This window comes from Dipteris shenzhenensis, chromosome 28, assembly GCF_047967505.1.
Source record: "Dipteris shenzhenensis isolate YYH24624 ecotype China chromosome 28, Dip_SZ_1.0, whole genome shotgun sequence".
NCBI classification, from domain to species: Eukaryota; Viridiplantae; Streptophyta; class Polypodiopsida; order Gleicheniales; family Dipteridaceae; genus Dipteris; species Dipteris shenzhenensis.
Window position 1 is genome coordinate 17,455,569 of NC_141623.1, and position 144,179 is coordinate 17,599,747.

At 45.4% G+C, this 144,179-nt stretch overlaps 1 protein-coding gene across 3 annotated transcripts; it reads left to right on the top strand.

Moving 5' to 3' along the window:
• The first annotated feature begins 19,640 nt into the window (after positions 1-19,640).
• LOC147883261 (uncharacterized) lies at positions 19,641-118,051 on the top strand. 3 transcript variants are annotated; one of them, XM_087400023.1, is made up of 20 exons: positions 19,641-20,109; positions 20,523-20,705; positions 21,110-21,307; positions 33,801-33,915; positions 52,659-52,768; positions 52,878-53,096; positions 53,327-53,465; positions 72,518-72,621; positions 72,776-73,102; positions 76,257-76,451; positions 76,528-77,111; positions 77,226-77,499; positions 77,704-77,781; positions 77,998-78,201; positions 78,392-78,602; positions 85,286-85,542; positions 85,803-85,985; positions 113,944-114,158; positions 114,288-114,505; positions 117,574-118,051. In XM_087400023.1, exons 1-20 carry the CDS (start codon positions 19,942-19,944, stop codon positions 117,675-117,677), a joined length of 4,086 nt encoding a protein of 1,361 aa, XP_087256149.1. In that variant the 5' UTR covers positions 19,641-19,941; the 3' UTR covers positions 117,678-118,051. The 3 variants fall into 3 exon arrangements, with proteins under 3 accessions (XP_087256149.1, XP_087256150.1, XP_087256152.1); XM_087400024.1 differs by lacking the exon at positions 85,803-85,985; XM_087400026.1 differs by lacking the exons at positions 19,641-20,109; positions 20,523-20,705; positions 21,110-21,307 and adding an exon at positions 27,840-27,913.
• Positions 118,052-144,179: the final 26,128 nt, after the last annotated feature.

Below are 144,179 nucleotides of genomic sequence, written 5' to 3' on the forward strand. Positions count from 1 at the left end.
ATTTAACTTGAGGCATTGTTAATGCCTTGTAGGATGCCAACACCTGATTCGACATTTGGTCCATCACATTTTCTTATCAATTTATTTTCATTGTCAATCAGATGTTTTCTTATCCTCATGGCCGATCCTGTAAAGACTTGGTTGCAAAAGTTACACTTCCACTTTTGCCACCTAGCATTGTAACAAAATCTTGCGGGTTTGAAACACTTTGGCCTTCTCCTTGAGATTGATTTGGTGGTTGGCATTGGCCTACCCTAACTTCTCTATCCGCCATCGTTGCTATACATGTAAAAGAGAAAAAAATCTCAATTATTAATATGTTTTTTGCAACTCAAGACAATGTCACTAACATGTCATCGATAACAAATGTAAGTTGGCTGACGATTGCCCACTCCCAACATAAATGGATGGTTATAGACATGGTAATCTACCTGTAGAAATAGGCATAAGATGGCAAGTTGCCTTTTCCCATGCCCCACTCTTTCTCAAGTAAGCATCTATCTACACTATGATCATTTGCATCATCATGCTTTGTATGCAAATGTCAGTATTTCACACATGCTAGTGCAGTAGCTAGCAATATCTACATTTGCACTTAACAAAATTTTTTGTTTGAAACTACAAAGTCAAGGATACTACTTAGGTTGGAAAATATCTAACGTAAGTCTAGACATCCATTTCATACCTATATAATATCAACTACTTGTTCTGAGATAATGTAGGAATTTTCTCTCAGTCCTCTTACAAGAAATTTTTTGAGATAATGTAGGAGTTTTCTCTCAGTCCTCTTACAAGAAAACTTAGTTTGCACAATGATCTCTAACGTATAATGTGCAAATTGATACAAGCTGGCAATTGCGAGCTACACAACTAGCTAGACTTTCATCAAGCTATTATCAACAGGCAAATGCAAGCCACAACCGGCGAAAGCCAAGTATTTTCTTATAACTAATAAGGAGATATAAACTATAATGTAACATTTTCCATGTGCGAGTGGTTACCAATGGGCATATGCGGATCACCCACTGGCACATGGTTCAAAGGTATTTTATACCCATATGCGAGTGGTTACAAGTCAGCATAAGCGGACTCCCCACTGGCACATAGATATTTCCAATTATTGTCATATATTTTTTACTAGTTTTTTGATATCTATACATAGACAATATGGCTAGTCAACTATTAAAAATGTGTTATTGCACTACATTTTAAAAGCTAATGTCTACGAAAAAAAACTTTTCTCCTTTTCTTTTTGTGAAAAAAACTTTAAATATATTTACATGAAAACATTCTTGGAAAAAATTAACAACCAATAACCTATCAAATTTAAGCTACACATTTATCCATTTTGCATCCAAGTGTGGGTGGATATCAACTGGCCTAAGCGAGCCCACCACTGACACTAGACACTTTTTAAAAGGATATAAAAACTCACAAAGTATTTTAGAAGCTTTCTTTATCCTTTCTTCCTTGTCTGATACATAATGGGTTCTAAAGAAGTTTAGGGTGTTGTATACTCAATTTATTGATGTAGTGTGAGATTGTCCATACATGCATACTTGCATGTATTTATGGCAATTTAGTCGAATGATATTGCCTTTGTTACAAGCAATGAGACCATGATGTCCAGATTGCATGAAGATCCATCCTATTGCACTTGGGAAAAACCAAACAAGGCTATCTCATTTATGAATCCATGACTATGTTAGTCTCATCAATGGGTTTCTTTTACTCTCCAAGGGATGGATGCGTGTTTTTAAACAGTCGGCCAACTATGGGAAAATACATGTATTGCTACTATTAAAACTAAGTTGAATTTATTATTCAATATAATTGTTCTATTCAATTCTATTTAGAGTAATCCACAACTTATAAATGCTTTGAATGATGCAGACAAGAAGACAAGGGGGTGAGAGGACACTTGCCTCTATATCTATACCCTTAATAGCATCTCACACCCCCATCTTCTTATCTACTTCATTCAAAGCAATTATAAGCTGTGGATTACTGTAAATAAAATCAAACATCACAATTGTATTAATAATAAACTCAACTAAGTTTTAATAATTGAAATACATGTATTTTTCCATAGTTGGTGGTCTTCTGTTGTTAAAATCCCAAATCCATCCCTTAGAGAGTAAAAAAACTCACCCATGATGACCAACATAATCATGAAATCGTACATGAGATAGCCTTGTCTGGTTATCCCTACAATTAGAAAGCAACACAGAATGAGATTAACAAAAAGACATACAAACTCAAGTCTTTTAAAACAAATCTTACCGCTTGAGTGCAATAGCTTGACAGACCACCCACTTGTATTGCACCATGGTAAAATGTCTTGGCAATGGCATATCTTGTCTCGAAAGAGCTCTTCATGCAATATGATCATCATAGTATAATTACTTGTAACAAAGGCAATATCATCCGAATCAATCGCCATACATGCATGCAAGTATGCATGTATGAAGAATCTCACCTCTACATCAAAATTTTAGGATAGAGCTCCCTAAACTTCTCCTTAATTGCTTGTATATCATGTGACTCATCTTCTATAGACACACAACCATGTGTTAACCTCTACTTAATGGTTTGGCTAACGTAAATAGTAGAGGACTCAGCTTGGTAAGCTCGTGTGGAACCCAACATGGAAGCGTGGCATATTTGAATAGTATTGATAAACAAAACGGCAAATCTCCAGAGATTTAGGGGAACCTCAGGGAGCCAGTGCTAGTAACCAATGATGAGAAGCAGTTTACCAACCTAGATACAAGTAGATTTAGAGGGCGATGAGCTCTCTTGTGTTAGAGTTGGTGAAGCTCCCACTTAGTGGTTGAAAATAGAGGTTAGAAGTAGACTACTACTACCAAGTGACTCTCGAGAGACTGCTTCTATGTAGACTGCAAGGTAGCATTAAGCTAGGAAGTCTAGAATATTGTGTTGGCTCATAGAGCTTCTAGTCTAGTCGAGGCAAGGGAAGGTGATTCGAAGTCATAGTCTGAGGTTTTTTCCACCATGAGTTGTTGTAATGAACATATTGCTTCCATAATACAATTGGAATCTGTTTCTTAAATTCTATTTCTTCCACACAATTGGAATCTGTTTCTTAAATTGTATTTCTTCCACAATACAATTGGAATCTGTTTCCTAAATTGTCTCTTTCTCTTCCGCTTAAGTACTTTGTACTTGTCTGATATAGTTTGCCTGCATAACGTGTCACCATGTGTTAGTTACACCAACGTCTAATTCTAATTGTTTTTGTGTTAACTCAAAAACCTTGCACATCTACCCATAGATCGCAAGAGAGAGCATATTTATTCATGAGTTCACATGCATCGAGCTTGGCCACAGGTAGTAGTCAATCAGCTCAACAACAGGGAAGAAGATATTTGGCAATCCTGGTTGGGGGAGTGACACATTGAAAGTGTTAAGTGTCAACATTTGGCGATCCTAGTTGGGATTGACATGCTAAATAGATTGAGGGTAGAAGTCCATAGAAATGAGTGCACAATTTCCACCAATAATAGTCTATGCTGCCTTGGGTTGAGATGCAACAACTACTTGGTCTAGCGAACTACTATAAAAAGTTTCTCTTAGGATAGCCAGAGGCCTTCAACGTCTTGCAAGCTTGACAATTGGTGTCTCGCGACTAAGGAGTGCTCACAAGAAGGACTTCATATCATTTGATCATCACAAAAGGTCACTGAGGAGAGAAAGGTACATGATAAGATGAGAGGAATACCTTTAAAGAGTCCATAGAGGTTGCCAGAATATGAAAGATTAGGAAGCTACCATGAATTTGGAGTCAATACATGATAAAGAATGGAATTGGGAAGAGGTCTAGGAAACCACCTACAATAACAATAGGACTCGGGTGCACATAGAGAGGATTTTTCTATGATACCATATGAAAACTAAAGTGAGCCAATTCCAAATGTACATCCATGAAGACCTAAACCTCTTGATAGGAAGGGACATTCAACCTCTAGCAAGATTCTAAGCATTCATCCATAGAGAGTCTCTACTCTGAGGAGTCCAACAAGTCACGATGCAGATCGAGCTTTGAGCACGTGATACTATAAATCTAGTTTTGATGTTGGACATAATTCCAATTGGGAATGACAACAGAGATCTACACATATGTCAAAGGCAGAAGGGTGGGAGACTAAACATAGTCATAGCCATGCTTCTAACCAAGGCTCAATGTAGAGCCATGGAAGAAGGACGTCACAATGTAAGTTGTTGTTAGCATCAGGAATAGCTAGTCCTTCCCCACCATTGAGAACTCACACATTGAGTCATGTACCTATATAGGGGTGAAACCATATGCATCATCAAAGACCAAGGTCAGCAATCCCAAAGGCTCCAGTGGCTAGATGGGTACTAGCATCTTCACCTACCAAGGTACATTGCCATGAGCACATCCACACAAGGTAATGTCACCATGAAGATGATGAAAAGGTTGAGGAATCACTAGAGAAACCTAGGTTTCCTACTCTTAAGGTCAAACTAGCTACTCCAATCAAAGTCAAATTCCAATATTTTAAGGGGACTAAAGGTTGATATCCTTACAGTCACTTGCAGAGTTTCCTACAAATTTGTTATATTAATGGCACTATAATAAAGGAGGACTATATGACCTATTTTTCATGTACACTTACACTAGTTCAACCAATTTTCTAGTGTTTATTTTAAGGATTGGCAAGAAAATGTCCAATGATTTTAAGGATTTGCTTAAGAGTTTCTGACATTGTCAAGAGATCAACAAAGAGGTACATACAAAACTCAATGAATTGAAGCAGAAGGAGCATGAGTCTATTCAAGATTTTGTGCTCAAACAACAAGCTCTACTCAATCAACTTAGCACAACTCCAAATGAAGTCATTATAAGCTTGGTTGATTATAGTATGTAATCAAATTGACCTTCAATTTCTAGTTATTGTCAATCCAACAAGAATTTTTGACCTATTCCACTAGAGAAAAATGCACCCTCCAGAAAGAATCCCAAAATGAAAATTGAAGCCAATGATGATGAAGATGCCTCACCCAAGACTAATAAGATAAAGTCAACTATAAAGAAGGCATTTAAGGAAATGGGTTTCTAAGAAAAGCCCAATTAGGAAAATAAATGGTTTAATAAGTGCTCCAAAAAGGGACATACAGAAGGTGACTTCAAGATAAAATACCATGGGATTTGTTCTAAATTTGGGCATGATGAGTCTACTAGCTAGTATGATAAAAAAGAAGACACTAGAAGTGAATCAGGCCAAACCCGAGTCCAAACGTAAGGAATCACTACCATCAAAGGTCAAGCAGAGTAAAGGTAAAGGAAAGACAAGAATCACAAGTCCCTTCATAGATTCGTTGTTACTTTTTTAATGGTAACCATACCAAAGTTGAGTGCCCATTGTCGCAAGAGCATCTAAAGGTGCTACCAAATAACAGGGAAAGGCAAGAGGTTAACCCAGGATGCCAGGGAAAATAATATGGCCAAAATTCTAAGTTCAGTTGATGCCCATGCAACAGTAACATATTCACAAAAGAAAGCTCGCATAGTGTACCAAGAGGAATGTATCAACGAACTAAAGGGAGTAGAGGACTAGTTACCATAAAGCTAAGTAGAGAACAAGGTACTTAGGCAACAAGTGGCAAAGCTTAAGCAAATCCATGCTCTCCTACAAGATGTGGACCGATGGGCAAAACACCCAAGGGTACTCCCAAGCAAACAAGATCTAGATGACAAAGGGGATGATACTGGTTTAGGTGGACAAGCTTGGACCTCCAACATTGGTACCACAATTCGAGCCAAAAAGGTGAGTGATAGTGTAGCGCTACAACTATGGTTCCTATCATAGTTACAATTTTTTCAATAAAGAGAACTCCACATTCAAGTGAGGCGGACTTGGCATTTGAGGACTAGTCCATGGTGCAAACCCTCCTCTTATTGGATCCTAAGTCCCAAGTGGGTGGAGCTGATGTGAACACTCAAATATCCCCCATTCAACTCGTGGAGAAAGAGACAAATCCTACTTGCAATTTCTCTCATAGGAACAAGTCACATTTTGACATGGGAGTTAATCCATATGATGAATATACTCCAAGTGACTCTAGAGAGACTGCTTGTGCGTAGACTGTAAGGTAGCATTAAGCTACAAAGTTTAGAATAGTCCGTGCACTCATAGAGTTTCTAGTCCATAGTCCAAGCAAGGGAAGTTGAGTCCCAACTAGAGTCTAAGTGGAGCTATCAAGGAATTGTGCAGCCACTACGAGTTGTTGTAATGAACAAATTGCTTCTATATTATAATCCTCATTGGACTCTTATATTGTCTCTTTCTCTTTTGCTTAATTACTTTGTACTTGTCTTCATACAATTCGCTTGCACAGTGTCACCCTATGTTAGTTACACCGACATCTACTTCCAATTGTTTTCATGTTAACTTGAAAATCCTACACATCAACCCATGGATCGCAAGGAAGAGCATATTTGTTTGGTAGGTCATGTGTACTAAGCTTGGCCATGGTAGAGTTAGTCAATCAACACAAAAATAGAGAAAAAGGTAATCAACACCATGCCCAACAATAAAACATGACAAATCATGATGATTGAACTGCAATGATAGTAAGCTCAGTCTTAAATGAAGCTGAGTGCTAAAAGCTACAAAAGATAATAAGAGGATCCCACCTCAAAGCACTACTTATTGAATCTAGTTCTTAGTCAAGAGATTGGATTTAACCTTTCAAATCTTTTTGGATGTCGACTATCTTCTACATTCATGATGTTGCTCAAACTCCCAATTTCAAACAAACCTAGGGATCTGTATTAAGTAAGCCCATCTATGAGAATAAACAAACAAAAGGTATGAAAAGTTCCTCCACTCAAGAAATATTTATTTAGAGCATGCCTTTGTGTAGACAAGTTGCTTTTGTGTGCATACACATACCTTTATATTTACACTCATTGACCTTGTCACTCTTCACAGCCTCCATTATTTAGTGGATTGTGATGTTGATGGACCACAAGATGATGTGTATGGATGGTAGGATAAGTCATCAATGTCAATCTAGAGGCAAGGGGGGATGATGCCACTACTGATAGAAGCTAAAAATCAGATACCATATGATCAAACAAAGCAAAGTTGAAATCATGAATTAAAAAATAGATACCTCGAATTGAAGTTTTTGGCTCATCAAAAACTGGTACTTGTCCCTGCATTAAAATAACTTTAGTAACTATTGAAATAAACCAAAGTAGTCAACCAAAGATTTTCATCTTGCATCATTTAATACATTCTTTACATGCTGATCAATTGCAACCAAAGGAAGATAGAAAGGTCCATTGTTTTCCAAAAAGGTGACATTATCTGCGAAGCTAAGGTCCATATGTTTTTCACTTCAAATCACTAGTGATTGATCGACACCTTCTTAACAAGTGGTTGGTTTGCTAGGATAGCACTCTCACAATATATCAATACATCCTCTAGATTAGTAAATGCATTCCATAAATAGTGTCGAGCATAGACCCAATAGTTCATTTTTCAATTGCTTACTATTGTCTGCCTCGTGCTAAGTTAGTGACTTGACAGGGAAAAGGAGCCCTTGACATTTAACATCTTTGAATATATAGTTCAAATAAAGAAACTCTCTTGAGACTTGATTTGTTATATATGTGCAACCTTGTGCATTCTAGCAACCAATCTAGCTGACAAAATTGAGGGACAAAGAAGAAGTTTAAATAGACATACAACAACACAATTGTCTAAGATAAAACACGTATCCTTGCCCTATGCAAGGGGTAGGTTCAGAGTTTGATCCCCCTGCATCAGATACTCAAAAAGAAAAGTAAAATCCAAATACTTTCAATATCTAAAATTGGCACGCATCTATATATATACCTATGTAAGTCTACAATCATACATATTTAGAATTTTGTTCTTCTAAAGTCCAAATTCCTACATTGAAAATAAAAGAGATCTGCATTTTGACCAATACTTGCTATGAGGATCTCTACAGACCTACTATTGTCAACCCTACAAACACTGCCTCAAGATTACTTTAGGCTCACAAACATTGTCCAACAGCCTTGTATAAACAAAAAGCCCCTGATCAGTCATGGAAAATAGGCATTTAATGCCTATAACCAACCTTGTTAGAGTGCTAGTAGAACTAGAAAAGTGTGAACGGTATGAACTCTGATTGGAGAGATGACAAAGGCAATGAATAACCAACAAAATGAAGAAGGATGATATAATGCAACCCTTGCATGTGACAGTGTGTCTCTGCAGTAGTGAGGGTGTTGGGGATTGAAGAGGATTGGAAGGATGGTGTGACATCACTTGTAATATGGAGCTCAAGCCCGACTGCGTGAAAAATAAAAGGGGCCATGTTATCCCACGGTGACACTCATGCATGCGAATTGGTGTTTGGGGGAGCCATACAATGTCATAAGGAATATGAGCCCACCCGCACTTTCCAAGGACCCATGACCCATGCACATGCTTATGGCATGTGATTGTGAGGGTGACACATGGCCACCCTCTAGAACAGGGTTCACTTTGGGAAGTGTTGTGAGATGGGACTAGGCAGCTATGGCAAGGTTGGAGAATAGAAACAGAGCTAACCCCTTTGACTATTTTTATGTTGCATAATTGGTATCAAAGTAGGTGCCGATCCTTGTGCCAACCAACCCATGAGGTATATGCGACAATGTGGAACTGTACCTTTTCCCATCCCATGGGTAGGCTGCATTTGCTACCACCTACCTATTGGAAAGGTTACGTCCCCATCTGTAATCCCCCAAATGATCAGGGCATGGGGGAGGGAGACCTAAGGCAAGGTATGCCCAGAGAGAGGGCAACAGATGGTACAAACAGGCCTTGCACATGGCAACACATGGCGGATGACTTCAGCAAGGGTACAGCCACTGTACAAATCAGTACGGGTTGCTGCGAGGTAGTGTACAAAAGGTGTGCAGGGTGTGCTAGGGTCCAGAAAAGGGCTGAGCAGAGGTGAATCAGTAGCAGCATGGAGTCGCACTGTTGCAGCAGGTATTGGGCAGGTCTATGGCCTACAAATAGGGTTGGTAGGTGGCGAGGTAAGTAGTCCAAAGGAGCTGGGCCCTGCATGGAAAAAAGGGCTAGCAAAGGGCCCTAAATAGGGCTGGATAGGCAGCCAACCAGCCAACCATCTGGTTGGCTAGTTAGGGCTGCTATAGACCAGCCAGTCGGCCCAATTAAGGCTGGCTGGTTAGTTGGTTCTGGAGGGCCTTGTGCCCTATATAAGGAGGGCCTTTGTGCCCTCATATCTCATCTTCTGGAGCAACAGATTTTCAGCAGATAGGGCTTCCTTGGGCCTTTTTCGAGGAGGTGAAGGAGACCTAAAGAGGGCTACAGACTGAGCTAGTAAGTGATACCTACTTAGGCTGATCTACAAGCAGTAAGGTAGAGAGAACCATTTTGGACAGAAAGTCTGCAAACACTCGAGGTGGAGCATGCGGGCTCGAGTCTAGAGATAGCCAATAGATAGGAGAAGTACCTTGTGGTAAGATCAAAGGACCACACCATTGGTGGGACTCTAGATCTATCTCTTTTGTATTGTGTCCATAGCTTTGGACGAAAATATATTATTTTGGTGGTTTCTCTATTTGGCTGGTTCATTGTCTATTGATGAGTTTGCACATCTATTTTATGCACATAAGTTAAGAAGTTTGTGATTCCACACCCTACACCACACTGTGTGAGCTTCTGGGCATTACTGTCAGTCTTCTTCTATGTGTACCCTCTATTGGGTCATTTCTAACATGGTGTCAGAGCCCAAGTAGTAGGCTCATAGGTGTGGGAGCTTGAAGGTAGGGACCTTGCTGAAGGACGACCCTGATTCAGAAGCTCTTGGGAATCGATTTCCATGACTGGAGGATTGTGCCCTTGCGAGAAGGAGGGTGACTCGGGTTCAGTTAGGTGCGTTAAGAGTTCTGGTCTATTGAAAATTTAGTTTGGTTGACTTTGTTGTGTGGTATAAACAGCAAAAATGTCAACCTCTATAGCCTCTTCACCCCCTGCTCTCCCTGAAGTCCTCCTCCTCCAGTTTTCTCTTATTCACTATCCCTAACTTCAGAGAGTCCAGGAAACTAGACGGGACCAACTACCCAATTTGGAAGGTGAAGATCTGGAGTCATTTAGTGGCTCAGAAGCACTCGAGGTGGGAACCACAAGCTCGATCTAGAGATAGCCAGCAAATAGGAGAAGTACCATGTGGTAAGATCAGAGGACCACACCATTGGTGGGACTCTAGATCTATCTCTTTTGTATTGTGTCCATAGCTTTGAACAAAAATATATTATTTTGGTGGTTTCTCTATCTAGCTGGTTCATTTTCTATTGATGAGTCTGCACATCTATTTTATGCACATAAGTTAAGAAGTTTGTGATTCCACACCCCACACCACACTATGTGAGCTCCTAGGCATTACTATTAGTCTTCCGCTGTGTGTACCCTCGATTGAGTCATTTATAACACTACCCTCTTGTGCCTCCATATAGCTTGAGAAGGGGCTCACTCACCACCTACCCTCTTGTGCCTGCATGTAGCTCAAGAAGGGGCCGCATTTGCTACCCACCTACCCTCTTGTGCCTGCATGTAGCTTGAGAAGGGGGCTCGCTCACCATTAGAGCTAGTCATATCAGTATTGGGCATGTGCCACCCACAAGTGCCAGCTAGTCAAGCCACTGGTGTTGAAGACTTGCCAATGTTGTTGTTCACCCACAAGGGCTCATCAATTAAGCCACTGTTGTTGCATGAATGTTGAAGGCCTATCAATAGGCCTACTACAAGCACCCCCACTAAGGAGGCAACCAACATATTCTAGCTCAGAACAGGCAGTGCCAAGGAAGACCAACCTATTGCATGTAAGTAGATAGAGCTGGTGCAAATAGCTTGTACCCCAAAGCACATACAACGCGCTCAATGATGGCAACATAGAGAGGTGCCATGCCACGAGTGGGAGAGAGCCATCTTAAGTTGCCAAAGAGGATGGCCAAAGTCACCCATCTCTAAAGCTACCAAGGTCCCAAGTTCTTGTTCTTGGGAAATATGCCAAACAAGCATAGCTTTTATTCCAAAATGCACAAGGAATTCAATTTTATTATGGGATTTCTACCTTGTTTTGTGCAAAGAGGAGCCTTCAATGCTCTTTGCAGCCCTTTTGCAATGCTATAACTTTTCCATCAGAGCTTTAATAATCGAAGTGAAGGTATAGCCACGGAGCATATTGTTTCTACTTTGGCATAACTAAGAAGCCCCAAATTTGGAACATCACAAGAGGTTCAATCTATTGCGCTAGATCGGCTTTGACAAAGGTTTTTGTCAAAAATGATCGAAAGGGGCATCTTTGCCATTCAATAATATGATCGTCAAACCACCAATCGATGAATTGTTTACATAGGCTTCTAGCCTATACCCCAAAGTTGCATTGTAGTGAAAGGCTCCAAGTCTTATGGTTAGTAAGCCCTTTGCAAATCAAGCAAAAAATGGCTTCCGAGGTTGAATTCTCAAGAAATTTGTATAATTAGGCAATTTTTGCTTCAATTCTGAACCATATAAATCAATTTAAGATCCATCTGTGCAGCCCTATAGAGCTGTATCTATAGCACTGCAAATGGAGAAGTCTAACATATCACTTTGGTACTTTGGGGATGTACTAAAATTTGGCTACAAAATAGCCCCTGCAAAGGACAAAATAGTGTGATTTAGTGCACGCAATAAAGTCAGAGACTATTGCCATTGCATCTATGACTCAACCAATTTCCTTAGCACCAAAATTCATTTTTGGAATTCATTTTTTAAGAAGGGAATTTGTACCTTAGCACCAAAATTCCTTGCTAGAATACATTTTTATAAGTGCATTAAATATTTTATACCTTAGAAATAGCCAGCTTGATCATTGCCAAATAGTCGAACAAGGAGCCACAAGGAACCAGAGTTTAATGAAGAGAGTGACCACTGCAAAGGAGATCTTGCAACAATCAAAAGCTGCAAGTTGATGTTCACATGTACATAGAGTCCATGTCACATAAGAGCACATGAAAGACTTGCAATTAGCTATGGTAAGCAAAGCATTGGTTGAAAGACACATATGTGGAAAATTGCTTCCTAGTATATGCATGAAATTCAATCCTATACATCAATAGGTAGAATATACACATTAAAATGTAAAAGAACTCATTGCATCCTATATAATCTCATTTTAACTCTATCAACTCTATCATATGCAAGTCATCCATTGATGAAGACTGATATCATAGTACTATTGTGAGATAACAATTAGATACTTGCACATAGTGATCTTTACAATGTACATACATTCACTACAAAGGAGAAAATAAACATGCTTTTTGATATAAATTACCTTAATTTCTTGGAAAGGGATCTTTCGTACTTGGAAATCACTCAAAGAGGCACATTCATAGTGCATTATTCAACGGGCATAGTATCCATTTCTTAAAGAATTGGTAGTGCTAGGCTGCTCACACTAGTCCACAAAATTATGGTCATAAAATCCCTTTCATAAGGAACATCTTGTAATCGCTAACCTGATATATTAAATAGGCACACATAATGGCCTCACTCATCCATTACTTTATTCATCTATCGTGCCCATTGACCCAAGGAGAAATGTAAGTGAAAAGGAGAAATTCATTAAATATTTCTTATGTGAAAAGGTAGTGATATCCCAATTAAGCTAAAATCAAATAGATTGCTTCAGCATTTCATGCAAAGAGAAGACATCCTTTATCCACTCATAAGCTCTTTCCACTGGGCTAGATGAAGATATCATGAAAGAAGCATTATAAAAGGGTTAATTATTACCCTCATAAATAAGATAGGAGTCATAAATAGGCATATTTCATCACTCTCCTCTTTTAACCCCCTACCTTTCCCACCCCTCCCCTCCTCCCTTTTCCATGAATTGGTACACTTTTTTATTCTTTTCAATTGGATCGACCTATTGTCAAATGTGATATTAAATAGCGATACATAAAGGCCGTGATCTTTATTCCCCTCATTTGTTTTTGCCCACAATGATGAATTCACACTTTCAAAGCATAGGTGACGTACTTGTGGGTAATAATTTTTTTTTAAATTAATACACAATTTATCCACTTCAATATGATATTTGTTCTATATAATGTAGTACTAGAATATATCAACCTTAAACTTAAAATGCAATACGTACAAAAAGTTAATCTACTAGAATAAATGCATAAATTAACTAAATAACGAACCATATTTGAGTGCAATTGGTGTTTGATAAATACACATAGATTTAAGGTTAATAAACAAGCTATGTTCTAGATAGGGACAAGTATGTATTGGGTTGGCAAAGTCTATCTTGTTGTACAAATTTAATAAAAGCTATAGTAAGTCTATAGTTTTGGTAATTACCAATGACAAGATAGGTTTACTCTTTAACATTTATCTTGATGCTTTAAGATCATTGGTCCAACAAAGATATCGTGCAAAAATTTTGGACCAAATATGTAATCCTTATTACAAGAGGTTAATGGAATTTCGCACAAACCTTAAGTACATTTAAAACGTAATGGCATATGATGTTTTTCTCACATTCATTTACCAACATCGGGACACGACATAGTCTTTTTTGACAAAAAATGTAATCCTTATTATGCAAGAGGTTAATCAATGGCATTTTACACTAGCCTTAATTGCATTTAAAACTCATGACTCTTTTTTCACATTGATTTATTAACCTTGGGACATGATACAAAAACCATTGGCCATGGTCCATGATGTAAGTCACATTTAAAGGACTACAATTTTGTTTACTTGAGAGACAACTAAAGAAGAGGCTTAGATATATCAATGTATTTGATTTAAATTGTCCCAATACTCTTAAAGCATAGTTAACTTTTGGTTCAAAACAATACACGCTCCTTAAAAGCATGCTCTGCTTAAGTGTTTTCTCTTTTGATACGAGTTAAAAATAACATTTGATACTTTTATTTCAAACACCATTCAAAATAATGTCCATAATAAATTTGTACTTTAATAGTTCATGCAACAAAAATTAGGCCCTCAAAAGAGGACACTTTGAAACAAGGAGTTGGGCTCCATTAAGTTCTACTTGCTAGGCCATAGCATGAGAAGATTTGGGTCAAAAGTTAAGCCAGTGTCCCTTGTTTTCTAGGTCAAAAGTTAAGCTAGTGTCCCTTGTTTTCTAGGTCAAGTAGGCATTTTGTGAGAAAATGGAAGCTGTAACATTTAGAAGATAAAATATGAGAAAGGTGGGATTGGTCATGCCTTGATGGAAAGCATATAGAGAGGATAGAAATGTATTCTATCTTGAAGTATTTGGATGGCTATCACAACCAAATGCAAGGAGGTCCTTGCACTTTTGGGTTGGTGAGAAAATGTGCATAATATCATGGATAATAAATGCACAACAAAAGAGGGTGACTTGAAAAGGAGTGAAACGTTATCCTATGTGTGTTTCCCTCATGCATCATATAAAGCTAGGAAAGGCAATAAAATTAGTCATACATCGTTGAATACAAAAGGCACCCATGAATTTAAGTGGGACACTCTAAATATGAAGGCATGCTGAAAAGTTTCAAGGTTTGAATTACCATAATCTGAATGAAAACCAACCCGTAAAATAATAAGGAAATTCTTTTTTTTTTAAATTATATACTAACTAATCAGAAAATGCATTTGCTTTTAAAAAAATCCGATCTAAGATTGTAAAACATATTTAAATTTAGCCTAAGCGCTAGTGCATTGGCTTGCTTGGGTACCCGCTACTATATAGATGCCAAATGGATGATGAAGCACTTAAAGAGCATGAAAATATGTGTAATCAAACTCCTCCTAGAAGGTACATTTTCCCAAAGGTGTTTCTAATGAGCGTATTTTTGTGGGGTGCTACAAATACAACTGTATAATGGAGATCTCGCAAGGACAAGCAAATGCAAACAATGAAATTGTTGATCTAATGGTAGACATCCATTTTTGTCAAATGCATCCTACATAATTAGTTTTTTATCTTTGTCGGAAAAAAACCCTCTTATTGCGAGAATCCCTTGGAATTTTTTTACATGCACTCCCCATCCCCTTATCCTTACCCACATTGCTTAACCAATGCAAGCAACGAAGAATGTCAAAGAATAAGCCAAACAATTAACAAAAGGCTATACAAAAAGAGACTTTTGATTCCCCTTAAATTATCTTTCTTTTTGGGGACCAACACCCTATCACTAGGTAATGCAAGGGGTTTGGGTTGTTAGGTGGAGAGATAGTGGACTCTTTTGTGAGGGGCTTCAAAAGCGTCTATGTTTAAGACCTTTCCCCCCTTTAAAGGAAGGACAACCCCCTACAATTTTTAATTGGAGTCTTGCTTTTTAAAATTTTTAAGATTGTGTTCTTTCCTCCTTCTTTCTCCTGTCGAGTTTTCGTCATGGTCACCTTGCACATTTGTCATGTCATTTTAAAAATAGCCCAATCTAATTTCTAACTTTAAATGATGATCTTCTTCCTCCTTTTGCTCCTCCTCCTACTTTGAATGTTATTTAAGCTTTCAACCAAAGCTCAATCTAGTGTTTGAGAGAACGCTAGCAAATTTTGTTAAATGGCGATTCCTTTTGCTCTTTAATTGACTAGGCCCTAGACTGCCTTTGCAATCTCATCCCTCTACAAGGACACTCGTATTTACCCTGAAGTGTTAGAGGGAAATTTCTTTTCTTAGAGCCAAGTCAAATTTACTTGGTGGGTAGACAATGGTGCCTTGAGCAAGGGCCAAAACATGCCAGCAGTTATGCTGTGAGGGTGCATGAGCAATTGTGTGCACTTTATTGTGAGAAGATCGCCAACGTGCCACATCTTGTATTTAGGCTATGCCATGCTCAACTTATGTTGAGACTATGCCATGCCTAAAATTATGAAGCTTGACTTCTTTGCACATAGGTATTGTGACTTGACAATTGTCTACCCTAGAGTTGCATATTACTAGCGCATGTGGCTTGCCTTGTAAGCATGCAAAACAATAGTTGAAACTTGAAGAAGATGCAAAAGATTGTGTGGAGCTTTGAAAAATGGAGTTCTAGATTCCAAGTTTCATAAATAGAATGCATGGAACTTGAGCTTTTAAGAAAGGAGGTTCCAACTTCCAAGATCCATTTTGTTACATTTTGTTGGGTTTCATAAATAGAATGCATGGAATTCAAGCAAGGAGCTTCCAAATTAATTTTGTTGAATTAGAACATGCATCTAATCCCTCCTCCTTCCCCAGTCCTCCTTGTTTTTTTGGACATACAATATATTAATTTGAATGTGCACCAAGAGGGGACCAAGAGTTGTGGATTGTTGGCCACATGTGGCTCACTTTGCAAGCATAGAAAAGAAGGATTGAAACGTGAACCTATTGCTCAAAATAGATAGCATTAAAATAAAAAAAGGGAGGTTTGAACTTCCAAGTTTCAAGAATAGAACATGGACCTTTAGCCTCCACTTCCAAGTTCGATTTCCAGCTTTTAAGGGCTCCAAGTTCGATTTTCGGCTTTAAAAATAGAATGCATGGAACTTGAGCTTAAAAGAAAGGAGGTTCCAACTTTAGACTTTATTTTGGTGAGTTATAATATATGTCTTTTAATCCCTCCTCCTCCTCCTCTTTAGAAATATTGGTATGTTGGGTTTAATGGAACACCCTCTCCCTCCCATTCTTCCCATTTCAATTGCCAATATACTCATTTCGTATCTTACATAATGGTTCACACTCAGTGGAGGGACAATTTCCACTAGCTCATTTCCAAAAATTATGAGGCAGCATGAAAATTAGTTGCATCACGACTTGACTGATTCCATATGTGCATCAAACATATCACGATTAGCGCCTCTTCTCAACTTGGGGATGCGATTTTATGACCTTTGAATTTCTTCAAGAATTATCGGCCTTGGTCTTTGAACTCTAAGGGCCTACATTGCCCTATCTTCTCCATCTCCCCCAAATCTCCACGTAAGGGAATGAACCTTGGTCAACTACCGTTGCATTCATCGTGAAAGTCGTTGCGTTGTAGACTTTCAGCCCATTTTGACTTGGAAACCTGGAAAATTCCAAGGACACTACCATAGGGTACATAGATTCCATATAACTCTCCAGTTTTGCTTGGGTAGCTTGCTTTGTGAGCTTTGGACCATGTGAGGGAAAGGATGTAGGTCCTTAAGTCCCCCTCAAATGCTGCAAGTCACAATTTGAGGGTGACCTTGTCTATCTCTTCTCACTCCAAGTAGCCATTTGAGGGTGAGCTAGTCCCCAAGTCCCTTTCCAACTCTTCTCACTTTGAAAGAGCTCCCATTCAAAGCACACAATATTTTGAACCCTCATGTCCTCTTCTTATCATCAAGGTCTACGGTCGACCAACATTTAATGTTGATTGTCAGATTTTTGCATCTCCATACCATCCGAAGCACTGCACGTCACTGCGAGCAAAACACAAGCCTACAGGTTACTGTTGATGCCAATAAATATCTCCAAGGTTGTTTTTGAGAGAGGAAAGTTGATGTGCCATAATGTAACAAGGCAAAATCAACCCTTCTGACACCTCCCATGGGACCTGGAGGCTCATAAAAGGCCCATGATTGAAATTGAGAAGGGGGGGGGGGGGCGGAGGACTCGCGGTTGTCTGTGTGCTCCTTGTTTTTTCGTTTTTTTTGGCATTGAGATCTTTTTACAATTGGAGTTACAAAGTGATGTCACCACTCTCATCATCTTGTTGCAATTCCACTCCACTTGCAGTTACAACTTTTTCTCTCTCACCCTCACACGAGACCTTTTTCAAGGCCTTGAGGCAGCTTCCAGTTGGGGTGGTAGACGGAAGGCCAAACCTTGCTTGACCCTTGCAATCGGACTGCACAGGGAGGGAAGGGGGGGGGGGGGGGGGTGAGCAAGGATGCGACAACCAACCAATGAGATGCTACCCTCAACCGAGTCACAGAACACTAGCTGAGCATGTGCCGGTAAATGCGGCAAGGACGAGGATACAAACTACCCAAGCGATGTGACTTTGTGGAGCACTATGTGGTGACTCAAAAGCACAAGCATAAGCTCTTGTGTGAGTTCTCATCTTCTTCAAAGAGGTGCTTTTAAAAAGCTTCACTTTCGTAAAGAACACCATAATCATCATCATCATCATCATCATCATCATCATCATCATCATCTTCTTCTTCTTCTTCTTCTCACTCTCATTTTACAAGAACACCATCTTCATCTTCTTCGCTAATTTCTTACACCACCTTCATCTTCTTCCTCAGTCTCAATATCTTCCCTCCCTTCCAGCACCTTCTCCATCAACAATTTCATCTTTCCAATCCTTTCCGCACCTGCTCCATCAACAATTTCAACTTTCCAATCCTTGCATTCCTTTCTTCCTGCAGTAACATTCCTCCATTCACCCTCTTCCGCCTCTGCGTCGTCTCAGATTGCTCATCTAGCAGCTCCTCCCAGGCCAGTTTCGCTTCTTAACACATCGTTTGTGCTCATGGTGGCCGCAGCAGCTTCTCTGCCCGACCCGGACGCTACTTTCACAGTTGATCGTCGAAGAAAACAATCAGCTGAGACACCGGACGCTTTCACAGTCGATGATCAACGAAAACATTCAGCCTGTTGACATGCACGGAGAATTGTAAGCACAAGAACTATGTCATGAACTGTTTTGAAGGTTCAGCTTGTTGTCATTGCTTTCAACAGTCCACGATCAACCGAAATTTACCAGCTGAGATTCAACCTCGTCTTGCTTGGAATGCACAAAGCTAGCACAGCAGCCACAAGACGAGAGATCAGAAGCTGCCATGGGAATTTGTTGGAGTTTTCTGTTGGCCGGTGCTTCAATCTCCTGTACCGATTATGTAGTCTCCTGTACCGATAATTAAGTTGGTTTCATTCATCCTCTTGAACTGCCTTAAGCAGCTGGCCAGGAAATTAAGTTGGTTTCATTCATCCTCTTCAACTGCCTTCAGCAGCTCCCTGGCCAGTTTCACTGTTAATTAAGCTCACAGCAGCTTCTCTGCCTTTCACAGTCGATGAGCAAAGAAAATACCAGCTGAGATTCAACCTCGTCTTGAAATGGAAGCAGAGTTGTGAGCACAAGAACTATGGACATGAAATTGTTTGGAAGTTTTTTATTGTTATCGCTTTCAGAGCCGACCGATTAAATCACCAGCTGAGATCCAGCAGGCGTCGCCTCGTGTTGCTCGGAATTGCCGACGTTCTACAAAGCTAGCACAGCAGCCACAAGACGGGAGATCAGAAGATTGGAATTTGTTGGAGCTGTCTGTCGGCCGGCGCTTCAGTTTCCTATACCGATTATGTTGGTTTCTCAGTCTCCTGTACCGATTACGTTGGTCTCTCAGCGTATTTTGTTGGTTTGCCCGGGTCGTTTGCATCGAAGATCGATGCATCCGTCCTGATGCTTCTTGTCATCGCCTCAAGCTGTCGCTCCATAATCATCCGCAGTGTCTATTCCGCCACCAAGGAAATTCATCCTTGTGAAGAAAATCCTCATCTCTTCCTTTATCACGATCCGTCGCACTAGTACACTGCACGGCCATGGAGCTGGTGAGTCTTCCTGATTGCGGTGATCAGTCTTCCCGCAATCAGGAAAAATCATTGCTTTCTGCTCAGCGTCTGCTTGACTAATGAATCCGCCACCTTGAATTTCAACATTGTGAATTTAATATCAGAATCAGCGAAGCCGCCTCAGTCTCGTCATCGAGGGAAATTTTGTCCGGAAGTTCACTTGGAATCAGCTTCTCGCTTTGCCGCCTCATCCTAGCTACCTCTCCGGTCCACTGCATGACTTTTTCTTTGTAGTTCCGGAAGTCGTCGCTCGACTTACTTAACCTTCAGCGGACTATACAGCTCGTTCTAGCATTGCGCTGCATGCAGATGTTGCAAATGGAAGAGATGGAAGCGCGAGTGGAAGAGGAGGAGAGGCTCCTGCCCAAAATAGGCGGTCCTAGCCCAGAGCTGGGTGCTTCCATTCCAAGCTTGCTAACATGGCACTGGATGAATCCTTTAATGTCTCTCGGGAATCGCAAAGCTCTACAGGTCTTTCTCTCTTTCTCTGTGCGCGGCGCGCGCTCACACTGTCACTCACTCGAGCGCGCACACAATCACTCACACGAGAGAGAGAGAGAGAGACAGAGAGAGAGAGAGATCACAAGCTCGCCAGCATTCTTTCCATCAGAGAAAACCGAACCGAAGAGATCGCTTACTCCCGCAGGTTTTGTCAATGCTCATCAATAAAATGAAGATTTGGGAAAACAAGTCATTGTGACATACGTCAAAAATCACATTGTTACGTTGTGCCATCCCGAGCAATCGTAAAATTCTTTTGGAGCGGCAAACAGCCTTTCGAGTTAAAATCACCTTCTCAAATGCAATTCGTCTTTTCCACGTGCGACAGTGCGCATTGTTGCCGCCTTCGTCGAAGTTGCTAATCTGGCGTCTATTCAATGCAGGCAGAAGATCTGTACGAACTAAATCCGTACGACGGGACTCTTCATTGCGAGCATCTATGGAAGAAAGCTATGTCAGGCGACAAGAAGGTTTCCGTCTGGGCACTGCTTTTCCGAAGCTTGGGGAAGGTTTATTTTATGGCGGCTCTTTGGAAGCCGCTTTGGCTAGCTGCAGTCCTCTTGCAGGTACTTACTAAAGCTGCCAAATTTCGGCCCATCGCCTCGCCCTGAGACCGCAAAACTAAAACATTTCTCAAATTTGACGCGGTAAACACGGTCTAAGTAACAATGTGCTGGCCAACTGTCAGACCGCTTATAAATTTTGGACTGCATGCCAAGATGCACTTGTGTGATGCCCAAAACGTGATGTAACAGTGTCTAAATTAAAAATGACCTTTTCATGTACAAGACATGTTGCTTTAATGCTGGAGTTTTGGTTCGACATTTCAAATGTGTTTATAATTCAAAGCTCCTATTCTGATCTAACATTTCAGATGTGTATATAATTCAAAGCTCCTATTCTGATCTAACCTTTGGTTCCTCTGGGAGTACATTTTTTAATGAAGTTCAACGTGCCTTTGTTCTGGCAGGTTTATGTTTTGAAGGCACTTGTCAGGGTTGGAGAAAATCGGGAAGAGCACTTCCACTGGTGGTGGGGTATGTTGTTGGTGCTAGCCATGTCCTTTGCATCAACAATCCAGAGTCTTTCACAAAACAATCTTTTCAAGTCTTCTCAGAGGATAAGCATGAGAGTGCGCTCAATGGTCAGCATGGCTATTTTTGACAAGGTAATGCCGATGCATCAGCATGCTCCATATTTACAGCCAGTTGCTGCTAGCCATCTTCTTTGCGTCAACATTCTGCGTATTTCATAACACAAATTTTCAATTTGTGAGAACACTCTGATGATGCTGTCTTCTGTGTATCTTTCAACTTCAACTGAGGCTTTAGAAAATACAACCGTCTTCCTTAAATAAAAAGTATAGGATAAGGTGCGGTATGATTCAAAAATAAAAGTATAGGAATGTTCAATCTGTACAAAAATGAATTGTAACCTGCATTCAGGGTGATCCTGGCAAATATGAAAAGTCTAACCCACATGGAGATTGGCACCAGTGCCATTCTCCATACAAAAGCCAGACTCACATGGAGATTGGCACCTAAATATGCTTTGCTGCCCTAGAAAATAGAAATACGGTATGAAGTATGGTTGCTGCCCTTTCAGTCTGCTTACAGCTTTTCTGGATTCCATGCACTCAAATCTGATAAATGGTGTATACACCAGACAACCTGCATGCCGATGGTCTGGACAAGGCGTCTGCTGCTATATTTTCCTTTGTTTTATATTCAATGTCAATGGTCCTAACGACAACCATCTCTTGGCTTATGTGAAATTACCTCAGTAGTTTGTGATACCATTTTTTGAAGTCCATGAGTGTCCCCTACTCATAGTCATGGTATGTGGCCTCTTTATCAGGCTCTTTATCAGTGGTTTGTGATACCATTTTTTGAAGTCCATGAGTGTCCCCTACTCATAGTCATGGTATGTGGCCTCTTCCATCTAAAGAGGGAAAAGGTGCTGATAAAATTTTCTTGCTATCAAAGGCCACCACTCTACGTTCCTGTCTCAGGACAGCTCTCAAAACTGTGAACTAACACTGGGGCATTCTTTAGTCTCTCAAAGGTAGCCCGTGCCTCTTTTGTGCACATAAGGTATTTTTCTTCAAGAGATCAGTTGGGATTGCCGCCCTCTTGGCCAAATGTCTGATGAACTCTTGTAGAAGGAATCATACTCTCAGCTGGGGCTGTTTCATGGTTGTAGAAGGAAGCATACTCTCAATTGGGGCTGTTTCATGGTTGTGGCCATTTCCCAACACATTTGACTTCTAAAGGGTCGAATTTGTTGCCATCACTGCCCACAAATGTGCCCCAGATTCTTGACATGTTCTGCCATACAAGTTCATTTGCTGGTTGTTAGCATAATGCTGAAGCAATGTCAAAAAGTTGCAACATTGCCTGATGTGAGGCACTCCTGCCTGCTCTAGCTCTAAACCAGAAAGTTGCAACATTGCCTGACGTGAGGCACTCATGTCTGCTCTAACTCACATTTTACTTCTTAAGGGTTGACTTCGCTGCCATCACTGCCCACAATGTGCCCCAGATTCTTGACATGTTCTGCCATACAAGCTCATTTGCTGGCCCTTAGCATAATGCTGAAGCAACCTAAAAAGTTGCGACATTGCCTGACGTGAGGCTCTGCTGTCTGCTGTAGCTTTAAACCAGAATGTTACAAAAAATAACCATCACAAACTGAGATAGTAAGGTGCAATATCATCAATCATCAATGTCACAAAAAATAACCATCACAAACTGAGATAGTAAGGGCATCGCATTGATTTCATACAAGCTCCTTTTGGGGGAAAGGCTGCCTAATGCTCATCGCCCTCTTTGACTCTGACCTGGTGATGATATTAAACGTTTAGTCTATCTTGGTTGGCCTCTCTTAGGCTCATCAACCAAGTCATGAACCTTGGGGATTGGAAACTTGTGTTGTAGACAGTAATCTAAGCACATATGATAGTAGCAATCCGTCCTTATAACTAATAGTCACTAGAGAAGCAAAGAGTGAAGTCCACGAAATTATTAAAGCAATTCTTTCAATGGCGTTTCCATTGTTTCTCTTAAAAAGACAGTATGGGGGCCTTGTTGATTGACTTATTTCTCAGCTCCAAGACAGTGGCATGGTCCATGTCTTTCTTAGGGGAGCATTTGATGAAGCACATCAAAAGAAGTTCAGCATACTCTGCAGGATATGCTGCATATCAACATCCTCAACTAGAGGGGTGCTCCCATTTGTGGTCCTATCAACTTGAATGCAAAAGGACTAGACGTGAGTCAGCTACTTTGCTAGCATATCAATAAGAGGGTCTTTCATGCCTTGCAATGCTCTGTGACTCACCTAACATTCTATCTCACCTTTGTGTGAAATTGTGAGTCACAACCTTCAAGTCCATAGATACCAAGGCAAATAGATCCCTTGCAAATAAATAATAATTTTGTGCTGCCATTAGCAATCTCAACTCTCAGCCCATGGTCTCTGTGGGTGCAAGCCTCTCTGTAAGGTCTTCACATTGATAAATGGGTGCTCCCACTGTATATCAAAATGAAAATAGCTTTAGTATTTACTTGTCCTTTCAGCCTGAGTCCCTACTCATTTTCACACCCATCATACTATCTTGGGATATGGAACCGTTCTAGCATGTGCACCCAAAGCAATTGCTGACCTTCACATGGAGGTTTACATTCAACATTGTCCGGTGGGCAGAATGGTACATCCTCACAGTGCTCCACAAGCTTGGCCCACTCGGTTCAATTGTACGATTATAGTAGGCTGAAAGGTAAGTATTGTCATCCCTAGGATTTCATATGCATAAAGAGGTGCCACTAAGATTGAATAGTTGTTTAAATTTCAGGGCTTGCCGGATAGCCTCTTGTATCCTCTTTCTCATCATCATCTGATAGCTCTACTGTCATGCTGGGATTAACTATGCTAGTCTTTCTTATTTTGAAAACATTTCTATGCCCATCAGACCATTCCTCTCGCATCAAAACCACAAATAGAAAAATTTCCTGCTTTCCATGATGGCTTGAAAATATCTTTTGATTCTGATTTTTCGGTGTTACTTTTGGAGCCAAATTTGGCATCTTCGCCTTGGTAGGGCATAGGTCAGTCTGGACTTTGTATTTGGCATTGGGTCTGATGAAGCTGATCTCCAAGTCAGTATAAGCATCCTGGTGGAGGGAAGGTGGTACACAAGAGCCCTGTGGGAAGTCTCTCCTGGGGGAAGCCTCTCACACAAATGCACTCACCTTAGCTGGGATACAGCAAATGGCTAGCATTAAGGTTGTCCTTTGTCCCAATGTGGGTGTCATGGAATGAATAAAGGCCGTGGCCCACCAGAGTGGAAGGTGCTGTCGAGAAAGTTTGGGAAGTATTGACCCTCCTGGTGTTGCCCATGAAAGTTCCATGAATTAGGGTACGTTGGTGCCCTCCTAACAAAACCCCAAATGATCAGAGCAAAGGGACTTGGAACCTGGATAGGATTGGGGGGCAAGAGAGCACACCATGTGGGAATGAGGTATGCATGACACATGGGAAGATTTGGATGGATCTGGCCCAGCTCAAGGGCTGTCACGTGGACAGAATTGTGACCGACACATGGACAGCAAACAGCGCAAGAATAGCTGCCACGTGGGCTGCATCTAGGCTGCCATGTAGGAGAAAAAGGCTGCAGCAAATGGAGATTGGAAAGGCTGGAAGGCCTGCTGCAGAGGTGGGCAGCATGAAGGCCATGCGGGCAGAGGAAGAAGGCCAACACACGTGGCGGCATATGGGCCAAGCTTGGCAGGAAGGGCCCTGCAGAAAGGGCTCAAAAGGAGTATGAATGGGTCCGGACAGAGTTGGACAGTCTGCAGACTGGTCAGCCAGTTGTGGGGCCATTTAGGGGCCCTGACCAGGTCAACCTGCCACGTGCCAGGTCAGCCTACTGACAGGCCAGTAGGGCCAAGTCGGTCATATTTGAGGGGGCGGGCAGACCAGACCCTTCCCTTTGAGGCTGGGTGTCCTCCAACTATGTATGCCTGGCTAGTTCTATAGGTCGGTGCCGAGCCTTTCCGTTAACTATATCTATTTCCAAGGATGTGGATCCTAAGGGCAACCGGACTTCATTAGTTGACCAATCTTGAATGGCCTTTGCTGACCGCAACCATGGCCTGCCAAGAAGTAAAGGATATGTTTCTTCATGGCTGGTCATATCCAGGACAACAAAGTTGGACAGGAATGTCACACCGCCAATCTTCATTTAACACCCTTGACTGCTCCCATCGGGCGGCTTCACACTGTGTTGATCAGCAATGCGAACTTGGAAATAGTAGCCACTTGTCAAATTCAAACCGAGTTGTTGTAGCTTACTTTTCGGCATGACATATGTTCACGGCTACACCACCATCCAAGAAGACGTCCTTCAGCTCCACCCCATTAATATCCGTAGTGAGCCTAGGACTTTGTTCACACGTGAGGGCAGCGTACGCTGAGCAGTGGTCTGGTATCAGTCCGTTGTGAACCGGTCCTGTCTTTGGTGTGGGCCCGCCCTAGACAGGTCCCTTTTGTCGACCCCTTGGCATGTGGTTCAGGAATGCAATGGACTGGTCGTTGACCTGTGGAGACAACAAACAAAGTTGATGCAGGGTATGAATTCCATCAGATCGTCAATCAAGGAGCAGGGATGGGCAGTAGCCTTTTGTGACCTCACGCTCCGAGTTTCTGTCCTAGGGTCAAAGCTCACTCAAGGTTCAAGGTGTAAATGTGAATGTCCAACCACTGACTCGTGTAATGGTTCCTCCATCATCCACTTCCCTTTGTCTTGTGCCGTACCATGTCCCAATGGCCTTTCCTTATGTTTGTGAAGTGTGCTTCCTAGGGAGAGAGTGGAAGGTCCAGCTTGCAACTCCTTGTCCCCGATCTGTCCTAGGGTTGTTACCTCCATTGCAAACCTCACCGCTTGGACAGTTGCTAGAAGGAAACTGAGGTGTGAAGATCTTTGGTGACACTCTTAACCACTACCTGATACCTTGAAGGCATAGATTGGTCGCATGAAGGTGAGCCACTTTTAGAGCTAGTGATAGGCCTTGATGGTTGCCTTTGGGGTTCTTTCTGATCCACGAACAGAAGAGGACAAGGGTGATGTAGTACGTTTCAGAAATGCTCTCCCTTAGCTTCATAGTGTCTGTGGACAACTGTTGAACAACCATGTGCTCGAAATTTTCGAACTTGACGGTCCGTAGAAATTCCTACCTCTCTCTGACCTGTCCAAGTCTGCTAGAAGTGATCAGGAGGAACTGACTATACCACACCTCCGTTGTATCCTTCAAAGAGGAAGGAAAGATTTGAAGAAAAGCATGCTTGTTCTTTACCTCTCTGGCCTTACATGCTGTGAGAGATTTTCGGACATGAGCTTCATCATCTTCATGGAGATGGCCCTTGAACTTGTGGATTTTCACGTGGACTTTGTTCAGTAGTTCAAGAAGTCTCCCTTTCTCCGTGGAACTCAGAACTGCCATGGCTGAGGCAACACCTTTACCCAAACTGGGACCTGAAGTAGTTACAGCCCATCAAAGGTCCTTCCCATTGAGCAGTTTTAAAGCTCAACGCCACAAGGCCATATGGTTGCGAGAGCATGGGTGAGACAAGGAGCCCTGATGAAGACCACCGTGGCGACATGGATGGTGCTAGTGCTAGAGGTACTACTACTACTGCCAAAGTAGAGGGTGAGAGTGCTGAAGGCATTACTGATGCCAATGTAGAAAGGTGCGAGTGCTGAAGCCATTATTGATGCCAATGTAGACTAGGAGAGCATAGGGGATGAAAAGGAGTGTGGTCCACCAGATGCTAAAGGCACCATGGACACAAATATAGGGGGTGAGAACATAGAAGGTGGGAGAGTTAATGATAATGGGAGAGAAGTTGAGAGAGGGTGAGAGAGAAAGCCATGAATGATGGGTGAGCAGGGAAGGACAGGGATAGTGGAAAGGATAATGCAACGGAAGGAGGAGATGAAGCACTCATAGAAGGTTGGGGCATAACCGGAGCAAAAAGAGATTCAAGAGGTGCCGTGTATGTAGAGGCTAGACTTGGCAGGAAACCGGGGTTGTGCATAAGGGACAGCATAGTACCTCGACTGGTTTGCTGTGTCGAGTCGGATGCTAACGCAGTGGCCAACCCCATAGATGATGCTCTTTAGGAAGACATAATTGCAGGATGGAAGAAGGTGTTGTTAAGCGCCTTGTTCCTTCAATTTGTTTGCCGCTTTGCACTTCTTCTTCCCCTTTAGAGTCCCGATTTGACCACCAGGGATCTTGCCGATGTGTGAAGATTTTTGGAAACCCAAAACTCATCTTGTACATGTGTACATGTGTGATGTTCAACTTGTGTGTGTGCTTGCTGGCGTTCAATCAGATCTTGTGTAAGGAGCTTTCGAGTACATCATGGTATCCAGAGTGGCGGTGTTGATCGTGGATGACATATGTCCGTCATAGTAGCCCTTTACCAAGTGTTCATAGTGTCATAGTTCCGTATTGTGGTGAAGTCATGGGAGCACTCATGTACTCCTTGTGGGCATCATGGATGTGTGGTTATATGTGGTAATCCAGCTTTAAAGGCTTTGATGGAAGTGTATGTGCAGGTGAGCCTAAGGTTGGAATATGTGCTTTAAGTGCCTTGGTGTAAGTATTGTGGGAAACTTGGGAGTGGTAAAAAGGCAAGAAAAGCATGCATGCAACTGTGGCTACGTGAGGATGGAGAGGAGCTTCTGGCTGCGAGCTAGAGCTACGTGAAGGTGACGGCTGGAAGCGGGTGTGGGGGGCTTGCTAAAAGGATCGACGGAGAGGGAGACGGAGGACCACAGATGATAGGAGCTCCGTGAGCAGGAGAGGGGAGGATGCTGAGTATCATCACGGGAAGGAGAGATGAGCGAGAGAGATCTTGCTTGAGGGACGGGCTGTGCTCTGGTCGGGAGCTTTAGGACGGAGCTGTGTGCTTTGTGAGCAAGAGAGTAGCTGCAACAGTGATATTCGCATGAAGGTTTTGGGTGACGAGTTTCTGGAGGCGACGCTACCACGCAAGAGAACCTTGGCAACGAGTGTGTGTGCGCCAAGATTTATGGAAGAGGAGCTGCGTAACGGCAGCTATCTTTGCATATAGTAGAAGGTGATGGGTACAGCTGTAGGGATCTCGATAGTTGAAGAGCTCCAATTATGGCGAGCTGTGTTTCGGTTGGAAGGACGTCCATTGCATGGCTGGGAGGTTTTTGGATTGAAGGAGCTTGATGACTATGCAGGTCTAGAGGTTCATGGGAGGATAGCGGAGGTCATGTATGAGCAGGAGGACTTTGTGAGCAAGAGGACGACCGTGGAGTGAGGGGATTTGGGACGGGGGCGGTGTCTCTACTAGGAGGTTGGAGGATCATGGGCAATGCGGGTGCTTTGTGAGAAGAAAAGAAACCGTGTGAGCTGGGTATTATCATGTGACGGAATAATGGCAACTCAGGGATCTTGCTGGAGAGGTTGACGGTAGCTTTGGAGGGAGCTTCTTGATTTGGGTGGCTGTCTACTGCATAAAGGGAGATCCTTGGATGATGGCTGTAGCAAGCCATAGTGTTTGGCTAGCTCTTGGCAACAAAGCATGATCGTTGTAGCTGCTTTTGAAGGAACAAGAATCGAGTTGTTGTATTGTCTCGCTGTGGGTTGTGGATTGGAAGCGTGAAGCTGAATGCTTTCTGAGTTTTGCCTTGAGCTGTATAGTCTTTGGTTCTTTCTGAGGTTGTGTAGTCCACTATTAGTCAGTTTTTTGGTGGGGGTTGTCTTGGTTCCCAGTTCAAGGATCCATGCTCTTGTTGATGGAATATAGCTCCACCCATAAGCTACCCATGCTTTTCTAATCCCATTGGGTCCAGGCCATAAATGCTATCTACTGTTGTAGTAAAAGTAGGAAATGATCATATCACTGGAGTTTAGGCTAGGGATCTGTGGTCTGTCATTTTAAGGGTTCAATGTGGAAATTTTATTGTCAATGGTCCATAGTGAATACTGGACTGTAGTAATATATGTGAGTGATGAGGAATGGGAAGAGGTTGTTTGGCTTCTGGAGGAAATGTGGCCAGAGTATGAGTTGTATCCGAGGTGTGTAGAGACAAGGAGTTTCAATATGCCAAGAATGCAGTCATATTATTCTTTCCAGGCCGGATGCCACCAGCAGCCGAGATAGGCAACTGGCTGACACGCACATTGGCTGGCTCTTTTGTTCGTAAAGTACACTATGCAGCCAGGGGCTTTTTTGAGGTGATCATGGTGGATGAGATCCACAGACAAATGCTTTTGGAACATTCACCTCTCTTTTTTGGGCAGCAAATGGTGCATGTCTTGCCATGGTCTCCCACAAGGGACTTTCAGGCCTTAATCCGACACAGATGCCCAGTTTGAAGTTGTTGATTTCCCCCAATGTATGGCCTCACTTTTGCCTAAAATTGCAGCATCTTTAGGTAAAGTGGTCTGCCCACCACGACCCAATGGCAACTCAAACAGATTTTGTATTCTATGGGATACTGATAATCCCACACCGGACTCTTATTCAGTCACGGTGAATAATGTAAACATGGGAAGTGCTTTCTATAAACTCAAATGGGGTTTATTTGCAGGGGCCTGTTTTGAATGCAAAAAGTTTGGACACATGGCTTCACAGTGTCCAATGAATCAACATAAAATGCCTCATGCCACCCTGCCAGTTCACATGTCAACTAAAGATGCTCCTACTCCAGTTACCAACAAAAATAAAGGCGGTAGACAGCCTTCAGGGAGTCAGGATAAAGGCAAAGCTCCAGTGGCCCCCAATGGGAATCTCACCTCACATTCACCTCCTGCTACTCAATCCTCGATCAAAGGAAAGCAATCTTCAACTGATGGCTGGCAAAGCCCAAGAAAAGTCATTTCTGCTCGAAGAATTCCACCCCCCCGCACTTGGAATGGTGCATCTTCTAGCGGAAATACCCCAGAGATAAATTCAGGAATTGGGATTACATGGGCTGCAGTAACAGCCAGCAGAACACTCTTCCCTGAAGAAGAGGTTGCTGCTTTGCTGTCTACTTATCAGGCAGCTACTTCTTCTCAGGGGCGAGGCCTCGACCCTGAGATAGAAATGCAAGGCTGAACGCATAAATTTTGCTGCTGTACATAGTTGTTACACTACTATAAATACCTGTATATATGACTGCTCACATCAAATGTTTTACACTTAATGTTCAGGGCATGTGTGACAGTAGGAAATGGAAAGCTGTGTGGCTGTACATTAACAGATTTCAGCCTGACATAGTGGCATTACAAGAGCACAATCAACATATTTATGCAGGCAAGACAGGACACTATTGTGGATATGATATTTTCTATGCTGGGGAGCACTCTTTCTCAGGGGTTGTTCTTCTGATCAAACATGAGTTCCAACCAATCATTGCATTAAATGACAACAAAGGCAGATGGCTTGTTCTCCAATGCATTATTAGAGGAGAGGTGTTTGAATTTGCTTCAGTTTATGCACCTCAGTCTTCTAGAGAAAGAATTGCAATTTGGGATGCCATGCAACAATATCCGTGGAGATCTCATGCCTACATATGTGGGGATTTCAATAATGCTCCACAACAGGGAGACAACACCTCCAGACATGACCATATGCTATCTCCTGAAAGGCATGCATGGTCTCAACTACTTTTGCATTTGGATCTGGTTGACCTTTGGAAGGAATTGCAGCCTTTGTCACCGGGCTACACTTTTTAACATAATGCTCTTTCAGCTTATCAGGCACGTCTGGATCGATGGTATAGTATCGCTCCCCAACAAAATGGGGATTTCACATGCAAAATGTGGATTGACTATGCCTTTGTGCATTCAGACCATGCACCGCTATGGCTGCGGTTATCTTTTTATCATATGCCAGATGATAGATTGCCACAAAGGAGACATCTCATCATAAACAATAGTTATTTGCAACATGCTGATTTCAAGGCAATGGTTACTGAAGCAGCTCATTGTCTTTCATCTAGCAGCCATCTTCATGTTGATGGTGCCTGGGATTCTTTTATTTCTAAAATGCAAGTGGTGATTAGAGCTTATGGCAAGTCTTACATGAAGACTCTGAGGGAAACCATTGCTCAAGCCAAATGGTACAAATACGGGGGACAACATTGCAAATGATGTGCAAGTGCTAAACCAAGAAGTGCAAGAATCCTTGGTAGGGTGGTCAATCAAGAAGGAGAAGACAAAAGCGGAGCACGGTCACAAGATCCAACCTTCAATGTGAATGAGACGGAACTTGAGCCACATGACACATGGTTTGTTATACCAAGTGAAGGGAGATGGAGGGGAACACAGCAGGAATAAGTGTTAGAGTAGCGAGCACAGATGAAGAAGCATAGTTCATTAAGAGGAATGAATCACACATCAATCATAGTTTACATCAGATGGTAGATACACCAAAGAGGAGATACACTAGGTGACCTCTTGACTCTAGCCTCTCTCTCCATTCACACTCTACGCTCGAATCCGATGCGCCTATGCTGGGATGCCCCAATATCTCTCCTCTGCTCCTCTTCGCCTTCCCCCTCATGGCTGGAAATCTCCTTTCTTGCTTCCTATTGGTTGTCTTCCTATCTCCTTAGCTGTTCCACCGCTTCGTCCCTTGATGGCTTTTGCCACTCCCCAACCTCCTCCAAGTTTGTGAGTTAAGTACTCCATGTGCACTCCTATCTACTCCATGTGCACCTGACACTAGTTGGTGGCGAGCTGGACTGGTGACACAATTTCCCATGTGCACCACCTGTGCTCCCTTGACTACTGCAGTCAAGTGCGCCAGTACTTTACTCTAACCAAGGTCCGCTCAGCCTTGACCAAGTCATGTACTGCTGATGTATCCCTCCAGTCCCGTACTGCTCATGTACCGCTCCAGTCATGTCAGTCATGTGACCGAAGTGTGACCAAGGTGTGACCAGGTGTGATTGAGGTCTAACCATGGTGTGACCAACGTTTGTCCATCCTTGACATGTCGCTCCACTGACCAAGATGTGAACAAAGTGTGACCTAACTATGACCGAGGTCTAACTTAGGTGTTATAACCAACGTGTAACCAACATTTGTTGATCCTTGACATGTTTCTCTAGTGACTAAGATGTGCACAAAGTGTGATCAAGGTGTGGGACCAAAGTGTGACCAAGGTTTGACCAAAATGCAACCAAGGTTTGTCTATCCTTGACATGTTGCTCTAGTGACCAAGATGTGCACAAAGTGTGGCCAAGGTCTGACCAAGTTGTGATCAAATTCTGACCAAAGTGTAACCAAGGTATGACGAAGGTATGATGTGACCAAGGTGTGTCTAGTGTGGGTACAACACTTGGTTCTTTTTCTAAGGGTGGACTTCGGTACTGGGGCCCTTGCTCATGAGCTGAAAGTCCCTTAGCAAACTTGTAGGCAATGTGTACGCTTTCAGAGAAGCTTCACGTTTCTATCTCGTTCCTCCTCTTATAATTGCATATCAACTGATTGGCATGATGAGTGACCATCTCATTGAGTCCCTAGGACAACTGGAAGAACAATGTCTCGAAACGGTCCAAATGCTATGGTGGCTGAAGAATGGCCTTGATGGACACTGCCTAGTCCTATTTTGGCTACTTGTTGCTACCAAACGATGGATTCTTGTGAAAGATACATGGTTATAACAATACACTTTCATTGTCCTCTATGAGGATTATAGAGAACTAGTTTTCAAATTGAGCCATGCAATAAGAACTAAGAGGTCAATTTTCCCATCATATCTCTAAAACTTGAACTTCCGGAGAAATGAGGATTTGGCTGGCTATCAAACTGCTTCCATGAGTCCGCTGTCCCTGATGCTTTGGCCTTCACCAGAGATAGGACTAATGTCTGATCCCACTCTTTCTTTGCTTCTCGAGCTGCAGATCCCATTGCCCATTGCCTGCTCGGTAAATGAGGTGGAGTAGCAAGCATGATCTGGAAAGGATCAGCAAGCGAGAGGCTGCAAGAGTCAAGGAAAAGCTACTAAAGGGAGAGGGGAGGCTGGTGGCAGAGGAGGCAGCAAGCTGCAAAGCAAAGCAGCCAAGGGAAGGGAGAGGAGTGGGGAGCACGGACCAAGCAAGGGAAAGGGGTAAAGGTCAAGTAGTCATAAAGGCTCCTCCAATATTTTACCATCTTGCATCAAATAATTTTCAGAATGCATCACATTGTGCCCTTCATTTCCAGTTGTCTGTGGGTCTTGGGTTGTGTTTTAAACAATATTTTCACTTTTATGCTGAGCTCCGAAAATTAAGGATCATTATTTGTGATATCAATCCGTCTTTAAGATCAGTATTGTGTGGAAAAATTGTATGGATCTTGCAAACAAATGAAATGTAAAAGTACAATCTTTTATTTGTATAAACGATGAGCTTTTTTCTCTTTTTTGCATCCTAGACTGAGGATGGTTGATTGGATCCCAGCTTTTGTTTAAAGAAAACCAATTTGTACGGATATTTTTTTAAAGTTGACCAGCAACCATGACTTCTATAAAAAATTGTTTATCTGTTGCTGTTACTTAGAAAAGACAAAAGGTATAAGGAGAAGGGAGATGTGCCAGAATATGAAACTGGACGAATTCTGATGTTAAATTTTTATTGTTACTTTTCATAGCTATTATCATTAAAGCTAGCAGCTTCCAGTACAGCTGTCAATGGAGGGATGGTGCTGAACTTACTCACTAATGATACACAAAAGCTGGTTGATGCATGTGCCAATTTTCATTTTGGTTAGTATTCATGGTGCATCTTATTCCATCTACTCCTAGTCAGACTTCCATTGTTGTGTCAAAAGGATTGTTATTAAGCAATTGTCATTCAGTTCCAGCTCTTTGCATATTTGCATGGTGGTTTCAAGTGAAATTTTGGTGGTTATAACATTTGTTGGGAAATAAGATGGACTTTGCATAACATAATCAAATTACAAGATAGAAAAGACGAGTTAACCTAAATATTCCAGAATTTATGATCTCTCAACAAAGAAGCTGAAATAAATCTAAAAGGTTCAGATTAGGGGTCAAGAGATAAAAAGGCTTTTAAAGACTCCCTGGTCTAAGTGTTTTGTTGATTGTGTGTTTACAAGAAGCTGACATTATGAAATTACCTCTATTTATAATAGTCATGCCTTGATGAAATTGTAAGAGCGCATGCGATTATATGGGCTCTCTATTGCAAGCCTTGTCATGAATGAATATAACCGTCACGTCCATATAAATTATCCTCAGCATCATGAGTTGTATAGAGATGTATCAATATTCAAGTAGGTGCATGAAGCTACACCTATTTCTGGGCATTCATGACAAAAGTAGGGATCCAGGGCATTTATGGTGAAATCTATGTTTCAAGAGTTGCAAGTGGGTAAACTCTATAGGTGTTTTGTTGTTTCTACTGAGGCATGAGCAGCTCTGAAAGGATTGAAGGGAACATTTTGGAGGGAACAAGACTCCATTGAGTGTCGCTGTACAATGAGAGCTGGATCTGGATCATGTCCCTCAAAAAACACCTAAGGGCAGTAAGAGATAACCAAGGTCATATAGAAAGGTGCTGTATGAAAGATACTGAAAATCCTAGCCACACCTTTCCAGATCGTCCTCGCCTGTCTGCACTCCCAAAGGCAATGCTATACTGACTCAACTGTAATGTGGCAACGAGGACAAGTAGGGTCAGCCCCGAACCTGGATCTCCACAGGCTTACTACAATCCCTCCATGAATAGAAAGCCAAAATAAAAGAGTGATCTTTCTATTCCTGAGGGATTTCTAGAGCCTACGCCAAAAGTTTTTCCGCATAACTGCGGAAATCTGAAAACTATCCCAATGAGGGGCTCTGGAGGGCCTCCAACCTCTACTGCTGAGCTGAAATCTCTGAGCATTTCTGATTGTATAATGAAAGAAGGGGAAGCTCTTCTCTCGGTGCCCCTCATCAATCCATTCCCACTCCCCTAGGTCCCACTGCAAGAACCTAAGAGGGGAAGCAGAGTCTCCAAGACCCCAGCTCAAGGAGAAGAGGATCGGGGTCAAGATACCACTGTGAGTCCTTGTCCCACTCCATGAAACCTGCAATCCTGACAGGCTGAAAGGCAACCTCTAAAAGAATATCATCAGTGTTAAAAATCAAGAGGGAATGAATCACTCAAACCTCCACCCAAGATCTCTCCAACTCTTACACACACTCAACTCAGATAGATGGTCACAGATGCAAGAAACCCTCACTCAGAAATAAATATGGACGGAGAGAGAAAGAGAGTATATTCATCCACCAGATGGTGGGCAGAAAAATAGCTCCAAGGGAGCAGTACAAAACACAGTAGACTGCTGGAGAAAACTAATGGACTCTCTCTCACAACCTGCTCCAGATCTGAGTGCTGAACACAGCCTTGGAGACGGGCTTTCAGTCTTGCACTGGATACTGGAATGAATGGAGGAGTAGGCCTTTTATAGGCACTGCCCAGGCCCCTTGAGTTGACCGACCAGCAGGGTCGGTACCCTGTCTGGTGGCCGACCACATGGGCCCTAGAAAACCGACCAGGGTTGGCCCTGGTCGGTGGCCCTGATTGGGCCGACTTGGCCTACCACAGGCCCCTATATAAGGGTGCCCTGTGCAGCCAGTCTGTGCTGCTGCAAGAGCCTCCATGTGAGGCCTAAAGCCCTGTTTTACCTGCTGTTGCAGGCTGCAACCAGCCCGTGTGCTGGTTGCCTATGATGCCGACCTGAGTCTCTCTCTCTCAGCCCTCCTACCTCTCACTGCCCCTTGTCCCCTCAAATCGGGGGCTCACAGGTGGGCACAGTGAGTTTCTAACACCCCCCCTCAATGTCACAACTGTGGGCCAATCCCCATTCGTATGAGGAGGTGCTCCATCTGTTCTCGAGGAAGTGCCTTCGTGAAGAGATCGGACAAGTTGTCGGTGGTCGGGCAGTACATAAGCTCGATCACGTCGTCGATGATGAGCTCTCGAACAAAGTGGTAATGAACTTCGATGTGCTTGGTCCGCGCATGGTATACTGGATTCTTGGCAATGGCTATGCAACTCTGATTGTTGCACATCAGCACTGTTGCGTCCTCCTGACATACGTCCATGTCCTCCAGAATCCACCTCAACCACATTGTTTCACGAGCTGCTGTACACGCGGCTCTGTACTCTGCCTCTGTAGATGAAAGGGCCACTGTGGGTTGCTTCTTACTCAGCCAAGAGATGGCACCAGATGCAAGTAAGAAACAATACCCTGTGGTTGATCTCCTGGTGTCAGCATCACCCGCCCAATCACTGTCACAGAACCCACCTAGTTCGATGCCTTTGGTATAGGTGATCTGTAAGAATTCCTGGATTTACTATATTTAGAAATGTGCTAAGGAACAGAAAGGAGATTGAAATAGCAGAGCACAAGGAATAATTGTATTACTTGAGTGTCTGTAGTGTAGCTGTAGTGTCATCCATACAATTGGGCCTCTCTTATATAGAGAGTGAAGAGTCACACATGAAAAGGTGTGTACTCCAAAGTGTATGTGCATGAAGAGGTGTGTACCCCTTGTGAAGGGTGTGACCCTTGATGAGAGGGTACATTACAATAGGAGTGTCTCTTCCATAGAATGTCTCTTGTGAAGGGTTGTGCCTCATAGGAAGTGTCCCGTCGAAAGGGCATACCCTTCCACAAGTGTCCATTCATCAAACCATCCATAAGTCTAAGATATAGAGAAAGGAATACGTCACAGATCGTGACATCCCCTCCCACTCAAAATAAGACCCTGGTGGAGATAATGAACTGATGTAGAAAATATCACGGTAAATTCTGAAAATACTGCTGTAAAATGTCAGGGTACTACTGTAAGTCTTCATCAGATTACCAAGTAGCGTCGGAGTCGTTTAGATCTCGCCAAAGAACAAGGAATTCTGTGATAAGTCGATGTCGAGTCTCTCGCTGTCGATGGTCCAGAATACGCTCAGGAATAAGGAGAACATAATCGTCTTCGATTTCTGGAACATAATCACCTGTAGGAGGAATTGCTTCATCGCGTGGAATATACGTCTTTAGCCAAGAAATATGAAATGTCAGATGGATTTTACCCAATGATGGTGGTAATTCCAATTCGTAACTTAAAGGTGAATTTTTCTTGACGATCCGGAAAGGTCCATAGTATCTTGGTCGCAACTTAGGAAACACAGACTTAACCGTCTTATAGCGATGTAGGGCTACAAATAATAGCACCATGTCACCAGTGTCAAATTCCAAGTGACGTCTATGTTTGTTGGCAGACCATTGATACCGCTCTTGCGCTTTTCGCATATGATCCCTGACTTGGAGTAGAATGTCTTGCATTTCTTCCAGAACTTGGTTGACTCTTTCAGTTTGGCCATGTGATTCTGGGTGGTAGGCTGAACTGAACAGTAGAGTTGTACCCAAAGATTCGAACAGTGAAATCCAAAAGTGATTGGTAAACTTAGGATTTCTGTCGGATATAATATTCTTGGGCAATCCATGGTGTCAGAAGATGTGTTGTATGAAGAGTTTGGCGATGTCCGGAGCCTGTGCACTGCCTTTGCAAGCAACAAAGTGTGCTATTTTGGAGAGTCAATCAACAATTACCATAATCTGAGTGTTACCTCTGGAGGATCATGGTAGTGTTGTAATGAAATCCATGGAAATACTTTCCCATCTTTCAGTTGGAACTGGAAGAGACTGAAGAAGTCCTGCTGGAAGTCGTCAGCTTGCTTTCATTTGTTGACAAGATAGGCAAGATGTAACCATTTTGATGACGTCGCTTTTCATCTGAGCCCAGTAGTATGTTGCACTGAGTAACCTATAAGTCTTGTTGATGCCTGGATGGGCAGCATAAGGAACTACATGATGCTCTTTTAATAAAAGACGTCGAACATCCTTGTCATGTGGTACACAGATGCGATCTTGATAATACAGAAGGTTGTCCGTATAAGAATAGGATGAGAAAATCTTCTGTTCGGAAGTCGAAGGTTGATCTTTTGAAAGAACTTGTACTGCTATGCCGAAATCTTTATCATTGAAATACTTCCCTTTGAATGAATTCGGAACATCCACAGATAATGTAGAGATTACCATAGCTGATGCTAGAGTTAACCTGTTGAGAGCATCTGCAACTACATTGCGTAGTCCTGGAATGTACTCAATGGTCATATGAAAGTTGGCCAGAAACTCAACCCAGCGTGCTTGTCGAGCGTTCATGACTGGCTGAGTAAAGATATACTTTAGAGAGTGATGGTCTGTCTTGACCACCGAGTCGGCTCCCATGAGATAATGTTTCCAAGAGCGATAAGCATGTACAATGGCAAGAAACTCCTTATCATAAACCGGGTATCGGGTTTGGATATCAGAATGTTTATGGCTGTCAAAAGCAATAACTCTGCCTTCTTGCATCAAGACTGCTCCTGTAGCGATGTTGGAAGCGTCGGTCATGACCTCAAATGGAAGGTTTGGGTCAGCAATAGTCATAACTGGTGTGGTAGTGAGTGCTTGCTTGAGTTGTTGGAAACTATACTCTGTTTCGGGAAGCCACTGAAAAACTGTTGTGCTTTTCAATAATTCGGACATAGGAGCTGCGATTTCGGAAAACTGATAGACCTTTGTATGGTAGAAGTTTGCCAATCCGAGAAAAGAGCGGATATCATGAACATTCTTAGGAGTAGGCCAGTTTCGGATTACCTCGACCTTCTTGGGATCCACAGAGATGCCTTGAGCTGAAATAACATGTCCCAAATATTTGAGTTGGGTCTTGAAGAACTCACTCTTCTCAATGTTGATGTAGAGAGAATTTGCGCGGAGAACTTCAAAAACTTGGTGAAGATGTTGTTTGTGCTCATGTAGGGATCTACTGAAAACGAGGATGTCATCAAGGTAAACGATCACGAACTTATCGAGGAAAGGCTTGAAGATGTCGTTCATTAGTGTCATGAATGTGGCCGGGGCATTGTTTAACCCAAAAGGCATGACCAAACATTCATAGTGTCCATACTTTGTTCGAAAAGCTGTCTTGTACTCATCGCCTTCTCGTATGCGAATTTGATGATAACCTGAACGAAGATCAATCTTTGAGAATTGTGTTGCATGTAGAAGTTGATCGAAGAGGTCATCGATGCAAGGCAATGGATACTTGTTTTTGATAGTGAGCTTGTTAAGGGCTCGGTAGTCAATGCAGAGGCGCATTGACTTATTCTTTTTTTCCACAAGTAGTACATGAGATCCAAAAGGGCTGCGACTGGGCCGAATGTGACCTTTGTTGAGTTGTTCGGTCACCTGTCTTTGGATTTCTTCATTTTGAGTGTAAGAAACCTGATAAGGAGGTTTCGACGGTGGATTACTGCTGGGAATAAGTTCGATTGGGTGATCCACTGGTCGTCGAGGTGGTAACTGCTTTGGCAATTCCTGTGGAAAAATATCCAGGTAGGGCTGGAAAAAAGGTTGGTTGAGGTATTCAGGAGGATCCTTTGTTGGTGTCTCCTCTACTGCCGTAACCAACAGAAGTGAAGTCTTTACTTGACGTTTACGAACCCACTTCTTTACTTGTAGGGCAGAGGCAACTTGGGTCGAAGGAGAGTCCCTAGAACCAGTTAGCTCAATAAGTTCTCCCTGGTGGACAAACTGGATAGTATGGCTGCGAAAACTGATTGATGGATCATAGTCGTAGAGCCGCTGTTGTCCAAGTATGACATCGTACCGAGAAAGAGGCATGATGTCGAAGTTCAACTTGTCCATATAATGTTGGATGCGAAAAGACAAGTTTTTGATCCTGGTGTTGCACAAGAAGGTAGTTCCATTTGCGAGTTCAATCTGATAGTCCATGGGACTAGGATTGGTGGTCAACCGAAGTTTGTCGACCATAGAACTAGCTAGGAAGTTATGAGAGCAGCCACTGTCGATGAGGATAGTGACCGTTGTTCCACGAATCGATCCTTGAAGACAAAGTACTTGAGTGGCCAGGGAAGGTTCCGGGTTGCTGGCAAGGCTCATCTGGATGGTATTTGCCATTCGAACAGCTTTGCCTTTCTTGTCTTGTGCTGGGGTAGCATCTTCTGTTGCTTTGGTTGCTTGGGACAATCGAACCATCTATGGTCACCTGTACAGATGGTACAAAGTCCTTTTGTGCTGGAGTTGTTCTTCTTGTCAGTGGCCGCACCTTTATGTTGGGGATGATGGTGATGACTTTGTGAAGAAGAAGAGGCGCGATCCTTGGAGGAGTGCTTCTGTTGGAATCCAGCATACGATTTCTGAGACTTCTGGGGATCTTGAGACTGTCGCTGACCTTGATTACCCGAGTTTTTTCTAAACTTGGGATTATCTTGAGGGCGAGTACCTTTGGCCATAGTAGAGTTCTGTGTTCTATTAGCACTCTGCTTCCCTGTGTTTTGGAAATCAGTAATGCGCTCTGCGTAAGCAATAGCGCCAGCTGTGGTGGTGATGTTTGCTTTCAGGACATCAATGCGTAACGAGGGATTTAGGCCTGAGATGAAAGCATGAAGGCGATCATCCTCAGTTAAACCATCAATCTCCAGCACCAATGTGGTGAATTGAGAGATGTAGGAAGACAGGGAGCCTGTTTGCTCCAACTGTCAGAGTTTCGAACGTGCTTGGAAGTCTGCATTGGCAGGTATGAACTACTTACGGAGCACGTGTTCAAAACGTTTCCAGGTTAACACACTTTTGTTGTCCTTTAAGCGTCTTTGCCACCATAGGAAAGCTGTATCCTTGAGGAGGGAGGCTACCAAGGCAATCTTTTTGCCTTCAGTGAGGTCAACAGTATCAAAGTACATGCACAATTTTGCGAGCCATTGGTCAATTGTTCGGCGATTTCGTTGACCAGTGTAGGTTTCCAGAAGTTTAATGTCAAGTCTTTTAGTTTTGGAAGCTTGGAGTAAACGGTAGAGGGCACGGAGTTCAGTGTTTTCTACCTTTGGTGGGAATGAGTCCACATAGTCGTCTGGTTGCGTCACGTCATCCTCTGTATGTGTGGTACTGCGAGAATCTTGGAGTTGTTAGACTTTCTGGACCAAGTCGGAGATGTTGTTCTGAAGCTGGGAAATTTGAAGTTAAAGTAGTACTTCGCCTTGTAAGTTGACTTCAGGGGTCTTTTTTGGACTTGAGTCGCTTATCTCCGGAGAGGCTACACATGAGCGTTGCGACATATCTGAGGTCCCTGTGAGAAAAGCACGAACCTGCGCTCTAGTTTGTACCATTCCTGGAAGAAGATTCGGGCTGCTCCCTGAGGTTGCTCATGTTGGAGGGGGCAGGAGAAGCATGATGGAACCAGCCGTGGAAATTTGGTAAAGGAGGTCCTGTCTGAGGTAACACTGGTGATGGCGAAATGGGTGTTACTGCTCGTGAGAGTACAGGGGTAGGTTGCAGAGTCCACGGATTTGAGAAGGGATAAGGAGCTGCTGTCAGAAGTGAAGGATATCCAGGAGGAGTGCCTTTAGAGCGTAAATACTGTCTTGGGGAAGGTACAACCTGTATAGGAGGATATCTGGGAGATGAAGGAGGTGGAGAGTACCCTGGAGATGCTGAAGCTGAGGGGTAAAAATCTCTCCAAAGATGGACAGCAAACTCGTGAGGAATATCTGGTTCTGGGTATCTATGTGTCTCATGGAACACAACCTGGGCTGTGCTGAGGAAGTAATGTAACTGAGGTGCCTCATGCAGAAGGTATAAGATGTGGTCCAAATCACGGCACGTGAAATAGAAGACCCACGATGCAAAAGCTCCGAAATGGGCTGGTTGTGCAATCTGAACACAATATATTGTGGTAGATGATGCTTGAGGTGTCCTTGAAGGGACGGGTGAATTACCAGGGGTTTCCATGCTTTAAGGAAGCGGCTTTCATTTGTTGTAATTTGATAATAAGCGTCAAATGACAATATGAAAGAGAATCCTTAGAAATAGAATGGAAAGAATCCACCTGGCATAGATTTAATCTGCCAATTAGTTGCGTAGAAAAGGCCTGCAAATCACTGTCCGGAGGTCCATGTTGCTGTCCTTGCAAATCCACGTGGATGTGTGAACAAGTAATAGGTGCCTGGTAGACTTTCGAGGCAGATAGGGGCGTTGGCAGAGGCTGGGTGCAGAAAAGGCAGATTTCGTGGACCCAATCACGCTTTTCCTGCATTGAATTCAGAGACAAGTACCGGTGGGGTGCGAGGAGCAGATCTGGGCCTGGCTGGTCAGGATTGGAAGGCAGCAAAAGGGCGCTTTTCATAGGCTAAGGTGGCGAGATAAGCCAGCAGGATTCAGGCTGGTCTGAATCGCGATAGAGGGCAGAACAGCTGCTGGGCAAAGGCAGGTATGGTGGTGAAAAAGGGGCAGCCTGCTTGCTTGTGGCAAAATTGGCTGCGTGCTTCCAAGGCTGAATCGCGGCAGCAAGGGCAGTGATCTGCCGCTGAAAGACTGGCAGGAACCCAGGGCAGCAAACCGGCTGAGGGGGGGGGGGGCTGCGTATGGCGTGGAAGGGAGGCGAATCCTGCGTGACGAAAATCCGTACGGGCGTCAATCTTGGATCGTCATTTTTGTGTGTGGCTGCCTAGGTTGGGTGGTTGCCAAAAATTAAAGTGTGGATTTAATTAACCCTTGGGTAGTCTAGGGTAAGGCCTAAGGTATGGGGCTGGGTTTTCCTTTTTAGCCCCTCTAGGTACCCTTTTATAAGGTGCTTGGTGCCAAAAAGGTGTGCCTATTCTAAGGGGTGTGACCCTTGGAATAGGTGTACCTTTTCATGAAGGGGTGTGACCCTGTTTTCAAAAGGGGTGTCCCCACACGAAGAGGTGTGTCCTTTTTTCCACGATGGGGTGTGTCCCTTGGGTGAGGAGTCAAAACTCTTCATCAAAAGGTGTGTCCGATGGTGGAAAAGGTGCGTCCCTTGGTTTTGGGACAGCCCAAGCACATGAAAAGACATGATTTTTGTCATGTCCATTCACATCAACTCGTGATGTGTGGGAGATGGAGAGGCCATTGATGACTTTAGGCAAGGTTGGCGCTAAAAATTTTTACGCTCATTCTCTCCATCTCTTCCATGCACAATGTGCACGGATATCCTTCTAGCAGAAAAAGATGTATCAGATAGGCGCTAGAAGGTGGGGGGCATTTCCTACAGGCAGGAGCGAAATTTGCTCTGATACCACTGTAAGAAATTCTAGATTTACTATATCTAGAAATGTGCTAAGGAACAGAAAGGAGACTGAAATAGCAGAGAGAACAAGGAATAATTGTATTGCTTGAGTGTCTGTAGTGTAGCTGTAGTGTCATCCATACAATTAGGCCTCTCTTATATAGAGAGTGAAGAGTCACACATGAAAAGGTGTGTACTCCAAAGTGTATGTGCATGAAGAGGTGTGTACCCCTTGTGAAGGGTGTGACTCTTGATGAGAGGGTACATTACAATAGGAGTGTCTCTTCCATAGAATGTCTCTTGTGAAGGGTTGTGCCTCATAGGAAGTGTCCCGTCGAAAGGGCATACCCTTCCACAAGTGTCCATTCATCAAACCATCCATAAGTCTAAGATATAGAGAAAGGAATACGTCACAGATCGTGACATGATCCCGTAGGTGCAAGTACCCTTTAGATACCTCAGCACCCGTAGACCTGCATCCCAATGACTCTTCCTTGGAGAAGCAGAGAACTGGCATAATAGCCCAACTGCATAACAAATATCAGGTCGAGTATTGGTAAGGTAAAGCAAACTTCCTACCAATCGTCGGTACAAAGGAGTATCGACCGGCTGAGATGTGTCGTGAACACTTAGCTTGAGCCCGACCTCCATGGGAGTTACTGCTGTCCTGCAATCCTCCATCTGAAATCTCTTCAGAATTTCTCTGCAATATTTCTCCTGTGAAATGAAGATCCTGTCTTTGGCCTGCTTTACTTCTATCCCAAGGAAGTAGTGTAATAACCCAAGGTCAGTCATCTCAAACTCAGACATGAGTAGCTCCTTGACCTGAGAAATCTTCTTGACCTATCAAGATAAGATCATCAACATAGAGGATGAGTACCAATCGCAACCCCTTCTCAATGAAGAAGTAGAGGTTTGCCTCAGAAGGGCTCCGACTTAGTCCTATCTTCTGAAAGAATACATCAATCCTTTGGTACCAAGCACTGGGGGCCTGTTTCAGCCCGTATAGCGCCTTCATCAACCTGCAGACCTTTAATGGGGACCCTGGATCTTGAAAGCCCGGTGGCTGCTCTACGTATACCTCCTCCTCCAGGGTTCCATTAAGGAATGCGGACTTCACGTCCATTTGAAAAATAGGCCACTGGAATTGGGTAGCAAGGGCAATCACTTTCTGGATAGTAACCATGCGAGCTCTGGAAGCAAAAGTTTCATCAAAATCCATGCCTTCAGTTTGAGCAAAACCTTTGACCACTAACCTTGCTTTATACTTATCCAAGCTGGCGTTTGATTTGTATTTAAGTTTGTATACCCACTTAGTGCCGATGACTTTCCGTTGCAGGGGCCTGGCCACTAAGTCCCAAGTATTGTTCTTCAGGATAGCATCCATCTCTGCCTGCATGGCAGCCTACCATTCTGGATGGTCCTTCGCCTCCTCGAAGGTCCTTGGCTCTTCAAGCTGAGCCACCAATGCAAAATTCACGGATGGAGTCTTCTGAAAACGTTGGGACCGTCGTAATCCGGCACTGCTACTCTGAGGTATTTCGGTGACCCGAGAGTCTTCCAATGTCCGTAAGTACCATTGGGGCAACCTCTTCTGCTTTCAGTGGGAGGAGGAACTAGAATTGCTTCTAGAACATCCTGCTCTTCCTCAGTACCTTGTGGTACATCAGCTTCCGATTTTGCCACCTCTTGGATGGTCAACCTGGGGCGGGGTGGGTTCGGGGGTTGAACAATCTTCTCCTCCTCAATCTGAGGCTCCTCCTGGGGTTCAGGTTCCTTTTCCTCGAAGACAACATCTCGACTGATAAGGATTTGCTTCTTTACTGGGTCGAAGAGTCGATAGGCCTTGGATTCTTCGCTATACCCAACAAAGATACATTTTCTGCTCCGGGAATTAAGCTTGATCCTGTCTTCCTTGTGCACATGCACCCATGCATTAGAACCAAAAATGCAAAGATGAGTGATAGAGGGCTTCTTACCATAAAATGCCTCATATGGAGTAGTGTCCTTGACGGCCTTCGTCTTGGTCTTGTTGAGAATGTGTACGGCTGTATTGATAGCTTCACTCCAATAGGCTTTAGAAAGGTTCCTACCTTGGAGCATAGCAAGCCCTGTCTCAGTGGTGGTTCTATGCTTCCTCTCCGCTACCCCGTTTTGCTGAGAAGTATGTGCTGTGGTGAGTTGTCGCTTGATCCCATGCTTGCGACAAAATGTGTTGAACTCATTTGAGGTGAATTCTCCCCCCCTGTCTGTACGGAACGTCTTGACATCCTCGCCTATCTCCTTTTCAACTCTGACCTTCCAGTCCTTGAACTTCTCGAAAGCCTGTGACTTTTTGGCCAAGCAATACACCCAGGTCATTCTACTGAAATCATCCACAAAGAGAAGTGAGTACCTGGATCCTGCCCACGATGCTGTAGACATTGGGCCACAAATGTCGGCATGAACCAACTCAAGAGGTTTGCTGGCCCGAAACGAGGCCTCTTGTGGGAACTTGTCCCTATGCTGCTTGCCTTCTAGACAAGCCCTACAGACACCATCCTTGCCTGTAATTGGTGGAAGTCCATCCACCATCTTCGACTTTGACATTTCAGCCAAGATTCCATAGCTGACATGACCGAAGCACTCATGCCAAAGTTTGGACTTTCCATTGTCTTCATGAACCAACATTGCATTGAGGCGGTACAGTCCGTTCTCTTCAACTCCTTGAGCCACCATCTGTCCATTTGCTTTGGATGTCACGGTGACCTTGCCACCTTGAAAGAGAACTGCCATGTTGTTTTTGTCCATCTGACTTACAGACAGTAAGTTCTTGCAAAGGTTGGGTACATAAAGTACTCCAGAGATATCCTTCTCCTCACCCGCAGTTGTAATGAAAGGAATGCTACCGATGCCCTTCACAAGACACATCTGGCTATCCCCGACAGAAACTTTGGAATCCGGGTGTGTACTTTCCATGGTTTTGAACCAAGTCTTTCTGTTAGACATGTGCTTTGAAGCACCGCTGTCAACATACCAACCCTCTTTTCCTTCAGTATGGCCCACGCCTCTGAAGACGTCTCTGCCAATTGGATATGAGGAATCACAGCATTTGCTATCGTGCCAATTAGCATTGCTAAGGCTTGAGCATCCCTCTCCTCCCATGCACTGAGTTCATCCGCATCTGCTTCAACTAAAACTTCACTTCTTTTGTCCACAATGTCCTCCGGCTTCTCCTCAATCCCACTCACTATCTTCCACAGCTTCCGTGCCAACAGATGGCTTCGGATCTTGACTTTCTAGATTGGATAGTTCGTCCCATCGAGCTTTCCAGCTTCACCAAAATTGGGAATAAATGAAGAAGGAAGATGACTGGAGAAGGAGGAAGGACGAGCAGTGGGTGTAGAGGCTTCTGAACGCTGATCCATCTCGGTGAATAGCAAACTGAAAAACTGAAGCAAAAAAAGATGTACTGACCTCCCGTGCTAGCCTGAGCTGAAAAGAGAATCGCCTTTCTACCAAGGGACTCCTTCCTTCAGAGAGTGCTTTGATGAAGAAGAGTTGAGAGCCTATGGCTTTGATACCATGTTAAAAATCAAGAGGGAATGAATCACTCAAACCTCCACCCAAGATCTCTTCAACTCTTACACACACTCAACTCAGATAGATGATCATAGATGCAACAAACCCTCACTCAGAAATAAATATGGACGGAGAGAGAAAGAGAGTATATTCATCCACCAGATGGTGGGCAGAAAAATATCTCCAAGGGTACAAAACACAGCAAACTGCTGGAGAAAACTGATGGACTCTCTCTCACAACCTGCTCCAGATCTGAGTGCTGAACACAGCCTTGGAGAGGGGCTTTCAGTCTTGCACTGGATAGTGGAATGAATGGAGGAGTAGGCCTTTTATAGGCACTGCCCAGGCCCCTTGAGTTGACCGACCAGCAGGGTCGGTACCCTGTCTAGTGGCCGACCACATGGGCCCTAGAAAACCGACCAGGGTTAGCCCTGGTCGGTGGCCCTGGTTGGGCCGACTTGGCCTGCCACAGGCCCCTATATAAGGGTGCCCTGTGCAGCCAGTCTGCGCTGCTGCAGGAGCCTCCATGTGAGGCCTAAAGCCCTGTTTTACCTGCTGTTGCAGGCTGCAACCAGCCCGTGTGCTGGTTGCCTATGATGCCGACCTGAGTCTCTCTCTCTCCAGCCCTCCTACCTCTCACTGCCCCTTGTCCCCTCAAATCGGGGGCTCACAGGTGGGCACAGTGAGTTTCTAACAATCAGCAGATCTGGTAAGTCTGCCTCCCGCTGAACATCAAAGACTAGGGTATCCTCATGTGCATCCTGCAGGGCAATAATCTGTAACGGAATGCCCGTCCCTGAGAATGCTCCCCACCAAGTGGACTCTGTGATAAGCATGTCATCTGTGTCAATCCACTTTGGCGGAATGGTTGCCTCTATCTACTGTATCCTGACTGCACTCCCTTTGAGGTGGCCAACTGCTAAAAGTCTCTGATCCTCTAGAAGTCTCCTCAAGTCTTGCCAGGTGCCTACTGCAGAAGCAGGTTCCCTCTCTCATCTAGACCACTGCATATAGTGTGACACTCCAAGTGGCCTGCCATGGTCATCCAAAATCGAGTCATTCCACATGACTAGCTGCCTGTGAATTTCTTCACAAGAGGTAGGTGGAACTCTGCGAAGAGTGTTTCTGAAGCTGCCCCAAGCTTTCAGAATAGCAGCCATGAGAGGGGAAGGGGAAGATTTGAGATGGGCTGAAGTAAAGATCCATCTGATGCTGTCCATCCAATCTCCCCCATGAGATGGAGTACAAGAATGAATGCTGCATGAGAAAAAATATTTCCAGGGCTCCTGTCCAGGCATCAATCCACGTACTACGAACTTGCAGAGCAAGGCCATACACTGCAAGTTCGGGTCAATAATATTGAGACCTCCTTCTCCTGAGGGGAGAATGAGGGTCTCCCAAGCCACCTTGGCTACAACATTTGAGGTGCCATCTAAACCGCTCCAAAAAGTTCTTGATAGGTCTCATGAGCTGAGCGATACAACCTCTAGACCTGCACCAACAAGAGCAAACGAACCAGGTTGTGGCCAATAATACCTGGTTCACAACCACAACTCTGGATGCAAGGTCAACAGACCTTGCATTGGGGGCAGTATCAGTTTGATTATTGTTCTAGTACCTTTTGTTGGAGTGATGTACCAATACTAGCAGTGGGATTGTTGTACCAAATGACTTAGTGTACTAGTATCGGATCAGTGGAGTGTATCTAGCACCTGTGGCTTGGAAGTAATAGTATCAGGGTTCCAGTGATCGTGTTGAGGTGGTTCAAGAGGTGCTTCTTCGACAGTACCTGTGGCAGTTCAGCAAACGATGGATTCCTCCAGTTGTTCCAATGTTCCACCTATGAGCTGAGAGGGATGTTGGGGGTCAACATGTCACCATAGAGAGAGAGGACCAGTGCTTGTGGGTCTGCCCGCCCCCGTGAGATTAGGATAGGGTACAGAGAGAGGGCCTTGTTGTGGGTGTGTCCGCCCCATGTAGTGTAGGATAGGCCAATGTGGCAGATCCCAGCTGATCCGTTGCCCTGGGAGCAGGTATACCCAGGCAAATCTGAGGCGGGTATGTCTTGCCATGTATGGGGCCTTATCTATATCCTGCGTGGCAGTTCCTCTTGAGGTGCCTTGGTTAGGCCTATGTGGGGGGCTTGTATGGCCACCCTTTGGGGATGCAGTCCCACCCCTGGTAGGCTACTTATGGGCAGAGGTGGGCTGACGTGTTGGTCGGCCACCTAGGCTGCCTGGTCGACTTGCTTGGGTAGGAGGTGGGCCCTCATAGGGCTGTGTGTCCAGTCCATCATAGGGCAGATCAGGGCAGGGCGGCCCATAAAGGGCAGGGGGTCGGTCCCACCAGTGGTTGCTAGTTGGCCCTATAGGCAGGTGGGTGTTAGCTCATTGTGAGGCTATGAGCAGCCCTTATAGAAAGCAGAGGGGAGTCGGGTCCCCTAGTAGTTGAGTCGGCCCTGGAGGGAAGTGACTCGACCATCATAGGGCAGCCGACTGGAGGAGGGTGAGGGGCTATATATAGGCCCCCCCTCTCCCCGTGTAGAGTGGCTTCAGGTTCTCATGCTATCACGGATGATCTGGGATAAGCCATCCGTCCCTCACCAGATCATTCAGGTTGAGTTCGGGTCATCGCCATTACAACTAGATGCTACATTTCAAGTGATCACGTATCTGTACCGAGTCAGGGAGTATGGGGATTACACTTCTGGGCGTAGCAGGCTACCATGGTTAGCACTGTCCTTCTCTATGGCTCTCTCAGCAAGAGGAGACCAGAGATGTTGGTTTGCACGCACAAAGAGATGGTTTGAGCGACTAGGGCTCCACATGGATAGACTCCCTCCCTTCAAGTACAGTATGGACGTTTCATTCTCTCCCCTCCTATCACATGAGGTCAACTAGGTCATCCATGAGGATCTCTTACAACTACACACATTTTGGACCTGTTTGGGACTGAGTGAGCTTCCAGTGAAGTGAAGCTTTTACAGGGATCACTGCTTGCATATCATAGAGGAGGTGTTCATTGACCCTTCAGGATACATGCAGATCCACTTACCCCACTCACTGAGGATCTTTATTGGGCAGTTGCGGGTCTCTTCACATAGACTTCGTATCGAGAGCGGTAGAGTAGAGGGCCTACCCAAGGAGAGGCGCATATGCACATTGTGTGATATATAGGAGGTTGAGACGGAGGAGCATTTCATCTTTAGGTGTCTTGTTTACTATGAAATCCGAGGGCATTTCTACTGCCTCTTCAGAGATAGCTCTGGGGTTTTGTCCCGGTTCCTCTCCTATCCAGACCAGAGATGCTTGGCGGCTTTCAGTCATAAGGCAGTCAGGCACCGTGAGAGGCTACTTCAATCATAGATACGAGAGCAGTCTTCCTTGGCAGATACCTCTCAGAGCTCCATCACAAAGTTTATCTGCTAGATTACATGGATCACATGGACCCCCATGGGCCGAGACCTTGACATGATCGTGATCCAGAGCTGGCGACTCGACAGCTCAGACAGAGGGTTGACGCACAGATTACACTTGGGTATATCCCCTCCTTGTTCAGAGTCGGAGCCCGGTCGACATGGGTTACTGTAGCCCTTGTTAGGCGCATAGTTATGACCAGGAGACGTCACAAGGCCACACCCGTGAGCAACCGACAGCACTCTATTGCCGCGTTCATGCCTCCATTGACTCATCCATCCTGATGCCCTGATGATGTTGACGATGTTGGTGATGATGATGATGATGAGATTGATATGTAGTCGACTAGGGCGCGCGATGGGGTCATGACATACAGGGACATAACTTAAGAGTAAATGTGTGTACAATGCATCTTAGTGTAGAGCTGCTTGTGGCAGAGCAACTTGGAAGTCACCTCAGCCACTCTAAAGATCTCAGGGTGGGTAGACAATTGGCCACTCAAAGTCGCACCTACTCAGGCAATAGATATCATCTTGGGGACACGATGGTGGTACCAATTTGAAGTTCGAACTGATTATCAGAATCAGGGCTTGTATATCAAAATCCCAGCCTATGGGTCAAAGTTCATCTCTTGGCTCAGGTATATTCACATTGACTTTTGATCTCAATAGTTTAGAGGGCTCGAGCCAGGATCCCTCAGTAGAACGTAGTACTATAGCAAGATGAGGATGTTTCCCTCACGGCAAGTCTCCTTCTGTCCCTATCAATAATACGACTGGAGAAGAATCACGTTGAGCATCTTCCTGGATTATTAGCCCGCAGCAAGTATCCTTACTAGAAGACAGCGGAAGACCTTGGGATTCAATTCTGTCAAATAAGGATTTATGAACCAGGTATTCAGTTTCACCAGATTAGGATGCACAAGCCAGGTATACCACAGTCAAAGACCTCCTTTCAACATATTGAAAGGCCTTTTTTATACCCTAGTTCTAATTTTAGCAGAATGGGATATCGCGGGCATCCAACAACCTGTGGCAGGCTGTCTGCAGGCTGCAATGCCATCAAATATGGCCAAGCAGCCTCGAAACAACACATGCCAAAAATTGCAAAGTTGACTTTTGAAATAAGTCAATGTGTTGACTTTTGACCGACCTAGTCAACGGTTGGTGTTCACCAGGCCCAATGATTGACAGGTCATCAATCTACCCTAAAAGCTTATATAAGGCAGCCCCGTTGGCCTCATTCTTCATCCTATCTTCAGAGCAGTTTGGGGCTAAATTAACCAGCAATCCAGACCTAGAATAGTCAGCAACAGATCTGCCCCATTCTTGGCACATACAGGTTCCTCTTTAGTCCCGGCTCAGTCCAGACAGCAGCAGTTAGGGTTCTACATCAGAGCAGTCCCCTCCTTCCATCATCACTCAGTTCAGCAGGGAGGGTTCAGTCCATCTACACAGTATTTTCATTCCTCTTTTGTAGTGAGGGCTCATCCCCTCCATCCCTTTGGGCAAGACATTATTTTAGTCTTTTCTTCATCAGAGGCCCATTACATCTCCCTCGGACTCTCACACTTACTCCATAGTTCCACGTTTTCTTTGAGTGCATTATTTTATCAGTTCAGGTTGTAGTGAGCAGGAAAGAGAGTTAGGCAATCTCCCTGTTACAAAGGTAGCGTGGTTGATAGCGGGGCATCATGCCTACTCGATCGGGATGGTCTCACCAGTCTACAAGATTGTGGGACAGAGGATCTTCTGGAAGGAGGTGCATGACTCGATCCCTTCATCCCGTCAGTTGCATGTACCCTCACTCGAGGATAGTATTTACGAGATAGTGTCCAGCATTACTGCTTGGAACCTCCCGTTTTTAAGTTTGGTGATGGGGGGCCAGTAGGTAACTCTAGCAACCACCCTCGTTGCCATTTGGCAGAACACTATCTATATATTGTGTGCCACATGGAGTGAGCAATAGGTTCTCAGATCATCGCCGCCAAAATGCATGCATGTTTCTACAAGGCTTGGCCTGCAGGTGTATTCTACACATTCATGGATCAAGGCATTCGTTGGTTGTATAGTCCACCACTCTGGTTGTTGGCCCTTGCTTTTGAGATACCCTAGGTAGTGAGCTGGGTTCTCTAGAAGCAGGCTGGACAACAGCCAACGCTTCTTTTTTACTTTCTTCCACATTCAGTGATTGATAGCTGATTCGTATTGTTGGTTTTCCCTGAAGCATTAATAGAAGGTTCTTTTGTTTAAAGAAAATAAGTAAAAATGGAAATAAAAAATGCGAGCATGCTTCATGTCTTCAGGTCTGTTTGCTTACAAAGTTTGTAAACATGACATTCTGCGCATAGTTTTTTGAGGTTTATTATCTGCTATGCAGTGTGGTTTGCCCTTGTTGAGATCATTGCCATTGGTAGTCTTACAATTGCAGAGGCAGGCATCCCAGCTGTGCCAGGTGTCATCTTGGTTGTTCTATTGCAGCCATTGCCGGTAAGTTAGTTCAGCCTGATCAGCAATGGAATTTAGAAAAGAGTATGGCCCACCCTTCAGCTCTTGCTCAGAGTTTTTGGGAATGGTAATGCAAAGTCTGTTTTTTCAGGTGTGGATGGGGTGGGCTGTAGGAAGTTTTCGAAGAAGGGCTATTCAGTACACAGATTCACGTATAAGATTGTTAGGAGAGATTTTGGCTGGGATAAAAACAGTGAAATACAATGGTTGGACTGCTCCATTTCTTAAATACATTGAAGAAATCCGGAAAAATGAGCTCAACTGGATCAGAAGAGCTGCATTCCTCAAGTTCTCAACATCCACTTTCAAGGTTCTGAAATATTCAAAATGTAGCCATGAACGCTACACTGATGTTTGGTCTATTCTAGTCTACTTTTGTTCTGTTTCAATATTTGATGTTTAGATGCCATGGCCTAATTTAGCTAGGCAAAAACAAGCTGATATCCATGAAAACTGTATCTTTCTGTGATGTTTTCGCTTTTAATACATTTTTATGTGCAAAAACTATAGTAGTCAATATGCAATGGAATCTAAATGCAGGACGGAGTTATTCCTTTGGCCACGATGATTATTTATGGGACGTATGCTGTGATACATGGAAAATTGTCAGCAAGCATGGCATTCACTGTCTTGGCACTGCTTAGTGTTCTTTTACGGGTATTCAACTTTGCTCCTACAGGTAGCACTAGTTGGTATTTTTATCATTTCCTTCTAGCCAATTCAAACTTGACAGAAAAAGCCTTTGTGAGTAGTATTACAAAAAAGAATTCATAGTCATTGTCAAGTGAAGAAACTGTGATAATAGAGTGTGAAAGTGAATGTGTAAATTTGTAGGAATGAATAGGATCATATAAAATCCACTTTAAACCCTGAAAAAGACTAATTATCCTAGTGCCCTTAAGAAGATAATTTTCTTAAAGTGTTTACAAAAAAAAGTTGCCCCTGGCATACACAAAATGGGTAGTGATGTGATGTTGAAACAAAGCTGTTAACACCCAACTAAATGACATGATTTGTCTTTCTATATTGTGGCATCTGCTATTGGTGGTAGAAACCAAAAGCTCTTTAAACAAGCTCAAAGGCATGTAGTGTTCTGCCCTATGTGGTACACATCTCTTGGGACTTACCCTCTTTCTTAGTGATGGCTTGGATGTGTTGGCTAAATTTCCCAGAGGGTCCTCCATGTGCTGGAGTAAAGGCTTGAAAATCGGTCAAGAGGTCAGCAATCCCTAGGTAGGATTGGGGTTTGCATCTACTAGAACCTCTCAAGGAAGAACCTTAACAACATTTGCATAGCAATGTGAGATGATGGTATGTGCTCAATTCAATTTCAGTGGAGGATTCCCTTTGTTCCTATATTGTTGAAAGGCTTCTTGATATGTTACTGAGTCAGCTCTAGATTCTGCATGGAAGGGATTGGTTGTGGAGGATTCCCTTTGTTCCTATATTGTTGAAAGGCTTCTTGATATGTTACTGAGTCAGCTCTAGATTCTGCATGGAAGGGATTGGTTGGTGGAGCCTGAGCAAGGAGGGGCAAAGAAAGAGGACATTTATGGACAACCACCCCTGAGGGGTGATTGGCATAGTGTGCGAAAAGGTGGTCACTAAAAGGAAGACTCTAGTAACAACAACAAGCCTTTAAGGAGACAGCAATGGTTATAACTAATCAAATAAACCATGAGCAGAGTAGCTAGTAGTGGTTGGTGAGACTTGGCGATGTGGTGGTAATTGATGATATGTTGTTACTTGGAAGCTAGGAAATATTGCAATGTATGGCTGCATCCTTTTATCATTACGAGGTGTGAAATCCTCTCTGATGACATTTGAAGAGTTACATTATTCAACTGCTATTCATGGGTCGTTTTTGATGTTTATGATTTTGGGTTTTCCATCCTAGGGAAGGCATGGCCCTTGTGGTTGCCACATGTGATGCTCTTTGCAACTTTCCTTGTCTTGTCCTGAGTTAAAATCCCAAGGCTTCTTGAAGTTCCAAGGATATACAAGCTGTGCAATGGGGCTGCTCCATCTTGTGCCGTGAATTCTCCCTCTGATCCTTTTTTTGGTCAAAATTGGTCCAAGCTGCATGGTAGGGAGACCTAGTCTCAAGCGTGAGCTTCCTTTTAAAAGACACAATTAGCATGGATGTTTAAATACAACTTGAATTTAAATGGCATGCCATATGTTTCTTTATGAGTAATTATGCATTCATTAAGAAAGGACTGATTTACAAAGAATCACATACGTACACGTACCAGCCTAACTCACCTTTTTCCACAAAGCTTGAGAAGTGGAAAGTTTAGGAAGCAGTTGATTTATTGCAAGACATGCAAGAAATGCTGGGGTATGCTTAGGAAAACATTAAGACAGCTTAGGATAGAGAACATTTTTATGCAAAATCACCGAGAGTTTTTGAGAAAGGCATGTGGGTGCATCTAAAGGTGCCAAATATTTCTAAGAATATTGCAACATTGTGGATGTCATAGGGTCACAAAGAAGATAACTAATGTTGCGTATGATTTGGAACTTCCAACGAGAGTGAAGGCCCATCCTATGTTCCATGTGGGCCGTCTAAAAGAAAGTCTTGGTGAGCACGATGTTCTTCTTCCAAACGAGGCACTAATATTAGGCAATAATTCAGCTTGAGGCTTACCCAATTATGTTTTGCTTGAATGCTGTCATTTTAGATCAAAGAACCAAGTATTCTAAGAGGAATACTTTCCACAAATGGTTCGCTCAAGTGGGATTGAACATAAGAGAATGATGCCACATGGGAGATTGCTTGTCATCTAAAGAAAATATTCTTTTTGAGGACAAATATTCTATGAGGGGGCTGTATCTTGCATTCCAAACAACTAAAGCTATTTTGTGCCTAACTAGGCCTACATGAAAGCTTAAGGATTAGTTTGAGTGTCGGTTCGGGTTAATAGACTCAAGGGACAGATGTCAAGTGGGAAATTAGTTAGGTTTGCTTTGAAGTTTTGCTAAATATAGCCAAGGGCAAAGGTTATGTAAACAAGGAGTAGGTCTAATTAGTAGGGGAGATAGTGCGTGCACTTGGATGTGAATCTATGAACCCTCAAGGATTGCTTCATGCCAGGGCATCCTTGGGTGTGCCTTAATGGTATGGAAGACTTACTGTATGGTAGCTCTACTTTCAATGAGGTCTAGACTTGCCTGGCTTGGGGGTGACGTTTGTTGCCACATTTTCCCTGGTATGAGCCGGTAGGGTAGATTTCGTCCTTTTAGGATTGCTATACTATTAGTCCTATCTAGGGTAGATTTAGACCTTTTAGGATTGCTAATAATGTTAGTCCTATCTAGGGTTAGGACACTTAGTCCTAAGAGACCACATAGCATATGGCTATACTTTGTACTTTCACTCATCATTGTTTTTTGCTGAGCTGTTTCGTCCTCCTTGCTCTCCAATTAACAATGGTATCAGAGCTTACTTCCCTGCTGCCCCCACGCACTCAGCCTCTGCTCTCAGCCTTGAGCTCACCTCAGTTGTTGCATTGAAGACCGTTCAATGCTTAGCTGCGTAGGAATACATAGATTGTCACCTGCGTGTTGGAGGAGATCTATAGCAATAGCCACCACTACCTTTGCCTCTCCTATCTATAGCTCGCTTGCCATTGGTTCTCCTACGCCAATCTCCTTTGTGCATCACTATTTTGCTACTGGAGATATTTTCCACTAGGGTCGCCGCCAGTTAGCGAGCTCAGATAGAAAGAAAGAAAGAAAGAAAGAAAGAAAGAAAGAAAGATCTACTAACGTCCGTGGGAGACCTCATGGGTCTATGGGACAAGGTAAACACCAAAAAAGTTGCAAATACATCTGGATATCCAGAGAGTTGAGGGAGTGCTCGAGGCAACTCAGCCCCAATTATTTAGATTCATAACTAACTTCTAATTCTATCTTAGAAAAACGGCTTGAATAACATCAGTTTAAGATTGAGAGTCTTTGGGTTTAGATTTGAAATCACGAATCAAGGCTTGTCCATCACGATAGACTGCCCATTTTCCAGCTTTGCATGCATCCTTCATTTTAGCAAGTTCAACATTCCTTTGTTTAAGCTGAGTCGGAGTGAGCTCCTTAGATATCCATACCCGTGTACCTTTCAGCTTGTTTGTTTGTCGGAGAATCTTGGTTCTTCCTGCCCTCTCTGTGAAATAAACTTGTACTTGTGTTCCCTTTTGAGAGATACAACTGATGTCAGTTTCATCCCATTCTATTTGTGGTATCTCCTTCTTGAGACACATGAGCTTTTCTTCTTCTATGTATCCCTCAGTAAAATTGCCAGTAGGACAGCCAAGGCAATCCTCTAGCAGCCTCCAATACGCAATATTTCTTATTTTTTGCTATGTTTCCTTGCTCTTTTACCTCTGTATAAAGATCTGCTTTGTTGATTTTGTTGTTGGCTATAATGGCCATCTCTTTCTTTGCTGAGTTGACCTGAGTGGTGATCGTCTCTTCGACCGTGGAGACAAGTGTTGGTGCTGGTGGAGATGAGCTGCATTTTTATAGAACTTCAGCAATGATCTCTTGCTTACCATTATTTTCCATCTCCTTCACTTTCTTCCCAAGAGCTGCTACCATAAGCCTGAGCTCTCTTACTTCGTGCTGTTGATGAAAGAAAAGTGGTAGGGAACCTAGTGAAGAGCCTATGCAACTGAAGACAGGACGGGTGTGAAGCAACTCTTTTTCATTCCATGGAAATGTTCAGCATGCATGGTCATGCCTCAGACAGCCAGGGGTAACGTTTATGAAAGCAAAAGGAGAAAAAAACAACCACCAGCAATCACCATAATTCAATTAGTTTTGTAGATAAGGTCGGGACTGCCTATGGGATCAGACTAGCAATATGGGCTCCAATAGAAATAGAGCAAATGCACAACGCCAGAGCATGTACCTGGACCACTATGACTTGAGATGATACCGTCAACAGGCCACAAACAAGCACAAAGACACCAGGAAGACTCTCAACTGAGATGGCACAAGTGACACGATGAACAAGACACAATCAGACGGGACAATGCACATCTGTGGTACCACAAGCGATAGGAATGAGCCACAACTCCTGCAGATCATCCAAGATCCTCCAGACTTCAGTCGAACAGGTCTTCACCCTTCCTTGTCCACACACATGGGCAGCTTCCCTATCAGCGTTGTCTTCACGTATGTAGCAACCTCTCCTCAATGTATGAGCAGTCTCCTGCGCAATCCTTTGGCATCTGCTCCTCAAATTCTCATTCACCTCAAGAACAAGCGATTAGCAGCTCTTCAAATTCCAACGACAGAATTCCAGCGAAGGGGGGGGCAAGATTTGTACGAGCGCCTCAAACAAGCAAAGCTCTCTCTCACAATTAGCGCAGAAGGCAGCGTAGACCACCAACGACGTGCAATCAGCGCACACCTCCTTCTCTTCTCAAAAACCCAGAGTCGTCACCTTCTCTCCTGTTTTCTGGAAAGCCGCTCTCCCCTTCTCTACAATCTGTGCTCCCCCTTTATAACACAGCATCAACTCCTTTTGGAAAATCCTTCATGCCACCCACGTAATGAGCCAAGTCCCCACGTATTGCAACATTGGCTCCACGTAAAATCATAGCTTCCTCATGCAAGCCACCTCTCTATGTAAATTTTCCACATCATTGCCTCCTTTTACCACTCTTCTACCTTGCCTCAAAAGACATTGCACCAAGACCATTGCTGACACAATTGGGGTCACATTTCACTAGCACACAACCATCCTTCAAAACGAGGTATTTTGATGCATGCCCACACATTTACCACATTGGATGTAACGCAGATATTGACATGACAACATTCCATGCACAGAAGACCATTTACCACACGTGGAAAAAGCACAAAAGACTTTTACATTTGACATTCAACCACCGATCCCGTCACACATGGGTACATTACTCTGGAGTGCATTCATATTGCATTTTCATCACTTCCCATAGGAAGTTCCTGCAAAGATTTTATTTCATAGTCAAATATTTACATCATATCATCTTTTTTGGGAAAAGATGTCTTTGGAGCCATAAAAAAACCAATCACTAGCTAACTATGTGCACCTATGTGTCTCCCTACATTATTCATAGTGCTAGTATTTTATTACTTTTTTTGTCTTATCATCGTAGATAATAGATTTTCTCCTGCGGGTTTGATCCAATCCTTCGCTTAAAGTATAGTGCATATGTGTTGGGTGTTGTTGATGAGGCTGGAATGCCAGAGTACGAGGGCTTGATTGGTGTGGTGGCGAACTGCTTCATCTTAGGGAAAGAGGGGAAGTCCATAATAGTAGCCTGTACAAATCTATGGATCCCTTAGCTAAAGCTAACCCATCAAACTGGGCCAGGAGATCAGCCCAGTTTGAGGTGTATTAGGTCTCCCCCCCTCTGCTCTGCTGATATGTGACGACTTGGACGAAAGGCTGCTCTGCTGTTGTATGGGATGTGCGACGAAGGAAGACTGAGGCGTAGCGGTGGTGGGAGGCTGAAGCAGGTGACTGTACGGCCTGTACTGTACGAGAGAGAGAGAGAGAGAAAGAAAGAAAGAAAGAAATTTTATTAAAGGTCCACAGAAGGCCATACATGGCCTATGGGACACAAAATCATCCGAAAGGAAAATACATCATCAACGATGCGCCAACTAGGTGGCCTCATCGTAATACCGCTAAGATGCCAAAAATGGCTACAAAAATCCTAGATACAAAATGAAATGAAATAGAGTACCAAAAATGCCTAGATACAAAATGTAAAATATGAAATATGAGGAACATCGTCTTCCCTAAGGGGTCTGTGATCCAAAGAAATGATGGAAGTCATGGCCATCGACCATGCCTCCTGCCATGAGTGTGAAGATCTGGGCAAGTGTCAAATGGGCTGCTGGCGGTGCCAAGTCTCCATGGAGCAATCTCCTCTGAAAATCTGCCATCATCCTCCGTCGTCTAGAAATAAAGCGACGGGTACGGCCTCTGTGTAAGATCATCCTGTGGTGCTGCCGGATCATGTCATATGTACATCCTCGGGGTGGAACCATCGGTGCTCTCTGGCAAGATGGGCTATCTCTGTGCTCATGGTCCTGCGCCTCGTCCTGCTCCTCATGAATAACCAGGTCTCTGGCAGGGATGCGACGGTGCTCTTTGAGGAATCTCTCTCTGTATCTGGTGATCTCCCTGATGAACAATGCTAAGCAATACTGATCCTCATACTCCATAATCCGAGAGAGAGGTCCAAATCCGTGCCCAAATAAACAGTGAAATCTGCCACGGATCTCATAATATAAAGGGCATCTGCAAACAAAGTGCTCCTCAGTCTCCACCTCCCCCATAGTGCAACAAGGGCATATCCTAGTCTCTCGCCTGGGTCTATGTCCGGTAGCTGTACGACGCATCCTGCCGGCCTCAACGTCTAATCTGTGGGAAGATACCCTGAGCTGGCCCAAGGCAATCCTGAGTGAGTGCGACATATGAACGCCGATATATCCTGGGGATATGATGAAGCCATCCTCTGAAATCCTGAGAAAATGGTCACGATATGTGGCCATCTTCGTAGGAAGCTCCGTGGGATGAACCCAAGTGCGAAACATGTGTAGCTGCAACAAATCTGCCCTGATAACCTGGTTGAGCTCATGTTGAGTGAGAGGGAGGCGAGGGGCATCTATGCTATATCAAAATGGTGGCAGCCTATCCATATCCAAGCCCAGCGAGGTGAGCCATGTGGAGAGTGTGTGGTACCAACAAAAAGTATGACCTCTCTCCGCTAACATCTGCGAGGATGTCAGTGCTAGCCACGGTAATCGTGCTCTGCCTGCTGCTGAGTCTCCGAGCGCCCTGATCCTATGCAAGTATGTAACTGACTGAAATGCTGCATCTAGCGCTAGGGGTGTAGCTCCGAACTCTGCGAACGTAATCTGATGCGGTACCGTGGGCTTCGCTCTGATCAATCTAGAGAACATGATGATCTGTAACCTCTCTACTCGTCTCCAATCTGCAACACTGAGATCTCCCGCCCAAAAGGGGCTAGCATACATGACTGCAGGTCTCACCAGCGTATCGAAAAGTAAGGACTTCGTGTCGGGATGCTGAAAATGTGACTGTGCACACTGCCTCTCGAGAAGAGCCAAGGCGGCATACCCTCTACTGATCCTATCTCGTGCTGCATGCGTCATGGTGAAGACTGGACCTCTAAATGTGGCACCCAAATATGTATACTCCCTGACTAGCTCCACCTCCTGCCCATCAAATGTGAAAGAGAACTCGCCTCTCCTATAAACCTGGTATGACGTGTTGAAGACCATGACTTTGGTCTTCCCAAGGTTTACAAACAACCCTCTGTCCTGACCAAAGCTGTGGAGTGCATGGAGATGTGCCTGTAAACCCTGCTGGGAGGAAGAAATAAGAACCACGTCATCTGCATAGAGGAGAATCGGTATCGTGGATCCTGCCAGTAAAGAACCTGTACCACCCATCGTCTGTATGTACATCTCTAACTCATCGATATAGAGACCAAAGAGTGTCGGAGACAAAGGACACCCCTGCTTCACCCCTATCGTACTGCGTACTTCCCCCGACAGCCCCGCCCGTGTCCTGACTCTACCTGTGACTCTCTCATACAAGGCCATGATCGCCCATTGAATCTCCCCATTGAATCCCAAGTCACGAAGTCGCTGGAAGAGTCTGAAACGCGGCACAGAGTCAAATGCCTTTCTGAAGTCCACGAAGCAACAATAGAGCCGTTGCTTACGTGACTTCGCCTCCTCAATCAAAGCCCTGAGTGTGAAGATATGATCTAGAGTCGAGTGCTCTGCACGAAATCCTGCCTGCCCTCTAGCTCTCGTGTCTGTCGCCTCGGCATGGTCATTTATATGTCCTTCTAGAATGGTCGCATAAATCTTGGCCATGACATGGCCAATCATAATGGTCCTGTAGTTCGACGCCTCCAAAGAATCCCCCGACTTGTGTATGGGTACTATAGTATTTTCTAGCCAACTAGGTGGAAGACCTGTACAAATGGACTCGTTAAAAAGACGGGAGAGGACTGTAGCTAAGGCATCAATCCCATGGATTACATACTCCGCTTGCAATCCATCATGGTCCTTAGCTCTCCCAGTCTTCAAACGATGAGCTGTTGCTCGGACACTATTGGATGAGAATAAGGCAGAGGAGGTGGGTCTAGGCACATGGGATAAGTCGATCTGTGGCTGGTCTGGAATATCATATAAAGTGGAAGTATAGGCAAGCCAAACCTGCGGGTCTGTAAGAGGAGTTTGAGATTTCAAGCGAAGGAATTTCTTCCAGAATTCCTTGGAATCACAGCTGAAAAGTAAACTTCTCAGCTCCTCCTCATTCCGGGCTAGAAATTGGCACTTTTCGCGTCGCACCAGACGCTTGTAACTCTTCTTGGTCTCAATGAGGAGGGGAGACTTCTCCTGTGTCTCAAGGCGAAGCTTCCTGCGGAGTTCTTTACACTCCTCATCATACCATCCATTACAAGGCACAAGACCGACTGGTGGAGGACTGGATGTGTGGCAAGTGATGGGGAAGGACTTGTGGGCTGCCGAGATGATGGAGGTATGTACAAGGTCCCACCGATCCTGTGTGGAGGGTAGGGCATCGAGAAGGTGCGGACGGAGAAGACCACTCAGGTGCTGGCTATAAATATCATCAAACTGGTGGTAAAAATGAACCTCATAGTATGGCTGACGCTCATGATGTCTAGAAGGGGGGGCATGAGGAATCTGGGTAAGAATAAAGTGCAGACGTGCATGATCGACTGAAGGCATAAAAGGGTCGACTGTGAGGTTATGTACAAAAGGGATTAAAGTCGAGGGACCCAAGACGTAATCAATGACGCTCGTACCACCACCCGCGAAGGGAAAACATGTGGCTGTGGATGAATGCGGCCACTGTCGAAGTCCATTATAAATGACCATGCCGTGCGATGAGAGAAGCTCCAATAGGCGATGTCCCTGATCTGTCACCTCTACCCCTCTATCTGAAGATAAGCGTGGAAAACTCTCATCTGGGGCAGCTGGAACTAAGACTGGATCCTCAGCAAAGTCCAAAATCTCTGCCTGTCTGTCTGATGTCCTCGCGTTGAAGTCTCCTAAAAGGATGACCTCTCCGCGGCGTGAGTACTCCAATACATCGGCTGACAAATCCTCAAAAGGTGACTGTCCTGGTCCATCTGAGGCATAACGAGACTGTCTCGGGGGAAAGTAGCATACTGCAATAAACAAGTCTCTCAAGGGGGGTCTCCTGATCTGTACCCAAAGATATCTGGCCCGATGGTCTCTCCTCATGACTGTGAGTATCGATCTGAGATGCTCTCTATAAAGAACTGCCACACCGCCAGATCCTCTGACTTCTCCTGATCGTCTAGTGCGAAAGACAGACTCCCAAGCATACCCTGTCACCTATGGCAAGCCTCTCTCTGGGCTCTCATGGGTCTCTGTAAAGGAGACGATGTCCTGATCAAAAAAGGCCTCTCGTAAGCTGCCAGGCTGAGCTGTGAGGGAACCATTACAGTTCCAAACTGCGAAACTCAAGCTATCTGGCAGACTACGTGTCCCATAGGCCTCGTGTCGTCAACTGTGGGCTCCAGCCGGTCTAGATCGCATAGCTCCTATCAAAAGTCTGCCCTCTCTGATCACGGCCCACTTGCCCTCACGACGGGCAACATCCCTCTGTGCAATGAGACGTCTATGCTCCTCCCACTGAAGAGCTGTAAGGTCCTCATCCATGTGAATCTGTGGATGGTCCCTCAATCTGGATCTCCTTCGTAATACTGCGAGACGGGCCTCAGCATCTCTGAATCTGATGATAAGTGGCTGGTGCCGTGCTGGATCCCGGCCCACTCGATATGCAGCTACTATGCCATGATCCTGAACTCCGAGTGTCCCAGATATGAAATCTGTCGCCTGATCCATGACTGATCTCGTATCTGATCGCTCAACTCCGCGGATGCGGATGTTGAGGGCCTTCTGAGCTCGCCGCTGACTCTCGGCAATAGTCTCAGAGACTGTGGTCTACTGGGCCTGTGGGGCTCTACGCACAACGTCCACCCACTCTGAGGTCTTCTGTACCTCTGTCTGCAGTGTGGCCAACCTCTCCTCAACTGCTGCACTAGCTGGAGGAGCTACATGCAGCTGCTGGAGGCAATCATCGCATGCCACAACATGCTCCTGAATGCGTGCCTCCAGCTGCACTATGCGCTCAGCATGTGTCCGTAACTGGATGTCCCGATCAATATCTCTGGTATGAAGTTGGCGAATATGGGAGTCCTGATCAGATCTATGACTCTCAACTGTCGATAGCTGATCAGTCAGTGTGTGTATTTGTGCTATGAGAGACTGAATCGCAGTGCCCTGAAGTCTGCAAGTCTCCATGCACTGCATAACTAAATCTCTCAAGCACAGATTATCTGCCAGGACTGCTTCCGCTGTGGAGGGTGAAGGGGAGAGGGGGGTACAAGGATGAGGGGGTAAGAGGGTAAGAAGGTGAGTAAAGGAGGGGTGCAGAAAATGGAGGTCCTGAAGAGAGAGATCCGGTAGAAGGAAGTAGGGAGTCAGGGACCGAAGAAGAGCCTACACTAGGGGAGGAAGGGGCTGAAAGGGAGGGTCGGTGGGGAGAGGTGGGAAGAAGCTGGGTAGGGACTAGGGGAGGGGAAGAAGAGGAGGGAAGAGGCTGGGTAGGGAATAGGGAAGGGGAGGAAGAGGAAGGAAGAGGATGGGTAGGGACTAGGGGAGGGGAGGAAGAGGGAGGAAGAGGATGGGTAGGGACTAGGGGAGGGGAGGAAGAGGAAGGAAGAGGATGGGTAGGGACTAGGAGAGGGGAGGAATAAGCAAGGGAAAGGGCTAGGGAGGAATGAACGGGAGCAAGAGGAGGAGGTGAAACTGAAGGAGGGGGAGGAGGAGGATTGAGTAGAGGAGGTGGGTAGGAAAGGGTTGGGATTGAGGCAAGGGAGGTAACCGGAAGTGATGGGGGAGATGGAAGTAAAGGAGATGGGGTCGGAGCCACAGGAGGATTGAGTAAAGTAGGTGGGTAGGAAAGGGTTGGGGTGGAGGCAAGGGAGGTCGTTGGAGGTGGTGGGGAAGGAGATGTTAAGGGTAAAGAAAAACTTGCCTCTTCGGCTCTTGTACTGCTGCCTATGCTTTTATCTTTCTCTACTTTTGCTCCTGCCATGGTGGAGCTCCTTGTTTGTGGCATCTCCTTACTCCTGGAAGTGCTGAATTCTCTGCTCAAAACTACCTCTGAGGGCCATGGTGGAGCTGCTGAATTCTCTGCTCTCAAAACTGCCTCTTTTTGCCCTCAAAACTGCCTCTTTTTTGCCCCTTTTCTGTTTCCTGCACTTTAAGGACACTTGCTGTAGGTCTATTCACACCGGGGGGGGGGGGGGGTTAAGGCTTTCCTTAAACCCCCCTTCCCTTCCAACAGAGGCTTGCGCAGGGAGGGAGTGGGCTTGCGGGGCTGAGGCTTGCGCAGGGAGGGAGTGGGCTTGCGGGGCTAAGAGCGACTGTGCGGGCGGGCTGGGGGGACAAGGCTGAGACAGAGGGGCGGAGAGAGAGAGAGAGGCTGAGGCGGAGGGGGAGGGGCTGAGCGACTGTGCGGGCGGGCTGGGGGGACAAGGCTGAGACAGAGGGGCGGAGAGAGAGAGAGGCTGAGGCGGAGGGGGAGGGGCTGAGCGGGTGAGGGGCGGGCTGAGGCTGAGGCGGAGGGGGAGGGGCTGAGCGACTGTGCGGGCGGGCTGGGGGGACAAGGCTGAGACAGAGGGGCGGAGAGAGAGAGAGGCTGAGGCGGAGGGGGAGGGGCTGAGCGGGTGAGGGGCGGGCTGAGGCGGAGAGGCTGAGCGGGTGAGGGAGGGGAGGCTGAGCGGGTGAGGGAGGGAGGGGAGGCTGAGCGGGTGAGGGAGAGGGGGACTGAGCGGGTGAGGGAGGGGGGACCATTGTTAGCTCTTCCTCATCTACCACTGTTGCCACATGCTTCCTACTCAAGATTAGATCAGATGGGATGGTAGAGATGCAGAGGAACATGCTTTGATTGCCTTGTCAGTGATGAGATTATTGCCTCTCATTTCTGGTCTTGTAGGACTATAAAGGCTGTACGGACCCATTTGGATTCTCTATATATCACACAAGGAATGAGGCAAGAGTCGCCTTTTTGCGTAAGCGGTTGCACGGTGTGAAGATGGATGCCTATATGATCAAGGTCAAGGACTACAGAGAGTAGTTAATTAATATCGATGACATTGTGCCAGACCCCTCAGGTTGCTACTAAACTAGGTGGCCTTTATGATCTTATCAAGGCTTTGCTACTACATTGAGGTTGGTGGCCATGGGTAATCTCACTATACCTTTGATCAGCTTGTCACATTGCTATTGCAGAATGAGCAGAGCTGTGCAAATTGGAATGCCTCCGTGAATGCAAATCAAGCATTTGCCACTGACCATAAAAGTAAAGGCAAGGGCAATCAGCTTTGCCTTCGCTGGACTGTCCAAAACAGCCTTATGTTAATGCCTCAGATGTCTTTGACACATTGCTGCCCCTTTTCAGGTCTGGTATGAATTGAGATCAGCAATCAGAGAGTTATGCTTTCTATTCAGGACAATGTCACTGAGCAAACAGTTACCGAGGAAAGGGCTGTTATTAGACAGCACAAAACAGTCCCGGGATGGTTGTTGGATACACCTAAGGACAGCAAGCAGGCTGAACCTTTGGCTGCCTGTACTATAGGTGCACAATGTCAGATGCATGGCCATTTTTAAGATGTTGCATTGATTGCCACAGCCTGTAATGAAGAGCCTTTATGCCAGAAGGATGCTTTTGACAGCAAGGACTGGTGGATGCGATGAACTCAGCGTTAGCCTCCATTCACCAAAATGGCACATGAGAGCTGTGTGTGTCTTGCCTCTTGGCAAGCGTGCCATCAGTACAACGTGGGTCTACAAATTGAAGCGGAAAGATGATGGCAGCATTGATTGCCACAAAGCTTGTCTTGTTGCCAAGGGCTATGCTTAATAGTTAGGCATTGACTTTGAAGAAACTTTTACCCCACTTCACACATCAATGGCAGTGATCAATTTGATGCCACTCTATATCAGCAGGCTATTGGTGATCTGATTTATTTGTGTCACACTCAGCCCGATCTCTAGTATGCCATTTCCTAGTTGAGCAGGTTTATGCACAAACTTTGATCACTAATCATGCATGCCTTCACAGACAATGATTGGGCCGGTTTCTTATGACACTAGGGTGTAGCACAGTGGCAGCTGTTTAATGATTGAAAGTTCATGCATTTCTTGGTTCAGCAAGAAGTAGCCTGTAGTTGCTAGTTCTAGCTGTGCGACTGAGTACAAGGTAGCCCTTACAGCTACTGTGGACTGTGTCTGGTTTCAAACACTGTCTGCAGATCTTGATGTTGGTCAGACATCTTCTACTACCATCTACACTTAGAGCCAGAGTGCCTGGCTATTGTGCACAATCCTGTGTTTCATGTGCAGGCTGAAAATATGTGCTTTTGTATCATCAAGTTATTCTGTGTCTCCCTCCTAGGACCCTCTATAGCTCCTTCCAAAGGATCAAATGTTGGAGCTGCTACCTTGCATGGTCGTGGAACTGCTAGTTTCAGCTCACCATGGTCCAACTCATGGTGAGACTAGGAGAGTAGTGAACAAGTTTCTCTTGAGATGGAGACAAGACTCCAATCTACTTGATTTTGTTGAGATGGAGAAAAGACGCCAATCTACTTGATTTGGTTGGGGTTTTGTAAGGTAAGTAGTCCCAATCTGCATCCAAGGTTGCCATTGGTTATGTCCCAACCCATTAAGCTGCTGTCATCATGAGTGACGGCCAAAGCCTCAAGGTTACCTAATGGAAAGGCCAAAAAGTGGTTCTTGTTTGTGGATGGTTGGAACCACCTACAAGGTGATCAAAAGTTGCCCAATCCCTAGCAAATCTTGTGAGATTAGAAGTTCATCCGTAGAATCCTCATAAATTATGCAAAACACACGATTAACAAGGCCCATCTAGTGCCCCATTATCTATTACATTTGTTCTTCAGCATAAAATCAAGTAGCTTTGGCGATCCACTACGTCTCGAAGACTGCAAACATGAATCGCTCAGGCTCCCAAAGTTCCACCTTTCCTTGGTTGGAGGTAAATTATTTTACCTTAACAAGATAGGAATAATCTTGTGAAACTTATGTGAGATTCCACAAGCATAGTGGCAAAACTTAGCTGAAAGCTCTCTCCATAGTCAAAGAGGGGGCATTTTACGTGAAGATTGTGATGAGGGTGTTGAAACTAGATCACCAATCTTCCTTACGGATGCCTAAAGGGGAAGATGAAGATTAGGAGAAGACTAAGCCTAGGGAGTAGATGAGGGGTGGGCTGATTAGGGGATCGTCTCCATTGCAGATGTCTGAAGGGGAAGAGGAGGATTGGGAGATTGAGTGTGGGGAGTAGAGGAGGGAAAAGAGGGAAAGGGGGGGGGGGGTCTGTGGATTGAAAAACGAAATTGGCGTGTACTGAATCGTTGAAGGTTTCAATTGTTTGTAGTAGATGGAGCAGCCTAGAATAGTCGTGAATCTGTTCTAGGGCTGTGCAAGGAAGAAACAGGGAGAGATTTGAGGTTCTTGGCTGCCTGGTGGCTTCAGGGCTCTGAGTTAGGTCTTCAAGGGCTAGGTGTGGCCTGTTAGAAGATGAAACAAAAGAAATTGCTAACTTTTGGGTAGTCCTACTTTTTAGGGTAAACGAAGGTTGCATGTGTGACATGCATTTTGAGGCTCCATGTCTTAAAAAGTTACTTTAGCAATTGGAACTGCTGAAAGCCTCTACTTTACACCTTGGATTTTTGTGTCACGTAGGCTTCATGCAAGTGCATGCATGTTTACTCGCCATGCAAACTATTCTGGGACTGCCACATGAATTCTAAAATTGACAAGTCGCTACATGAATGCATGCTTGTAGGAGTTACTTTAGCTTGCAAATGCTATGCAGTGTATGCATGCTAAAAGTATTCCCACTAGAACTAAAGCTCTTCATTCACTTTTAGCAAAGCCAACCTAAAAGTACCTTCTAAGAGTACTTTTTGTGGAGGCCAACTCTTTTGGAAAGTACTAAAAGGAAAGTATGTTTAGTTATTGAAAGATGCAGCCTTTGACATGACCGAGGACAAGACACTTGGGGAGGATGGGCTTCCATGGGAGTTTTACAAATGTTTTTGGGATATAGTCAGTCCTTGTCTCCTCAAAGTTGGGAATGAGAGTCTTGCCCGTGGCTCCCTCCCGGCCTAGTTGAATGGAGGAATCATTAAACTTATCCCAAGGAAGGTGATAAATCTCAAATGAGAAACTGGAGACCCCTCACAAATGCTTAATTGCAGCTACAAGATTTTAGCAAAGGTTCTAGCTCTTAGAATCCAAGGCGAAATGGACAACTGGATCCGACCTAAACAGGAAGGCTTCATTAAAGGGAGGCACTTGCTAGAAGCCATCATAAACCTATGGGAAGGATGTGAAATTGCTAGTGAAATGAATCAGAACATTTGCTTTCTTAAAATAGACTTTGACAAGGCATATGACAAACTAAATTGGGATTTTCTTATTCTATCTCTTGAAAGCATGGGCCTTGGAGAATGCTTTATTTCACACATCAGGCTACTCCTATCCAATGCCTAAGCCAAAGTGTGTATCAATGGTGAGACTCTCATTATCGTCCTTTGTGGTGACAAATTACTTCTATGCTTTCACCTTTTGTTCCGATTCCTCCTTTGGAACTCCAGGACCGGTTGGAAGATTAGACTTTGACTTCTCCAAGGTCCTCTTCTCGTCCTTTGAGGCTATCTCAGATTACTGTACCTGCATTGTATAAAATCCTTTTGCCTCAACCTTGGGTTTCAGAGAGAGGTGATTCTGTTTGGCGAATGCATCGCGTGGTGGAGAAAAAGATTATAGCAACTTTGGGCCTATAAAGTACCGCTTCAGCAATAGGTTTTCTTTTGGCGAGTCCTTTTGGGAGTGTTTCCATCTGGGCAGCTATTAGCTCATCGACACATTGCTTCTGCACTTTGCCACAGATGTTCTGCTTCTTCGGAGACTGTGCCTCACTTGTTTTGGCATTGTCCGTGCTCTCGTGAGTTTTTTATCTGCTTTGACAGCGCCTTCGAGCGAGATTCCCATGTGTTCCGTTTGCGAAGTTCTTCTGGCTATTTGGGTTTCATCCATCCAGACCGGAGTTTCATCTTTTCTTCGTTTGGGTTCGCTACTGGGCACTATGGACTTTATGGACATATAGGAATTGTAAAGTCTTTGGTGATCATACTTTCTCTCTATTTGGCTTTTTTAGGCATTCTCTGTAGCAATCTTTCTTTGATTGCTTGCAGACCCGCTGCATAGATCATGAGGTCTTTTTGGCATGTACTGAAATTTTCAGTTGATGTAATTGTAGCACCTTGTTTTGAGGTTGCTACTCATATAATATAATCAATCAAAGATTTCACAAAAAAAAAAGTGTGTCAATGGTGAGATGACCCTACCTTTTCTTGTAAGAAGATCCATTAGACAGGGATGCCCTATAGCCCCTCTCCTCTATGCTATTGCAGCTGATGCTTTAGGATGGCTCTTTCAAGAACAAATAGAGGAAGGAAATCTCAGAGGGATTGAGCTCCCAGGGGGTATGGAGCTTGTAACCCAACAGTTTGCAGATGATACAAACCTCACACCGAGAAATACACCTGAAGATGTCTCAACAACGCTCAAATGCCTTGATATTTTTTGCACAGGATCGGGCTCCAAAATAAATTACTCCAAAACAGGTTATGCAGTTCTAAAGGATAAAGATCAACCAATCTTGGTACAGCTAGGATGCAAAAAAATCCCAAGGGCACTGTTTTCACACTTCTGGGCATTCCAATGGGATTTGAAGTCTCCATGAAAGATAGGTGGGAGTCATTTCTAAACAGGTTCAGGTCCAAACAAGTGGAGAGGTTTTCAAGCTAACTTGGTAGGTAGAAAGGCTGTCCTTGACCATTGTCTCTGCCATATGTCTATCTTCTACCTTTCCTGCTGGTGCCCCTCCAAGACCCGGCGTTGAAAATTTCATCAGTCTCTGCAAAACTTCCTGTGGGGTGGGACTGACGATACATCTAGCCTTTCATTGTCAGTAGGCTGAAAGAAGCATTGGGTGTTGGAGATAACTTGGTCTTTGAGGATGAACTCATAAGACTAGAAGATCTCTCCGCTTATTTATCCATGAACAAGAATGCATTGTGCATTATAGTGACCGGTAGGAACAGGATCTAGAGATGAAGGTTCAATGGAAAGATCGCTTGGATGAGGGTAGCACTTGGGAAAGTTTTGATTCTCTTCGTTGCCACTTCCCAGAATTTATGTCACTCCTTTTTTCATTAAGGGGGGAGAATGTTATGTCCTTGTATGGACATAACATGGCTAGTGTTACGTATGTCAAGTTAACCTATAGTCTTGTGTAAGTGAGAGTCATTGCTAGGGCATTCTTGGGAGTTGGCCTTCCAAGAATACCCAGAGAGGTTGAGAGCCCGTCCAGGCCTACGTCTCCCTATAGACATCTATGCATAGATGGGGCTGCATGGTATGGGACACGTCTTACTTGGGAGGGACTGTGGTTGGAGATTGCCTGACCTTTAGCTCGAGGCTGATCTTGAGAGATCTACGGTTGGGTGGTGATGCACTAGCCGACACCACATGTGTCTCTGTGTTTGTATACTGACCTGATTGTGCTTGCAGGTTAGCGCAGAGATAGAGGAGGTCCTAGGGCCCCAAGTTAATGATGTTGACTACCCTGTAGGGGTTGTTTCAGTGGTCGTCCACCACAGTGTGACCACCCCCATGAGGGCAGCATGTATATCTCTCCGATCTTGGCCAATGGGTACGCCATCTTTGTACCCATTGTAAATGAGGAAATCATTAGTGGTGCATATGTCTAGTAGCTATCTTGTATACTGTGTGATGGTGGCCCCAGTATGTACAAACTCTGATCAACTAAATCTGAGCTCTCCCAGTGTAGAGAATCTAAAACTAACATTGACATAAACATGGACATTGACATGCACATATAAATTTACATCTACATGTGGGTTCCTATGTGCTTGTGTGATTGTGCACGCGTGTGTGTTGGACATCATACATGTCAAACCTTACAGATGCACATACACATGCATGTACACTAAAATACAACACATCCATATACCCATGCACATGGACATATACATACGCATATGCATACACACTTAAAAAAAAAAAAGATGAACTTATACGCATACACACATATACACACACATATGCATAATGCATGCATGTGCGTGTGCATGCACGTGTACACACACATGCATGTATGAAAACTCTCAGCATGCGCACACAAAAAATGCAATGTGTTTGCAAGGTTGGTTGAGGGTGGGCCTCTTATTTTTTGTGGCATTCCAATGCTCAGAATCTTGTAAGACCATCTAGGTGTATCAAACAGTATCCCATAGCCCATTCTAGGCCTCCACATCTTTCAGTTATAGTTTTGTTATCTTTCACATTTCTAGTTCTAGTTTCTATCTGTGCTTCCTTTAGATATTCTATAAAATTTGTGCTAAAGGAAGACCTATGGACATGCTGATGTCTTCAAAGTTATGAGACATTCGATGAGACTCTAATTACCTCAATTGGAACACCTTTACAAGCTTGTGTGATTGTCATTTACAGGGGTTCAATATGCAGGGGAGGCATTTGTAGCAGTCCAGAGACTTCAAAGGCTATTGAACACTCCGAATGTGAGCATGTCTTCCAGAACAGAGAATGCAGATGAGGCATGGATCTCTCTCTGTCAGTGCCTAGTGATGTCTTTGCAAGCACTTCTGATGATTGTTACAGGCCCACATAGTGCTGTTTTACTTGCGTGAGTTTTCTACATGACAGTGGATGTTCGTTTTGAAATCTTATGATGAATCACCTTGTTTTCAGATCTGCTCTGCACAGTCTGAGATATCGATTTTTGTCATGGATGGATGGTTCTCATGGGTAATGCTAGAAGAAGAGAATAATGACTGCTCAAACTGTTTGAAGGGAGATGTACCCTCGACCTATGTCAGAAAAACTCTAAGAGATAAACCAAGTATCCTGTCTCAGATACCGTTGGATCAAGAAAAAATATCCAGGAAAATTGACGGCATTAAACCAGTTTTAAAGGGCATAAACTTAACCGTACGGAGAGGGCAGTTGATAGGCATTATGGGAGCAGTTGGCAGTGGTAAAAGTTCTCTTCTGCTGTCACTTCTCGGAGAGACAGAGGTAATGGCCAATGCCAACAATTTTTGCCTAATTTTAATTTTAGAATATGATTCTATCGATAATATCACAGTCCAAACACCTATGTATCTCCCCACATAAATGTTTATAAAGTTTAAATATTGAAGCTAATTCATATTTCATTCAGTAATAGTCAATGTGTTTTGCAATGGTTGCTCCAGTATGAATGCAATCCCAGCTGGAAATGTACTTGTAAAATCAAGCTACATTTCAAATGAGTGTACGAGTTTCTAATCTGTAGTATTGTCCGGTATGATTTGAGAATATCCACGAAAATGGAGAATAACTCTGGCATTTGCTTTGGATACGAGTGGCTACCCATAGCTGATGGTTTAGAATTCCATAACTTTGGACAAGAATGTCCCCTGATTTGTCGGAAGGTGCTCTGAGTCACAAGTATTGTAAACGTGTATGATTAGAATAAAAGAGGTGCAGGGTACCTAAGGTGGGTGTTAAAGAAATTTATTGGTTATTTTCAAAGAAGTCTGTTTATGATAGATTCTTGAACATTGTTTGCTTCGAACCTCTTTGAGCCTATCTCCATTATCAGTATCAGAAAGAAACACAATTCTTATCATTGTGAACACGTTTCCTGGGTTCTCTTGAAAACAAGAGGTAGACGTGACTATGTGTACCATGCAGCAGATGCTCTAACTGTCGGATGGTACATGAGCAAAAGATCCCGGTGCAATGGTTGACTCGGTTTTGTAGACAGCAGGCATTGGGATTCAGACCACTCCCTTCCAGCAGTATGTATGTATCTTTGCAGCTTGAAGAAACCATGCTTTAAGTACACAAGAAGACAGTAGACATGCAGACATGCAGACCCGTATGCAGTAAATCTCAAATTAATGATCCGTTATCTTCGCATTCTTCAATTTCTTTTGTTAACGATAATGTCTGGTGGCTTTGTCTTCACCCCGTGCTTTAAATCTTCTTGCAATGATGTGACTTTGAACCTTCATCTTCCGAGTGGAGAGCAGTGCACTTATCCAAAATAGCAGTATTCTTCCGTCAAGTTCTCTGTCATTCAGAAGTTAATGGAAGTTACAAGAGCTGAACGTCATTGCTCCTATACTACGTCAAACAATGGACAGCAACATAATGCCAGTTCTGCAGCAGAATCTTGAGAGTAGCAGAACAAAAGAAACCTGTATAGGCTCCACCAATTGTGGGCTGAAGGTACAAGTATTTCTAATCAATTACAGCCAAGGGGCTGCAAAAAAAGGTGGTGGATGCCTGGAATTGAAGCTATTGTTTCCTTTTCCTTCATGCCTTGAAGAAGCTTGGGTGCGATGATGATAGAAAGAAAGAAAGAAAGTCTATTAATGTCCACTGGAGACCAAAAGCTCTATGGTACATCTGCTTTAGGGAGGGCACATGGCAGCTCCCAAGGAGTGCAAAAAGACACCCCCATTATTTAGAATACCTACATGATAGTGTGGAAGAGTAAATAGCCATACATCAGTTTAAGACTCATAGTCTTTTGGTTTTGATTTGAACTCTCTGATTAGTGCTTTGCCTTCATGGTAAACTGCCCATTTTCCATCCTTTCTGGCAGCCTTGACTTTAGCTAATTCAGTTGAACTAATCTTAAGTTGAGCTTGTGTAAGCTCCTCTGCTATCCATACTTTGGTGCCCTTCAACTTGTAAGATTGTCGAAGAAGCTTAATCTGCATATCTTTTGACTTCAGTGTAAGGATAGCATGACCTTTATAGTGCAAGATAGAAGCTGGCCTGAAGTCGCCACCATCCTGCTCATCATCATCCCATTCAATGTTGGGCAAGCTTGCTTTGATCTTTGTCAATATTTCACTATATGTGTCCTCCTCTTTGTACCAATCTTCTGGGAGTCCTCCTATTCTAATCTTCAGAGCATTATCACATCTAGCTTCGTGTTCTTTAATCTCTCCTTGAATATCTGACTTACATGCTTTGGTGTCCACTTCCACAATCACTTCCTTCTTAGCAGTTTGTACTTTAGTGTGAACAAGACCTTTGACTGTAGAGACTAATTGCGGGGTAGGGGGGGAATCCTTACAAGATTTTACAGCCTCATCAATTACTGCCTGCTTACCAGGCCCTTCCAGAATGTGAAGTCGAGCCTTTACTTCACTGCCTGCTACAGATAAAAGATCTGATCCTGTTGCCCAAGGATGGGTCGTTTTGAGCCTTCTTGTTGGTAATTCTGTGCATATGGAGAGGGTGTCATGGCTGCAACTGTAGAGTACCGAGTCTTGATGGATGTTGAAGGAGGTGAGGGAGTTGAGGGGCACTTGGAGGAGAGGGTAGGCCAGTAGTCCATAGTTGGCTGTCTGTTTGAACCCCCTAGCTTAACCTAACCCTCGGGTTAGGTTGGGGGTTTAGCCCAACTTGAGGTTAGGGTTAGTTAGTTGCTTCTAATGGGTACGGAGGGAGAGGTACGAATGGAGATGTATGGCTTCTACCGACGGGCGGTACGGTACTGGTTGCCTGTTGACGGGCTGTACGGACGGGGGGAGAGGTACGGATGACGGGACTGTACGGTACTGGCTGCCTGTTGACAGGGCTGTACAGATGACGGAGGTACGGACGAGGTACGTACGGGGAGAGAGAGAGAGAGAGAGAGAGAGAGAGAGAGAGAGGTTAGTGGGAGAGGAGAGGCTAGCGGGAGGGAGAGGCTGAGCGGGGAGATGCTAGCGGGAGGGAGAGGCTGAGCGGGAGAGGATTATCCTATTGATTGTTGGGGCCAAGAGAGGAAAGTAAGGACCCCCATTATACAAGGACAAAGTGTTCCCCCTTCCTTCAAGAGAAGGCTGACTTGAAGCAGATGAATGCCGACCTGCAACAGGCTGACCTGCTCTAGATGGATGACCAATGCTGGCGAACCTGCTTGGCTCAGATCCATGCCAAATCTGCCCCCACATGTCAATTATAAAGGCTGGCTTTTGCCAGCCCATACCAGTCCTTCATGGGCCTTTTGTAATCCCAAGAAAAATTGATATGACATCTTACTATTCCTTTGCTTTAAAGTATCATGGTACAATAGTTTCATCTATAGTTATTTTCACCATGTTATCATGAGCGATGCTTTTGAATTAGTTACAGCAGTTAATACCTTCTTCGGCCTGACTTTTTTGCAATATTTCTTATGCAGTGCTTACAAGGAGTATACCTAACAGAAAAGCCTGTAGCTTACGTGCCTCAACAACCTTGGATTTTTAATGATAGCGTTAGAAACAATGTTTTGTTTGGATGCCGACATGATACATCTCGTTATTTGGAAACAATTGCAGCATGTGCATTGGATTATGACATTGCACAATTGCCGGCGGGTCATGATACTGAGATTGTAAGTTTCGTCTACATTTTGCATGTCAGATTTTGTTCTTAGTGCAGGTCCTCATTTTGCAAATGTTTCTATGCAGGGTGAAAGAGGGGTGAATTTAAGTGGTGGTCAAAAGGCACGCATTAGTCTTGCTCGTGCATGCTACAGTTCTGCCCAGGTGGTCCTTTTAGATGATCCATTTGCTGCAGTTGATGCACCAACTGCCAATCATCTGATGCAACACGTGTTACAGGGGGTTCTTAAGGATCGTACTGTTATCCTTGCCACTCATAATAAGAATGCATTAGAATTCTGTGATGCAACCTACATGCTGCATGCCGGGAAGTTGCAGCTTGTATCCGAAGTTGCCAGTGTATCAAAAGGTGCAGACAGTAAAACACTGATAGGAGGGGGAACACAAGATGTGAAGAGGCCTAATAGAGGTGATGCTCCTGCAAACCCATCAGGTAACCTTGGAAATGCTACGTTAAATGTGGCGTCGCACAATGAGCTACAAAAGCCTCTTAAGGTTCATAGCAGCCGATCTGGTGAAACTGAACTAAAAGGATCAGAAGAATTGCACAGTGGCATCAAAACTGGTAATCGGACTCTTACTGTAAAGGAGGATCGAGTGGAAGGGGATGTGACTTGGGAGACCTATATGATATATCTGAGAGCAGGAGGGTATGTGATCTCTCATCTGCAATTGTAGTCCATGTCTGATGTTCTATCTTGATTTCCACTGGTGGGCTAGTTTTTATGGAGGACTAACGTCTTCATTCCTTCTTTATGTTGCAGGTTTTATTCTTTTGTGTTAGCAATGGGAATATATCTATTCACTCAAGCAGCTAGGGTAATGGTGAGCTATTGGGTGGCTGCTTGGTCAGATGACATATTTCATCTCAAGCTGGGAGTATACCTAGGTTCTTATGCCTGCATTCTCTTTGGAGCAAGTGTACTTTCCTTGACACGGGCCTGCATGTTCAGCCACTTGACAAATCAAGCAGCCAAAACGTTGCACAGTAAAATGGCTGCTAGTATTCTTCATTCACCACTGTTGTTCTTTGAGAAAGTATGACCACTCTGGTCACTTTGCCCTTTTTGAGCATGATGATTTTGTATGAATACCATTACTGATGAGGGATTTCAGGATGAAATTCTTGGTCCAAATGGATGTGGTACTGAGATCGTTAGAATTGACTGTACATAAAGGTTGAATTAGTGATTAACTGGAGAGAAATATTGCATTGAATAAGATGCCTTTGAATCTGTGCAGAACCCTATTGGGAGAATAATGAATCGCCTCAGTAAGGATCAGGCTTTTATTGATGAGCTACTGCCGAATACAGCTCAGGTTTTTCTCTGAATTTTGAGTTTCTGATTCGGGCATCAAGTATTTTCATAAAGTATGTGTGTCTCCTTGAATTTTGTGTTACAGAACGAAGCTTCTATGGCAATCCAAGTATTCTGGAGAGTTTTGCTGGCTGCTGTGTCTTATATTGCTGATAGCTGTGTTTGTGTCTGTAATGTTTTATTTGCAATTCTAACTCATATTTGTGTGACGTTTCAGAGTATGCTGGAGAGTTTAATTGGTTGTTTGGGTTCCATATCTATGATAGCTGTGCTGATCCCTTGGTTCCTGCTGGCTCTCCCACCGTTCATTGCAATTTTGCTTTATTTTCAACGTCGCTACACAGCCGTTTCTCGTGAACTAAAACGTTTGGAGGGGGTCTCTCGTTCCCCCATCTATGCCAATTTTACTCAGACTCTCCAGGTCACTTGAGAATTCATTCTCTTTTTCCTCCCTTTTGAATTGGAACATACATTGTAGATGCATGCTAGATCAATTGATTCAGCTCAACTTAATTTCCTTGTTACTTTGGTGAAAATGGGATATGCTGCTCTGCAAGATGGGATCTGCACAGAATTTACAAATGACTAATGTAGAAGGTAAATTGATGCAGGGTATCACCTCAATTCGAGCTTATGAGGTAGGGGCTAGAGCGCATGACGAACTGGCAAAGTTGATTGATGACAATCACCGTGCTTACATTTTGTTTCTGCATGCCTCACGATGGCTTGGCTTCCGGCTGGATTTTGCTGCAACTTTTTGTGTTACATTGACAGCTTTTCTTGTGGTTCTGTTCCGTCATCAGATTGCACCGGGGCTTGCAGGTATGCTGTTGATATAGTTGTTGGGTTAATGCTATCTGACAAGGAGAGGCTAACCAACATGACACTTCATAGGACTGTAGCATCATATAATGCGTATTAAATCTCTCATGATGAGGGTTTCAACTGAATTCTTTATGCATAATGCAAGCTTAAGGCTCCTTAGGAATGCATTCAAGAAGAGTTGAACTAGAAAATGGCCATTGCTTCAAACCAATTGGCAGTCTTGCTCTTTGATCGTAATGGTACTATTTAGGCATCAAGGTTTCCCAAAAACACACCCTTGGCATGAAGTCATCAAGCTTGACGTGCAGCTTTTCTTACTTGAAGTATTTCCGATTCATTTATTTTATAATGGCTCTAGATTAATTCAATTTTGTAATTGCCTAAATCTGCCACCCTGCATACAAAGACTTCCATGCCTTTTAAAAAAAGTATTCTAAACTGACAGCTGACTGTTTATATTTTGAAATGAAGTGTTTATTCATTTGAAATACTTCCTGTCGTACCTTGAGTTTGGTAAGCTTTTTGGCCAGTGGGGATAGGGTCTTTCTATTATGTAACCTGAGCACACACAATACCATGATTATAGAATAGCTCATAATAGTATAAAAGATTTCAAAACACTAGAGAAACTCCACTTGAAAGCACATTCAAGCTTTGACGAGCTACCACCTTTTTTCGTTATTTGATAAGGTAGTACTACATTTGGTTGATCAACGAAACATTAGTGGTGTTCCAACCGACCCCAATCTTATCATGGATAAGAAAGTGTCTGCTAAGTGCATCTATGTAAGTCATAGGCCTCTCAAAATCAATACCTTTTGTAGGTGCCTTAGCCACCAGTGAAAAACATAGGCATATCCTAAGCTTTCATGCTGTCTTCTTGTCCTCATTGCTACGGAAATGAAAAACTTACTCTTGTTTTGAAGTGTGGAACATCTGAGAAGTTTTAAAGTTGTTTCAGTTCCAGGCTTCATTCTTACAAATGATAGCAAATCTGCATATGATATTAGATTTCATTTTCACAAGTGCTCCATTGAATTTCAAAATAGTACGACGTTACATGGAAACATTGTTCATAGGAAGGTAGATTTCTACATTTACTGGACATGCTTTGTCCCTTTTTGTTGTAATTTGTTCTAAAGAAAGCAATGTATGTGTTCCAAATCCAAATTTGGTAGATTGGAAAAGACTATAAAACACACTCTGTCAAAAGGTTTCAATTTGTACATGGAAAGTTGTTCATAGCATTATTGTGATTTTTGTCAAAGCGATAGCATTTCTTTAGGGACCTCGCTTTCTGTTTCCTGGAAAGTAGAAGCTCTTTGTATTACCTTGCTATGATGACAAGAGAAGCTATCCAATAGTTTCTTTCAGTACAACCTAGTTTTAAACTTTTAGTACTCTTGAATTCGATTTCATCAACTTTAAGGCTAATACACATTGCTTCTTTTCTTTTTCACTTCTATGTGGTGTGCTTTTAGAGGGATGAGTTTGGGTATTTCATGGATTCATGTAGATATATTCTTCTGCCGTATTAGCAGACATGCAAATTTCACCTTGTGACGTTCTCGTCCATGTTGTGTCCTGCTGATATTTTGATAAATTCTTTAAAGCTCAAGTGATGCGTTGCCCTATTCGCTATATGGTCTAAGCATTTTTTATCTTGGATGCTCGTTTGGGAGAGACTAAAATGAAATTGTATAGTCTTCATAAGCAATTTAGCTTGAATGAAGAGAATGTCAGAAACTTTTTGATTAGCCTTCTCCTTTGTATAAATGGATACAGAAGTATGTGTGGGTGTGTGATTTGTATGCTTGAGAGCATATGTTTATACTATGGTCTACACCCATTGTTGGGTGCTAATGATGGCAGTGGGGATGTCATAGTCCTTGCATGTTCGTGGATTCATCTAGATATGTAGATAATGTGCTCTAATCATGTTTTGAATAGGTGTCCCACCAAAGAACTTAAGATTGTGACACTGTATCAAGCTTGGTGTGAAAGAAGACCATATGTCAGTTGCTTTCATACATTTGCATGTGTATCATATGCACAACGCCTCAGGATTTGAGAGGAAAGCTTGATGCCAAAGCTGAGAAGTGCATATTTATGGGTTACAACATTAAAAGAAAGGGTTACAGACTCTATAATCCGGCTACCAAGAAGGTTTTTGCTAGTAGAGATGTTATTTTTTGTTGAGAAATCAGATTTGCCCTTTGCTACAAAATCAGAGTTCATCAGATGCATTTGAAGGGCTGCTGCCCTTTTCTTGTAAAGGATCGATTATCACCTACACCTACACGCGAGTACTCAGAGAGCAATAGTAAACTCGACACTTAGTTTTATTATTTCATGCTCAAAACATCTAACTACTACATGATCAAAACACGGAAAGCATCAGATGATCCTCCTCATCCTGACCAGGCTTGTCGGAGGATCAGAATGATTACAAAGAAAGAGTAGGAAACATAGCTGCATCGATTATCAGAGCTTGCATGCAATATACCCTTCAATGAGCCATAAGATAGTTTGTATCACTAGAGTAGATCCACATAGTATACTGCCAACTAAGAGATTCCAGGAGAGGAGGAGATGAGCTCAGTGATGAGCTCTACTCTCAGAGAATCATGCCAGAGTGAGCAGAATTCTTGAGGGTTGCCAGCTTCATACACACCTCTAAGCCAAATCTGCCACGTAGTGTCCATGCAAACAATTGTCCGAATGGCAATCAAGATTGCATATCTACCTCAAGATCCAAAGCAATAAGAGGGGCGTTTCATCTTCTGGGAATAGAGTGCGTCTCGGAGTGATTGCTACCCAAGTAATACCCATGCACGAGTTCTCAATAGGAGGGTCCCCATGAGAGGAAGCACCATTCCATGTATGAGGTGGAAGTGGCCTCGTAGCTAAGACAATTTTCATTGGGGTTTGCCAACCTTCATTCGAGGATTTTGCCCTTGCTTTTGCTTGAGCTACAAGGGGCATCTGAGAATTACCATCGGATGCAAGAACAACCTTAGCCTTTCCTTTATCGTGAACAACAAGAACATGTTTATTGGTTTTGTTTTAATCCCAAAAGTCCTAGGTGTATCCTTGTTTTGCACAGAGGCAAGCAGCATCAAGAGGTATCTTATGTAAAGCCAGGAGGCATTGTGAAGCCATGTGACCAAATCTTTTGCATTTAAAGCAAGCTCCTACCAAAAGACCCCATTTAAGCTTGTAGAATGCACTACCCATTGCCATATTAGTCAGAGGGACAGAATATGATCTTGGTGTGTGGATATCTGTGTCCCACAAGATGCAAAATCTATTTGAGTTTCCATTATGCCTGAATGGACACACCACAGTTTTTGGTAGTGGTTTTCCCAGGCATTGGGGAAATCCACTTCAACCCAAACCGGACAGCGGTGTCAAATCAAAGAGGGATAGTCTCATGTGGGAGACCAAGGCAATACATGCACCATCTACTGGCCATAGTAGAGGGGAGAATGCTCCAGAAGCATTTGTTTATGAACTTCTTCTATCATAATTACTTCAAAGAAACCCCAGGCTGCGTAATGAAATTTCTAAATGAAGCATCCACACAGTGCATGCCAACCAGTTCCCCACATCTGTAGCAACGACTAGTGTACATCCAGGGAAAAAGATAAGAATGGCATTCTTAGCATATTCCCTCCTTGATAAATACCAACTGTTGGACAGGTTCCTGTTGGAATATGAAGCCAAAGTGAGTCTAAAATGAATGTTCTAGGTGGTCTAGGTGTGGTTTTATAGTCTAGTGAGTCCTAGACATGCCACGTGTCATATTGGGAGATATCCCATAGACATTGTGACTTTCTAGATTCTAGTGGCACACCATATAGTGTTGTACTTGTCTATTGTCTATTATATTAGTCAACATCAAGCTCTTTGGTATCATGTGAGTACTTGTCCATTGCTTTCATTTTCTTTCCATTTCATTTCCATTATGCTTGTTATCTTTCCTTTCCATTCCCAGTGTTAGCTTGCTTCTCTCCCTACCACTATGATCTTTGATGTGGTATCAGAGCCATGTTCCTAGCCCTGCTCTCTCTTTCCCTTTCCCTTTCTCTTTTCTTTTTCCTTCCATGAGGTTGAGGTGAGGGAGGCCAATGAAGCTGCTCTTCTTCCTCCTCCTTGGAAGGCTGCCCTCTTCTCTCCTTCCTTGAGCTCTCTTCTCCATGCCATGATCTGCCACCTCTCTTCTCCTTCCTTCAGCTACATCTTTCTGTGACCTGCGGACGATGTGACACTTCTATCCGGATCTAGAAGCAAAGTCATGGCTTTGTGTCTTCAGCAAAGTTGTAGAGAACCTCGAGTACTACAAATTCCGTTTTTACATCATTGCAATCCGAGTTTTTTGTGAAAAGTTACAACCCTTGCAAGAAGTGACGAAATTTATTTCTGTTTTGTTCTGGAGCTCAATGATTTGACAACCCAAGCATGATGCAGCCAGCTCAACGTGGAGCTGTCCATCCTCTTCATCGTTGATCTCTGCTCCAACCCGCCATTTGTTCCTTCTGCCCGACATTCTCTTGGAGTTGCTGCCTGCAAGTTGGTGCCCATATTCTGCCTGTCATTCTCTTGGAGCTGCTGTCCTTCTACTACTCCGATACTACTCCGACACACTCCACTACAATGATCTCTTTGATTAGTGCATTACATTGAGCTTGATGTAGACCACTCTACAACAACAAGTGACTTCTTCAACATTGCTTATTCGATCGGTGTCTGAAGTACTTCGATTGATTGACTTCTCAATTGGTCATGGTACCTGAGGCTTCTACTTCGACATTGGTGACTCTCCTTCTAGCATTTTGAGAGTCATCATGTGATTGCTCCATGTAGCTATCCCATGGACTTCACTGACACATATTTTGGGGCATTCCTACCTAGCGCTTCATCGACATCGTCATGGACTCGCAGAGATGTGCACACATGTGCCTTATCTACTTGGAGAACATCTCTTACTTCTAAGAGATCTATTTTTATCATTACTACATGCTTGATGTTATTTTGGGGTCCTCTGCCCTAGGTAGTCCCCCTAAAATGATATGTATTAAGAATTTTTGGTTTTCATTGAGTCTAAAGGTCCTCTGCCTTGGATAGTCCTCCTAAAAAGATGTATTGGTTTTCCTATTTTTGGTATGTGGCTTCCTAATATGTCATGTTATGAAGCCAAGGGGGGATGTACTGTGGGAGCCATATGTATTGTCTTTGATAGGTCTCGTTATTAGGCTTGGCCGAGTTCCAGGATGTTGGTGTATTCTTAGACCTATGAGCTAGTCATGTAGCCATGCTATAACGTGAGCCTCTGAGCATGTTGAGTCTCAAGCCATGAGAATGCTTGGATCAACCTCTGAACACGCTCAGACTTTAGCCTCTGAGTTACATAGGGTGTTCTGTTCTTGGTTCCATCCTAGTAGTCTCTCACCTTGCCTTCATGGGGGGGTGTTGGAATATGAAGCCAAAGTGAGTCTGAAATGAATGTTCTAGGTGGTCTAGGTGTGGTTTTATAGTCTAGTGAGTCCTAGACATGCCACGTGTCATATTGGGAGATATCCCATAGACATTGTGACTTTCTAGAGTCTAGTGGCACACTATATAGTGTTGTACTTGTCTATTGTCTACTATATCAGTCAACATCAAGCTCTTTGGTATCATGTGAGTACTTGTCCATTGCTTTCATTTTCTTTCCATTTCATTTCCATTATGCTTGTTATCTTTCCTTTCCATTCCTAGTGTGAGCTTGCTTCTCTCCCTACCACTATGATCTTTGAGTTCCTTGTATTTTTAAACCCCTCATGTATGACTTAATAAACAAGCTGTGCCTCATGAGATACATTCGGAGGGTCATCCTGACCCATACCCTACTTTTGCTTCTTATTTTGAGCTAATCTTTCTTTATGAATGTCTTGTCATATTGATAGGCAGCCATCCTGTCTCAACAAGAAAGATATCCAAGTTTGGACTTTATGATTCACACCCAAGGATATGAACAATGAAAGCAAGAAAGCCTATATAAACAGAGATAGAAAGACCCCATAGAAAGCTGAGAGAGGCGTGGAAGATGCTGAGAATTTCCAACCGTAAGGCAAGAAGATTGCATGACGAAAAAAAGGTAAATTAAGCAAAACACTACAGGGCAGCAAGTACAGGGACTGCTGAAGAGTTGCAGAGAAAATACTAGAGTGGACAGTCAACCCCCCCCGCACCCCCCCGACCCCATGGAGTAGGCCATAGCAAAACCCAGAGGAATAGCGTGACTAAAGAGAACCGGAGAAGATGCAGAGCAGGAGAAAACTGCTGTACAAATGTCCATGGCTAAGAAACAGGCTGTACGGACTGTGCGCACATGCATGCACACATTTATATTGACATGTGTACATACATGGGGATATGTGATTCTGCTTGGGCTGGTGCCTGGTTTTTGTTTCTCATTTTAGAGCTCCTTTTACAAGCTTTCCCTAATACAAAATGTGTATCATTTACAAGGGATATTGTGATTACGATTGGGCTGGTGCCTTTGACCAGCATATATCTATGAGGTTTTTTGTTTCACACTTTTGAGCTCATTTTACAAGCTTGCCATGATAAAAAATGTGTGTCATTACATTGTAAGGTGGGAAGATCATCATCGCTAACAGATTATTAAACTACAGGTGTTGTTCTTGTGCAAAGTCTGCAATTGACAGGCCTTTTCCAGTATAGTATTAGAATGGCTGCAGATACTGAAACCCAGTTTACTAGTGTGGAAAGGGTTCATTCATACTCTAGCCTACCTCAGGAATCTCAGCTTCGTACCTCACTTGGTTTAATATCTGCTGACTGGCCCCATAACGGCGAAATTATATTTGTTAACTATACAATGGCATACAGAGAAGACCTTGATCCAGTTCTGCGTGATATTTCATTGAAGGTACTTCTCTTTGACTCAAACTCAAAGTCAAAGTTAAGCTCCGCAAGCAAGCCTAGCAGGAAGGAATTTTCAAGATTTTAAAAGTACTGAGTTTTTAGATAATCATGTCTGTTGTTTTTCACTTTTTTTAAAACATCGTTCAAATGCTCAGATGGTACAGCCCCCTTTACAGTTATAAGCTATTAAGGCTTCACAAACTAGTTCAGAGAAAATATGAAATGCATTTAAGGCTGATTACTTTTTTTCCCATATTGTATTAGGTGAAATCACAAGAGAAGATAGGAATCTTGGGACGGACAGGGGCTGGCAAATCAAGCTTGGCATTGGCACTCTTTCGCATGGTGGAAAACACAGCATGCAGTGGGTGCATTCTAATTGATGGAGTTGATATTAAACTTATTAGTGTTGATGACTTGCGTCAACGTCTGTCGATGATCCCTCAAGTATGCCATCTTGACACGTTTTCCTTTTCTTAATCAGTAAAGTTAAAATACTAGAACTGACATGTTGGCAAGAAAAGATGGGTATAGAAAGGCAACATGGAATCATGTTTGAATCATATTTGATTCATATCACATTGGCTGGCCAGGAAAAGGAACTAAAGTTACAGAACCCCAAAAACAGCCTTCTTCTTAATCAATACAAGCACATTCAAGAATGATAAGATAGTTACAGTCCAACATATGCAGAAGCATGAAAACTGTGAAAGCAGTTATTTCCCAAAAAGTGTAGGTAGCACCAACCATCCATTATATCACCTACACCAATATCCTCGAACAATTGTGTTACCACTCTCAGGTTCATCCAGCTGTCTCCCTCAGAATCCAAGGACAGCCTGGTTCCTACCAAGCACCCTGCCTCTTTCAACGGGTCTTCACTCCTTAACATACTTGGCTAATTCACATAGCTCAAGTATCTTTCTGGAAATACTAGACGACAAGCTCCAAAAGATCTCCCACGTGAGTAACCATGGGCAACAACATACTCTCTTGATTTGTTAATGTTCCCGTTTCCACCATAAAGGCTTCAACAGGCTTACCTTCTTCCTCTCCCAGCACCTTGCAACTGAGCCTTGAAGAAGCCTCCAAAACAGCTGTCCCTGTTAGCAAATCAAAACTCCTTTAAGCACTCATCAATGTCCTTGACACAAGTCATGCAGCAGGCATTGGTGGCCTCTGCAACAAAACTTCCCCCTTTGATTGCCAGGAAGACTTTAAGTCTTCATTCTCTCAATACCTAAGAAAAACAAGGCAAACATTGTGCCCAATACAAGCCATTGAAGCCTAAATGAATACACACAGAACATACATACCATTAGATCCAATCATTTGGCTGATTGCATTGAAAACAAGCCAAGTACCTCTCCGAGGCACCCACAACATCCACACGTAACTCTGTATTGCAACCTTTCGTGTCCTTGTACTCCTCTGGTCTGCTCTTGGAAGTCCCGCCAAAGTACTTTCTTCATGCAAATGGTGTCATCTTTGTTCTCACCACAATAGTTCGAGCAATTAATGCTGTCTTTCATCTTCACAAAGGTTTCTATTCCTTTTGGTTCACTGGACCATGTCTCAGTGCAAAGGCAGTTTCACCTAGATCTGCATATTTGATCTTGGCAACACCTAAGAGGCATTACCAAGAAAATGTTACTAGGAAAAAATCTCTTACTTCTTCTTGCCAATGGTTTTGGCTACTTTGACTCTTGCTTGGACTACTTTCATCGACCTTCTTCTTTCTACAGTCCCGTGCATAATGTCCTGGCTGGTCGCAATAGAAGAGTTTCTTATTTTTCTTGCCTCTACCTCCAAAAGAATCCTTCTTGGGCAGTGAATGCCCCCCGAGATCTGGCTGACCAGATCAATTCCCAGCCGACCAGTACAGATTGGGCCGACCCAGTCTATGAATGTCAGCCGACTGTACCTACAGTAGAGCTGGTAATAGAGCCTATAAATAGGCCATACCTGTTGCCATATCATGTGCCCGTACATGTCTCTGCTCTACTGTCTATTAGAGTCTGCGACAGACGTCTTCCTACTTCTGTCGACCTTCTACAGTCACTGTCGAACAGCTCCATGCATTTGCTGACCTATACCTGCTGTTGCAATCTGTAGCATTGTCTGCCATAGTTCTATATGTTGCCTACATGGTAGATGTCTTCAAGTGTATTCTGCCTGCTTGGCCCATATGGCCTCTCTCTGACTAGCCCATGTGATTTTCTCTTTCTTAGCCCACATGGATTCCCGCAGATCCCCAACATGCTATTGATACACCTCCCCACGTCGTCCTCATTTGGAGGCTCACAAGTGGTAGAGGTGATCCCTAAAATGCCAAGAAGGTCATATTTGGTATCCCAATGGAGATTGAGAATATTATCCTCATCTTGTCTACCGCCCCCCACCCCAAGCCATCCGAAGGGTATTATTAGAAACCTATGGTGGGACGAATACATAGGGGTTGAAAATCCCCAGCTCACCATTTATAGCCAAAATGTGAATTTTGAGCATTATATACATATGAGATAAATTACTCAATAATGGGTTGATTAAGAGTAATGCATTATCCATAGTCACATGGGTACTTCAGAGGTACAACAGAAAATAAGATATCCTTGTAAGTTGGTGATGTAGTTTCATTGGTAGTTAGAATAATTTCCAGCTCGGCCTCCTCAAATGTAAACATCAGCATTTGGAAAATGACTATCAAGCTCGCTGCTCCTCCCTGTCCACTTGTGGTGCCCCTACCTCATACCCTTCCTCTCCGCCTCCCTTCTCCTTTCATCTCCATTTGTTCCTCCTCACCCTTTCCTTTGCTCCTTGACTACTATTATATAGACCCATACATCAGCCCATCAGGCCGTACAAGCCCCACTATACAGCCCCCCAACACACCCGCCCTCCCTCCGCTCACTCCACCCTCCCCTAGCTCTTCTCTGCCTTCCCTCAGCTCACTCCATCCTCCCTCACCTGATTTGCACCCTCCCTGAACTCATCTCGCTCCCCTTGCCCTCTTGCCCTTCTCTTTTTCTCCTGTATGGACTTTGTAGAGCTTCCGCCCCCCTACCTTGCCCTTTCCCTTCCCGTAGTCCTCTCCTACCTTCGTTGCTACCTTCGTCCCTTTCCCTAGTCCTCCTTCCTTCTTCCGGTAGGCTTCCATTAGTTCCCATTGCACCGCTTTTCCTTCTTCCCCTAGGCTTCATTTAGTTCCCAACCCATCCCTCTCCCTTCTTTTCGGGAGTTTTGTAGGTAGTAGAAGGTTTTTCTCATAAATTTCAATCAGACCCTAATTGGAAAATGCCTTCATCGCTCCCCGTTCCCCTGCTGCTCCCCCTCCCTCAGCCCTTCTCTCTCCCCCCTCAGCCTGTCCCTAGCCCCTCCCTGCTGCTTCCCCCCCTCCCCCCCTGCTGCTCCGCCCCCTCCCCCTGCCTGCCCTCTGTTCCCTGCTTCCGCCCCCTCCCCCTTGCTGTCCCGCCCCCTCTCCCTGCCTCCGTCCCCTCCCCCCTGCTGCTCCGCTCCCTCTCCCTGCCTCCGCCCCTCCCCCCTGCTGCTCCCCTCTGCCCCCTGCTGTCCCGCCCCCTCCTGCTGCTCCGTCCCCTCCCCCCTGCTGCTCCGCCCCCTCTCCCTGCCTCCGCCATCCCCCCCCCTGCTGCTCCCCCTCTCCCCCTGCCTCCGCCCCTTCCCCCCTGCTGCTCCGCTCCCTCTCCCTGCTGTCCCGCCCCCTCCCCTGCTGTCCCGCCCCCTCCCTGCTTGCTCTCCCGCCCCCTCTCTTCCTCTCACTCCTCCCTTTCTTCTCCTCTCCCTTCCCCTCCCTCCTTGCCCCTCTCCCCTCTCAGCTTTAGCCCCTCTCCTCCTTCCCTCCCCTTCCCCCCTGCTTCCTCCTAGCCTCCTTTCCCCTCCCTTGCCCCTCGCAGTTTTTTTTTTTTTTTGGAACGGAAGGAGCCTTTTTTCCTGTTCGAGTCGGCCTCCTCACCTTGATTGGCGATGGATTCCCCGTCAGCCAATCCTACTCCATCTCCACCGGCCGCGAAAACTATCACTTTCTCTAAAGACGAGTTGCAGCAGCTCAAGAAGGATGTAGAGATTGAGTGCTCTACCACTTTGTTAGCACGCATCTTCGGGTCTCACCCTTCCAGATCCCAAGCCAGAGACTGGATGCTTGCGGCTCTCCCCCCAGACCTCGCTCCTCGATTGGTAGATGTTCGCCTTCTGGGACGAGGTTTCTTCCAGGTTGTTTTTGACACTCCAGAGGCTGCGAGCACTGTGCTCAAGGCCGAGCTTTTACACCTGGGACACAGGAAGATCTTCTTTGAAGCCTTTCACCTTGGTTTCGACCCAGTTGAGGCAGATAAGAAATTCTTCTCGCTCTTCATCAGGTTCCCCGGGCTTCCCCAGGTTTACTATCGACTCCTCTCTGTTATTGGGGAGCATTTTGGCGTAGTTGCTGAGATCCCACCCCTCCCTGGGTTGCCATTGACTGCAGCAGAGGCAACCAAGGCTGATGGGGTTCCTAGAGTTAGGGTCCTTTGCAAGGATCCTAACCTCGAGATGGACCACGTCATGATACAGCGCCCGGATGGTTCCTTTTTTCGCCAGAGAGTGGAGATTTCAGGCAGGCAGGACCAGTGCAGGATTTGCAGGACCTCGGGACACTTTGCCAGGGATTGTCCCAGAAAGAAGAAAAGGCCTAAGAAGACCTCTGGTACAGCTACCGCCTCAGGGCATCGACAGGGGGGACAGGGGGGGAGATTAGACCCGGCACTTGCCCCTCGACCTCGACAGAGGGGTGGTACAGGTCCAGCTCCTGCTCCTCATTCTTCACGTGGCGGTCCTGCTCAGTCAGGTGGTGGTACAGGTCCATTACCTATTCCTCGGCCTCATCAGGGGGGTGGTACAGGTCCTGCTCCTCGACCCCCACCTCCCTCAGGCACACGCGACGCTTTACAGTGGGTTCCAGTACGTGTGCAGGTCCCTCCTTCAGTTCACGAGGGTACCTTAGTAGACTCTGCTTCACCTCGAGCTGTCCTTCCTGTCTCACCTTGCACAGTCCGAGACGCTGAAGCTTCGACCTCCTCCCCAGTTGCAGCTTCTTCCTTAGATCCAGCACTGCCAGATGTTCCTCTTGAGGACGGAGAGATTTCCGTGGCTGGGCAGACACCGGGTAGAGAGCCTTCCTCACTCCCTCCCTTGGACAGGGGGAAGGGGATAGCTTACACTGTTGATCCTCTTCCCTCACAAGGGATCCTTCGTACTCCGGTGTCTGGATTGCTCCACAGGAACTCGTTTTCAGCCTTGGCAGAGAGTTCAGATTTCCCAGAGGAGGAGTTTGTGCCCGCTACTTTTGGGGAGCCAGTGGTTGGATTTCCTATCGACAGGGCTTCTTCTTCAGGTGCCAGGATTCTTTCCCCTATTGACTTTCCTCCACTGGGTTCCTTCCCTCCATCCAGGAGGTCTTCCCCTGTTGAGGGGTTTGTTTCCGCCACTAGGTCGGGTAAGGTGTTCCACTCTACATCCTCCCGTCGATGAGGATTATCAGTTGGAACATACAGGGCCTAGGTGGCGTCCCTCATCGCCGCCGCAGACAGCTGATCCGGGATCAGCTTCATCCAGGTGTTACTGGGGGTCCCATTGATATATTATTTATTCAAGAGCACAAGCTGGATTATAGAGATTGTGCCAAGTCAGGCAAGTTGCTTTCAGGACATACTTTTTGGTCGCCTGCATTGGGCACTAGGGGAGGCACTTCTATTTCAGTTTCGCAGTCGGTTCTCCCTTTAGTTGTTGGGCACGGAGTCATTATCCCCTCTAGAGCTCAGTGGATTATTCTCTTGATTGGAGGGCGTAAGGTTGGCTTCCTCAACCTATATGCCTCCAACATTAGAGGGGAACGTGTCCTTATGTGGAAGACTTTGCTCTCCTGGGCCCCCATTGTGGATTCTTGGGTGATTGGAGGTGACTTTAACATGGTCGAGTTACCTTCAGACAAAAAAGGGGGTAGAGAAGGCGGACTTCACTCTTTGGAGAGAGCAGCTTGGGATGCCTTCCTTTTCCATTTCTGTGGCAGAGATACTTGGTGTGATGATGCCTTTCTTATTCAGCCACAGTCCCTCCTGTTCTCTTGGTCGAACAGGAGGCAACAGATGCCTATTCATGCACGCATTGACAGATTTTATGTAGATGACTGGGCACTTGACAGAGGGGGATCGGTATGCATTGCTGCGGGGGTTTCCACCTCAGACCATTTCCCTGTTGTTCTGGCTATCTCAGAGCCTCACTTGAGAGGCCGATCTGCCAGCATCAGGATCCCAGATGCCTTTTACACAGAGGAGGACCTTACAGAGGCAGCCCTACGGGTATGGCTTGCTCATGTCCAGGGAGGGCAGCCACATCCTTCACATTTAGCCGCTGCCCTCTCTGGTATTAGCGACTTTTACTGCTCAGTTGCTTCTACCAGGAGACGAGATATTCTCAGACGTGAGATTGGTGTTCGCCAGCAGTTAGCAGCTTTGCAGAGGGAAGAGCAGAAATGGCCTTCAGATGCTTGGATTCAGGAGCGCCTTGCTGCAGCGAGGGCTCACTTGCAGTTATTGCTTGATCAGAGAGCAGAGTATGCCTTTCATGCACGGGAGTCCTTCTGGATTCAGATGGGTGGTAGAGTCAATAAACACTTCTTCTCTACTCTTGGCCCTAGACATAGTAGAGAGAGTGTATCTCAGCTTATTGACTCACATGGGGTTTTACAGACAGAGCCAGATGACGTCTTACGCATAGCTTCAGATTTTTATGCCACCCTCCTTACTGCTGATCCTGAGACACATGACATAGAGGATGCTAGACAGGCTATTTGGCAGAGTATCCCAGTGTTGGTGAATCCGGATATGCATGTTCTACTTGACGCACCTTTCACCAACACAGAGTTCAGGACTGCACTTTCAGCCCTTCACAAGGGCAAGTGCCCAGGTTTAGATGGCCTCACTCCGTCTTTTTTCATTGCATTTTGGGATATGATTGGAGACTATATTACTTCAGCCATGCAGGCCATTTGGGACTCTGGCGAGATGCCTGAATCGCTTACAGAGGGCCTCATCCACCTTATCCCAAAAGGAGGTAGCAGAAATTTATTGTCCCAGTGGAGGCCTATCACACTTCTGGGGACTTGTTACAAGATTCTGGCCAAGGCTATCAGCCTCCGATTGCAGCCACTTCTCCCTGATCTTATCCACGACACTCAGACGGGATTTGTGCATGGCAGAAGTATCTTTGATAACATTTTTTCTTTCTGGGAAGCTTCAGAGTGGGCCGTGCAGAGTGGCCAGAATCTTGCCATTCTACTGTTGGATTTTGAAAAAGCTTATGACAGAGTAGATTGGAGTTTTTTGGAGGGCACCCTTCTACGCTTTGGATTCACTGATGTTTGGATCAGAGGTGTTTCCTCTTTGTACAGATCAGCCCATAGCCAGGTACTTATTGGTGGGGTAAGGGGTGAGAGATTTCAGATTTCGAGATCAGTCCGTCAGGGATGCCCCCTTGCTCCTTTCCTTTTTTTATTCGTGGCCGAAGCTATGAGCATCTATGTTAGATCTCAAGCTGACATCTTTGGGCTGAGACTTCCTATCAGAAGAGAAGAGGAGCTGCTTGACAGTGAGTTGGCTGATGACACAGCGATTTATTTGGATGCCTCTCCGCAGACATTGACTTCTTTCAGGACAGCATTGGATTTATTTTGCTTGGCGGCAGGGGCGCAGATAAATTGGCATAAATCCAATGGCTTTTGGATCAGTGATGAGGACACTCCAGTTTGGGGACTTGACATAGGGTTCACTTGGGTTCAGAGGGGTGTGCCTATCAGGTATTTGGGCTGCCAGGTCGGCTTGGGTATTTCTACCACGCAGCAGTTTGCTCCCGTGTTGGAGAGCATCAGAAGGAAGCTTCTCTTTTGGAGCTCAGCCAAGCTGGATCTTGCCTCTAGAGTTGTGGTGGTTTATTTGTTCATGTTGGTGCCGTTCTAGGGACTGCATCATTCAGCTCAGAAGACCGATCAGGAACTTTCTCTGGAGTGGGCTTGATGGCACAGCAGATGCCTTAGCCAGAGTGGCTTGGGAGACCCTCATCCTCCCTACACAGGATGGGGGTCTCAATATTATTGATCCAGATTTACAGTGCAGAGCCTTACTTTGCAAGATAGTGGTGCGAGGACTTATGCCAGGACAGGAACCGTGGAAGGACTTTCTTATCAGCAGCATACAGAGGTGCACACCTTCCTCAGGAGGAGACTGGATGAGCAGTGTTAGATGGATTTTCACCTCAGCACACCTCAGATCACCTTCATCCCCTCTCATGGTTGCCATTCTGAAAGCTTGGGCTAGTTTCAGAAGCTCTCTTCGGAGGATTCCTCCTTCCTCCCGGGAAGAGATTGATAGGCAGCCCATCATGTGGAACGACAGTATTTTAGATGATCGTGGCAGACCACTGGGTGCCTCACTCTACATGCAGTGGGCCAGGTGGGAGAGGGGACCTGCTTCTTCTTTGGGATCTTGGAAAGCCTTCCGTAGGCTTCCAGAGGAAACCAAGTCAGGGTTGACAGGACATCTCAGAGGGAGTGCAGGGAGGATCTTGCAGATTGAGTCAGCCCTTCCAGAGGCTTGGATAGACACAGATGATTTGCCTCTCACTACCTCCACTTGGGCAGGTACTTTCTCGAGAGGCGGGGTTCCACTTCAGGTCTTAGCCTTCCGAGGTGGACAGGAGGATGCTTTGGTTTTCAGTGTCCAGGATGGTGGCAGATTGCTCAGATCTACAGATGATATATTGCTTGAGTCTGCTTTTCAGCCTATCAAGGTCGTAGGCCTTTTGATGCAGGGTTCAGATTCAGAGTGGTTCTTAGACCCTGACCCCCAGTTACTCTCCACCGGGTCTTGGAGACTTTGGCTCTACGGAGGAGTTCCCATCAGGTATTTACAGTGGGACCCCGGAGAGTGGGAGTGGATTGACGCGGGGCATCGAGAGAAGACCATCCCCTTCTTTCGTTACACGGTCAGTAATGCCAGGAGATTTCAGCTCAGTAGTAGAGGTTGGAGACCCTCCAGAGTTCCTCATTGGGAGACTTTTGGTATTACTGCGGATCAGCAGAGGTACTTCTGGAGGAGGCTCTGGAAATCCCACAGGAATAGAAAGATCACTATCTTCTTTTGGCTTTCTATTCATGGAGGGATTGCAGTGAACCTTTGGAGGTCCAGATTCGGAGCCGACCCTACTTGCCCTCGTTGCCTTTCTGCTTCGGAGTCTATTCAGCATTGCTTATGGGATTGCAGACAGGCGAGATTGATTTGGATGGGGATAGCCAGGATCTTCAGTCACTTTGCCCATTTCCCACTCTTTATGACTTGGGGCTCGGTGGCTTGGCTTTCTCTTACAGGACCTCAGGTTTTCTATGAGGGACTTGACTCCTCCCGGGCCATTTCAGTTCGACATCATCGGGTTGAGCTCTGCTCGTTGGATGTGGTTACACACCGTCCTTTTACAGCTATACATGCCTCTGTGGATACTTCTTGGGAGATTATAGCGAGCATAGCAGCCTGGCATATCTGGAGATCCAGATGCACAGAGGCTATGGAGGGTACTCAGGTTCATCCCTCGCACACATTGGCTAGTATCTGGACAGACATCGTACACACTCTGATGGCCGTATGGACGGGTATGCAGGGGGACTCCCGTGCAGCCTCAGCTAGGAGGGCTTCTTTCTTCAGGGAATGGAAGGATTCTCCTTTCTTCTCTGAATCTACTACAGGGTTGAGATGGCACTTTCAGCCTCAGCCTTGGTTTCTTTCCACCTCACTCTGAGGGGGTTTTTTTATTATCCTCATGATTTCATGATGTATTCCGCTTTGAGCTTGCTCTCGCGGGTTTTTGTTCTTACTTAATAGAAGTCTTTTTCATGGAAAAAAAAAAAAAAATGCCTTCATCTTCAGCCAATTTTTCCTCCATTCTTCCACCGACCGGAAGAAGATGTTGATTTTTGAAGACGAGTTGCAATAGCTTAAGAAACATGTTGAAGCTACGAGTGCAGTCTCTCTCTTCGCACTCATCCATGGGTCTCATCCTTAGAAAAGCCAAGCGAGAGATTGGACATTTTTAGCTCTATCACCCAACTTCTTTGCACACCCACCTTTTAGGGAGAGGCATTAGCCTTCGATTCTTCAAAGATTACCTGAGCACTGCCACCGCCTAGCCCTCCAGCCTTCAATCCCAAAAGGTTTCTCTTGCTTTCACTTTTGGCATTTGACCTTGTCGAAGAAGAAAGAAGAATCACTTCCTTCTTCATCATATTGTGGGGTTTACTAGTGGCTCCTCCCCACCATTGGAGCCTTATGTGGAGTGGTCACGGAGGTAGCTCTTTTCCCTAGCTTGCCTACTTGAGAAACATAGGCAGTGAGGTCAAGTGGAGTGCCTCATGCTAGGGCATTGTTTTGAACCCTAACATTATGATATGATCACATCTTGCCTTAGCGACCAGAGGGTTCTCTTTCCAAACAGAGGACTGTAGGGCAGCAAGATCATTGTCGGATTCGTAGACTTTGTGGGCACTTTGCCAAAGATTGGAAAAAGGACCCCCTCCTCCTTAGATCGATAGGATGTTCACCACCATGGATTGTGATATTTGAAAACAATGCTTTAGTTGCAAGTTTGATTGGCCTAGCGCATTCCTCTTTACACGAGGCCCAACTGTTGCCTCCCCCCAACCTCAATCCCTCTTGTCTGAATAAATTTTTCTCCTACTGGAGCTGCACTTTGTGCCCTTTTCCACACAAGCCGCCACTAGTACATAGACTTTGGTTTTCTTTACACGATGACCACTCCTCTTAGGTTGTGGCTCACACTCCTCAGTTTGAGATTCTACGGTGTAATGCTTTCACACCTCTACAAGATTTTGGAGACTTCATGGAGTTTGTTTTCTCCATGTTTTTGTGACACAGGCAGTTGAGCCATGCTTGGTCAAGTAGCAGGTCTCTCTCCATTGGGCATGCTAAGTAGCTATTCTTACTTGCCCCACAAAATTTTTGCAATTGACATCTACGAGGAGATATGTCACATAGGCGGATGCTTCTACCACTTGGTCAAGGAAGCAGTTCTAGGCTTTGTGTTCTTGCCCGTGAGATTTAATGCCTACCACACATTAAGGTCTTGGCGGTGTTCCTCATCGTAGTCGAGGACGCTTGATTCGTAATAATTACATCCAAGGGTTTCGAGAGGCCCTATTGATATTCTTTTTCTCTAGAGAAAACAAATTGGGTGACTTTCGTTCCAAGAAGTTAGCCAATTCGCTTTCAGGTCCCACTTTTGATGTATTGCGGTTGGCAATAGAGGGGGGACTTCCATTTCTCTTTCATCTTCTATTCTCCCTCTAATTGTGGAACATTGTATCATTATCATTATCTTCTCCAAGGCCTGGTTGATAATTTTATTGCTCAATGGCATTTCTTAATATCTGTGTGCCTAGATGCTATGACCTCCCCTAGGAGCTGGAGCTCCCCGTGAGCTACTACTGAGCTGCTGCCGCGCCCCCCCTAGCTGCCCCGCTGACTCACCCTGTCCGCCCCTTCCACCTCCTTTGCAGCCCCCTTGCCCTCCCCGCCTCTGCTTCCTCCCCCCTCCGCTCGCTGCGCCCCTGCTAGCCCCGCCCGCTTTGCTCCCGTCCCACCGCTCCCCTTCACCCCGGTCTCCCGCTGCCTTCGCTAGCTCCGCCTCCCGTCACCTCCACCGCCGACCCCGCTACCTCCGCCTCTTCCGCCTTCCTTCTTCTCTCCCCCGCTGACTCCCCTCCCCCACCTCCTCTCCGCTCTCTTGCCCTCTCCTTCCCTCCTTCTCTCGTTCTATCTTCCTCCTCCTCTCCCTCCTTGCCTTCTCATCCCCCCTCCTCTTATGCCTTCATCCGTCCCCCCCTCGCCCTCCTTGCCCTCCTCCTCCTTCCACTTCCGTCCTTGCCCTCTCCCTCCTTCACCTTGCCTCGTCTCCGCCTCCCCCTCTGAAGCTCTTCCTTACCCTTTCCTTTTTCTTCTTCCTCCCTCCATTGGGAGCATTGTGCTTGTTAACGAGAAAGAAAACCTTGGTGGTGACCCTTGGTCTGGCCAGAGGGGCTCTATGGTAGGACAGCCTTCGGTGCAGACAGATGGGTCACCTAGCCAGAGATTGCCCCTGTAGCCATGGCCGAGCGCCTCCTCCCCCCGCTCCGCAGGGTAGGCAGAGCTAGTAGACCAGAGTCCCGCACCCCCCCAGACAGGAGCAATAGGAGTCTCAGATTCCTTGGGTGACCCCCTCAGAAGGGGACTGGACCCAAGTTAAAAAGAAAAAGAAACCAAGTAAACAGGCTCACAAGCGCCGCAGGTAGAGGGCCAAATGCAGTGGAGGAGCAACAACAATAGGAACCCTTATGTGGGGATCCACCTCCCTCAGAGCGGAAGGGGCCACCACCCAGCCAGATGATCCTCATGTAATGGAGGTTCATCAGCGTCTGCATCCACCCTTGCATCATCAGCGAGCCCCAGGAGTTCTTGATCAGCCGATGGCTGACGGTAGCCAAACAGCGGCTGAGGAGTAGCGGATCCCAAGCCCCGGCGAGCCTGATCAGTAGGGGGAGCCTATGATCGCCCCTATTCCCCCCCCTCTCCCTTCCCCTCCCACTCCAGATCCCTCCCCCCCTTCCCCTGCACTCCCCCTCCCCTCGGTTCCCCCTGCCCCCTCCTATCCCCCCCTGCCCCTCTTGCTATGATCACTCTCACCACCTGCCCCTCTTGCTATGATCGCTCTCACCACCCGCCCCCTCCCCTCCCTGCCGCCCTCGCCCCCGTCACCCCCCTCTCCATCTCCGTAGCAGGTTCCTCAGCCTCCCTCCCCTCCCCTGCCTCGACACCCCTGCCAGCAGGCAAGGGCAAGACGACGTTCCCTTCTGCTCCCTCATGGCAGCATCAGGCCCATTTGGGGAGGGAGCCAGAGGGACAGGGATCGCCCTCTAGGTCAGCAACTCCCCACCTACAGCCTGGGCGCCCCTTACTGTGGGACTTCTGGAGGCTGGACCCTGGAACTACCTGGAGATCCCGGACTCCTATCCTTTAACGCTGGAGGTAACACTTATGATCCTGCAGCCACGAAAGGGGGGTTTGATGAGCGCAGTGGGTTCTCAGGCACACCTTGTTTGGAGTTTCCAATTTGCCTCCACAAGGTTGGAGAAGTGCACCCCAGAGGTGTTTGATGCTATCATGGGAGATCAGATTTCACGCATGATGGACGAGTGGATGAGAGAACAGGGACTGGATCTTTGGTACGCCCATGATGCGGAGGTGAATTTTCAGCTAAGCTTCATGCGAAAGGAGCCGATGTGTGGTTTGGTGGTAGGAGTTATCAGATTGCCACTTGAGGCAAAGGTGGATCATGCATACTATTGGCCCCTCCACAAGTGTGCAGAGCGGTTCGGGGTGGAAGTCTCCTTCATGATGAAGTGGGCACGGAAGATCAGCATTGATCCAGTATCCACCCTAGTACGTCATCGCACAGACACGGACTATTTGCACTCCAAACCCTTGGCAAAGTCACATAAGGTAGTCTTTCCAGAACAGGCACCCACTCACAGGAGAGCCTTGTTCTGTGCAGCTCTGTCCTCATGAGCTGGACCATAGTGAGTTGGAACATCCACGGGCTCCATGACTATGCTCGTAGTCAACCATAGTACCTGATACTCCGTCAGGAGTTGCAGAGGGCAGTGGTAGTGTTACGCTCAAGTCGAGGTAACATGACCTCGGAAGGGTCAGTCGGCATTTTCCTTTAAAGGATCAATGTTTGTATTATATTTGTTTGGGCTTTATGTAAATGATCAAAAAGGAATAAAGGTCAAGGTCCTTAGTGAGGGTGACATGGCACTAGACTAGGTGGATCTAAGGCTAAGGGACCTAAATGCATTAAATGTGCCTAGGGACAAATGGTTTTAATGATATCCCAAGACAGGGGTAAATGATGCATTAAGGAGGGACCCTAGAAAGAAGACATGTGGCATACTAGATCCATCTAGGGAATTTTGGGGCTTGGTGGAATTTAGTAGGCAGGAGCTTCATGTAACAGAAGGATTTTTGCTGAGAGCCTGCTACCACCGAGGTTGGCTGGGAGGAAAATTGAGGTGCCTATGCCCGTGAATCGTGAATCAGTTAGGAGTAAACAGATTAAGTCGTTTCATTTGGTATCAGAGCGGCAGGTGATTGGAAAAGGGGGATCACAAGAGGTTTTGGGATGGCCAGGCGCATGCTTAAGCTCACGGGTTGTTTGCGTCATCTGGTTCGCATTATCTGTAGTGGTTCGTCAACCTTGGAGTTGCGTGTGAAAGGATGGCAGGATCGCGTACAGTCGCAGGTTACCTTTAGGACTCCTTGGTATTGTGGGAAGGGACTAGTTGTTGTAATTTGGTGGTGTCGTATATTTCGTCGATGATTTGAAGGTGTGGAAGACGAACAACGCACGACGAGAGCCACTTACGTGATAGTTCAGATAGATTCGGTATCCGATTACCAGTGCGTCCAGACCGAAGGAAGTGGTAACTGGGCATGGTCCCTTAACGATTCTCAAAGCGAAGCCTCAACTACGAGCTAGCAAGATACGTCTACAAGCTCCGCCGATAGCAGCCTTATCAGTCAGCGACAGGAATCGAGTGAAGGATTACCTTGCGGAGATATTCACTTAGTATTAGGCTACCATATCTTGACGTGATCGAACCAAGTATTGGTTTAATGGTTTAACGAAACCATTAAGAGATGGATAGAAGACCAAATGCTGGTAAGCATGTCTGCTGATTTCGTAAAGCACACGCTGTGGTACAAATGGGGCCCAAGAATTGCTTACCACGATGCGAGGGGAACATGCAGCAAGAATTATAACCAGGGAGCTCTCTATGCCTTCTAAGCTTTGTTGGAGCATATGCTTGTTTATTTGCCTCCGTGTTTGAGTCAACTTAGATTGCAGGAGTTTCCCTAGTATAGGGAAAAGCGAGTTTGGTTACAGTGTGATATATGCCTGGTTAGCTATAAATTTGGAAGTTGGACTTGTGATTTGTAATTACAGTTTCAAGCGGTGTTTATTAAATTTTAAAAAAAAAAAAAAACACCCATTGACCTAAATGGAAGTGGAAGAAGAAGCTTCTAGGATGGATCCCGTAGAGTCGGGAGTCTGGCTGACCCCGCAGGTGTCGCGCTCAGTAGGTCATACACTGTTTGGTAGAATTGCAATGTTAGAGGATGCCTTGCAACAGATTTTAGCGCAGTAGTTACAAACAAATGTAGGGCAGTCTGAGCTTAGGAAAATGGTGCGTAGTATGTCTGCTAGACCATCTCGTGAGGAGAAAGGTAAATCTCCGATGGAACCGGAGTCCAGTGTTCGTACGGTCGAGCCTAGGAGGGCTAAGGTGCCTAATATTGCCAATTATAGGCCAGAAAAGTATTCTGGTCGGATGTCTGACTGTAGTTCCGATATCATTGACACCTGGTTACACAAATGGGACGAGGCCTTCGCCATTTGTGAAATTAGAAATGATATGAAGAAAATCCGCGAGGCCACCCATATGTTTAATGAGGCAGCGGATAGGTGGTGGATAAAACAACAGAAAGATGGAGTAGCATCCACTACTTGGGAGGGGTTTAAAAAGGAATTTAGAAAACACTTCTTAACTCCTGACGAAGCATCCCGAGCTTGGGATCAGTATCGAAACCTTCGTCAGAGAAATTTATCAGTGGCAGAATACACTGATAAGTTTAGAGAAAGTGTAATGAAGGTTGATGAACCCCTACCTCAGTCAATCCAAGTAAAAGATTTTATCTTTGGATTGAATGATCGAATCAAGATGGAAGTTCGGGCTAAGTATGCGAACACGCTAGATGAAGCCATTGCCATAGCCCTGAACTATGAGGATGCAAAAGGGAACAGACCAAGTGGGTTTGTGCAAGTTGGGACTCAATATGGGTACCCGAAGAAAACTGGGTTTAAGAAGAAGTGGATTAGCAAAGGGAGTGCCTCACAGCCTAGTGGTCAAGCCAAGCAGGCAAAACCAGTTGAGACTCCTAAATCAAGTACCACCATTGGAATGAAAAGAAAAGTAACACCAATGGCAGCCCGGGCTTGGTCGAAGTCTTCTTTGAACCCAGAGCAAAGGGAAAAAGCGAGGAGAGAAGGCTTGTGTTTTGGTTGCCTTCAGCCTCATCAGTAGAAAGATTGTCCACGAAACAAAGATCGTCGGATGGCTGAGATGGTGGTCTCAGAATGCGACGTGGAAATGGAGGGAAATCCCAGAGCAGATCAGATGCAGATTCAGCTAGCGAGATCTTCTCAAAGGTCAGTACCTTTTTTGTTATGTGTGTCTGTTGCTAAGTTAGTAACTAGTGCACCTGATAATATCCTGTCAAAGCCCGCAGCAACAGGGTATACAGCCTTTAATGATACGGAGTTAATTAAGATGAAAGGGCAAGTAGCTAATCATGAGGTCATTGTGTTGTTTGACTCAGCGTCAACGTGCACAATGTAATTAACTCCAAGCTCGTAAAGAGGCTGAAACTAAAGACTAGCCGATCTGACTATGCATATACAGTCAGGATGGCAGACAGAAGTTCAACTGAAGTATGGGCCAAAGGGTTACCCAGTTGGAGCTTCGAATTCAAGACTATGCTGAGAAGCTTGATTTTGAAATGACTAAGCTTGCTCATGCAGACATAGCCCTAGGTAAGGCTTGGCATTCTAGGAAGAATCCAGCCATAGATTGAAAAAAGCACATTTATCAATTCGAGATGAATGATGTGCTATATGTCTTACAAGGTGAAAAGGATATACCTCAAGGACCATTGGTTTCCGTGATGGAAATTCGAAAAGCTCAAGAAGAGTTTTTGTTTCTTTGTACAACATTGGTAGAGCCGGTTGATGATTCTTCGGCTAGCATTGATGTTGCTCAAAATGGAGAGATGGCCAAGCTGGCTGATCAAATAGCAGAGGAGTTCTCTGATTGTTTTAGGGATGAGCTACCTTATGGGTTATCTCCAGAGCGGAATGTTCAACATAAGATTGAACTAATCCCGGGGCAGAACCTGTAAATAGACCTCCCTATAGATTGAGTGTTACCGAAGAAGAGGAGGTGCGAAGACAACTGGAAGAATACCTCAAGTTGGGGCAGATTCAACCAAGTTTTTCACCTTTTGCTTCGCCAGTGATATTAAAAAAAGAAGAAAGATGATACTTTTCGCCTCTGTATAGATTGCATAGCATTGAATAATATTAGTACTAAGCACAGGTATCCGATGGCTTGGATCGATGATTTGCTAGATGCATTACATGGGGCCGTAATTTTCAGTAAGATAGATCTTAAATGTGGCTACCATCAGATCCGTATTAGAGCCGAGGATGTGCATAAAACCGCTTTTAGAAGCAGGTTTGGACATTATGAGTTTTTGGTAATGCCCTTTGGACTTACCAATGCTCCTGCTACATTCGTCATGCTTATGAACGATTTACTACGTCCGTATATCGGAAAGTTTGTAGTACACTTTATTGACGATATTCTGGTATTCAGTAAAAGTATTACTGAGCATCATGAACACTTAAGAATAGTGTTTAGTACTTTGAGGAAAGCCAGTCTTTATGTAAATAAAAAGAAAACTATACTGTGTATGGTAAGACTTGAATATTTAGGATTCATAATTACTCCTAAGGGGGTAGAAATGGATCCAAAGAAAGTGACTGCGATACTGACTTGGCCAATCCCTCAGAGTTTGATCGCTTTGCGATCATTCTTGGGATTTGTCCAATTTTATCGAAGGCATATCAAAGGATATTCTGAAATAGTATCGCCATTGACTGATTTGACCTCAGATAAAGTACCTTTTACATGGGGACAGAATCAACAGGAAAGTTTTAACACCATAAAACAAGCTGTGGTCTCAGGACCGGTGTTAAAAATAGTTGATCCCCAGAAACCATTTTTTCTTGAAACCGATGCAAGTGGCATTGCGGTAGGAGCAGTTCTCCTCCAAGAGGGAAGGCCAGTAGCCTTTGAAAGCAAGAAGCTTTCTCCCTCTCAACGAAATTGGCCAACTCATGAAGTAGAGTTGTATGCTGTTGTCCATGCTCTGAAAACATGGAGACATTATTTGTATGGATCAGAGTTTTATGTTGATGTTGATCATGATACTCTGAAACATTTTTGTAAACAACCTGACTTGAGAGGCCGCCAAGCTAGGTGGGCAGAACTCATGCAGGAGTTTAACTTGACGATTTGGTACCGAAGAGGGAAGGATAATAAAATTGCTGATGCGTTGTCATGCATTATGCATAATATGAGTTTCACGGTATTAGAGAGTGCTCTAATGACCGAGATTAGAGAAACTCAAAAGGTGGACGAGTTCGTCCAGAGCCTTTGGCCTAAGGCTCATGAATTAAAACCCGAGGAAAAGGATGACCTAGCATCCAGAAAAGGCCAAACTTATGGAAGATATGCCATAAGGGATGGTATGCTGAAAAGAAATGGCAAGGTAGTAGTACCTAGTCAAAATGATCTCAGGCAGAGAGTCATTCAACAATGCCATGATAGTCCATGTGTGGGACATCCAGGAGTTGAGAAGACGTATGATCTCGTGAGGCGAGACTTCTTTTGGCCAAAGATGAAAAAGCATATTCATGAATATGTGACACGTTGTTTTTTGTGTCAAGTAAGTAAGGCAGAGCGGGTGAAGCCACCTGGACTTTTACAGCCCTTGGAGATACCACTGGGTAAGTGGGAGAGCATTTCCATGGACTTTATTGTAGGTCTGCCTACGACACAACGTGGATATGATTCTATCCTTGTGGTGGTTGATCGTCTTACCAAGATGGGTCACTTCATTCCAACTAGAGAGTCTGTTAGTGCCCTGCAAGTGGCGGATTTGTTTATTAGACATATATTTCGTTTGCATGGATTACCCAAATCCATAGTGTCAGACAGAGATGTCAAATTTACCGGTCATTTTTGGACTGCGGTATTTGAGACACTAAGGACTGAGTTGGGAATGAGTAGTGGGGATCATCTAGAAACGGATGGTCAGACGGAAAGAATCAATCAAATTTTAGAGGATATGCTTAGAACATATGTGTCATTGAGGCAACATATATGGGACAAGTGGTTGCCATTGTTAGAGTTTGCCTACAATGATAGAAAACATTCCTCTACAGGGTTCAGTCCGTTTGAGCTGAACTATGGTTACAGACCAGCAAATCCAACTATAGTTGGAATACCTCAGAAAGTGCCTAGTGCCGCGAACTTTGTGGTTTAGATGCGGGAGATGCTAGCACTTGCGAGAGCTAACATCCGCCAAGCTATGGATAGAGCTAAGGCGTATGCGGATGAAAACCGATCCACTAGAGAATTTAAGGAAAGAGAAAAAGTTTTTCTCAGAGTTTCTTTGCACTCTAAGTCTTTGACTGCAGGAGAGTGTGCTAAGTTATCACCTCGATATTGTGGGCCATGGTTAATTCTAAAAAGAATAGGCAAGGTAGGCTATAAATTAGAATTGCCACATGGTTGTAAGGTGCACCCAGTGTTTCATGTTTCTCGTTTAAAGAAATTTTTGCATACAGGTGACTCACTAATCGAGGGTGTTGTTTTGTTTCAGGAGATAGAGGATAATGCAAGACGCAAACCAACAGGAATCCTGGACCGAGGAACTATGCAAGTACGCAATCGGAAGATACCCACGGTGTTGGTTGCATGGCATGGTCTACCTCTATCAGAAGCTACCTGGGAATCCGTATACCAGTTACGGAGAGTGTTCCCAGACTTTATCATCGAGGACACTGATGCCTAAAGAGGAAAGGAATGTTACGCTCAAGTCGAGGTAACATAACCTCAGAAGGGTCAGTCGGCATTTTCCTTTAAAGGATCAATGTTTGTATTATATTTGTTTGGGCTTTATGTAAATGATCAAAAAGGAATAAAGGTCAAGGTCCTTGGTGAGGGTGACATGGCACTAGACTAGGTGTTATTGACATCATCCACGACACACAGACGGGGTTCGTTAGAGAGCGCATCATCCTGGACAACATCTTCATGTTCTGGGAGGCAGTGGATTGGTCCAGGGAGGAGTAACAGCGTTGGCTGTCGTTCTCTTGGATTTTGAGAAGGCCTACGATAGGGTGGAGTGGTTCTTCCTGGAGGGCACTATGCGGAGATTGGGTTTCTGAGATAGATGGGTCAGAGGAGTTTCTGTGCTTTATGTGGGGAGCTCTAGCCAGATGCTTATCGGAGAACACACGGGCGAGGCCTTTCCTCTCTCTCGCTTGGTCCGCTAGGGCTGCCCACTCGCTCCCTTCCTGTTCTTGTTCGCGGCGGAGGCTTTGGGCTACTACTTGAGATCACAGGTAGCAGGCCTTACAGGGTTGAGGTCTCCAATCAAACAGGAGGAGGAACTGCTTGACTCGGAGTTTGCAGATGACACGGCCTTGTATGTTGAGGGCACCACAACGAGTTTGGAGAGAGTCAGGGGAGCCTTGGCTATCTATTGTGAGGCCTCGGGTGCACGGATCAATTGGACAAAATTTATAGGTTTCTTCATGGGCTAGGAGGAGACACAGGAGATTCGTGAGTGGGGGAGTGACTTTGGCTTCAGATGGATACAGTTTGAAGAGAGTCAGGGGAGCCTTGGCTATCTACTGCAAGGCCTCGGGTGCATGGATCAACAACTGGACAAAGTTTATAGATTTAGAATAAGACCACGTCATCTATATCGTAGAATCGGGATCAAGGAGCCAGCTAAGGGAAAACCTGCTCCTCCCAAATTCGTGATGAAGGACTCTATCTAGGCCAAACAAGGACAACCTTGTTTGACTCTAATCTCACTCATAATCTCCTTTGTCCATCCAATCAAAATTCTGACTCTACTTGATACCTTCTAGTATATGTCCTAACTACACAAATGATGTCTTGACTACCCTAGATCAACTACTGACCTGGGGCTCATGATATGGTGTCATATATATATATATATATATATATATATAGTGTCACTCGTTGTGGTGCCCTCAACATACAAGGCCATGCTATGTGCAAACTCGGAGTCAAGCAGTTCCTCCTCCTGTCTGATTGGGAGCCTCAACCCTGTAAGGCCCGCCAGCCCGCCACCTGTGATCTCAAGTAGTAGCCCAAAGCCTCCGCCACGAACATGAAGAGGAAGGGAGCGAGTGGGCAGCCCTGGCGGACCGAGCGAGAGAGAGGAAAGAACTCGCTGTTGTGTCGTCCTACGATAAGCATCTGGCTAGAGCTCCCCGCATAAAGCATAGAAATTCCTCTGACCCATCTTTCTGAGAAACCCAATCTCCGCATAGTGTCCTCCAAGAAGTACCACTCCACCCTATCGTAGGCCTTCTCAAAATCCAAGGAAAGGACGGCCAAGGGCGAGGGGCTGTTTTCGTGGATGATGTTAGTAAGATGGGGCTGTAACCGCAAGCTCAAGACCTTGGCAAGGATCTTGTATGCAGTATCAAGCAGAGTGATCGGTCTCCACTGCTGGATGTCTGACCTATCTCCGTGTTTTGGGATCAAACAAATCCACCACCTACTCAAGGACTGAGGGAGGGAGCCTGTGTCAAAAATCCCTGGCATGCTAGTCGGAAAGGGGTGGAGATAATCTCCCAGAAGTTTCGGAAGAAGGCTGGAGTCAAGCCATCCTCGCCAGGACACTTCTGGGTCAGGAGAGCCTTGAGGGCTTCCCAGAGCTCCTCATCCGTGAAAGGCTCCTCCAGCTTGGTGCATAAATTCTGCCAGACTACTGTCGGAACGTGATCCCAAACTACCTCTCGGGCCACAATACCAGCTGGAGTCATCCTCTCCGTCTGAAAGAGCTGATTGTAAAAACTTGTGGTCAGGTCTAAGATCTCCTGCAAGCCAGTGTGCATGATGCCTTGCGGATCCCGGAGACACTGCAGCTGTGCGCGTGTAGATCGGGGCTCAGTGGTTTGGAAAAAATGCTTCGTCATCCTGTCCCCCTGCTGTACCCACCGGGCCCGAGAAGAGTGATAGGAAAACTTAGCCTGTCGAATCTCCGTGTCCTGAAGCTCAAGGCAAGCACTCTTGAACTTGTCGCTAAGGCACTGAGAACCTAGGTCCTGTTCCTTGAGCCGCTCTATGGAGGCAAGGTCTCTCCTCAAAGCCCGCTCATGCTCCTGAAGAGTCCTCCTTTGCCTAAGGGCGTGAGCCTATAACTCCTCACTGCTCCTCTGGATCACATTGGCCACCCACGAAGCCTAGCCCTTGCACGGTGTCATCTCTGACTGCTTCCAAATCCTTGCCATGACCTGCTGGATCTCCTCGTCTTGCAAGAGGTCCTCTGGAATGCGGACCCCCTTCTGGGGAAGACCTCGGCGGGGCTGATCTAAGTGAAGTACTACCGGAGAGTCAGCCAGCTCTGTGTAGTGCCCAGTTCCCAACGTAGAAACGGTCTAGTCTCTCAAGTAGTCCATCGTGTCTGAAAGAGAAGAGGAGGCTGCTAGGTATCTTGCTGAAATCTGGCTCTTGCCATGGGTGTCTGCAACTGCTCATGAAAATGAACTGCTCCCAGGTGCTACGCTCTGTTGATGGCATCTCAGAGGAGGCGCCGCCCTGCTTGTCTTCCCCAAACTCTAGGTTGTTGAAGTCCCCTCCAACAATCGAGGAGTCTACATCCGGAAGACACTCTGACAACCTCCTCCGAAAGGCCGGGCAATGATGTCTGCACACTGGGGCATACACATTCAAGATCCCAATCGTGGACTCTCCCGACCTAACTCCCATCCAAACTGACCATCCAAGGATAAGCTCGCCCTGATCATTGACCTCTGGATCCAGAGTCTGTGAGATCGAGATGCAGACCCCTCCGCTCCATCCTCCTATAGGGGACCACTCCTCCGGACCTCTCCTTGGGAGAAGGTGGTGTCGTTGTTTGATGTTTGCTACTGCTGAGAACATATGCTCCTAAATCAAAAGGATGTCCACTGTACGCCCACCAATGCCCTTTGCAACTCCTGCCGGAGTATCAGGTATTGCGGTTAACTACGGGCACGGTCGTGGAACCCGTGCGTGTTCCAACTCACTATGGTCCAGCTCATGAGGACCGGGGTGTAGAGAACAAGGCTCTCCTGTGAGTGGGTGCCTGTTCCAGAAAGATTGCCTTATGTGACTTTGCCGGGGCTTTGGAGGGTGAATAGTTCATGTCTGTGCGATGACGTACTAGGGTGGATACCGGCTCAATGCTGATCTTCCATGCCCACTTCATCATGAAGGAGACTTCCACCCCGAACAGCTCCGCACACTTGTGGAGGGGCCAATAGTATGCATGATCCACCTTTGCCTCAAGCGGCAATCTGATAACTCCTACTGCCAAACCACACATCGGCTCCTCTTTCGTGAAGCTTAGCTGAAAATTCACCTCCGCACCATGGGCGTACCAAAGATCCAGTCCCTGTTCTCTCATCCACTCGTCCATCATGTGTGAAATCTGATCTCCCATAATAGCATCAAACACCTCTCGGTTCCACTTCTCCAACCCTATGGAGGCAAACTGGAAACTCCAAACGGGGTGCATCTGAGAGCCCACTGCACTGATCAAACCCCCCTTCTGTGGCTGCAGGACCATAAGTGTTACCTCCAGTGGTAAAGGATAGGAGTCTGGGATCTCCAGGTAATTCCAGGGTCCCAACCTCCGGAAGTCCTACGGTAAGGGGCACCTAGGCTGTAGGTAGGGAGCTGCTGACCTAGAGGACGAGTCCCATCCCTCTGGCTCCCTCCCCAAATGGGCCTGATGCTGCGATGAGGGAGCAGAAGGGGACGTCTTCTTACCCTTGCCTTCTGGCAGGGGTGTCGAGGCAGGGGAGGGGAGGGAAGTTGAGGAACCTGCTACGGAGGTGGAGAGGAGGGCGGTGAGGGCGGGAGGAGGTGGGGGGGCAGAGGGAACGGGGCGGGTGGTGAGGTTGATCATAGCAAGAGGGGCGAGGGGGGAAGGAGGGGGGAACCCAGGGGGGGAGGGGGGAATGGACGGGAAGAGGGGGAGGGATCTATAGGGGGGAGTGGAGGGGAAGGGGGGGAGGGATCTAGAGGGGGAGGGGGAGGGGGGACCCCCCTCCCCTTGATGATCAGGCTCGTCGGGGCTCTGGATCTGCTCCTCCTCAGCCACTGTCTGGCTAACGTCCGCCATCGCCTCATCAGGAACTCTTGGGGCTCACTATTGATGCAAGGGTGAATGCGGACGTTGAGCCTCCATCACGTGAGGATCATTTGGTTGGCGGTGGCCCCTTCCGCTAAGGGAGGTGGATCCCTTCTGCTAAGGGAGGGCTGCTCCTCCTCAGGTGCCTCGCGGACAACCCTGTCTTTCTCTTTGTGTCTGGCCCTCTGCCTGCAGCGCTTGTGAGCCTGTTTGCTTGGTTTCTTTTTCTTTTTAACCTGCGTCCAGTCCCCTTCTGAGGGGGTCACCCAGGGGGTCTGAGACTCCTGTTGCTCCTGTCTGAGGGGGTGCGGGACTCTGGTCTGCTGGCTGTTTCTACTCTGCGGGGATGGGGGGAAGGTGCTTGGCCATGGCCACGGGGGCAATCTCTGGCTAGGTGACCCATCTGTCTGCACCGAAAACACTAGCCTTGTAACCCAGAAATCTCCACTCGTTGGCGAAGTGTGCCCCCTTCGAGGGTCTCTAGGAGGATCGACTCTAAGAGGGACTCTGGGCTCTCAACCACTTGTCTGATCTTGGGGACCTCGTCATCTACTACAACTGAGGTGACCGACTCTAGTGGGGACTCAAGCATGGTGCCAAATGCCCGACCAATGGAGGGGAGGATGGCTCGATACTCCTTGGAGAGCCCTGGGAAGCGAAGCGTAACTAGAAAACGGGGAACATGGTGTGTCGTGTCCATGTCCTCCACTGTAAAGCCATGGTACCAAGGAAAGAGGTACACTAGATGTGGGCCAAGGAGGATGGGGCTCTACTCCACGAGTATTGAGGCAGTGTCCGGGGAGCTCAATTGAATGAGGAATAGGCCTCTTCCATAGATGGTGACCTCCTGGATGTGGTCACCCCCTAATGCCAAGCTCCCCTGGATCCACTCTCGCACCTACCTCCTTGTAGGCGTGAGGCCCACAATTCTGCCCACGAGCGCCTTGTCTAGGAGGGACTGAACTGCCTGTTGTACCTGCTGCTTGTCAGCTGGGGAAAGAAGAACCTTAATGGATGTGGGATTCAAGGGTGCTGCCATAGAGCCCCTCTGGCTAGACTCACCACCAAGGTTTTCTTTTGCCTTAGCAAGCACAAATGCTCCCGCTACAGGGAGGAAGAAGAAAAAAGGGGGGGTGAGGAAGAACGTCAGAGGGGGAGGCGGAGACGAGGTGGGGTGAGGGAGGGAAAGGGCAAGGATGGAAGTGGAAGGAGGAGGAGGGCAAGGAGGAAGAGGAGAGGGGATGAGAAGGCGAGGAGGTGGAAGAAGTGGCGGGGCGGCAGAAAAGGAGGGAGCGGGGACAAGAAGGGGGGAAGAGAGAAGAAGGGAGGAAGGAAGGAGAGGAGGAGGGAAGGAGAAGGTGAGGGAGCGGAGAGGAGGCGGGGGAGGGGAGCTGGTGGGGGAGATGATAGAGATGTTAGGCAACTCCTTGACTCCAATGGCATAGTTTGGTCAAATCCTTAGAGAGTTATGCAGATTGCTACTCAATACTATGCCTCGGTCTCACCAAAGGCTCCGACAAGGCACCGTTGAGGGTCTTGGAGACTATTCCGTTGTTCGTTACCCAAAGATGAGGATTGGTCTTCATATGTTTTTCTTGACTTTAACAAAGGTGAGTACTATGTTTCAGATGAATTGACACCCTCATTTTTTCTCTCTTCTAGGATGACGTTGGTGGCTTTATCACTTGAGCCCTTCAAGACATTTGGGAATTCAGTTTATATGTGATGTTCTTTCCGAGGATTGATTCATCTCATTCCTAAAGGAGGGAATAGGACCTTGGTCACCTAGTGGAGGCCAATTAGTTTGTTGGGCATAACTTCGACCAGTCTACAGCCCTTGCTTCTAGAGTTGATTCATGATACATAGGTAGGCTTTGTGCATGGCAAGAGCGTTTTTTATAATATCTTTTCCTTTTGGGAGGCTTCAGAGTGGGTGAAGCACAGGAGTTAGAATTTGGCTATCATTCTTTTGGATTTCGAGAAACCCACAGAGTAGGGGTTTCTTGGAGGGTACTTTGCTACCCCTAGGCTTCTCAGCTTCTTGGACTGTAGGTGTAGCCTCAATTTACTGGACAGCCCATAGTCAGGCTCTTATCAAGGGTGCCAGAGGGGTCAGATTTAAGATTTTCAGATCCATATGCGAGTAATGGCCACATCTCCATTGCGTTATCTTTTTTGTGGCAGAGGATATGAGTCTTTTTTTGAGATCTTGGCCTGACTTCTAGGCTTGAGACTGCCTATCAGATAGGATGAGGAGCTGCTTGGCAGATGATACATCAGCTTACTTGGACACCTCCCCTCAGACTCTTACTTCCTCCTCGCAGCAGTGCTTTGATTAACTAGCACCAATTCAATGGATTTGGGTCTTTAATCAGCATTCTCTAGACTAGGAGTCGTATGTTGGTTTCACTTGGATTCATAGAGTTACCTTCGTTAGGAGGTTGGCACTGATATTCCCCCACACAACAGTTTGCTCCTAACTTCCAGAGCATTAGGAGAACTTCTATATCGGTGCTCTGCAAAGATAGATCTTGCTTCTTTGCTGGTCATGGTCAACCAGGTTCTATTGGCCACTGCTTGGTTTGGGTGCTCTTATTGGTTTCATTCATGAGGATGCATTGGGCAACCCAAAAGACCAATCCGGAGTTTTCTGTGGAGTGGAGTGGATGGTTCTGTAGCTAGAGCTAGGGTGGCTTTGGAGACACTGATCCTTCCTACTCACGAGGGATGTCCTCTACTCTCCTTATGACACCATTGTGAAAGCTTGGCATAGTAAACTCCTTGAGCAGACTCTTCTTTCCACACCACATGAGATCAATAAACAGCCCCAACATGTGGATGAATCACCATAGTACGTTTGGAGCTTCAGATTTATGCAGTGGTCCAATTAAGATAGAGGTCCCGCTTCCTTATTAGGATCTTGGAAGGCCTTAAAATACCTTCTTGGGGATTAGAGATCTCATATGGTACTTCCATCTCAAAGGGAGCAGTAGGAGGATTGTTCAAACTGACACAACTATCCCCTTGGATCACTAGAGATGGAGGTTAGAACTGACAATTAGGTAGATGGGAGTCTTTTCAAGCATAGGCATCCACCTCCAGGTGATTGCGAGTATGTGGGATAGAAGAGGGGATACCTTGACTTTCATTGTTCAGTTCGAGGGCAAATTTTTCAGATGTCGGGATGAGGATGCCGTCCAAGGTGCACGTTTGGAACCAGTGAGTTATGGGGCGGATAAGGAAGTCTTGGTATGTTGATCCCCATCCAAAAGCGATAAGCTTTGGATCCTAGAGGAGCTATGTAAACAGCAAAGCTGCTGATATTTCTATGTCAAGAAGAATCTTGGTAATTGCACTGTTGGCACTCATAAAGGGGTTTATGAAGTGAGGATGCTTACCTTTGTAGATTAGCTTTACTGGGTGTGTGAATTGGCTGATTGAAAACAAGCAAACACCACCCAGTTGTTTGCCCTGGTGGTCTCAGGGATATGCAAATATTTGTGTGCATGGAGACAAGAAGTATAAGCAAGCTCTCTGAATAATCCTTCTGGAGACTTTGATTCGTCTATGGTGTATCTGCATGGGATAATGTAAGTTACACAGGGCACAGCAACTGCCCCTGTGGTTTTCATTATACACTAGACTCTGTATTGTTCAGAAATCATGAGGGAAAATTTTCTTAGATCCCTGACTTCGCAGATACTTGAGCTCATGTATGTCTATTCTGAGAGATCTAATTGAAGTGAGTCCAACATCATCAAATATATCCAGTGTTATGCAATTGTCCTTGCCAATCACTTGTCAAGTGTTTCTTAGAATATGCAAAACAGTAACCTGTGCAAAATGCAACAATTTCTCTCAGAAATTTTTAATTGTGCTTTGTATGTGGAAGAGAGGTTGATATAAACTAGTGCTGTGTTATTTCTCCACTTTAATATCTTCTTTCAGGGGAAGTGGCCACTAAAAATTTGGACAAGTTTTCTGTGTGCTTTAGCTTGATTTGGAGCACTAGAATGTGATTCCAAATGTGAGCACTTTTCCCTCCAAAAAATGTGTCATATTTTTCTCATCTAGATGTAGCATGCTTATCCCAATCATTAGAGTTGAGTCTCCGACTGAGCATGTATCTGTTGATATGCCTTTATGATCCTCTATTTTGACTTTTGGGTGATGTCACGTTATTTCAGGATCCTGTGCTTTTCAAAGAAACTATCAGGATGAATCTTGACCCATTTGATCAGTATACAGATGGTGAAATCTATGAGGCCTTGACTGCAGCTCAAATTAGGAATAAGGTCCAGAGCCTTGAGAGAGGTCTATATACGGTCATTGGGGAAAATGGGAACGAGTTCAGTGTTGGTGAATGCCAGCTTTTATGTTTGGCACGAGCTATTTTGAGAAGGTAATATGGTATACTGATTGAAATTTCCACTTTCAAAACAACTGCATTAAATCCAACATCGTTCTTGTCTCCATGCACAATGTTTGAACGGGGATGATGAAGTCCTCCACTGCTTGGCATTTTTTACAGATCCAGAATACTCGTGATGGATGAGGCAACAGCTGCAGTTGATGCAGAAACTGACAAATTAATTCAGGAAGTTCTACAGAAGGAATTTCAATTGTGTACAGTTCTCACCATTGCTCACAGGATCAGTACCGTAATGAACTATGACCGTCTTTTGGTTTTATCTCATGGGGGGCACTTAGCTGAGCTTGATCCTAAAAAATATCTACCAAAGCATACAGGTAAAATTATTTGACATCTAGCTCTGATATTTTGGGCGGGAAAAGAAGCCTAAAAATACACAACTTGCAAGAAAATGGGCGGCTGGATAACACAACCTCCACAGAAGATGAGCACAGACTTGTCATCAAAACTAGGGAAAGACACTCTCTGAGTTCTTGCATGCACACACGCGCACGCGCTCACACACACACACACATTTTTTTTGGGGGGGGGGTGAAAACTTTGAATGCTTTATATCACAAGATAGCTATCCCAAAACTGAGAAGTTGAAAGATTACATCAAGAGAAAATCTCCGTGTAGGACAAATATACACAATAGTCTGTGCAGTGAGTTTGTAGACAATCGAAGAGCGATTGCTGCAAAGAAAGGGACTAGACAAAGGCTAGGAGTATAAAGTAGCATGAACGGAGGACGAAGAAAGAACTAGACATGCAAGCTTAAGAAAAGGAAACTACAAAAGCAAGGAGTCTCATGAGAGACAAAATGGTGGTAACAACAGATTCGACACACGAAAGAGATTCGTTGCATTACTATTTAATGCCTTATATAGCTTGTGAAGATATGAGATTCCAGAATGTAATTTTGATGGTTGCATCATCATTGATTCTACTACACCAAACTTTTTTTTTCCCCTTGAAAAAGACTTCTATTAAGTATGAAAAATACCTGCGAATACTTGCGTGAGCAAGCTCACTGCGGAACTACATCATGTTGTACATGAGGAATCCCCCCTAAAATAGGGAACAGAAAACTCAAAATGTGCTAGAAAGAAACCAAGGTTGAGGCTGAAAGTGCCACCTCAATCTTGCTTTAGTCTCTAAGAAAAAGGGGGAACCCCTCCATTCCATAAGGAATATAACCCTCCTAGCTGAGGCTGTCCGGAAAGAACCCTACATACTCGCCCAACTGGCCATCAATGTGTGAACGGTGTAAGCTCAAATACTGGCCAAGGTGTGCGAGGGATGGACTTGAGATCCATCTAAGGCCTCGCATCTAGTCCTCCAAATTTGCCGAGCAATGATGCTAGCCAGCATCTCCCAAGCGGTATCCCCATTAGCATGTATTGATCTATAGTGGGAGATAGGCACATCCTCCAGAGAGCAAGTTTAGACTTGGTGACGTCGAATCGAAATGACATCCTGCCACTCAAAGAAGATCTGAGGCTTTGAGAGGGAGAGCCAAGCTGCTGAACTAGCGTGGTGACTTTGATGGATTCGACTTAAGCAACACCTGTAGTAGTTGGAGCCTTCATCACCATAATTTCGAAGAATGAAAGCGACATACGCATCTCTTGCTCATGGAACAAGGTCTCTGGCCTGTGATATTTGCCAAAGAGAGCAACCAACAAATGCTCAAGGAAGCAAGAAACAAACAAAATGGGATGCAAAGAATGAGAAAGCCTCCTCGCAAGCTTGCCCTACAAATATAGTGGTTGCTTCTTCTTCAGATCCAGTCTCTAGTTTTGGATCTTCATCCGGATCTCCAGATGGCTCGAGCGTGCCTCCCTAAGAATGAAACGAGTTAGAAAAACTAAGAGAGCCGATTGTAAGACAATGGTGATAGTCAAATGATAACGATGAGAATTAAGGTATACTCACATTACACGTCGCTACCACAAGGCACCAATTGATGTTGTATCCCTCGCCCTCCTTCTCCATGGGCTCCAATCTTGAACGCCCTTCTGTACTCCTCGTCAGTTGGAGGCCTACCAATCATAGATTCCTGTGGATCCAAATTCAAGGAGTTAGATATGAATGACAAAACATTTAAATGACTGAACATATTAGATATTCAGTAGAAGATAAATATATACTTACCAAATTAATGCGGTAGTCATGATTATTTGGATGGAACACCGGGCCTCCGGACCTCTAGCCACCACGGTGGCTAGAACTTTATAATATATAAGATCTGTGGCATTTGACATTTTGCTACGTTGCTCTCATCCTGCCCTTGCTCTGCTACTTTGCTCCACGCACCCTCCTCCAACTCCCTTCCACCCCTGCTCTACTTTGCTCCATGCTCCATCCTCCAACTCTCATCACTCATTTGCTCCCCTGCTCATCCACTCCCCCGCTCTCCTACTCATCTTCACCATGCCTAGTGTAACTACTACCACCCCTCGATGCAACATGATCCCGATGTTATCTGCCTTCTCGTATAAGTTGATTGCGTTGCATGGTCTTTGTAGTTCTCTCAAGCAAGAGACTAGTCAAAGATTGTAAATCTTTCTCAAAACCAAACAGCACCAATGCTAGTGATTCGGGAAAGCGGAGATAAATCAACCTTGAATAACCACAGACTCCCATGTGAAAATATGTGATGAAATCTTTGACAGCTGACTCATTGACAAGTAACTCAAAAACAAGTCGATAATCTATAAATTTTTGAAAGTTCCAATACCTCCATTATAAGTATCAATAGCTACTCTTTACCATGAAATTCTAATGTTTCGCTGGTTCTACTATTTCAAGCCCTTGCAAATACTTGGAAGCTTTAGTCAATTTAAGTAAACTTATTATGTGTAGACAGAATATATTTTCATGCTTCGGAGAAAAATATTCTGAAAGATTGTTTACCAATTGCACTGACTTAAAACTACTACTATTGAGCTAAAAGAAAATCGCCTTGTATTTTAGTTCATGTCTCCTCTTCTTCTTGTGTAACTGTAGTGCAACTCTTAGTTTTGCTTCTGTACGTTGAAGCAGCAGCAAATCAATGTTGAATAAAACTGTTACTAGGCGAACCAATAAAAATCAAGTTCTGCAGCAAGGCTAGTTGTAGACTTCCTATTTTATTCTAGAACGATTCACAACACAATACTTGATGTTTTCTCAAAGTCAGTGTTGACAAGTTGGATTTAGCAACTTATTTCCTTTGCAGATTTGACCTTCAGGTTTGACACAGCTAGGGAATAATTTGATCTCAAATTGTTATAGTCCTAAAACTTGATTTTGAAGCTTATTCTAAGTTTTCTTCTTACATTTACTTTTCCCAAGCATAGTATCTGCACATCCTTTCTTTTGTTCATTGCAGGCTCAGATGTATTTGAATTTATCTTTTCAGGTTACACGGAAGAAGAGCAATTTCAAAGTAAAAATCAAGAAAGTGGGGTCACGTCGGATTACCTGAATTTGAAGCAGATGGTGGAATTTCAAAGTCCCAAGTAGAGACTGTATAACATTGAGTTGGGCAGTCAACGTATTGGAGACCATTTATCCTTTTTCTTTACACTACACGATATCTTTCAGACAAGTTGAGGAGGCACAAGCAGATTATGGAGGATCGTGATCATAGTTGCCAGCTTTCTCAAAGTTTGACATGTTAAAAACGAGTACTTAACAGGTGCCAGATCTTTAAAGATATCAGGGGTCAACACTAAGGAGCATTGATAGATTTTTTCAAGGGATGGGGATTGGTGCAAAAATTCCTCCATCACCGAGTATATCATGAGGTGGCATTCGTTGGCATGTTTTCAGTTTACCTCAAGACCTGCCTTTGTTGGCCCTCTCTCATGATATACCTCTTCTACTCATTTCAAGACAGGGACCCACTTTTTGGCCTCCCACTTGATGTATTTCATTTCTTGAAAATTAATATAATTCATTCTTTAAAATAAAGAAGAGATGAAATCCTTGTCCATTGGCTACAGTACAGAGATAGTACACACTTTTTTTAGTGAAAATTCTTTTGCGCTATATGACAGAGCCACTATCCCAAAAAAGGGTGGGAAAGTGCTCAAATACATCAAGAGAAGATTTCAAGATAGCGCGCACACACTTTTTTTTGTGTGAAACTTTTGTGGCTTTATATTACAGAATCACTATCCCAAAACGGTATGTGGAAAAATACATCATGAGAAGATCTCAGTATAAGATAGATACACATCATGATCTATGTACTTAGTTTGCAAGCAATCATAGAAAGATTGCTGTAGAAAGTGCCTGAAAAAAGAAAAAGGTGAAAAAGTAGGATCACCAAAGACTCTATGATAGTACACACACACACACAAACAGAGAGGATATGATACGATATGATTATATAAACTTCACTTGAGGATCTAAGGGACTAGAAACTGCTATTGAACAAGCATCAAGCGATCAAGCGAGGCATAGCACTCTAAAATATGCATCGTGATGTGATAAGTTACAACATTTATTTGTCTCCTTGCTCAAATGCTCTTATTAGGTATAGCTTAACTAGAGCCTTCAAATTATAGTTAAGTATTTGGAGGACAAGCCTTTCTTGAGTTAAGTATCCTTCAAGCTCTGAATGTTTTCATGAGTGAATAGGGCGCCTGATACTATTTAAAAAAAAGATACTATGGCATATACGTTGCAAGAGATCAATTTTCATCCACCACTAGTACAAACTTCTTTCAGATGCTACTCTCGAAAATGAAGTGATAAGGAATTTATGCCCAAGTCACACTTTGTTGTTAGGGGTTTGGCCTGATTATAAACAAGGGCCACATGTGATTATTGCACTTTATCAAGAATTTCTAAAGGTAAGTAAGGTAATAAGTTGGCACATGAGGGAAGTTTGTATTGCCATAGTTCTATCCCTAAGGAGAAATTACTGTTAAACACAAGCAACCAAGCAAGATATAGGGCAAAAATCAGAATGATGAATTTTTTTTTGTTCCACACGAATATTCATTAAAAGCTAGCTTAGGACTCTAGATATGATCCCATTACATCAATTTGTCCTTCATTTCCCCCCACAAATTGATGACCTCAACCCTAGCAGTAGTCCATGGGAAACTTCATGGCTTGCCCACCTCTAGTGGCAACACACATGATCCACAACCTAGTACTCACTCTAGTTGCATCAGCAGTAGACTCATTTGGGCATCAATCTAGTTGCATCAGCAGTAGACTCATTTGGGCATCCTCATCCCAACATGATCTCACTCTGACTTTGGTTTGTTGGTTTACAATTGGGAGATAGACAATGACTATGTATGGGAATACCCTTAGATCCAACAAGGTAACACATAAGACTAACAATCATTTGAGGGGGACATCCCAAGGCAGAGAACCCTTATTGACCACACACACATAAATATTCCTAATTTGAAGATGTGGGAAAATACCCCCCTTTGATGGCATATCTTGTCCTTTTCCTCCTCTTTCAAGCTACCATAGTGTGAGGTTCATTGTCATTGGAGAGGTTCTTTTTGTTTTTTCAAGAAATAGACTTCTATTAAGTAAGAGAAAAATCCCGCGAGAGCAAGCTCTAAGCGGAATACATCATGAAATCATGAGGATCAATAAAACCCCCTCAAAGTGAGGTGGAAAATAACCAAGGCCGAGGCTGAAAGTGCCACCTCAACCCTGCAGGAGTCTCAGAGAAGAAAGGAGAATCCTTTCATTCTCTAAAGAAAGAAGCCCTCCTAGCTGAGGATGCACGGGAGTCTCCCTGCATACTCGTCCATACGGCCATCAAAGTATGTACAGTGTCTGTCCAGATGTCTGTCCAGATACTAGCCAATGTGTGCGAGGGATGAACCTGAGTTCCCTCCAATGCCTCTGCATATCTGGCTCTCCAGATATGCCAGGATGCTATGCTCGCTAGAATCTCCCAAGAGGTATCCACAGAGGCATGTACAGCTGCAAAAGGAAGGTGTGGTATCACATCCAACGAACAGGACTCAACCTGAAGACGTCGAATCGAAATGGCTCGAGAGAAGTCAAGTCTCTCATAGAATACCTGAGGCCTTGTAAGAGAAAGCCAAGCCACTGAGCCCCATGTCATAAAGAATGGGGAGTGGGCAAAGTAACTGAAAATCCTGGCTACCCCCATTCAAATCATCCTCGCCTGTTTGCAATCCCATAAGCAATGCTAAATAGTCTCCAAAGCAGAGAGGCAACGAGGGCAAGTAGGGTTGGCTCCGAATCTAGATCTGCAAAGGTTCACTACAATCCCACCATGGATAGAAAGCCAAAAGAAGAGTGATCTTTCTATTCCTGTGGGATTTTTAGAGTCTCTTCCAGAAGCACCTCTGCAAATCCGCAGTGATATCAAATGTCTCCCAATGAGGAACTCTGGAAGGTCTTCAACCTCTACTACTGAGCTGGAATCTCCTAGCATTACTGACCGTGTAACAAAAGAAGGGGATGCTCTTCTCTTGATGCCCTGCGTCAATCCACTCCCACTCTCTAGGGTCCCACTGCAAATACCTAATGGGAACTCCCCCGTAGAGCCAAAGCCTCCAAGGTCCGGTGGAGAGTAGCCGGGGGTCTGGGTCGAGGAACCATTGGAGAGGTTCTTGGTGTAGCCAATCTTGTAACTCCTTTGCTCTTTGTCCTTCTCCACACTCTTTAATGTATCTTGTCCATATTCTGCAATACAAGATCCTTGTAGTCCTTCACCTTCTTTGAGTGTCCAAGCTTTAAAAACATTTTGTGAATCATATGGATCGAAGAGGGTCTTACCACTTATCATGCAAGGGCAGTGTCTACTCTTGTACAAGAGGTGGTCATAATTGTATTGCAAGGTATAGTTAACCAAATGCAAGTACATTTCATACATCATGAATGATACTGAAACCATAAGTAAGGCATCTTCAAAATAAGAATCATAATGGTTGTAGTTGAAACCTTTGTTCCAATCATATCCATTGGAAATCATCATGCAAGTCATGATATATTCTTTCTTCATGTAAGCTCTTGTCATGGTCAATCCACACTAGTCAACTAGTCAACAAGATAGTATGACTTGAAATCCACTTCAAAGTACCATAACTTCAATCCTCAATATAAAAGATGAAAAATGCATTCAACTGAACCTCAAAGAGCATTCTCAGAACTGAAAAAAACAATATGTGAATCTTTGAACTGTGTTTTAACTCCTCAAGCATCACCTTAGCATTTAGTGAAACATCAAACTTCAAAATAGTCTAGAAATGCTTGCAAAAAACAGAGGAACCTTGGAGGATTTCTACCTCACTCCACAAAGCATGAAGTAGAGGGAATTTGTTGCACAATCAAAGGTACTTGGAAGTAGAAGACTCAGTGCAAGTCTCAGACCAAATGAAGCTTCACACCTTAAGGGGCAGTAGCATCTTCTCTTCCTCCAAAAACCATGTCTTCTTCAAAATCCGACTGGTTTTTCTCTATTTTCTCCTCATTACCTTGACCATTTGCCTTCAAAATTAACCAGAAGGTAGCCCATAGGGTCGCCTAAGTGCACCTCAGAACGTTTTTAAAATGGTGACTCCAGCAAGCTGAATTGACAGAATTGGCACGAGATGAAATGAGTATCAGTACGGACTGTAGAAGGATAATTTCCAGAAACCCTCTGGAGTAGAAGTGCGCCTATATGAGGGAAATAAATTGCTGAAAGGGTTTGGAGAATGGTCGCCTACATTGGGAGAACAAGTGCTTGGAAATTTTGCTCAAAGATGAAGAGAGTGTGAGATGACATGGCACACTCAAGGAGGTCTCAAGGAGAGTGAACCAATGCTTTGATACGACATGTTGGAGTTGCAAAAAGGATTCAGCAAGTGAGGCAAAAGAGAGAGTTTATTCAAGAGAGACAGGCCCAATTTATAGGCTCTAGTTACATCCAGTAGTGACATCACATGTGAGCTCAGTAGAGCATCTAGATCTATAAATCTCTCAATCAGTTCCATGATTCTCTCAATCACACACCACACACCTAGATTCACTCAATCACACCTACTGACACCTATCCAGGCACACCACGTGTTCACACACTCACAACCTTAGACCTTAGGACTCTAGATATGACCCCATTACATCAATTTGACCTTCACTTCCCCTCCCCCCTACCTGTTGCTCCTCCCCGCCTCCCCTCCCTCTCTCCCCTTCCCTACCCCCCACACTAATGCATCCCCTACCCCCGCACTGTTGCCAGCCCCTCCCCCGCGCGCTGCAGTCTCTCCCCTCCATGCTATTGCCCATGCAGCCCCCCCCACGCTGTTGCCCGCCTACATGCTCCCCCCCCTCCCCCCCCGCTGCTGCCTGCATAGCCCCCTCCCCCCGCTACTGCATGCACAGCCCCCCCCGCCGTTTCTTCGCTCCCCTCCCCTCTCCTCCACTCCTCTCCTCTACCCTCCCCTCCTCCTCTCCTCCTCCTATCCCCTTCCCTTCCCCTCTCCCTCTTGCCGCCCTCCCTTTCTCCTTTCTGACTCCTCCCCCTCATTCATTCTCCCTCCTTGCTCAATCTTCTCTCTCCCTCCCTCCTTTCACCCTCTCCCTTCATCAGGTGTACCCCCTATTTTTTGGGGGTTCCCTGGGCTTCAAGAAAGCAGACGGAGTTTCTTTGTGTTTGAGTCGGCCTTTCCCACCTCGATTGACAAATGGGTACCCATTCAGTCAATCCGTTACCGCACACACCGGCTGCGAGAACCATCATTTTCTCAAAAGATGAGCTGCAACAGTTGCAAAAGGATTTGGAGCATGAGTGTTCCACGACTCTCTTCACATGCATCTTTGGCTCCCACCCCTCCATATCATAGGCTAGAGATTGGATGCTTGCGGCACTTCCTCAGGAGCTGGCTCCCCACCTTAAGGATGTACGTTTGTTGGGACAAGGTTTCTTTAAGGTGTGCCTAGATTCCCTTGACGTCACGAGAGACTTGCTCCAGACTAGGTTTCTCTCTCTAGGCTACGGGAGGATTTTTTTGTTTCCCTTTCAACTGGGCCTTGACCCAATTGAAGGGGACAAGCATGGAGTTTCTGTCTTCATCACGTTCCCTGGTCTACCTTCAGTTTACCACTGACTTCTTTTAGTTATTGGCAAGAGGTTTGGTGTGGTAGCAAAGATCCCCCCTCTTCCTGGTGAGCCTTTGTCGGCTGCTGAGGTAGTCAGGATGGATGGGGTACCCAGGGTTAGGGTCATTGTCGAGGACCCTAACATTTCAGATGACTACACTCGATGGGTCATTCTTTCGCCAGAGATTTGAGGTTGCAGGTCGTCAAGACCAATGCAAGATTTGCAGATCCTTCGGGCACTTCGCTAGAGATTGCCCAAAGAAGAAGAAGAGGCCAAAAAAGCAACCAGCTCGTACTAGGTTACGACAAAGATCAGGAGCAGGACCTAGCGCTCCACAGGCACCGCCTCAGACATGAGCTCCCCCTCCTCCTAGGGCTGCCTGAGTCCCTCCTGCACACTGCACTACCTCTGGTCCCATGTGTTGGGTTCCGGTCGCAGTTAGGCGCTCTACTTCAGATCATGCTTCCGCCGCTTTGGAGACTACCCCTCAAGAGCCTCGAGAAGCTACAGTCGTGGAGCCTATTGTTCAGGAGCCTTCTTCTGCTCCACTATAGGATCAGGCTATGCCTCCTTCAACAGCCAAGGTTGTTGGTACCTCGTCCGCAGCACTTCTTGATCAGGACGCAACATAGGTGCCTCCTTCTGTTGACAGAGGGAAAGGGGTCTTACATTCTTTCCCTGCTTTGGTAGGAATCCTTTGGACCCCTTCCCTAGGACTAGCTCAGCGAAATTCCTTTTCCACTCTTGAGGACCTCTCTGACCTCCCAGATGATGATTTTGTATCCTGCACTTTCGGTGAGCCAGTTATCGACATCCCCTTTGAGAGATCCTTCTCTCTCTCACCAGTGGACATTGCTCCCCTTGGACCTCGTGTGTATGGCAGGAGGTTAGCTCCGGTAGAGGGTTCTTTTTCCGCCACCAAGTCGGGTAAGGTATTCCAACCCGCTTCCTCCCGCCGATGAGGATAGCTAGTTGGAATATACAGGGGTTAGGCGGCATCCCTTATCGCCGTTGCAGACAGCTGATAAGGAATAGGTGTATCAGGTGGTTCCTTAGACATTCTTTTTCTACAAGAACACAAACTGGATGTCAGAGATTGCTCCAAGTCAGGTAAGCTGCTTTTAGGTCGGACGTTTGGCTTCCTGCCTTGGTAACCAGAGGAGGTACTTGCATATCAGTTTCAGACTATATCCTCCCTCTGGTCATTGGACATAGTACCATCACTCCCTCCAAGGCCCAGTGGATTTTGCTTATGGTTGACGGACGTAAGGTTGGTTTCCTCAACCTCTACGCTCCGAACAACAGAGGGGACCGTGTTCTTTTTTGGAGAGAGTTGCTCTCATGGGATGACACTGCAGATTCTTGGATGATTGGAGGTGACTTCAACATGGTTGAGGCACCATCCGATAAGAAAGGGGGAAGAGAAGGTGGTATTCACTCCCATGAGAGAGCAGCTTGGGATGCCTTCTTGTTCAGATTCAGTGGCAAAGATGTTTGGTCAGATGATGCATTTCATATTCAGTCTCAGCCACTCTTGTTTTCGTGGTCGAACCGTAGGGTGTAGATGTCTATCTATGCTCAGATTGACAAATTCTATGTGGATGACTGGGCTCTTGATAGAGGGGGGACAGTTTGCATTGCACCTGGTGTTTCCACCTCCGACCATTTTCCAGTAGTTTTGTCCATCTTACATTAGAAAAAAAGGGAGCTCACTTTGGGGCCTTTTAGAAGAGAGAGAAAATAGGCTCTGAACCAATCAGGAGTGGGCTAACGTAACGTTGAAAATTCAACAAAAGAAGATGAAAATAAGAAAAAGAAATAGTACTATATGTTCGTAGAAGCATGTCACATTAATGAGATGATCTAATTTGAATCTTTTAAAATTTTATTTTTTGTGCAGAATTTGGTGATTTTGACACCGCAGACGCGTCCGGAACGGCCTAAAACCCCAAAAACGGCACTGGAAACGCTGGAATCGGACATCCGGAGGCCCGGAAACGGCCAAAAAAGGCCGAAAAGTCAGATTTGCAGCAAAACGCGATTTGGCACCTTTTGAAATTTGACGTTTTGCTGCAAATCTGACTTTTCGGCCTTTTTCGGCCGTTTCCGGGCCTCCGGATGTCCGATTCCAGCGTTTCCAGTGCCGTTTTTGGGGTTTTGGGCCGTTCCGGACGCGTCTGCGGTGTCAGAATCACCAAATTCTGCACAGAAAAGTGCTGCTCTTATATGAACATTGAATGTAAAGCATGTGAAATAATATATTTATTCCTTTTCACACTGACATTTCTCATGCAAGTATACATATTTTCTTGCTTTTGTAGAGAGAGAAAAGAGAAAATAGTGAATTTCTTACAGGGCCCCAAAATGAGCTCCCTTTTTTCCTAATGGAGCCCCATTTGAGAGGACGATCTTCTAGTATCAGGATCCCCGATGCCTTATACATAGATGATACTCTCACAGAGGCAGTCTTGGAGATCTGGGTTTCTCACATGCAAAGGGGGGTGGCCGCACCTTCACATGTGGCCACAGCACTTGCCAGTATCAGTGACTTTTATCATTTTGTCGCTAGTACTAGGCGAGGTGAGGTACTCAAACGGGAGATCGGTATCCGTCGGCAGTTGACAGCCCTGCAGAGGGAGGAGCAGAAATGACCCTCAGATGGGCTCACTTGCAGACATTGCTAGATCAGAGAGCAGAGTATGCCTTCCATGCACGGGAATCTTTTTGGATACAGATGGGAGGGAGAGTCAATAAACACTTTTTCTCTACACTTGGTCCCAGACATAGTAGAGAGAGTGTCAGGCAGCTTATTGACTCTGACGTGGTTTTCAGTCTCATCCGAATACTGTCATGCACTTAGCGACATATTTTTATGCCTCCCTTCTTTCTGCACACCCTGACACACAGGCTAGAGATGTGGCTGGAGATGCGGTTTGGCAGCGTTTACATGTGTTGGTCACATGAGAGATGATATGCTCACTTAATGCACAATTTACCAACACATAATTCAAGACTACTCTCTCCGCCCTTCATAAGGGCAAGTGCCCTGGTTCAGATGGTCTTACTCCATCTTTTTTTATAGCCTTTTGGGATATGATAGGTGATCATATTATTTCAGCCGTGCATGGGTGAGATGCCTGACTCACTCACCGAGGGACTTATACACCTTATCCCGAAAGGTGGCAACATGTTTTGTATCCCATTGGAGACCCATCACTCTTTTGGGCACTCTATACAAAATTCTTGCCAAGGCGATCAGCATCAATTGCAGCCCCTTCTTCCAGACCTCATCCATGATACTCAGACAGGCTTTGTGCATGGTAGGAGCATATTTGATAACATCTTTTCCTTTTGGGAAGCCTCAGAGTGGGCTATGTAGAGCAGGCAGAGGTTGGCAATTCTTCTTGGACTTTGAGAAAGCCTATGACAGAGTAGATTGGGGTTTTCCTGAGGGCACTCTTCTACGATTCAGATTTTCAGATGTATGGATTAGAGGGGTGGCTCCCTTTACAGATCAGCCCAAAGCCAGGTTTTGATTGGAGGGGTAAGGGGTGACAGGTTTTCGATTTCTAGATTAGTCCGTCAAGATGCCCTTTAGCCCCCTTCCTTTTTCATTTTGTGGCTGAAGCCTTAGATCTCAAGCTGGTTTATATGGGCTGAGATTGCCCTTGAGACAGGTGTAGGAGCTTCTAGACTATGAGTTGGCTGATGACACTGCCATTTTTATTGAGGCCTCCTCGCAGTCAATGGATGCTTTTCGGACAGCCTTGGATATCTTTTGCTCAGCTGTAGGAGCACACATTAACTGGCATAAATCCTTTGGCTTTTGGATCAGCGATGAGGACACTCCAGATTGGGGAGTTGACATTGGCTTCTCTTGGATTCAGAGGGGTGTCCCTGTCAGATATTTGGGATGCTAGGTGGGGTTGGGCATCTCTCCAGCATAGCAGTTTACCCCAGTACTGGAGAGTATAAGGAAAAACCTTCTCTTCTGGAGCTCAGTCAAACTTGACCTTGCATCTAGAGTTGTGGAAGTGAACCAGGTTCTCTTGGCCATTGCCTGGTTTGTGTGTTCATGCTAGTGCCGGTCTAGAGAGTGCATCACTTAGCTCATTAGACCAATCAGAAATTTTTTATGGAGTGGACTCGATGGCACGGTAGATGTTGCAGCGAGGGTGGCTTGGGAGACCATTATTCTCCCAACATGTGAAGGGGGCCTTAATATCATTGACCTAGACTTGCAATGCAAGGCATTGCTTTATAAGGTGGTGGTGAGGGGTCTCATGCCTGGGCAAGAACCTTGGAAGGACTTCTTTTTTGGACGCATTCAGGCTTGCACACCTACCTTGGGAGATGATTGGGTGGACATCCCTCGCTGGAATTTTACTTCCGCCTCTCTCAGATCTCCAGCATCTCCTCTCATGGCTGCCATCCTGAAAGCTTGGGGCAGCTTCAGGAATACACTCCGCAGGGTTCTGCTCTCTACCCTCGAAGAGATTGATAGGTAGTCGGTCATTTGGAATGACAGTATTCTTGATGAGCATGGCAGACCACTGGGCACTTCGCATTACATGCAGTGGTCTAGATGGGAGAGAGGCCCAGCCTTCACAATAGGCACTTGGAAAGCATTTATTAGGCTACCTGAGGATCAAAGACTACAATCCATGAGTCACCTTAGAGGGGTAGCACACAGGATTCAGTAGATAGATGCAACCATCCCGGTGGACTGGACAATTGATATGCCTATTACTTCTTTCTTGGATGGGAGCTTTCTTGGAGCTTTCTTGAGGACAGCAGTTCCTCTTCAGGTGATCGCTCTTCGAGGTGTTGGGGAGGATGCACTTGTCTTTGACGTTGGGGATGGGGGTATACTTTCTAGATCCACGGATGATATTCTTCTAGAGGTTGCCTTTCAGCCTGTCAGGATTGCTGGCTTTGTGGATCATGGAGCAGGCTTGCAGTGGTATTTAGACCCCGACCCTTTGCTCTTGGCCCTGAGATCCTGGAGATTGTGGTTATATGGAGGTGCACCTATCAGGTGCTTACAGTGGGACCCAGGAGAGTGGGAGTGGATAGATCTTGGGCATCGAGAGGGATTCCCTTCTTTCGTTTCATGGTTGGTAATGCCAAGAGATTTCAGTTGAGCAGTAGGGGTTGGATTCCCTCCAGAGCCCCCCATTGGGATAGCTTCTTCATCACCGCAGATTTGTGTAGGAACTTCTGTAGAAAGATCACTCTTTTCTTTTGGCTTTCTATTCGTGGAGGGATTGCAATGAACCTATGGAGATCATGATTTGGGGCTGACCCTACTTGCCCTCATTGTCATTCTACAGAGGAGTCAGTGCGACACTGCCTTTGGGACTGTAGTCAGCAGACAAGGGCTGTTTGGAAAGGGGTTGCTCGGATACTCAGCATTTTTCATACCTTCCCTTTCTTCATGACTTGGGGCTCGGTCACCTGGTTATCCCTTACTGGGCCCCAGGTGTTTTATGAGGCTGAGCCTTCTTCTTAGGCACTCTCGGTCCGTAGGCAAGTGATAGAGACTTGCTCTCTTCAGGATGTACCATTATTGCTGCCCAACTGCATCACCACTCTATCCCAATTTTTGTTCCTATGAGGAGCGTCTTGCAAGACTCATCATAAGTTTGTCGATTTTGTTCGAGCCTTGAATTGCCTCTATTGGTCAGAGGTCTTATATACACGTGGTTTTATAGTTTCTTGATAGGTTTGGATGCTTGAGAGTCGCTTGCAGCAGAGATGGTGGGAGACAGTTACAGCCCACAACTTCCTTCTACTATTGACCTCCCAGTACTTTTGCCCTAGAGACTCACCTCATTCCAAGAGAGGGACTATGGTTCCCATTCAATCTCTCTCTTCAGTCTTGCTTCCAAGTTGGAGAGTGTTTCTAGGGTAGGTAGTAGGTCTGCAGATTGAGATCACCCTTCTTCCTTTTGGTTTCATGTGTCACGTTGTGCTACGGAGGAGGGCTTCAGAGACTTGAGCTGATCCTAGTTTTTTGCATACTTTGGGTGAGTCGAAGGAGTATCTAGACTCCACAGTTGCTACCAAGGTGGGTCATACAATTAAGGTGGTTTCAGATGACATGGGAGTGAGATATGGACCATTGATAGTGAGATTGCTAGGCAGACAATGCACATGGCACATACTTTTTTTGTCCATAGTCTGGTTGGATCTCAAATTTACCCATGTCAGCAGGTACTTCGGCTAGACTTCGAAGGAAGAGCATTGCCCTTTTTGTTTGTAGACTGCCCCTTCCTCCCGAGGAATATCCATGTTGTTGCCAGTGGCACTTGATCAATTCCATCTTATGTCTAGATTGTCCATCATTTCATGGAATGTGGGGTCCCGATGGTTGTAGATACATCACTGAGCCAGACTATAGATTCTTAGAGACTCTCTTCGATTCATCTGCTTGGGATCCTTTTTAGATATTGTACTTATTCAAGAACATCACCCAAATCCTCCATGCCGATGGGGCTAGACTAGCCCCTCCAGCATGTGCGGGGAGGCCCTCTAATGCCCTCAAGAAGCTTCATGTAGCAAGCAAAATCCCCTTGCTCACACAATGTTTAACAAGACTGAGGAGGATGCTTGGTGTGACGGTATAACACTCAAGGAACCAAACCGGCAAGGAGGAGGACTCGTAAGACTTTAAGAATGATAGATGGGTTGGTGTGAGGGTATAACACTCAAGGCATCAAACCGGCAAGGAGGAGGACTTATAAGTCTTTACAAATGATAGATGGGTTGGTTTGAATTTGGGAGTCCAATGTATATTGGATGTCTGTATGAAAAGTAAGACAACTATATGGCTTCCTATAAGAAATGTTACATGCGCATTCCATGTATAGTAATTATGAGTTTCTAGTAGGTTGGAAAAGAGGAAAAAGTCTCCAGAGTCTCTTAAACAATGGACTACAAGCTTATAGGACTAAAGGCTTGTATTTGCATTATTTCATTTTTGGAATTTTTTCCTATTGCTCCCATCATTTATTAATACATTTGATTGGAAAGACTAGGAATATTCACCTTTTAAGTTTCTCATTGACTAGTCAGACATGCCTTATGGTTCTTGTTTGTAGATCTAGCAAGTTCAGCATCAAGATTATTTGAGAACAACTTAAAGGACAACGGGGTCTCTGATTAGCCCATGGTTGGACTATGAAAAATGATAATTAATTGTGATTATTTGTTTTCTCACCCTAGATATCTTTTGCAACCTATTGCATATGAATATTTTGCCATTTCATTTCACTTTATGGTGGGATTTTCTCACATAATGAATGAATATGCAGTAGACTTTCAAAAGCAATAATAATTGTATATTAGATCTTTGATACTTACAATTGGGATCATTCTATGTATGAAACTTCTTTCATTATGAATATTGTTGTTACAAAAAGTGGAATGGGTGCTCTAAAATGGGTTTACCATGTTTGTAGATAGGCATTAGAGATAAGAAGAGGGTTAAGAAAAAGTTTTTCCATGGTTGGTTAAAATAAAAATTTTAATGGAAATCATATGTTAGGATTGTTTACACGTTATAATTACCATGTTTGTAGATAGGCATCACAGATAAGAAGAGGGTTAAGAAAAAGTTTTTCCATGGTTAGCTAAAAGAATTTTTTAAATGAAAATCATATGTTAGTATTGTTCACATAATGTGCATGAGGTAGGAAATTAGAGATACCTTGGCCCTTTGCTTAAATGGATGAATAGGAACTTACTTTTTCCATGCATAATTTCTATTATCATTGAGTGTCAAACTAATGTTTACCTATGGCAATGAGAGAATTTCCGCTGAATGGGTACCATGGGAATTCCCTATATATATACATATACTTTAGGAAGTATGACCATCTATTTTGGAAGGTATTTCTTTAAGTTACAAAGGAAATGAGGTGGAGAGAGAAAATGGGTTTGTTTTCTACTTTAAAGCTTTCTTATAAGATGATTTCCTGCATATTGGATGGATTTCCAGCCTTTGAAAGACTCTAAATGCCAAATTTTGAATAGTTTTAGAGTGAGAGAATGCCAAGATTCTATTAATGTTAGGAAAACACACACACACACACACACACACACGCGCGCGCGCACGCACGCACGCACGTGCATGTGCATGTGTAGGCACACAAGCACATGCACGTGTACAAGAATATGCACATGCACATGTGCACACACACATGCACATGCACACACATGCATGTGCACACAGAAGCATGCGTGCATGCATGCACACACATACACACACACACACGTGCGCATGCACACAAATATTTATCTATGCATAAATATTTGCATCATTGATATTCATCAATGGACTTACAGATGTAAACCAAATCCCATCCATCTAGTTTTTACTACAACTCTAAAAAACATCAACAATTTGTTAAATCACTATCTTACATTATGTGAAAGTTAGTAAAGATAGTGCCAAACATCATTATACTCATTCAAAAATATACAAGAAAAGATAATAGTGAGCTTCATTTGAAAACCATTAGAATATCATCAACTTATCAAGATGCCAATATTTATGTCAACTTTACATCTTCATATTTAAGATATTGTAGTAATTTAATCTCAAAGATAAAGAACATTGACATTTCATGGAGAATAGCATGTAAATATATCAATATGTCACCTAGGTTCATTCAAAATTTCAGTATGGAGAGAATAAATGCAAACAAATCAAAATATTTTAGATAGTTTGCATATGTAATTACCATCAATTATAGAGAGTATTTGGATTTTGGACCTGGAGATGACTCAGTATGTTCTTGATTAATCTATTTTGCATTATGTTTATCCATTGAGTATGGTTGATAGTGTTGGTGTGCATGATGCATGGAACAGTATAGTGCAAGCTTCAAACCTCCTACTGAGATTGCCTTGCAGATAACTATACTAGACAAAGTATATGCCAAGTAGAGAGATCACATCAACCATAATATCTTTTGGCTCTTGTATGACACAAGATGCACAATTGTTTCATATGGATGGAAAAATGTAAAAAGATGTCCGTTGTTGAATGTGATGATTGTATCATCAAGAGAAGAGGCATTTCATAAGTTAGTTGATTCAAAAAATGAAAGAAAGGATGGGATTCACATAGCAAGTATTTTGGAAAAAGCCATAAAGGAGATAGGCCCAGACACAGCCTAGATCAACTAGCTGCAAAGAGGGCGACATTAGCTATGTTGGTGTTCCTTGAAACAAAGGAGAAACGGCTTGGGTGCACAATGTCGAAGATGTCAATCCGAAGGACCAACGTGGCTCCAGCGATTGAACGTAGAGCAGAAGCAATGAACGATCATTCCGATCCGAGAAGTCTGTGGGCTTCAATAGAACACAAGAAAAGGAGAGGCAGCCTAAGTGCATCCTACATTGACAACGTTTTGGCACAAAAACACGAGAGTTTCTCCAAATAGAAATGACATCTATAAAAAGCATACGGGATACAAGGTGTTTGAGGAGCACATCATACACATGCTTGACACAACGTGGATCAATGGTGACTAAACCAACCCGGTGGTTCTAATTTGTGATTGAGCTTTGGGATAGTTTACTTGTTTTATTTCTTAAACCCAAGAAAATAGACCCAACATCTTTTAATTTTTTGCTAATCTATTTAATATTGGACAAGGCACAATAAAAAATGATCAATGGAAAACATATACCCAACCTCATTTACATAGTATTGGACAAGGCATAACAAAAAAGTGAATGTATCCAAGTGATTTGTGCAAAGAAGTGACGAAATGTAGATCCAATATCTTTTGATTTTTAGGTAATATGTATAGTATTAGACAAGGCACAACAAACAATATTCAAAATAGGGATGCGTAATAAGCATTGCAAATGCAAGTTAGCAAAGTTCTTTTCTTTTTCTATGGGCATGCATGCATCCATGTGCACACATGCATACCCTTCAATTCCTTTCACTTGTCTCATATGCAAGTACTATTTAACTCTTTCTTTTGTGGAAATGTATGTAGATACTCATGAATAAAACGTTCCAATATTGTGAGGTTGAGGTTCTTTGGAAGCTATCATTTGAATCCAAATGATGGCAAGCATTTCAAGCAACAAATTAACAATAAAAGTTGATTTACAATTTAAAATACCCGTCCTTTCATCATGTGGGAAAATGCCATTTGATCAAGTGGCTTCCCATTTGATTAAGTGGCTTCTTTCGATGATAGGAAGTATAGCATGTACTTGCATCCTCAAGTATAGTTCAAGGAAAGAAAGATAGACATGAAATTCAGGAAAAAAGCACGACTCATGATTCATCTCTTTTGTATGCTTCTACTTGTGTTTCATCCAAGCCTGCAAATATGGTAAAGTGAGTTAAGGACGGACAATATATTAAACTAACAGAGTAACACAAAGTGGAGTGTCATTTTATCCTATGGAAGAAAGCTAAGTGCTTTTGGATTCTAGTGTACGTGAGGTGTGATCTAGTCAAAGTTAGATTTGCGCAACTGGTTGAACTTGTGATGCAATAGAATTGCTGTTGCTTCCAACAACCAGAGATGGCAGCACGCTCATCTCCAAGTACATACATAGAATCCCAAAGGAAGGTGTGCACGGGGGGGAATTCGATTTTACAATCTTCTTGGGATCTTCTTTAACCACCATCAACATAGACATTCCCAGGCCATAGATGAGTCTTGGTACGAAGAGGATAGCCGCAACAGAACACAGGAGGCACCTGCCCTGAGGCTCAAGGAATCGGACCACATGCAATGCTACAGTTAAGGAAAATAGCCGTTCAGTGGTTCATTTTCAGGCTACATGCAACGAAGAATATGCCGCTGAAATCAAAGGCTAAACATTCATTTGGAGCTGGAATAGTAGGCATGTACTATGCTAGGTGGAGTGTCCTATGCCTTGGACTCCACCCAGCTCAAGAATGGCTAAGTTTGGAGGGTCCATATTACCCCCTCCATTCACCCTCCCTACCTCATATGGAGTCCTAGGTGGATTCCTAAGCAAACTCACCTAGACCAATGTGCCTGTAGATCGTCCTTTCCTTCCCTCTACAGCATCCGCTGAGTCTCTTATGAGAGCATGTGATCAAGGTAGCTTGCCTCTGATTTTAGAGTGCTGCTGCTCATTTCAGAGGCCTACTGCTAAACTTGGCTTTTTGGAGGACTGCATGTGCAGTAAACGGGACCATGATCAACAAGGGATGTTCGTTATAATCACCCAGAGCAGGAATCTCATTCTCGTCTCTCAAAATTTAAAGCCAACATAGTGTCTGGTGAGGGGTGAGATGGATGAGAAGTGGTCGTGAATAAAAAATGCAAGCAAAGAAATGAAGCACTGCTTGTAGAATGAGTGGAATCACATACATTGTTACTAGAGCATCCAATGGACTAATACCTTGCGTTGTACCATCCTCTCTAAGATGTCAAGCAAGTAGCCTGATGCCTACACTATGGGAGCATTCGAGGAAGCAACATCACACCATTTAGGTGAATATCGCAAGCTTTAGCCTGCACCCTAAAGTTTGTAGAGTAACAACCCTACCAACACCTCAAGAGATGCATGTCCAAGAGGCGATGCTCTCTAACCTGAGAAATGGCCTACAGAGTACAATTCTCCCATCCCAATGTACTGATTCAAAATGTTGGCTTTGCAAGGGAAGAATGGAACTAGTGCCATTCTGGACCAGATTCAAAATTTTGCCTTCACAAAGTGAGAATGGCATCAGTGAAAATTTATGAATCAGGGCATTGCATTGGGAGAATGGCACCAGTGCCATTGGGTCAATGTTTGCTTGGGTGTAGCCAATTGCAAAACTGTTTTTGGGGCCATTTTGGGGCCGCGATGCGCTTTTGGGTGGCACGGACTCGTGCTCTCGTTGAAAATTTTCCCAACATCATGAAGGCACATTGGCATAATAATGAGACACAATCTATTTGTTCTTAACACCGTATAGCTAGACACACGGCATCTTTGCACATTGCTACGCATAGCACAGTCTCTAGACTAAGCTGCCTGACCACTTATCATCGCGCAGCCTTTTGCCGCAGCTTTGCCACCTATTACTGGGCATCGCACCCATGTAGATTATTAAAATTGAAGGTTGGCTTGGAGTTGCCAAGTGTGCCTGCAGAGGGGTCGGAGTGCTTGGCAAGGGACAGTGCCATGTGGTAGTGATGATGTGGCACTGTTGATTGGAGAGGGTGATGTGGAAGTTGACTGGTCAACCCTGATGACATGGCAGATGTGCTGATGTGACAATATTGATGTCAGCTTGGTGATGTGGTAGGATGATGCGAATGCAGACGTGGCACACTGACAGTTGCAGATGAGGTCCACGTGTCACTAAGGGGTGTGTCTATGTGAGAGATGAGATGATATGGCTGATTGAGAGTGCCTACATGGTAGATAAGGATAAGATGCCATGTGGCATCTTTTAAACCAAGCGTGGGTTGAGTGGCCACATGTCTTATCCTAAACCACTGTGGTTAGGCGACAGAATCTAACGAGATTCCGTCACTTCTGTCATACATGAGCGGCGCTGAAGATAGCGTGAGCCAACGCTGGTCGAGGAGGGCACAGAATGGAGGGCATATGCATTGGATGTCAGAAAGAGAGGATGTTAGAAAGATGATGCATTGGCTGGTTGGAGCGGAGCCTTCGTGAAGGCGTTGTTGAACAGCTCTGTGAGCTATTGCTGGATGAGATAGCCGTGAGGCTCGAGAGGCTATTGAGCTATGGAGTATCGTTACGCAGCTTGCAACCGGGAGCAGTACATTGGAAAGGCCGTCGGGTTGGAATATGGAGGCGTAGGTTTCTGCCATTTCTGCAGTCACATAGACGTTCGATGGAAGCAGGTGGCTTTGGACCTTTGGACCTGATGTCGAAGATGGTAGGAAGTGCATAGAAGGTCGTAGGCTATGGCGGCTCGCGTGGGCCTTTGTGATGCTGGAGGGAGCCGTGAGCTCCGTTGTAGAGGCTGTTTGGTTGGTGCTCGTCAGGGGCTCGTTGCTGGTAGGTCACTGCAGCCGTCAAGATAGGGCCAGTGAAGCCAAGATGGTGGGCACGGGAGATAGACGCAGGGACAAGCGTCGATGGAGCAGCCGCCGTTGAAGTCACCTTTGCTAGGGTAGTCCGTAGTCGCTGGAGTTCACTGTTGAAGTGATGCAGAGGAGCTGTCCCTCAACTTACAGAAGTCACTGAATTTGGAGAAGTCGCCTGTGTGTTGCCGGTTGGAGTGCTTGGACCCCGGTGGTCCCTTGAAACCCGTTTGGAGATGATGGCACTGTAGTCGTTGGACGCTGAGGAGCCGTTTGGAGTAGATGTCGATCACATAAGCCGACTGAGGCTCTTGTTGTGAGACACCTTGTTGGCTAGTCGTTCATTGGACGTTGCTTGATGTCTCCAAGCCACTTGTAGCTGTGTATTGTGTGTTCTTTACTAGGAGTCAACTAGGAAGTAGAAGAAATCGTTGTAGCTTGCTTTGTCGATGTCTTGGAGCCTTTGTGAGTCGATTGTGTAGTCTCTACTGCTGTGAGCTTGTTGATGGTGCCAGTAAAGCTTACCTTCGCCTTTAGTTGAAGCTCCTGTGATAGGGTACTCTCAACCTCTTTGAAATCTCAAAAAATAAGACAAGCTTTGTCTACTAGACTCTAAGAACATTATGCTAAAAACCTTCCAATAGGGAAAATACTTAGCAGAGTGCTCACATGCCCCATAGCAAGAAATCAACATAGTGGTAACACAAGGTCGAGGTACTTTGCCAAACATTTCCATAAGCAAATTAGCATGTAGGCTAAACAATACACATATCTAGCACGCTGTAAGCTACATGCAAGTACAATAATAGTCAAGGGTTGTATTAGACCATGTATTTGTTCTTATAATCCCCCAAAAGAAACTACAAGTATGAATCCATGTTATCTAGTCTAAATATTTAGAGTTGGTAGTGATACTATCCGATCATAAGACTACTAAAATATGAAAGGTTGAAAGGAAATATTAAATATACTTGTTATTAAGCTGATCAACGAGGGCAAACTACCATGCCCTGAGCAGAATGAAGACAATGTGAGAATGGAAGACAACCATGGCCCAAGCAAACTGCCATGCCCTAAGCAGAATATAGATAAGGCAAGAATGGCAAGGAGAAGAATATAGATCCTTAAGATATCCAAACATTTTGTTTTTGTAATGGCAAGGAGAAGAATACAGATCCTTAAGATATGCAAACCTTTTGTTGTGGAGAGAATCATGTTCATTGAATGTCCAATTTGGTTTGAATATATGAAGTTCCCTACAATCAACATGGAATGGAAAGACGTGGATCCACAGTGCCGAAAAACTATAACTAACCTACCAGACACAGTGGAGGCCCAAGTAATCAGATCAAAGGGTCTGGGCTACAACCTCTACAAATAGTGGTTTGTTGGTCAAAGATGTGAATTGGAAGGCATAAAAGGAGGTAGCTACTAAAATTGTTAGAGAATTTAAGGGCAAAGAATCGTAGATGAGATGCCATATGAGAAGTTCTAACCGCTTTCAACGACTGAACCAAGAAAGTCTTCAAAGTCCAAAGAACAAAATGTGGACCAACAACCAAGTACTTCATTAAATTCTAGTGCAAAGCTAGCTTGAGCATGGGAAATATTCAAGAGCATGAATATAAGTCATACTTTTGCTCAACTAATGTAAGTATATCCATATTGTTGGTGAATACATTGCCCAACAAGTATTAGAATCAAGCTCCTGCGAGCCCTCCTTCCCTCGCCATAGCCTCTACCTCCCTACTCTCCTCGCCCGCCTCACCTGCCTCGCCCGCCTCGCTTGCACCCTCGCCTCGCCCGCCTCGCTTGCGCCCTCCCTCGCCTTGTGCCCTCGCCTCGCTTGCGCCCCCCCGCCTTGTGCCCCCCTTGTCCTTCGCCACCGCCTTGCCCCTGCCCAGCCTCGCCACCGCCTCCCCCTTCACCTCGCCATGCCCTCGCCTCGGCCCTCTGCCCTCGCCTCTGCCCTTCGCCCTTCGCCCTCGCCTCCGCCCTCCGCCCTCTGCCCTTTCCATGCCCTTGCCTCCGCCCTTGCCTTCGCCCCTCGCCCCCGCCTTCGCCTCGCCCTTGCATTCGCCTTCGCCACAGCCTTCACCCTCGCCTCTCCTCGCCTTCGCCCTCGCCCTCGCCACGCTCTCGCCTCGCTCGCCGATTCCTCATCCACACCCAGGCTCCACCCTCGTCTAACTCCTCCCTTTTTGGTGGCAGCCTCTTCCTCATTAGAGTTCTCGCAGTTTGTCTTGGCGGTATGGCGGCTCCCTGCCCGGAACCGGAGGCCCAAACCGGACCCCCCCTCTCCAGAAGCCTACCGCATGATCTTGACAGAGCAATAGTCGTCCCGGGTACAACAGGTTGCCAATGACTTTGCCCACACTTCAGTCTATGGCAGAGTCATTGGACACTCCCCCTCCAGACCTGCCATCAGGGATTGGCTTCAATCCACGCTTATACTAGAGGATAGCCACATCGAGGAGGTGGCCCTTATGGGAAGGGGCATCTTTTGGCTTAAACTCTCCACTGCGAAAGCTGCGAGCAACCTGATTGCTGGTTCCCCCACATCGGTGGATGGAAAGATCATCATGATAGTCCCTTGGTACCAAGGATTCAGCGCAGTGGACTTTGATGCTCGTTTCTGCATACCTCGCCACCCAGTGACGCTAGTATTTCCAGGCCTTGCTCTGCTGAGTTGCGGTCAATAGTCAAACCACTTTGGCTGGGTGATGCATGACACTTTTGTCGATGCGGTCGCTACGGCAGGAGCTCCCAGATTCTGTGTGGTCGTGGCAAATCATGCGTCCCTCCCTGCAGTGATTGAGATTGTGACAGATGCTGGTAGCATTACTCAGAGCATGGTAGCCATAGGATAGCCTGGCCAGTGCCTGAGGTGTCATGGCTTTGGGCACCTGGCTGTTGCTTATCTGTGATTCTTCAGCTCCTCTCGGCCCCCCCCGGCAGCCCCCTCCCCCTCCCTCCAGGCAGCCACATCAGGAAGAGCAGAGGCAGCCGGAGTCCGGTCCAGAGGTAGTCGGAGTCCGGTCCAAAGGTAAGAGGAAAGAATAAGAAGCCTTCTGACAAAGGCAAGGAGGCAGAGGTTACCCAGCCGGCAGCAGTGCCTCAGAGACCTGACAGGCAACTGCCCCAGGGTCCAGGGAGAGCTTCTTCTTCGGCTGTAGCCCACCCTCCGCAGCCTCAGGTCCCCCTCTCTCCCGATCCCTAGCTCCCCCCCACCCAGCCCCAGCCCCTACCCCAGCCGCAGTCCCCTTTTCTGACCCGCAGCATCAACCCCCGCCTCTTCCTCTTCAGCCCCAGTCCTAGCCCCAGTCCCATCCCTCCTCCCCCGCCTCTCTTAGCTCTTCCACAGTGTCAGCTTCACCGGTGGTTTCTCAGCCGTGTGAAGCCCCCACTCTCCCACCTCCGCCCCCCCCACTAGTTGCTTCCGTGGAGTCTGTGTCGCCTACCCCACAGCCTCCTTCCCCTCCCTCACCCCAGGCAAGACACCCCGAGACTGCACCACCCCTGGAGCAACCTTCCTTGTCAGCTAGCCCGGCCCCCTCAGTTGCAGATTCTGGCGGGCCTCAGCTCCAGGAGAGAGAGCTTCCTCGCGACTTCTATAGGTCCGGTCCCTGGGATTACTTGGATGTGGCCGACCTCGGGACCTTCCCAGCTTGCCTCGACATCAGTATCTTCCTGCTCCGTAAAGGGGCGGATGGGAAGATCGCAGCCTTGGCCCCAAGGGATGGCCCTAGCTTTGCTTTCACCTTTCTCAGCGACGGCACCGAGATTTGCACAGAGACTCAGTCTGGGAGGCTCTCAGAGAGCAGACGCATGCTCAGATCTGCTCCTGGAAAGGCTCGACGGGTGGATAGCTTCTCGAGACTCAGTGGTCCGAGGGTGACGTGCGCCTACGGTGGCGATGTGCCGCCAAGCGTTTCAGACTGATTGTGATCCTCAGGCCCCCTCTATCGTGGCCCCTCCCCCAGGATGTCAGAGCCTGGACACCACAGAAACTTCACGCCTTTTACGGGATGACTACTTCAGAGATCTCGAGTTGGCTCGAGAAAGCGTTTGTCCACACGCCTTTACTAAAAGTTTTGAAGAACGGGCATGATGACCCCACCTCCCCCTCCAAACCCTCATAGAAGCGTCAGCGCCTTCATTCCGAACTACCAGCCTCTTCCTCGACCTCGGCCGCGAGCAGACAATTGTTCGCAGCCTACCAGTCCTCATCATGAGCTTACACCTTATCTCCTGGAACGTGAACGGGTTTCATTCTTCTGGCACCCGTGGTCCTAGGAAGCTCATCTTGAGACAGGAACTTCAACCAGCAGTGATTGGTCGCTTGGATATTCTCCTGCTCCAAGAGCATAAGCTTTCAGTGGCTCGTACCCGTAGCTGCGGGAAGATCCTCCCTGGATGCTCGCACACTTATTGGGAGCCCTCGATCGGTGCACAGGGGAGGAGTGGCGGTGTTTGCACTTCCGTTTGCGAGTCGGTTGCCCAGGTAGTTTTTGACCATGGTACATTGATCCCAGGCCGTGCACTTTGGGTTGGCCTAGAGTTGGCCTAGAGTTGGCCTAGAGTTGGAGGGCTCCAAAATAGGAATCCTCAACATCTATGCACCCACAGACCTCCGACGCAGAGCCACCTTCTGGAGGATACTCACAGAGATTCTCCTAGACATGGATTCGTGGATTGTTGGCAACAATCTGGAGACTTTGGAGGACCACCAGCAGGGCAGAGGACCAGAGTTTACAGGTATAGCTCAGGCAGAGAAGTCCGCTTGAGACTCCTTTCTCTTCGCGACAGGAGGTAGGGACAGCTGGAGAGACCCATCCTTCCGCTGATGGCACGGGAGCTTGGACTTCTCATGGGGCTTCCATAGGGAAGGGGGCAGACTTCTGGAGAGATTGGACAGATTTTATATCAGTGATTGGGCCATCAGCAGAGGTGGTTAGGTGGGTGTAGTGCCAGGGATGACGCTCTCCGACCACGCGCCAGTGCTCTTATCACTAGACTCGGCAGCTCAGTCCCTTCCTCCCCGTTCATGCAGGATTCTTGATTCCTGATTCCATCTTCTCTAGGGAGGAGGTGCGCAGTAGTATCGGTAGCCTTTGGGACAGAGATTGGGGCGGGTGCGTGGATCTGGTAGAGTCGGTGGCGCAAGCTCTACAGGAGTCCAGCCAGATTTGCCAGCTCGCAGCCCTTCAGGTTCACCAGGAGTGGTGGGGCAGAGAGAGAGCTCTTCGTAGGGACCTCGCCTCCATTCAGCGGCTCTAGCAGGCAGCTCCGGGTTCGGAGGAGCTTCGGATCCAGGCCCTTCGAGCCAGAGCCCTTCTTGAGGAGACTCTCCAACGTCGCTCAGAGTTTTCTTATCATGCCTCTCTCTCCTACTGGGCTCGGAAGGGCGACCGGATGAGCAAAGAGTTCTTCAGGACGCATGGCCAGAGGGCAGCAGCTCCGGAGTCTTAGGATAGCGGAGGGGCACATCATTACGGAACAGGAAGAGGTCTTAGGGTTGGCTACCAACTTCTACAGGACTCTTTTCTAGCAGGAGCAGCTTGCCCCCCGCACTAGACGTTCCCGCAAGGAGGTGTGGAGGCACATTCCGACCCTTGTTCAGCCCAGCATGCAGGCGACGCTGATTGCACCATTCACCACTGTCGAGATGCAGGAGGCCTTGATGGCCATTGACGGGCAGAAATGCCCTGGTGAGGATGGGCTTTCTAGAGCTTTCTTCACCTCTTTCTGGGATCAGATCCATTAGCCCCTCCTAGCAGCCCTCCAGAGGATTTTCAGCAGCGGTCATATGCCAGAGAGCCTCTCTTCGGGATTGATCTGCCTCATCCCGAAGGGGGGAGATCGACAGGAGATCCGTCAGTGGCGCCTGATCACTCTCCTCACCACTGCCTATAAAATCCTTGCCAAGATGATCAGCCCCAGAGTTCGGCCACTACTTCCTGACCTCATTCATGACACTCAGACAGGCTTTGTCCAGGATCGCAATATCCTGGATAATGTCTTCACCTTCTCAGAGGCGACGGAGTGGGCTCAGCATAGCGGGTCGGACTTAGCCATCCTACTTCTCAACTTTGAGAAGGCCTACGATCGAGTGGACTGGTCCTTCCTGGAGGGTACTTTGGAGAGATTTGGATTTCCAGTGGGATGGATTCAGGGTATCTCAGCGTTATACAGGACAGCTTCCAGCACGGTCATCATCGGCGGCAGGATGGGAGAGCATTTTCGATTGGAGAGATCAGTGCGTCAGGGTTTCCCCCTCGCTCCTTACTTGTTTCTCTTCTTCGTCGAGGCGATGACATACTATCTTCGGGCGAGGTCGACAGGGATCAAGGGTGTCTGCCTTCCCATCAGGGAGGACTCGGAGTATGCAGATGACACAGCGCTGTATGTTCAGGATGATGAGATGATGCTAGAGAGGGTGAGACTGGCCTTAGAGGTCTTCTGTTCGGTAGCCGATGCGAAAATCAACTGGAACAAATCAGTTGGTTTTCTCACAAACCCTGGGGCATGCTCACAGTGGGGGAGGTTTTTGGGTTTCAGATGGATCCCGCGGGGGCAGACTACTAGATATCTCGGCTTTCAGGTCGGCCTGGACATCATGCCAGCTCAGTAGTTTCTCCCGGTGCTAGATTCCATACGACGGAAGTTGGCTTTCTGGAGCACTGCTAATCTATCTCTTGCAGGCCATGCTCTTGTAGTTAACCAGGATCTCCTGGCCACGGCCTGGTATGTGGCCTCTTGTTGGTGCTTCTCGCGATCCTGCATGGCAGAGCTCAGGAGGATGGTCCAGAATTTCCTGTGGTCTGGGGGGGATGGTCTCAGAGATACCAGAGCCAGGGTAGCCTGGCAGACAGTCATTCTTCCGCAGGCTGAGGGTGGCTTGGGGGTCATTGATCCGGAGCTTCAGAGTCAGGCCCTGTTGGGCAAGTTAGTTATCCGTGGTTTGACCCCGGGGGGCAAACGTGGAAGATGTTACTTCAGCAGGGGATCAGTTCTTGCATCCCGCGCCAAGGCGGAGAGTGGCTACCGTCCCTCCGGTGGATCTTCACCTCTGCACCGCTTACTCACTCCCGCTCCCCGCTCATTCGTAGCCTTCTCACGGTTTGGAGGCGACTCCGTCTCAGTCTCCTCCAGTTGCCTCCTAGCAGTCAGGAGGAGATCGACCGCCAGCCGCTCATCTGGAACGATCAAGTCAGAGATGCCTTGGGCCTTTAGCTGGGGGAGAGGTCACACATCTCGTGGGATGGTTGGATGCGGGGGCCTGCCCAGTCACTTCGAGTTTGGAGGGACACTTACAGACACTTGGAGACAGTTGCTCTAGCAGTCGCAGCCGGAGGTGTCCGTAGAGCTCAGATGAGATGCACAGAGATAGATGGCGCGATTCCTACCGGTTGGTTGGTTCCACCCGAGATTCAGATCCTCATGCATGGTGATGCCCATTGGCTTGGACAGTTCACCCCTCGTGGCATCCCACTGGTGGTTGCAGGCAGGCTGGATGACACCTCTGTATCCTTCTTCGCGGTTTTGGAAGATGGCCGACTTAGGAGAGACGGTGTGCTCATCGACCCCCTTCTCTCGTGGCAGAGGGTTCGTGTCGTAGGCCTCGTGGGGAAGGTTTGGCGGATCGATCCTAGTATAAAGCAAGATCAGCTGCAGCTATGGCGCCTTTGGCTTTGGGAGGGGCGGGCCCTGTCAGAGCTTGATTGGGACCCAGGTGAGTGGAGATGGCCAGAGGTTGTGGCACAGGCCAGGGGCCGACCCCTTTCTTCGCTTACAGCACGAAACTGGGCAGGAGAGTTCTCGGGAGGATGCAGAGCCGACCGCCCACCCAGCGGCCCAGTTGGTATTCTCAGG

Coding starts and splice junctions, on each gene's coding strand:
- LOC147883261 (XM_087400023.1), top strand. CDS start 19,942: ATGCAGATGTTGCAAATGGAAGAGATGGAAGCGCGAGTGGAAGAGGAG. Junction 33,916..52,658: donor ATGTGCCAATTTTCATTTTG/GTTAGTATTCAT, acceptor TCTGCTATGCAG/TGTGGTTTGCCCTTGTTGAG. Junction 76,452..76,527: donor CGGGTCATGATACTGAGATT/GTAAGTTTCGTC, acceptor GTTTCTATGCAG/GGTGAAAGAGGGGTGAATTT.